At 42.6% G+C, this 144,179-nt stretch overlaps 1 protein-coding gene across 6 annotated transcripts; it reads left to right on the top strand.

Moving 5' to 3' along the window:
• Positions 1 to 25,016: 25,016 nt before the first annotated feature.
• Positions 25,017 to 142,307, top strand: LYN (LYN proto-oncogene, Src family tyrosine kinase). 6 transcript variants are annotated; one of them, XM_046004142.1, is made up of 14 exons: positions 25,191 to 25,281; positions 70,735 to 70,942; positions 79,395 to 79,531; positions 82,257 to 82,302; positions 83,046 to 83,151; positions 84,916 to 85,014; positions 85,136 to 85,239; positions 85,770 to 85,919; positions 86,749 to 86,901; positions 101,433 to 101,615; positions 103,600 to 103,676; positions 128,435 to 128,588; positions 131,374 to 131,505; positions 140,824 to 142,307. In XM_046004142.1, the coding sequence occupies exons 3-14, from the start codon at positions 79,400 to 79,402 to the stop codon at positions 141,024 to 141,026; spliced, it is 1,539 nt and encodes a 512-aa protein (XP_045860098.1). In that variant the 5' UTR covers positions 25,191 to 25,281; positions 70,735 to 70,942; positions 79,395 to 79,399; the 3' UTR covers positions 141,027 to 142,307. The 6 variants fall into 6 exon arrangements, with proteins under 6 accessions (XP_045860080.1, XP_045860072.1, XP_045860098.1 ...); XM_046004124.1 differs by lacking the exon at positions 70,735 to 70,942 and having other exon boundaries at positions 25,017 to 25,281; positions 79,395 to 79,468; XM_046004116.1 differs by lacking the exon at positions 70,735 to 70,942 and having other exon boundaries at positions 25,017 to 25,281.
• The last annotated feature ends 1,872 nt before the right edge of the window (positions 142,308 to 144,179 follow it).

The following is a 144,179-nucleotide window of genomic DNA, read 5'->3' as shown; positions in this document are numbered from 1 at the left end:
ATTTTACTTGTAATGTCCTGAAAAAAAAAAGTCCTTTAGAGTTTGCTAATTTGTTAAAAAGTCGTTTTTTTAAGGTTGGCTCTCAAGCTAAGCAAAAACAACATTGAGATCTTTCTATTTCTCAAAAATCCCATTCTTTGTTTTATAGTAGCATTTGTTCTACATTTAGAGAAAAGATCCACTTCTGGGGGGCTGCCTAGGTGGCTCAGTCAGTTGAGCGGCTGCCTTTGGCTCAGGTCATGATCCCAGCATCCTGTGATTGAGCCCCACAACAGGTACCCTGCTCAGCAGAGAGCCTGTTTCTCTCTCTCCCTCTGCTGCTCTGGCTACTTGTGGTGTCTCTCTCTCTGTGTCAAATAAATAAATAAATAAAATCTTTTAAAAATCCACTTTTTTTCTTAACATCTAAACTGGATTAGAGCAGAAACAGATTTCTTCTCTACTTATTTCCATCTTACTTTTTTCACAAATTGGTATTCATTAATCTGAAATGTGCCAGCAACCTCAAAGTCAACCAGAATGTGATTTTTAGGGAAAAAGTAATTTCATTTTACAATGAATTTAAAACTTGATTTTCTGGTTAACCACATTGTTTGTTCCTTTTCTTACCCAGTCTCGTTTTTCCTTCATGTGGCACGATGTTTGAAAAAGACCAGAGGATATTCCCTCCCACTTGGGTTTCAGTTTTCTAATCAGGCAGCATTTGGGGCCGAGGGTGGGAAATAAAGGTAGTTAGGGGGTTGCCTGGAGTGGTCCCCACACCCATAGGCATTTTATGCTGGATATCACTGGGGTGTTACCTAATCTTCCTCTGGCCAACAGTAATGTATGTTTTTCACAAGGGATTTTCACAAAGCTTCTCAGTGTCAGGCTCCGTTGAACAAGCTCAGGGAGGATTAGTGTGCAGTATTAGGGCTCAGACAGCAGAGCTGGGCTCCCCCACCTCCCAGCTGGGCCATTTGGGGCAAGACTCATGATCATGCTGAGAGTAAGTATCCTCTGCTGTAAAATGGGATCATCGCCACCATCAGTAGGGCTCCTCGCACATGGAAAATGCTCGACAACAACAATGTCAAACAAATGTGGGAATGTAAAAGAGATAATGTGTGCAAAATCCTCTGCAACAGTACTTCTTAGCCCAAGAGAAGAATCCCCCCCTCCAAAAAAGGCAGTAGAAAAAGAGAAATACAGGGCAAGTTTAATTATTTCTATAGGTAGATCTATAGGATGAAGGATTAAGTAATCAATGCGGAAGAACGTCAGTCAAAAATTAGGGGAACTGCAACTCATTTTCTTTAGATAAGCCCTCCTGTATCTTTATATTGAATTGGTAGATTACACAAACCTTCACTCTTTTCTTTTATCCTATTTCACACACTGGACAGACATCTAGTCTTCAGATCCAGCTCTTCCTCCTGGAGGTGCATTTCCAGTTCCTACTAATTCCCTTGTGAGTCACATCTACCCTGCCACAGCAGTAAGAGGTATTTTGGGGGACACACTCCCCCAGGATGGCCAGTGTGCACCTTCCCGCATGAATAAAAGTGCGCTGAACTCCTCCCTCCTCACCCCGTTCTCCTATCCTTCGTCAGTAACTCCTGTCTGAGCTATGTTGGAAGTTTTCTTCCCCATGGTCTGGAGCCATTCACCCATGGACTCTGAATTAGACACAGCAGAAAGAGTTTGAAAGGTCGAAAACAGAACTGTTCCCCTTTCGATACCAAAATAAAGCATTCCTTGCATTTCCCTGAAATTTCTTCTTCCTCTTCTACCTCTTCTCCTTCTCTTTTGAGATCATCTATTGAGAATTTCCCATGAGCCAAGATATGCCAAGTTCTCTACAGTTTGAGTCTCACTGACATTGTAGTTTTCCCAATTTAAAAATCAGAAACTGAAGTTTAGCGAGTTCAAAGGTTCCCAAGCTTGAATTCTGGCTGAGACATAACAGAGCCCCTGCCCCTGGCCCCCATGATGTGAGCACTCAGATACGATGAGCAGTGTCCATCTTCCTTCACACGAGCTTCCCAACCCTGCCATCAAATTCCAGCCCCTTAACCCACAAGAAGCATCAGGACTGCAGTAATTCCCAAGGCTTCTTTATGTCATCCCCTCCCTGTCTTCCTAGCATTGGTCAGTGACTCTCTACTGTCCACTAAATGAAGTCACAACTCCTTGCCTTACTATTCAAGACAGCATAATCAGACATCAACCATCCCTTCTTCTTTATTTTCCAAACTTCCCTTAATCCCTCCCCATGGTGGACCCACATTTCAATACTTCTTCCCCAGATATGACACTCCACACACACATGCACGCATGGATGTATATGCACGCATGCAAACATACATATGCAATATAACACACCATACACACACATCTGTGTATGTGTGTGTATGTGTGTGTGTACTCCTACATAAACATACACAGACATCCATACAATACACTCTTACATACACGTCCTTACCCACACACCCCTGAGCACAACAGACATCCTACACACACAAATGTCTTTGTACATACTCACACCATGCACACTTATCTATGTACATGCATTCCTCTGTACACACACTTTCCTCTGCATACACACACCCTTATACACATACAAATAGCATTCCCATACACATGCACCTAAATACATACTCTATAGACACACATGTACTTGCAAGCGCATACACACCCGACACACATACATGCACTCGGCCACTATCTGAATACAGATGAAAGTGGAAGAAACTAGGGCTACATGTTATCATTTTACATTTCCAATGATGGGACTAAGGGAAATTTTCTCTCTTTGTTAAATTATTTTCATAGTGTTATTTGGCAATTAATATATACTAAGAGGAGAAAGATCACTTCAGGTAATGTAGTCAAGAAGTTTTTGTGCAATGGAGACATTTGAGGCCACCTAAATAAGATGGTGTAAGTAACTGCATTTAAAAAAAAGAGGAAGAAGAAGACAACTTTGTGTGTCTTCATTTTGTTTGTCTTTTTAAAAAGATTATGGGTCTGTTTTTGTGCCAGTACCATGCTGTCTTGATGATGACAGCTTTGTAATAGAGCTTGAAGTCCGGAATTGTGATGCCACCAACTTTGGCTTTGTTCTTCAATATTCCTTTGGCTATTCGAGGTCTTTTCTGGTTCCATATAAATTTGAGGATTATTTGTTCCATTTCTTTGAAAAAAATGGATGGTATTTTGATAGGGATTGCATTAAATGTGTAGATTGCTTTAGGTAGCATAGACATTTTCACAATATTTATTCTTCCAATCCAGGAGCATGGAACATTTTTCCATTTTTTTGTGTCTTCCTCAATTTCTTTCATGAGTACTTTATAATTTTCTGTGTATAGATTCTTAGTCTCTTTGGTTAGGTTTATTCCTAGGTATCTTATAGTTTTGGGTACAATTGTGAATGGGATTGACTCCTTAATTTCTCTTTCTTCAGTCTTGTTGTTGGTGTACAGAAATGCAACTGATTTCTGTGCATTGATTTTATATCCTGACACTTTACTGAATTCCTGGACAAGTTCTAGCAGTTTTGGAGTGGAGTCTTTTGGGTTTTCCACATATAGTATCATATCATCTGCGAAGAGTGATAGTTTGACTTCTTCTTTACCAATTTGGATGCCTTTAATTTCTTTTTGTTGTCTGATTGCTGAGGCTAGGACTTCTAATACTATGTTGAATAGCAGTGGTGATAATGGACATCCCTGCCGTGTTCCTGACCTTAATGGAAAAGCTTTCAGTTTTTCTCCATTGAGAATGATATTTGCAGTGGGTTTTTCATAGATGGCTTTGATAATATTGAGGTATGTGCCGTCTATCCCTACACTTTGAAGAGTTTTGATCAGGAAGGGATGCTGTACTTTGTCAAATGCTTTTTCAGCATCTATTGAGAGTATCATATGGTTCTTGTTCTTTCTTTTATTAATGTGTTCTATCACATTGATTGATTTGCGGATGTTGAACCAACCCTGCAGCCCTGGAATAAATCCCACTTGATCGTGGTGAATAATCCTTTTAATGTACTGTTGAATCCTATTGGCTAGTATTTTGGCGAGAATTTTTGCGTCTGTGTTCATCAAGGATATTGGTCTGTAGTTCTCTTTTTTGGTGGGATCCTTGTCTGGTTTTGGGATCAAGGTGATGCTGGCCTCATAGAATGAGTTTGGAAGTTTTCCTTCCATTTCTATTTTTTGGAACAGTTTCAGGAGAATAGGAATGAGTTCTTCTTTAAATGTTTGGTGTTGGTGGGAATGCAAGCTGGTCCAACCACTCTGGAAAACAGCATGGAGGTTCCTCAAAATGTTGAAAATAGAACTACCCTATGACCCAGCAATTGCACTACTGGGTATTTACCCTAAAGATACAAACATAGTGATCCGAAGGGGCACGTGTACCCGAATGTTTATAGCAGCAATGTCTACAATAGCCAGACTATGGAAAGAACCTAGATGTCCATCAACAGATGAATGGATCAAGAAGATGTGGTATATATACACAATGGAATACTATGCAGCCATCAAAAGAAATGAAATCTTGCCATTTGCGACGATGTGGATGGAACTAGAGCGTATCATGCTTAGTGAAATAAGTCAATCGGAGAAAGACAACTATCATATGATCTCCCTGATATGAGGACATGGAGAAGCAACATGGGGGGGTAGGGGGATAGGAGAAGAATAAATGAAACAAGATGGGATTGGGAGGGAGACAAACCATAAATGACTCTTAATCTCACAAAACAAACTGGGGGTTGCTGGGGGGAGGTGGGATTGGGAGAGGGGGAGCGGGCTATGGACATTGGGGAGGGGAGGCGAACCATAAGAGACTATGGACTCTGAAAAACAACCTGAGGGTTTTGAAGGGTCAGGGGTGGGAGGTTGGGGGAACAGGTGGTGGGTGATGGGGAGGGCACGTTTTGCATGGAGCACTGGGTGTTGTGCAAAAAGAATGAATACTGTTACGCTGAAAAAATTAATAAAAAGGGGAAAAAAATTATAAATCAAAAAAAAAAAAAAAAAAGATTATGGAACTGAATTTTTTTAATTTAAAATTTTATTTTGGGATGCCTGGGTGGCTCAGTTGGTTAAGCATCTCACTCTTGATTTCTGCTCAGGTCATGATCTCTCAGGATCATGAGATCGAGCCCCGCACCAGGCTCCAGGCTTAACATGGAGTCTGTTTGTCTCTCTTCCTCTGTTCTTCCCCCCCATTCTCTTTCTTTCTCTCCAATAAATTAATAAATAACATCTGTAAAATTTAATTTGATTTAATTTAATTTTTTTAATTTAAATTCTAGTTAGTTGACATATAGTTCAATTTTGGTTTCAGGAGTAGAGTTCAGTGTTTCATCATTTACATATAACATCCAGTGTTCATCATCACAAGTGCCCTTCTTAATGCCCATCACCCATCTAGCCCATCTCCCTGCCCACCTCCCCTCCAGCATACCCCGAGTTTATTCTCTATAGTTAAGAGTCTCCTATGATTTATTTCCCTCTCACTCTCTTTGTCCCCCTCCGGGAATGTTCATCCATTTTGTTTCTTAAATTTCACATGTAAGTGAAATCACGTGGTATTTTGTCTTTCTCTTACTATTTCCCTTAGCATAATTCTAAGTCTATCCATATCGTTGATATGACAAGATTTCGTTCTTTTTGATAGCTGAATAGTATATGGAATTTGTTCTTCTTCATTACAATGAGAAAGTGTTGCCATTCCTTATGATGTGAGGCTGTTTTTCTTTTTGTTCAGTTACTGATGAGTTTTTGAAATATGTCATTCGTATGGCTCCAGGATTAAGAAATTTTTTAGTAGAGCAGGTGCTATCCTAGCTTTGCAAAGCAATGATGAAACACAGAGATTCCATCGAGAGATATCTTCCTCAGACCATTTACTATCAACCATTCACAGAGGTAGAACTATGAGAGCTTTTGAGAGTTCAGACAGCAGGCTTGACTTCATGCTCTTTATACATTCTGGGTTCTCATCAACTGTATGTGTGAGGTTCAATTTCTTTCATTTGTAAAAGAATTAGAGTAGATACTTTTATATTAGGACAAATATACTTTGTTATCCTCAAATCTATGTGTTAATATTTATGAGGAGAAAAGAACTCTGCACAATAAAACCATTTCCGATGTGTCAAGTTTTATAGTGAGTCATGGGTCTGTCTAACCAGATAAATGTTAACAGGACATCCTGCAGGCACCATGCAGTTTTTCCAATGCTTCTAAGTTTTTCTTCTTTTCTTTTCTTTTCTTTTTTTTTTTCTGGCTCTGCATGAAACACAAAGGTGACCCAAATTTAACCAAATACTAAAATATGTGATAATGATAGCTGCAATTATGAACAAAAAGAAAGAATTGTAAAGATACTCTGGAAGGACTTTGTGTTTGATAACATCTCTGCAAAGTAGATTTTTATTTTAGAGCACAAATCCTCTTTCTGGTGATGTTTATTCATTTGTACTTTTTCTACCCTTACTTCTACTCTTGCCTTCCTATGTGCTTGGTATTGGCTACCCCCCCCCTTTTTTTTTTGGCTTTTACTCAAAAATAAGAGACTTCTCTAAAAGGCTAAAGGGGATATAATTTTGTTTTGGTAACATGCTGTTTTCTACAGAGTTCCCACCTCTACCTTGAAATGATTTTGCATTTCTTCCCAAAAGAATGCTGACAGACTCCTCAGCTCAAGTAGACAGTAGACCATGGGCCACCAATGAAAATGGTGTAGCATTCACCAGAATAGAACAAAAGCCAGCTAATATGTATAAACAAGATGAACAATTAAGAAGTTAATAAGTAATTATTTAGGTTTTCCTTAAAGAATAAACTTTGGGGTTTCTTTAGCAAGAATGACCCTTAGTAAACATTAACAAATTGAATTGTATTTTGTTTTTACAAATGTCCTCAAATATCTGAAGTATTTTATTTCATATCAAATAGTGATAATCATCAATCTAACCCAAAAGATAAACATGCAATTAGTTGAGCTTCATGAAACATTTAACTATAAATATTAACATATTTATACTTAAGTACTACATGACTTTGATAATTATTCTTTCTGCCATTTACTGGCTGTGGGATAGTGGGCAAGTTACTTAGCTTCTCTGAGCCTTACTTTCCCACTCAGCAACCTAGGGATTAACAATACCAACAGCAAATCATTGCTTTGAGAGATAAATAAAACGACATCCAGCATGTGTCATGCTTAGCACAGAATGAAAACAAAGCAATCACGGCAGGTCAAATGACCAGCAAGTTCTGGAGTCTGAAAACCTGTGTTCTGGCCAGGAACCACCAATTTATGAGTTTGATACTGGGCAAGGATTTTCTCTTTCCTGACTCTCAGCTTTCTTACGTTGAGATGAAACAAAAATGAGCACGTGAAGTCCCCTGCGACGGCTGGCCATTGGTAGGCAGTACCGGTTTCCCTTTCCTGATCCCTCCTGGCTCTCTGACTCTTTACTATAACATTCAAGGGGACAATAGTAAAAAAGCTTGACTGATTTCTACTGGAGAGAGAAAATAAGTAGTGTTGTCAGCATATATGGGTGATTTCAGCCTGTAAGAATGGCGGTATTCCCCGAGACAGTTCACAGTTTTACACAAACGAAGCCTGTGTGAAAAATAGGTGGCATCTCAGAGCTGCCTGAGAGGATGTGTGTGGCAAATGCAGAACAATCACAGTAGCGAGAGGGAACGGTAGTTACGGCTTGCACATCCATGCTATCACTGATCCTACAGCTAGCTCATTTAACGGACTCAACCTCACTTATGTGAATTGGGTTGCTATTCCCTCGTTAGTGCAATGCGAGGGATGCAAGATGTATACACTGATCCTAAAGCTGGAAACTGGGGCGCCTGGGTGGCTCAGTCACTTAAGCATCTGCCTTCGGCTCAGGTCATGATTCCAGGGTCCTGGGATCAAGTCCCTCATCAGGCTTCTTGCTCAGCGGGAACCTGCTTCTCCCTCTGTGCATGCATGTGTGCTCTCTCTCTCCCTCTGTCAAATAAATAAATAAAATCTTAAAGAGAAAAAAAAGTAAATAAAAATAGTCTGAAAACAGAATCCAGTTTTCAGAAATCTCATCACATCCTTGAATTTCTCACTTCCAACAGAGTTGTGCCAATCAGGGTCTTAGACTTAAGACGTGCTGAATCTTCTGGCCACTTCTAATGGAACCTCTTCCTGGGGGTCAGGGTGGGGAATGGGGGTTTGTGGGGTATTTCTTATTCCTGTTTCCAGTCTTATACCGCACATATGTTTTAATACAGGCCATACACACATATGTACACAGATATACACTTACAGTCTCTTCAACCTCATTTAATAAATTGTCCTAAAATTTGAATTCCACCTCCCCTCTGTCTGTTAGCCTAACATATTTTATGGCTCTAGTTTGATTGGTTCTCAATCATTTCCTGAGCCTGTTTCTTTGGAGTCCCCTTCTCTCAGGGCTGAAAGCCAGGCATACTGACGGAGGAATAAGTGAACATTAAGCCTGATCTCTTGGGGTCATTTTTGTTCTCTTGGGAATATGCCCTAAGCAACCGTGTACTTGAGCAGTATTCTAAACTTTCAAGTTCAGATCACAAAAACATTCACATGTAAAGGAACTTGAGAAGATGTAGCCTTAGTTTTCCAGTCATCCTGTAAGGTTTTCTTTGTTTCCATTTAACAGAAGCATCTAGGTGGACTAGTTTATAAGAATTCATAATAGTTAGAGAAGATTTATCTCCCTAATGCAAGTAATCTTCTTACCGCCTCTTTTGCATGCAGATGCCTCTCAAATGATTTTCCTTATTGAAGCAAAAAGCTGCTTCTGATTGGCCTAGGCAAAAATGGGATTTTATGCTGCTCACAAAGTTGCTGCAGGTTGGTCTCCCAGAATTATCTTCTCAGGTAAAATGCCCTGAACAGGCAAGAGAAGTCCTCTGTCCACGTCTTGCTATCAGAGGCATAGACTCTGAACTCTGAAGTCTGAAAAGGCATAGACTCTGGAAGTTCCTACAGATGCCATGCAGACCAGCCTCTTAGCTTAAGTGAGGAAACCAAGGTTTCATAGCTAATGAATGGTGAAGCCAGAGCTGAAACAGAAATCTTACCAGTCCTATGCAATACTCTTTCTTTCAAAGAAAGGTTATTTTTTTTTTAAGATTTTTAAATTTATTTATGAGAGAGTGTGCAGGAGTAGGGGGATTGGGGGCAGAGGGAGAGGGAGAAGCAGACTCCCCACTGAGCAAGTAGCCTGATGGAGGACTCTATCCCAAGACCCCAGATCATGACGTGAGCCAAAGACAGGCACTTAACTGACTGAGCCACCCAGGCACCCAAAGACAGGTTATTTTTATCACCAGCTTAAATCCCAGAGAACTTGGGCTTTGTTGATACACAAAAACATAAAATTATTTTGTTTATAAAATTAATTTTTAATACACTGGAAAACTCATATCTAAGAACTATTCATTGAGCAGTTTCACATGTCTGGCATTGCACCAAGCATGGGGACAGAAAGGTTTGGAAGACACTGTCCTCAACTGAAGCTCAGGGTCCTCCTGGATATACCTGTTGAACACGACTTGGGATGTTCCTGTCCATCTGTATTTGAGGCTGGAAACAGACAGGTAAGGTAGGTTGTCATTAAAGACTAGCGGATCATGGAAAGCAATGGAATGCACCCTGTTCTGGTTCAGAAGACATGAGTTGAGTCCCAGCCTCCCATTCATGAGTTACATGACTTGGAGCAAGACTCTAATTTTTCTGTGTCACACTTCCTTCTTTTGTAGAACAAGGGTCAGAGTAGCCAGAGTGATTATGAGGGCTAAATGATATAATACATGCAATGTACCTTGAACTCAATAATTGTTACTTACATTCCCTGTTGTTGAAAAGCAGATGTAGAAATCACATCTACCTTCTGTACTTGAAATATTTTTTTTAATTCAAGTTAGTTAACATATAGTGTATTATTAGTTTCAGAGGTAAAATTTAGTGATTCATCAGTTGCATTTAATGCCCAGTGCTCATCACATCAAATGCCCTCCTTAATGCCCATCACCCAGTTATCCCAACCCTCCACGTACCCTCCCCACCTCCAACAAACCTCAGTTTTTTCCTTATAGTTAAGAGTCTCTTATGGTTAGCCTCTCTCTGTTTTTAAGTTGAATGAAACAATGTGTTCCAAAATAATTTGTAAAATATTATTGTTATGTTTCTTTTACCCCAATATTATCATGACTGCTAGCTTACTCCTTGTTTCTCTCCAGTTCAAGCATTCCAACCACTTAACCAAAATCCATCTGTCCACCTTCCAAAATCCACAAAGACCAGAATAAGGAGAGAATAATTTAAGGAAGAGGTTGTGTTTCTGTGTGCCTGACCTCATTGCTATTGGTTCAAAGTTATTTTTGCATTCACTCAGCTCCCAGAGAATTTAGGTGGTAATTCCAGTCTTTGAATGTATCAAGATTTTGGTTTTGTTTTTTTGTTTTATCTCTGTGGAGTTTACTGAAAGACTAATCTATATTTGTAATAAATATATTAAGGATATTAAGATATTAAGGATTAATAAAGATATTAATACTTTCGTAATGTGTTGAACCATGTAAAATTGCCAATATTCAGCTATGTTTGGATATGAAAAAATGGCAGTTTCATATGGTCAAACCCAATATATTTTTTAAGCTTTTATTTATTTATTTGACAGAGAGAGAGATCATAAGTAGGCAGAGGGGCAGGTAGAGAGAGAGGGGGAAGTGGGCTCCCTGCTGAGCAGAGAGCCCGATGCGGGGCACAATCCCAGGACACTGAGATCATGACCTGAGCTGAAGGCAGAGGCTTTAACCCACTGAGCCACCCAGGTGCCCCTCAAACCCAATATTTATTCAAGAGCAGTGATCATAGGAATATTAGAAAGATTCTCTCTTGGGGTGCCTATGTGGCCCAGTCAGTTGAGTGTCTGCCTTTGGCTCAGATCATGATCTCAGGATTCTGGGATCAAGTCCCACATCAGGTTCCCTACTCAGTGGAGAGTCTGTTTCTTCCTCACCCTGTGCCCCTCTGCCGGCTTGTGCTCTCTCTCTCAAATAAATAAATAAAATCTATAAAAAGAGAGACTCTCCCTTGATATACATTTAGCTATAAGATGGTTTCATAACACATATGTGAGGACAGCTTATAGGGATCTCCCAAGCAATCCATTTGGGATGAAACTAAGCCCAGTGTCTAGAGTGGAATGCTAAGTGGAATAATGGAGGTTGTACTATTGGGAATTAGGATATGCAGGTAGCAGTGCCTGCCATGCCCTGGATGAGTTGAATCCCTGAGGCATATCATAGAAGCTCTCTGAATCACAGGTCCTCACACCCAGCAGAAGAAACCTTGAATGCATGGCTCTGCCTATTCCTTGGAGTCGGGCAAGAAGAGCCTGGCCTGATGCCCCATGTGGTAGAGGCCCTACTCCTTGCATACCTTGTCCCTCCCAAGAGGAGTCTGTGAGTTTATGCCTTCCTGGAGCTTGTGCCCCCTCCCAACCCATGTTCCAAGTATCACAAGCCACAGAGTCCCTGCTCAGATCTCCACCCCCAGGGAACAGATCATGGCAGCATGCACTGCCCTATGTGGAGAGTGGTCAAGACCATGTCTGCAGAGATGCAGATGGCATGCGGATGTGTGGGTTAGAAAGACCACCCTGCTACATGAAGACTGCCCAGAGTGAGGGCCAGAGTGGAGAGGAGCAGGGGTGGGTGGCAGCGCACAGAAAGGGCCTTCAGCCAGCCCTGGTACAGACACGCTCTGATGCACTCCTTCCAGGGGTCTGAGAATTCTAATGTCCTAAGTCCTTCTGAAGGTTCTCATGTGTCAACTTGGCTAGGCCATGTACCCAGATATCTGGTCACAAACCAGTGTAGATGTTGCTGTGAGAGCATTTTAAGATGTGATGACAATTTCAATTAGTAGATTTTGAGTAAAGTAGAGTACACTTTCTGCCATGGGTGGGCAGGTTGAAGTCCTTAACTGTGGTCCCCTGAGAAAGGAGGAATTCTGCTTCTACACTGCCTTTGAACTTGAGCTGCAACTGGAGATTTGGGACTTGCTATCTTTCATACTGCATGAGCCGATTCCCTAAAATAAATTTCTCTATATGATATTGATTCTGTTTCTCTGAAGCATCTAATACAAAGGTTTATTTTTCAAGGTAAGAGGATAGATCATATTTTATCCAGCACTGAATTTATAGAAACTATATATATATTAGACATGTATTATTTAGGCTGCTCACAAATGGTCCCACAAATATTAGGGCCGAGCCTGAATATGTCTGCAGTTCCCACATTGTGAATACAGAGGTCCTAAATATGTGGCTTTAGCTAAGTGCAGCGAGCACTGTATAGATCCCCATTGCTACCAGATGGTCAAACCTTGACATGAAATCTACAGAGGAATCAAGGAAAGAAGGTAATAGGAAGAGGTAGTAGGTGCAGTGGAAAAGCCATAGACTTGGCTAATTAAACCTGGAGCCAAATTTTGCTTCTATTATTCACAAGGTGTGAGTGAATGATCCATGCGATCTTGGAAAATGGCTTGTAACTCCTCTGTGGCATCATTTTCATCACGCGGAAGACAGAGGAAACAACATGGGTCTCAAAGATTGCTGTGAACACTATATATGTGATATCTGTAAGTGACTTGCCCAGCTCCTGATGCAGAGTAGGGACTCAAGAACGAGATACTTTGCTAGGGCTGCTGTAACAAAGGCCTACAAACTAGTGGCTTAAACAGCAGAAATCTGCTGGCTCACAGTTCTGGAGGCCAGAAGTCCAAGATCAAAGTGTTGACAGGCTTGATTCCTTCTGAGGCTGTGCGGAAGAGGCTGCACGGTGCCTCTTTTAGCTTCTGCTGGCTTCCTGGCAACATCTGGCAATCCTTGGCTTCATCTTTATGCAGCATTCTCCCTGTGTGCAGGCTTGGCTATCTATTCACATTTTCCTTTTTTTTTTTTTCTTATAAGGACAGTCATATTGAATTGGGGCCTACCGTAGGGACCTCTCTTAACTTGATTATCTGCAAAGATCCTGTTTCCAAATAACGTCACACCCATGGGCACTGGAGGTAAGGACTTCAACATCTTTTGTAGGACATAATTCAACCCAGAACAACAGCTACTAGCAGCTGGTACCTATGAGCCAAAGTAAAATACTGCTTCTCTGGGTTCCATCAGAGCAGCGGTAGCCACTCCTGCCATATGAAATCTTTATTCGGCAGGCTCGCTCTCAAGACCTGCTGCTTCTATGCACTGTGCTCAGTGCTAAGGGTAATAGCACACAAAATCAAAAAACAAGAAACAGACCTGGACCCTCCATCAGAAGCTCGCCTTCTGGTGTAGGAGCTCCATGTAGATAAATAACAATATTAGAAGAAAGGCATAAAGTGACAAGTGTCAACAGAGCTAGAGGTGACTTCTCATAGGATTCTAAGGTCTGAAGAGATGCAATGAATCTAAAGAAGCTTTAGGGAATTTTTGATAAGGTGGCATTTGAACTGATCCTTGAAAGATGGAAAGATGGAAAAATTGGCCAGGTGAAGATGGAGGGAAAGGCAACACATGAAAAGGAGGACATAAAGTTGTGTGTCAGTGTGAACATAAAAATATTCTCAGTATCTCGTGTACTTAAAGTATTAGTTGAGCTTCTGTTCCTCCTTCCCACCTCTTCCCCTCATACCATCACTTTATGCAGAGACTAGAAAAATCGAGTCATTTGCCAGCCTTCACAGACCTAGATGAGCTAGATATGACTCACTTTATAGATGTGCAAACCAAATCAAATTAAGTATAATCTACCCAGTAATCACAAAGGACCTCTTCTGATATCCTTGGGTCATGTAAAAGAGCAATTCAGGCTCAAAATCATATCTTTTAATCAAAATTCTCCCATTGGGTAGGAAGACAAATACGTATGCTCTTAAATTCTAAATTAATGTGATTTTTTTCTCTTATGACTTTGAATATTATCTACAATCAGATCTGAAGAATTCTTAAGTAAGAACCAAATATTATATTTCATAGGACAGTATATTTTTAGGATAGTGGTATTCTCAGAGCTTAACAATAGCGAATCAAAATAAACAGGACTTGAGAGGAACAGACATACATAAACTATTTAGATCAACAAAAAGCCACACCCAGTGTCAGAGAAAATCATAAACCCACCCTGGAATGAACTCTACCTTTAGAGGGTGGTTGAGATTTTCCTGAGGGACCTGTAGGAATCCTCTGCATGTTGTGGACATTTCTGGAGGTGCAGTTGAGTAATGACCACAGTGAGGCCATGGAGGTCCCCCATGACACTTCAGCTATCACTAGCTTGTTGGCCTGTGGTGTTCTGTGAAGACAAGTCAACGGGGTTTAGATTAAAGCACACCAACAGGGGTGCCTGGGTGGCTCAGTTGGTTAAGTGTCTGTCTTCAGCTTAGGTCATGATCTCAGGGTCTTGGGATCAAGCTCCACATTGAACTCCCTGTTCAGTGGGGAGCCTGCTTCTGCCTCTCCCTCTGCCCCCACCCCACTCATGCTCTTGCTCTTGCTCTCTCTCTCTGTCAAATAAATTAATAAAATTTCTTTAAAAACCCAAACAAATAAAAAATAAAGCACACCAACACCTCTTTCCACATAGTTAGGATCTTAGCATCCTCTGAAATACTTCCCTTCTCATAGCAGTGGTAATAACCAAATCATATTATCAGGCAGGCTCTCCAGAGAACTGGGAGGACTCAGCTGATGCCTCCTATCAGGGCAAAGAACAGTAGTAGCCTTTGGAACTGAGTTCATTCAAAGGCAGCACAGACAGAGAGACAACATCCAAGGCAGTCACCAAACCACATCCATAATTTCCATAAAAATGACACAACATTGGTCAATGCAGATAAAGAATGTAACCAGAATATGAAATCATGATCAACTTGACAGAAACACCTTCATCTGCCTATATCTTCACACGACAGCCCTTTGGGGGAATTGTATTCAGCATATGTCTTCTTTCTGGTCCATGACAAGTACTTGATGAAAGAAATATGGGGGGTACTGAGAGGGTAGGGGGATGAATGACAGGTGATAGCAATAGCTAGACCCCAGGGGACCAGCTCATCATCGACGTTTCTGAGGGACAATTCTGTCAACACAGAGTGACATAGAGTTCTGGGAAGAAGGCTGGGTTTGTTTTCATACTGGGAAAGGAGTGCAAACATCCACAGGCACTTCATTCATGCTCATGATTTAAACTAGTTCATTGTCATGTCTATGATTGTGGACAAGGCTGCAGCATAGTCCCAGGGTCCTGCCTCAGACACATTGCGCTGCTAGCACCAGGCGACAGTGAGGGCTCTTGATGATCAGGAGCAGCCATGTTCTCTCTGGCAGCTGGTCCCAAGTGCATTTCTCAGCACACGTATCCCCTGCGCCCATGAGTTGGGACAGATGCACACTTGGGCCCCTTCCTAAAGACCCACAGTGACATCACTGTGCTACTTGGAGCCTGTGAGGCTGAGTTCATCTCAAGATCCCCCAAATAATTTAATCATGACAACTTTCTACATGTAACACCTATTAATATTTGACGAACAGTTTGAGAAGTTCTGCTTTGTGGTAATTTACGCATAAATAATATTTTATGAAAATTTTTTGTAACCTGAAAGGGTTTTTATTATTTTTCTTTTTTCTTTATTAATTCCTTTTTTTTTTTAAAGATTTTATTTATTTATCAGAGAGAGAGAGAGAGAGAGTGAGCACAGAGTGGCAGGCAGAGACAGAGAGAGAAGCAGGCTCCCTGCCGAGCACGGAGCCCGATGTGGGACTCGATCCCAGGACGCTGGGATCATGACCTGAGCCAAAGGCAGCCGCTTAACCAACTGAGCCACCCAGGCATCCCTATTAATGCCCTTTTATTAAGAAGCATTTGTGCTAAAGTCATTCTTCTTCTTTTTTTTTTCCTGGTAACACAGGCTTGATTTTTTTAAAAGCTTACCATTTCACTCACCCATTTTTATGTATACAAGCAATTCTGTTACAGATGGAGGTGCTGGGGCGGGGGGAGGCCCTGGGTGAAGTTGTTGCTGAGGATGGCCTGTTTTCAGATGGGGAGCATGGTGGAGCCCACTACAAGAGTAGAAGTGAACCTCTGAGACATAGAGAAGAGACAAAGGGAGAAGGGATGGAATGGGCAGAGCCGTGTCTCCAGGAAGGAGGAAAATTCAGGTCCTAAGCCTGGACCAAAGCCTACACCCACAGCTCTGGGGCCGGAATCCAGCCTACTGGGCAAGCCCTCTTTCAGACACACTCACATCATTGTGGTACCCAACCCAACTCAGGTAGCCTGTGCTTTCTGGATGAGGAGAAGAACTTAAAAGAAGATGGTGTAGAAACAGTGGGAGGGCCTAAAAGCACCGCAGCTGAACACTGACTGCTATACCTTGTCTGTATCCATGGCTCAACCCACTTGAGCCGGATGCTGCCCAGTTTCTGACAGTGGGCTTGCTGTCCTCTGCTCGTCCTTTGAGACCAGCACCCCAACCTCTGCCCCCTTTGTTAATGGCTTGTTTGTTGCTCTAACATTAAAGGTGATTAGGAAGGGCGCCTGGGTGGCTCAGTTGGTTGAGTGGCTGCCTTCGGCTCTGGTCACGATCCTGGACTTCCGGGATCGAGTCCTGCATCGGGCTCCCAGCTCCTTGGGGAGTCTGCTTCTCCCTCTGACCTTCTCCTCTCTCATGCTCTCTCTCACTCATTCTCTCTCAAATAAATAATAAAAAAAAATCTTTAAAAGTAAATAAATAAAGGTTATTAGGAGAGCTGGATCTTCCAGAGGAAATTAAGTTATACAACAAATCTTTCAAGCTCGGTATCTCTATGTTGCACTCCTGGACTTCCAAAGCGACAGGCCACATTTGCCCTGGGTCAGGAGGTGGGGGAGTGGGTGTCTCTTTCTGCAGCTCTTTCCTACCCAGCCCCTCCCCCAGGCTCCAGCCCTGCTTCTAGACTCTTCTTCCCTCAAAGCCCACCTCTTCCTGCATGATGTCCCGGGCGCCATGTGACCCCTTACCATCCGTCCTCCCACCATCACCTTCATCGAAACTGTCAGGCTTACTGCCCAAAACATCCTAAGAAAGCTTTCTGATTCAACTACATCATGGGGTACCTTTGTTGGCTCAGACGGTAGAGCATGTGACTCTTGATCTTGGGGTTGTGAGTTCAAGCCCCACACCAAGTGTAGAGATTGCCAAAAATAAATGAATAAATAAATAAATAAATAAACTACCTCATGAGACTGCTCTGAAAATTAAGTGGTTTTTATGCTTTTTTGTTTGATCCTTGCTACTTATTTTTCAAAGCTCTCTACCTCCTTTGACAGACACAATCCAATTCCAGAAAGTTCTTTCTGTTCGAAAGTCATAAGTTCCATCATTTGGCAACCATCACAACAGTTACTGACTCAGGCAGGAATCATCAATGGGCCCACTAAGCTAGTGGGTAAAAGTTTGATGAAGAATAGGAAATTTATACATTTATCAACGTATTTCCCTACAAGATACTGACTCATTGTAAAGGGGAAAATAGTATGACTTTAGAGTAGAAAAACTAGGCAGATACCACTTTAACTAAGTGACCAAACTTCACCTCACTGGCAAGGTCAGAAATGAGCCCTCTGTGACTCCCGATAGCTGCACTGACAGTAATGAGCAGCCCTTCATTTGAGGGATGCTTCTGCCAGAAATGCAAAGCCTGAACCTAATTATGAGGAAATACCACATAAACCGAAAACAAAGCGCGATCCGGGATGTTCTTTCGCTATGAAGTGTATTTGTGGGACAATTGCCAAGATTTGAATGGCTGCAGATTAATTAATAGTGTCGTATCAATGTTAGTTTCCTGATAAGAGAATGTTTTTAGGAAATACCCACCAAAGGATTTAGGAGTAAAACGGCATCAGGTCTGTAACTTACTCTCAAACAACAGTTCAGAAAAACTTACTGATTGATAAAGAGCACAAATCTGGTTAAATGTTAACATTTGGAGAATCTGACTGAAGGACAGATCGTGATTCTTTGTGCTCATTTTGGAACTTTTCTTTACGTCTGAAGTTATGAAAAGCTAAATACATGAGCACCTAAATACCACAGAGCACCTAGAAAGGAAGTTTGGCCTCTCTAGAATTAGAACTGGGGACAGGGCATATCCCAGATTGGGAAACCAGCTTGGTTTGAGGGGCTAGGCACCCTTCCTAAAGATCAAAAGTCACAAGCAATTTTCCCTCTTACCTTCTGGACATTCCCCTGTAAACCCCCAGGCCCAAATCTGACCACACAAGACTTTTTTGTACACATAGTTTACTATTGTGGTCTAATTGTCATGTATCACAATCTTGTGTATCATCGAGTGACAAATAATATTATTATAAATTTGACAAGATTCCAACCTCAATTATGTTATTGGTATGCTTGCCATTATTATTTAACTCAGTTTTTTAAATAATTGCTCTTTCAGGTAGTTTGGTAATTCCTTTACAACGTCCAAGGATTGATGAGGATTCCGCTCAGGCATGTTGCATTGCTTCTGTGGTATTCCAGGCTGAGAAGCTGGGACTTTCCAGAAGGCATTGTAAGCCAAGGGTTGGAGCTTGAGCTGTGATGTCAGGTGGAGAGAATGGGGTTCAAATCCAGTTCAAATCCAAGTACCACTTCAAGGTGAAGTTGGGTGGGTCATCTTCCTTTTTTGAGGCTCTCTTCCTATCTATCAAATACAGAAAAGAAAGCCCAGTTGTTGTGAGGACTTGTAGGTAAGCGTTAACATAAAACAACCCAACCTCTCCAGTTCTTCACTGGTAGTTGTGACAGAAATGCCTGGAAATCACCCTCTTCCCAGCAAACTCTGGATGAGTCAGCATTCAAGCTTGCCTCTGTAAACACCTGCAGGATCCCTCCAGCAAAGTGAACTCTCTCCTGCCTGCAACCTTTCCAGGTATTTTTAGGTCAGTGGATGCCTGGTTTGATAAATAGACAGTTTAATTAAATAGAAACTTAGAAAAATGAGTGAAAGAGTTGTTTCTATGTAAACTAAGCTGAATATTTGAATATTTGGAAAGAAATAATACCTGAATATTTACCCAGGTAAAATGGCAAAAATAATAATTCTGCTGATTTAGGAATTATTTAGGTGGGGGTGAAGAGGCTCTGGTCAGAGACTGTGGGAGAGATGGCTTTGGGAACCTTTCCTCTGCTTCCACAAAGCTGTAACTGTAAATCAGAGAGGAGAGTTCATGGGTGTGGTTTAGGTAAGAAAGATGACACAGAAGGCCAAGCTGGGGATTCATACTCAGGAGCAATCTCCTGGCATCACCTGAGAGATGGGCAGTGAGGGAAGGAATGTGAATGCAATTTTAGGTTGAAGTTCAAGTCAAATATCTAAGGCACATTTACATCACTTTTTCTTATTTACCCCCCTTTAAACAGCTTTTTTGATTCATTAGTCCCTTAGACTAATTAGTCCCTTAGTCCACATTAGATGAAAGGCCTTCTGATGTATTAGGAAAACTGCGGGTAGGTAGAAACCATTTTTGGGGGCATATACAAGTACCCCGTATTCTCCGAGGATGTTGACTGGGCTCCTTCCCAGTGGTTCCTCATCTTTACTGCTCATCAGCAGCAGCTGGGGAGCTCTGATGATCGAGTCCCTCTCACTCCATTCCCGGACTTTGATTCAATTATCTGAGTAGGGCCTGGGTGGGTGATTCTCACGTGCCACCAGGGTGAGGAACCACTGCTCTGTATGATTTGCAACTTGGGCCTCAGTCTGTGGCCATCTTTGCAAGAGTCAGATGAAGAGTCTTAGCCTCCACTCTGTTCCTCCCTGCAAAGCCAACCAGGGAGGGGACTTGTGGAGAAAATCGGTAAGACTCCCTGAGTGGTTGGGAGGAGCCTGAGCTCCTGGAGGGCAGCTCCCAGAAAAGTAAAAGGGACACTGGGACAGTCCACACTGTGGCAATGGGATGAGCGGCATGTCAGATGGCAGGATGGGTAGGATGGCATGAAGGTATGGGCTGAGATTGTCATTCCTCATCAACCCTTTAGTGCCACGATCAGGCACATGAAGATGAAGATTGTGTTGGAAGAACATTTCCTTGAAGTCAGACATTTCATTTTCTTCTCAGTGGATTTCGGATGGTCTTATGCACAGTCGATTCTCATTATTTGTGGTCACCACAGTCTATGAAGTTGCCATACACAGTGAATTAGCTAATATTGAACCACTGTTCCTAGGAGAAAGACAGGGTTCAGTTGCTGAGAGCCTCTGGCCATCGCATTTTCATCAATTGATGGATAAATGACCTCGTTTTGTGTGCTTCTGTTTAAAGGCACTTTATTTAATGTATACTGTTGACTCACTGACATTGAACTCATGGCCAACAGCACCACAACTCACGCCCCAATAAAGCTTATCTAACACAGGCCTTTCGTCCATAAGGTACATCCCAGCCTTCTTGTGCTCAGAACACTAGACAGAATGTCGGCACTACCCTAAGGAGACATTTTAAACAGTGAAATCAACACAAAACACAAAAATGCAAAAAACCTGGCACTAAACAAATCCCCAGAGGATACGGGTTTATGGTACAAGAGCTTGAACAAGAAGGCAGAGCATCGCCTTGTTTGACCTCTGCGGGGTACGTGTGCATGAGGAGATGAAGATTCTCACTGCTGTGCTCATGTCCATGCCTGGCTGTGAGAGCACTGTGAGTATTGATTTTGGGGTTATGCTTAAGTTTTCGTGAGTGGGTGAATTTGCAGATATGGAATTTGAAAGAACGAGGATTGCCTATCCACACTTGGTGCCATTTCTACTACTTCCTCCTCTTGTCCTGCTCAGTCATATCCCTCACTTTCTTCAAAAGTCTGCTATCCCTGCCAAGAGGGATCTTTGTTGATTTACAACCTTCCTCTGATCATTTGTGTGTGCAATTCCCATCTGAGAATACCCTTGAGACAACTCAGTCCGTCAATCACTGAACCAACCGATACTAATGAAGTAGTTTAAAGCACCCAACAGCACTTTTCTGTTTCAAGATTTTATTTTTAAGTAATCTCTACACCCAATGTGAGGCTTGAACTCACAATTCCGAGAACAACAGTCGCATGCTTTACTGTCTGAGCCAGCAGGCATCCCCTAAATTCCCTAATAGAACTTTTGAGAAGTGTAGTGGGAGAAAGATAAATACAAGAAGCAACGACTTCCAAAGAGAGGTTTTCTATTTACTAGCAGTTGAGGAGAGAAAGTTACCATGTGAACTGGACCTACTGTCTAGTTTACAGTGAATGTTGCACACTACAGGTGCTCTAGATGTCTAGAAAAGAAAGATACCAATGAGATCTTTAAATAAAGCTTTTCCAAGACATGGAACTTTCATGGGACTTTTAAAAAATATATATATTTTATTTATTTGACAGAGAGAGCGAGAGAGCACAAGCAGGGAGAACACCAGAGGGAGAAGGAGCAGACTCCCACTGAGCAGGGAACCCAGTGCAGGACTCGATCCCAGGACTCTGAGATCATGACCTGAGCTGAAGGCAGATGCCTGGCCGTCTGAACCATCCAGGAGTCCCTAGAACTTTCATGGGACTTAAGAAAGACAAATATGGAGAGTAGGTGGGTAAATTTTCAGGATATATGAATGCAGCCTGAGAAGTGGGAATGGATATTGATTTCTCCCCCCACCCCAAATAAGAATAATGACAGGAACCTAGGAACAGGAACCTACATACATGCTTGATGTAAGGAGTTAGAAGTGACAGAGCTGAGTGTAAGCCCAGCTCTGCCTGATGATGCTTTGTTCCTTGTTCTGTCAGACATTTTCCCAAAACCATTGACAGAACACTCTAGATGGATGAACCACCACCAAACATTTTGTGTCCCAATCACGTGTCTTTTGTCAGAATCTCAAGGACTCATTGGTAACAGTAGCTATTTTAATTTAGGGCCAATATATTTGAGAGGTCATCCTGAAGAAAGGTCCAAGAAACGGGGTCTCAGGTAGTGCATTACTCCACAGGATCCGTAACAGATTTCATTCACACATTCAATACTTTCCAACACGTAACCCACCCCCTCCTCTTTAGCAGCAAACTAAGCAGCTACATACTAGTGAACATCACAGGTATAAACCATCCTACTTCTTCTTGTTGCCTGAGGCAATGCTTTTCAAACCTTGGCTGTCTGTTACTGGTAATCAACTACTGCTGTAGAGGATTCTGTTATCCTGGCTACGTGACCGTGGCCCTAGCCTCGGGGGGAATCAGCCTCCTAAGAATGTTGTTAATAACCCACACTTACATGGTCAATTAATCTACAGTAAAGAGGGTAAGAATATCCATTGAGGGAAAAGACAGTCTCTTCAATAAATTGTGCTGGCAAAAAGAAACAGCTACATGCAAAAGAATGAAACTGGTCTGCTTTCTTACATCATAAAAAAAATAAACTCAACATGGATTAAAGACCTAAATGTAAGACCTGAAACCATAAAACTCCTAGGAGAAAACATAGGCAGTAAACTCTTGGACATCAGCTAGAGCTGTTTTTCTAGATATGTCTCCTGAGGCAAGGGAAACAAAAGCAAAAATAAACTATTGGGACTTCATCAAAATAAAAAGCCTCTGCACAGCGAAGGAAACCATCATCATGATGAAAAGGCAACCTCTTGAATAGAAAAGGATATTTGCAGGTGATATATCTCATTCAAAATATATAGAACTTATACAACTCAACACCAAAAAAACCCAAAACAAAACAAAACAAAAAAACACCCCAAATGATCTGATTAAAAAATGGGCCGGGGTGAGCCTGGTGGTGGGTATTAAGGAGGCCACATATTGCATGGAGCACTAGGTGTTGGACAGAAACAATGAATCTTGGAACACTGAAAAAGTAAAATTTAAAAAAAATGGACAGGAAACCTGAACAGGTATTTTTCCAAAGAAGACATACAGATGGCCAGCAGACACATGAAAAGATGCTCAACATCACTAATCTTCAGGGAAATAAAATTAAAACCCCAATGAGAATACCTCACACCTGTAAGAATGGCTAAAATCAAAAAAGCAAGAAATAACAGATGTTGGTGAGCATGTGGAGAAAAAGGAGCCTTCATACACTGTTGGTGGGAATGTAAACTGATGCACCCACTGTGGAAAACAGTATGGAGTTTCCTCAAAAAGTTAAAAATAGTTTGTGTGCGCACACACACCACAGAACATTATTCAGCTATAAAAATAGGATAAGATCTTGTCATTTGTGACAACATGGATTGATCTATAGGGCATTGTGCTAAGTGAAGTAAGTCAGACTGAGAAAGACAAATATCATATGATTTCACTTATATGTGGAATCTAAAAAATAAAACAAATGAACAAACAAAGCAGAAACAGACTCCTAAATACAGAGGACAAACTGATGGTTGCCAGAGGAGATGGGGGTGGTGTTGGGCAAAAGAGGTGAAGGGGAGTGGGAACTAACAGGCTTCCTGTTATGGAATGAATAAGTCATGGGAATGAAAAGTACAGCATAGGGAATATAGTCAATGATATTGTAATAGTGTTGTATGATAGCAGATTGTAACTACACTAGTGGTGAGCACAGCATTAACGTATAGACTTATTGAATTACCATTAATGTAACATTGTGTGTCAACTACAGTTTGATTTTTAATTAAAAATTTTTTTAAGATTATTTATTCAATTATTTGAGACAGAGAGAGCAGCCCGCGGGTGCGTGGCGCACAAGCAGTGGGGAGGGGCAGAGGGGAGAAGGGGAAACAGATTCTCCGCTGAGCAGGGAGCCCAAGGAGGGGCTCAATCCCACGACCCTGGGATCAAGACCCCAGCTGAAAGCAGACACTTAACCGACTTGGCCACCCAGGGGCTCCTATACTTTGATTTAAAAGAATAATAATTTAAAGAAAGAAGAACATATTAAGAAAGGTAATCAATCTAAAGGGCTTAGCGAAATGTCTGGCATCTGATAGGCCCTATGTGTTTGCTGTTATTAATACAAAGAGGAAATCTCCTACAGGGCACTGTTTATTTCCCTGTAAATTCTACACTGCAGTGTAATGTCGGGATCCTAGTGAATCTCGCTTAGAACAATTGGTCATCCGCTGTGACTGGGACTAGTATTATAATTTTGGATTTCTATGTGGCATTTACCGAGTTGGAACATGGGCTTGACGATGCAATCATTCTTTCCACAAACATTGATTATGCGCTTGCTGTGTGCCAAGCACTGTGCTCCATGCGGGGAGGGAGAGAGCACAGGAATGAACGGATAACAGCTACCATCTCTGTGTTCTAGGCACAGTGAGAACCCTTTACAGAAGGCATTTCGTCCTCCCAGTGGCCCTCCGAGGTAGGCACCTTCATCTCCATTTTCCTAGGAGGATATCGAAGTTTTGAGGAACTGAGTAATTTGACAGGCCATTCAACTCCATAGTGACCCTCCGCCCCAACTCTACACGCGGAACATCCCCGTGCACAACCTTAAGGAGCTTACTCTGTAGTGATTATTGAGAACCCAGTGAGACCCTGAACACCCACTCGGCACAACCCATCCCTCTTGCTTGAGAACTCCAGATGTGGGGGATCAGAGCGCGCCGCCTCCGCTGCCAGGGGCACCTCACTTCCTGCCAATACGGAGTAGGATGGAAAAGAAGCAAAGGAGACGCGAGAGGTTTTCTCGCCAGGCTACCACGTCCAAGCTCCGGAGATCTCCTTGGAAGATCATTCTGTCCCCGTCACAGGAGGATGTTGGGCCCCAGCGGCTCCACATTCTCGAGCACCACGATGGGAGGCTAAGTTTCTCTGCCTTCAAAGCTCGCGCACACCAAAGACCCAAACCTTGGGCAGGGGCCAAACGGTCACTTCCCCGCCCTCCCGGCGCAGTATGCAAATCCGAGCACCAGGAAGTAGCTGGGACCTCTCGGCCGAGCCCAGCGACAGCCAGTTCCTCTCCCGCAGCTCCGGGCAGTCCGCCGCTCGATCCCCTGCCGTGGCGCCTCCGACCCCGACGCGCTGCAGCCCCCAGCCCGCGGCAGGCGGGGCGGCCGCGCCACCCAGGGCCCCGAGCCTGCAGCCTGCCCTGCGCGGGCCCCGCGGGGCCGCCCCGTCGCGCCCCCCGCTCTGAACTCGAGTCACCGTGGAGCGCCGCCGCCGCCCCGCAACTTTCACCCGGAGCTGGTGAGTCCCAAGGGCGAGCCCTGGGGTGGGCGCGGGCGCTGCGGCGGTGCCACTGGCCGGAGTCCCGTGTGCGGGGGCGGCCGTGGGCCAGGGTTGGGGGTAGCCGCCGGCGCGCGCCGCCTCCTGGCAGCACGGGCGCGGGCCCGGGCGGTGAGGGCACCCAGGTGTCTCCAGCCTGTGGGTGGCCGGGCCCTGGGGAGCGGGGAACGGGGGGGGGGGGGGGGGCGGGCAGCTCCGCAGGTGTCCTTCCCGCGGCAGCGCACACGGGGGCGGTGGGAGGTGTGGGCGCCGACCAGAGAGCTGATTGCGGTCCCAGTTCTGGCCACTATCGGTGCGCCTCAGGGAAGCCCATCTCCGCGCAGAGCGGGCGCGCGGCGGGGATCCTGGCGGGGCTCCTCGGGTTGCACAATCCGGTCTCCGCGCTGGGCCCCGGGCTCCCCGAGGTGAGGGATGGGACTCGGCTCCGGCTATTTGCCAGGCCCGCGGGCAGCTGCACTCCTCGGGAGCCCCGGGCGGGAGCGTGACGTCGAGGGGCTGCCGCAAAGGCTGGTGCGCAGCCTCCCGCTGAGCCTGGCGCCTCCCGGCCTGCAGACCAGCAGTCCCGTGCCTTAGCCCGCGGAGAGGAAGCGAGAGTTATTTTAAGAATTCAGGGGTTGCCTTTCCTTCGCCCTGGGGGAAGGGTGTAAGCGTCAGTTCCCGCTTTCCGGCGTTATCTCGGCCCAGTGTGGCATCTTCTCCAAGCTGTGCGTTTGTAACGTTCCTACTACTAGCTGACGTGGTCGTCTGGTTGTATTTCCTTGAGTTTGTGTGTGTGTTTGAATTATCCCAAACCCACCCAGTTTCTTTGCCAGAAACCCCAGTTGAATCTGGGCCTTGCAGTTTCCTAGCTGCGCGTCAACTTGGGCCTATTATTGAAGTTACCTTTGTGGGTTTTTTTAATCTCTGGGAGAACATGTTTACCTTCGGAACTATTTATTGCATGTAAAGCCCCAAGAGCATACACAGTCTTTCCATAAATGGCGCTGTTATTAACACATTGCAAATAATTCTATCCATTAAAGCAGGGTTCCCTGGTTCTTTGCAGTTTGTTGATTTTAAACCTGGAACTTCGTGTCTGATTCAGCCATCTGACCTTCCTAGTAAAGCTGCTTAATAAATATACCAGAGATTTGCTGTCTGCGAAGCTACATCTGGGAATCTCACTCACCCTGAGCACTAGCTCTTAAGGATGTTTGGCTTTCTTCTGATTTGTTGGCTGCTCCCCACGCTGCCTGTAGGGTTTGGGAGGGCAGGCTTATTTGTCTCTGCATAGGTGAAAGCTAAGGGGAACAGGCACTGAAGGAGTATAGGAATTTCCTAAGTCCCCAGAAGCCCTTCCTGAGTAAGCTGACTTGGCTGGAAAAGGGTGGGATTTAGTTAGTCCTGGGTTTTCCTTTTGAGGTAAGGAGATAAATGTCTCCAGGCTTGAAGAAATTTAATTTGATCCCAAGGGACTTTTGGTGACCAGGCCTCTTTGGATGCAGAGTAGGGTAAAACCCTCTTCCTGATAGAAGAGTAGAGGTCAGCCCATGTAAGGAAAGAGAAAACAGGAGCTGGGAAACCTAAATTTGGGTCTCTTGCATCATTGACCAGAGCTGTGATATGGAATAAGTTGGGTTAATAACTTGGGCCATTTATGTAGCCAGCACTTCCTTCACAGCAGTAACCAGAGTTATATTCTGATTTGTCCGTGAGTGTCTAGTCTGTTTTCACCACTGCAGTGAAAGCTCTCTGCAAACAGCTCTGTCTTGTCCAAAATGGTAGCTAACCCCAATGCCTATCATGCTGTCAGGATTACTTGAAGAAGGAATGAAGGTTGGCTCTGAGTTTGGCTCTGTGCAAGGCCAAGGAACAAGGCTTGTTCCGTAGGCATTTGAAGCCCTCTGGCCTCCCTGTCCTGGTTTCTAAAACAGGGATTTTTGACTGTCTAGTTAACCCAGTGTCAGTGTTCTAAATGGGAATCTCTACACAGGACAATTTACTCTACTGTTTTCCTGGGGCCAAGGGCTTGACCTGGAGTGGTGAGATATAGCTTGCAAAAGTAGTTCGTCCAATCAAAAAGACCTATTTTATTTTAGAGTCATAGATGTTGTCAAGATATATAAAGACTTTGCAATATCTCCCCACCGCCAAACACCAGGGTGTTATTGTTTTTTTTTTTTTTTTTTTTAGAAGAGTGGTCCACAGTTTTGTGAAGCTGACTCTCTAAGCCCCCTTAGTTCCATTCTATATGTATTAAAAAATACATCACCAAAACATCTGAGATGTCAGTTGGTTTAAATGAATATACAGAGATGTAATTTAACAACCTGAAAGGATATTGTCTATAAACCCATACAAATGTAAATCAATATAAATAAGAATACAATGTGTACATGTCTACAGTATGAAAAGTTGTTACATCTTGCTCACACTGTTGATCTCAATGACCTCCATGTCCTCAGGCATGGATAGTATTTACACTGAAAGGTCACTACAATCATTAGTTGGGACACTGACCAATGACTCTGATGACAGAGGTGGCCTGAGATCACTCTTGGACTCTACCCGGCAATGACTATGCTCACACCTTTTGCTTGTCAGAAGCGAGTCCTGAGAATTGCTGATTCTAGTGTCAAAAGACTTACTGAGCTTTGATTTCTGAACCTCCCATGGATCCCAGGGTAGGCAGGGACAGGTAAAAAAAAAAAAAAGAGGTTTGGTGTCATGTCCAAGGTTTCAGACCTGGTTAAGTGGCACCACTGGGCAGAGTAGATACGTTTTCTGGCTCCAACTTTCGAGTGTTCCCCACTTTTCTGCCTTTGCTTCCGTAGTAGGTACTCAATTACGTAAAAGAAATTATCACTTAATAAACATCTTTTAAACAGGGAACCACAAGGTAATTTTCTTCTATGACTTGGTAATTGTACCATCAAGCAGGGCACTAAAGTCATACTCAGGGAGGTGAGTTTCTGTGCCTTTCAGCTCTGCTTCCTGCTTGGGGAGGGGGTAGCCCTGGTAATGGCCAAGGTGACAGCTATATGGGCTGTTGCCCAAACAGCTCTATTGACTGTCTTGGGGCTATCGGGGCTTATTGGTTCAAAAAGAAACACCCAGGTAACACTTTACCAAAGGATTACCTGCAGCCGCTACTAGAAGTTCCTTTCCTGAACTATACAAGCCTTCTTGTGTGGTTGTTAGAACAGTGAGAGCATCATTTGCAGTGAAAATATAAAGTAGGGGAGACAGGATCCATAAAATGCTCATTAAAATATACACTCCTTTACTGAGCACCTGCTATGAGCCAGGCGCCCCCCCAAAGCACACACTTTTACGATGGACACACACTGCCTACCATCTCTAAAGATTGGTGACAAAGAGAAGGACAAACAAGAGGAAGTTTCTTTTTTTTTTTTTTCCAGTCAGAACTATTGAAAGTTTTCTTACAGCTGTCCAGTTTCCTGATACTTAAATTGTGAAATGTTGAGTTGACTCTATCATCATTTCTGAAATTTATTTTGAGTAAGTTCCCATTTAGGGGAGAAGCCCAAGTGTAGACAATGTATGGGAATCTGCCAGTTGAGGAATTAGAATTTTTGGAACAGCCCCATTTCAAGACTTGGACCTTCTTTTGGATATCTTTGGCTTAAGTTAGCTGGAAGGGCTGTCTCGTAATTTAGAAGAGCGAGTTCAAATAATGACTTGGGATGATGTGTTAAAAAGGTACATCCATGCTGACAAGTTGCAGGGCCAGAGAATATAGCCTTTGTTCTTTATTCTTGGACTTTTTCCTCAACCTTGTTCTGTGCTTCACTTTCCCTTAGTACTGTCAACGTTCCTCATCTGTCACAAAACTATTTCTTGAAAGTTCTGTTTGCCATCGGGATGTCATTTTCATTTATATAGAATTCTTTCAGAGTTTTATTATTTGACTGTCTTGGTTAACCTTCACATATTCCCAGTCTCCCTTCTCTGGCCCCTCTCATCAGCTCTCTGCCTGTCCCCTTTCAAGGTCCCCAAACCATGAGTTGACACGATAGGAGCTGAGCATTTATGGGAAGAGATTATTTTTGTGTTGTTTTGTGTTTGTTTGTGTTTGTGTTGTTATAACTATTCATTTCTTGTGATGCTGACTTATATAAATAATGTCCAGTAAAATTATATGAATAAGGATACCTTTACAGAATCCACCTGAGAGGGTGTTTCTTAACGTTCTAGGCTCTGCCCCCATTGGCTTGTAGAACACTGGGCAGAGGTCTGAGCTATTCCTGTAGCTCAGAGGGTCTTTTAAAACTGTCTTCTCTCCTTTTGACAGTTCACACCTTAGGCAAGTCAAATAATGCAGTGTCTGCCCACACTCCCACCCTTCCATGAACATCTGAACTCACTTTTGATCCCAAGCCATGCTGATTGAAAGCTCTTTGCCAACATGTCGCTCCAGCCCTCCTTCCTCTATCTGTTGGTACAACATCTGGTGGGGAGCTGTCATGACTTCCTTGGGCCCACTTTTCAGCACTGGTGAGGTGATCTGCATCCATTCTGCCTCCAACTAATGCAATGACGTCTTCTTGGCTTTTGGGCCTTCGGGGTGCCTCTGCTCTTCCTGTAAATGTTAACCCCCACGGGGGTGAGGGGAACAGAGAAGCTTGTCTCAGAGAGACCCTCTGGAGAGGGAGGACCACTTCTGCTTTCCACGGGGAAGCTGTGTCACGGAGAGCAGAACTGTAGCTAGCGGCCTGACAGGAGGCCCGAGGGAGGGGGCCGTCACGGAAGTGATACTTCCTCCTGCTTCAAAGGCCCCAGACCCAGTCATTTGCCTGCAGCCCCACCTTCCTTACCACAGAACATGGCTTTTTCCTCAGGGTTCTTTCTACCACCTTCTACTCTGTTCATTTTCAGTTTGCCCCTGAGAGAGGAGGAGGGAGGAAAAGAATGAATGTAGTCATCACTGGAGAGCCTTCTGAGATGAAGCCCATGGTGGCCATGCTTGATTTTTCAACATCAGAAAGATGCACCTTTTGATATTCATCATCACGGAAACCATTGTGAAAATATTAGTGGGTGTTTTGAAATCTTTTAATGTTCAGGCAATAAAATAATTTCTTAATCTAGTTATAATGGTTCAGTTCTATTTTTTTTTTTAATAAACATATAATGTATTTTTATCCCCAGGGGTACAGGTCTGTGAATCACCAGGTTTACACACTTCACAGCGCTCACGATAGCACATACCCTCCCCAATGTCCATAACCCCCTCCCCCAACCCTACCTCCCCCCAGCAACCCCCAGTTTGTTTTGTGAGATTAAGAGTCATTTATGGTTTGTCTCCCTCCCAATCCCATCTTGTTTCAGTTCTATTTTTAAAATTACTTAAGCTCTATCCTCTAATTTTGGGGGATAGAACAGTGACTTTCATGCTTCTTTGACCACACCCCACATCAAAAAATATGTTTTATCTTGTGCCTGAATGCAAAGAAGAAAAGAGAAAGAAAGAAACACAATTTGGTAAAGAATGCCTCCTTCTAGCTCATTGGGTAGGTAGTATGACCCAGAGCAGTCCCTTTGAGACCAGCAGCATGCAAGAGTCTACTAGAGTTTAAAACCCATGGGGGAAGGGTGCCTGGGTGTCTCAGTGGGTTAAGCCTCTGCCTTCCTCTCAGGTCATGATCTCAGGGTTCCAGGATGGAGCCCTGCATCCTGCCGGCTCTCTGCTCAGCAGGGATCGTGCTTCCCCTAGCTCTCTGCTTGTCTCTAATAAATAAATAAAATCTTTAAAAAATAAATAAATAAACTCATGGGGGAGCCCAGAATTCCACAAGCTCCAGTCCGATAGGAGGCTTATTAAGCAAATACAAATTAAGATACATCCATAACAATGGAACACCTTGAATATATCTTTAAACATAGTATTAAATTACATTACTAAAATGAAAGATGTTTTTAAAAAGTTGAATCATTATATTGTACACCAGAAACTAATATAACATTGTGTATTAACTCCACTGGAATTAAAATTTAAAAAATAAAAATAAATAAATTGACAAAATAAAAAAAATAAAAGGTTTAACACATATGTGTAGGTAACATATGATACTATTTCTGAAATAAAATATGCATTGGTGGGACACTAATCTGTAAGCTATCTATATCAGTAATTATACTACAGTTTTAATAGTGATTATTTCTGCGTTATGGGTGAATGCTGGGTTTTTTTGCCTTTGTACATCTTTATTTTTAAATTTTTTTAACTTTTAAAATTTTTATTTATTTAAAAAATATTTTATGTATGTGTGTATGTATGTATTTCAGACAGAGAGAGAGAGAGAGCATGAGTGGGGGCAGGAACAGAAAGAGGGAAAAGGGAGCCTGATGCAAGGCTTGACCCCAAGACCCCAGCATCCTGGGACCATGACCTGAGCTGAAGGCAGCCACTTAGCTGAGTGAGCCACCCAGATGCCCCACATCTTTATTTTTTTAAAAAGAGAATCACTTACATGATTTGAAAATAGCAGTATAATGAGTGATGACACGAAGCCAGTGTGAGTGCAAGGGAAAGGGAAGAGCAATCAGAAAACACTGGGGAAAAAGTGGCCATTATGGCCCTTGTGTGGATATAATTGTAAGCAGACCTGCCCCTGGAGGAATTTATGCACTATGAATGTTGTAAATAGATATAACATTTTCTTTTTCTTTCTCACTTTTTAAAAAGATTTTATTCATTTGAAACAAAGAAAGAGTGTGTGTGCGTAGCGGGATAGAGGGAGAGGTGGGGCTCCATCCCTAGATTACCACCTGAGCTGATGGCAGACGCCTAACCCACTGAGCCACCGGGTGCCCCAGATATAACATTTTCTTAAGGGAATGTCCACTTCTTATGTTTAGTTAAATTTAATATGGAACTTATTTCTTGAGTAACTTGTGCAGGAATCATTCCAAGGCCCAAGAACTTGTTCTAGTAAGGTGGCAGTTGGTGTGGAAAATCATTGCCCAGAATATGAAATGTTGGATTTTATTGTGTAAAAGGGAGACTCATTGGAGCCTTTTGGTGAGAAGCCAATTTTGTTTCCATCACAATCAACTTACTGCCTAGACTCTTGGCTGCATGTGGTGCTGCCAAATGATGAAGAGATAGTAAGCACCCGTTGACTGCTCTGAATTAGGTGGATGATTCGCCGAGGAGCTAACAGGCGCTTCCACAGACATTAATTTGGGGTTGAAAAGTAACATTTATTGTTGTTTTATATGACATCGGAAGGCTTAAGCTTGTAGTCACTAACACATAGGTACTTGATCCCTTTCCTAAATGGTCATCTTACCCAACATAGTTTTGGTAATGGTAGCACCATTGAAGAAGTCAGCAGTTAATTTGGAGTTGAGGTCTAAGTTTCTGTGGTATTTAAAAGGAGAATATGTTGTAAAGCAGCAGCTTGGTATTGGGATCATGTTTATGATATATAAATTAGTTTATCAAAAGAATTACCGTAACTAGGAATGGCAGTATTTGGTCAAATGTCATGATTTAGCAATGATGCCAGCAACTACGTTGCATAATCAGATACGTCAGACTGATCATCTGTTGTATTCAGTGCCTTTGAGGGATGATCAGTTTGACGGGAGATAATATAAAATGGTAAAAAGAAAATGGGCTTCCAAGTTAAACAGATCTGAGTGCGTATCTTGGTTCCCCTGCTTATGACTTTAGATAAGTTACTTATGCTCACCATTTAGGAATACCCAAGTCTGTGGTGGTGATTGGCAGAGCTCTAATCTCCTAATGCTGCTTCTGGTACACAGTAGGCACAGAATAAAAGGGACTTCATCCTTAAATAATGAGAGGCTTCATGAGAGAGTGACAGACATAGAGCATAATAGACGCAGTCCCTGGTTTCAAATGAAATTTTAATACGGAGTTCATGGTCATCAATATAATCAAATGAGCACTGTAAGTGTTGGTTTTTGTCTCTCTAAACAAAAGCCTGGTTGTTGTCTCTCTGGATAATGGGCCGCATTGGCTTTTTGAATTGTTCCAAACTTAATGGATTAAAATGTATATAAAAAAGAATTTCTAACAAGTTAAATCTCCTAACTGCCTTTTACTTTATGGTGTTCAGTTATTTTTTTTAAAGTTTTAAATGAATTATTATGAATATATTACCAAATGAATTAATATTACCACTAAATGAGAATTGTAATTTTCCTTAAATTTGTTTACATGTGGATAATCTTTCTAAAGTCTAATAGAAAAAAAAATTCCTGAACACTTTAGTGAATGACCCTCAAATGTTACTTTGTTGCTATGGTTATAAGTCTTCAGCAAAGATAGGACTATACAATTAAAAACAAATGACATGGGGCGCCTGGGTGGCTCAGTGGATTAAGCCGCTGCCTTCCGCTCAGGTCATGATCTCAGGGTCCTGGGATCGAGCCCCGCATTGGGCTCTCTGCTCAGCAGGGAGCCTGCTTCCTCCTCTCTCTCTCTCTGCCTGCCTCTCTGCCTAGTTGTGATCTCTATCTGTCAAATAAATAAATAAAATCTTTAAAAAAAATTAAAAAAAAAAAAAACAAAAAAAAACAAAACAAATGACATGGCCCATCTGGTGTCACGTGTCGACCCTTGGGCTCTTGACGCCACCTCTCTGTCTTGGTATTTGATATTTGAATCATAGAATCTTGTAGAAGGACGAGATTCTGGTGATGTGTCTTAAGATAACCCTTAGCAGATAGTCACTTTCCCTTGAACCCAAGATCTCAAATGTTAGTTTCTTCCCAGGTTATCCTAATGCAGGTGGTGGAAGCCACATCATGAGAAGCACCAGGACAAGGATAAGGTGCACAAAGTGGCCCATTTCATTTGTGGACAGCTGTGTGTATTAGAAAGCTCTCTCTATCATGCTGTAATATTTCATCTCCATAATTTCTGCCTTCTGCTTCTAGTTCTGCCTTCTAGCACTGTTTTGATACATTTGAAGCTGCGGCTGTCACTTTGGGATATGAAACGACTTACCGATTGCCTGTCCACCCAGCGCCATCACTCTACCTATCTTCCTAACAGAACCCAGATTGTTGCAGGATCCATCTTCTCTGTGGAAGGCTCAGCAGAAGTTTTCTCCATCCCCGTTGATAGGATGGCCATAACTGGTCAGAGACTCCTACTCTGGTTGGTTCATAAATGGGTGTACTTTGGGTTGGACAAAATCAGTAAAGCAAAGTAATGTTCCATAGATGGTCCCAAGATAGAAATAGAAAAGGAGTAGAAGGGGGGGAAGAGAAGAGAAGTGAGAGATAAATGAGGAATAAAGAAACAAACCTCATGCGGGAGTCAAGAAGTTGGAAGAAAAATACTGTAAGTTATCGTGATTACTAATTTGTAATGTGCACAGTATGTGGTTGTCCACTCTGTGTTTTTTTTTTTTGTCTAGTCACACAGACTGGCCTGGGATTGTTAGTAATTCCTGGGTTTCCGTAACTACAATTTATTTTTCAAATGTCTATTTATTGAGTATTGTGTGTTGAACATTTTAGTGGGTGCTCTGGGGAAAACAAACATTGGATGTGTGAGATTCCTATCCTTAAGAGTTTATTGTACTCTTTTCTCTCTGGCTGGTTCACCGATCACAAGGCTGACAAATTAATAGGCCATAAGGCAGGACAGGAACCTTGCTCAGTCCCTGGGCATCTTAATCAGTGCCCTGAAACCAATACCTTTGGGAAGAAAGAAGGCAGCATATGAGGTGAGTAGAACACAGGATGTGGAATTACCACCTTTGGGCTCAAATTCCAGTTCTGTCCCTTCCTAGCTGTGGACCTGCTGACAAGCTGCTGACCTTGTTAGCCCCAGGGCCCCCCACCCCGGTTGTGAAGACTCCAAGATGCAATGGATTCAGAACTAGCTACACGTGAAGCACGGAGTCAGGGGTTGTCGTGAAATCATTAGTATCAAAAGCAATTACCTAGCTGCTTTCAAAACAACAAAAACAGAAACCAGAAGATAGCGAGTGTTGGTGAGGATGTGGAAAAACTGGAACTCTTGTTCACTGCTAGAGAGAATGTGAGTCGGTGCAGCCACTGTGGAAAATATGGCGGCAGTTCCTAAAAAAATTAAACATAGAATTACCATATGATCCAGCAATTCTGTTTTGGTATATACACCCCAAAACTGAAAGCAGGGTCTCAAAGGATTATTTGTACCCCTGTGTTCATAGCAGCATTATTCTCAAGAGCTGAGGGGTGGAAGCAACCCAAGCGTCCATCAGCAGATGCATGGACAAACAAAATGTGGGATGTACATACACTGGAATATTATTCAGCCTTAAAAAGAACATTCTGACACGTGCTAAATGGTGGATGAACCTTGCAAGAGTAGAATAGGAGGGTAAGAGAGGGTAAGAGCCAGTCACAAAAGGACAAAGACAGATTTCCGTGATGTAAGTTGGAGTTACATCCAAAGAAATCCATGCATTTCATATGCACTAACCTGCTGAAGGTCAGAACTGAGCCTCGCCTATCTGAAATGTACTCAGAACACTTAACATTGGCCGGTGTCATCTAATGAAAGCCTCTTTCGTAGTAAGGTGTTGAATATCTCATGTAATGTATTGAATAACGTACTGCTTGTTGCTAGCCTGTGAAATGATCCCAGTTCATGATTCCAGGTGTGGTTTCTGCTGAATGCATATCATTTTTGCACCATTACAGAGTAAAAAAATCATAGGTCAGGGACCAACTGTATTGTCTGATTTCGCTCACCTGAGGTCCTCCTGGGGAAGTTAGATTCATAGAGACAGAAAGTAGAATGGTGGTTATCAGGGGCTGGGGGAGGAGGACACAGGAGTACATGTTTAACAGCTTTAAGAGTTTTAGTTTTGCAAGATGAAAAGAGTTCTGGAAGTGGATGGTGGTGATAATAACACGAGAGGAATGAACTTAATGCTGCTGAATTGTACACTTAAGAACTGTTAAGATGTCAATATGTGTATTTTATCACAATTTCAAAAATGAAAAAAAAAATTTTTTAAAGATCTTTTATTTATTTATTTGAGAAAGAGAGAGCACAAGAGGGGAGAGGGTCTGAGGGAGAAGCAGACTCTCTGCGGAGCAGGGAGCCCAACACAGGGCTTGATCCGGAGACTCTGGGATCATGGCCTGAACAGAAGGTAGATCGTTACCTGACTGAGCCACCCAGGACGCTCATTGGGTCCCCTGCAGGACCTTTTAGAACAGGTTGGACTAGATGGCTTTAAAAGGTGCTTTCTGATTTGAGCATGCTGTTTTTTTTCTGGCCACGTACTCACGGATTCCATATTGTAGGGAAGACTGTTGCTGATGGAATTTTTTCTTCTAGGTTCAAAGGGAAGCTTTTTTAAAAGCTTTCCCCGGGCAGGAGTGGTCTTTTTCTTTTAATTGGAGATTAACGTACATGTAGCAAAGCAGCTTAAAGCCAATCCTTGTGTAACCCACCCCGCACCCCAGCTCAAAAAGCAGATCGGGGCCCAGCCCAGCGTCTCCCTGTGTCACCCCCAAACAATACTCGCTTCCCTCAAAGGCATCTCTCGTCCTGCTCCTAGTTTTAATTTAGTTTCCAGTGTCGGCTTTTTAACAATAAGGTGTAAGCAACTGAAAAGCGGTACAAAGCCATTTGGTTTGGCAGATAAACAGATTTTCAAGCTGTGGGTTTGGCAGGCACTGGCCTCTCTCCCCCGTGTGCGGAATGACTGCAGTTCAATCAGAGAGCAAGTCCTTGTCCTGTTTCAGACCCCGGCTATTCAGCTGCAAAAATTCTCACAGGGGAGTTTGATTAGAGCCTCATTTAAAGACCTTTTTATTCAACCATTAGTTAGTAAAATTAGGCAGTCCTAGCCACGTACAGCTTGCTTTTCGGCCCATCTCTGCCCAGCTAAGAGAATTTATAAATGCAAAGATGTGAACGTGGGTGTGATAACCGTGGTTTCCAGTGACTCTCCTGTAATCAAACATCCTGCTGTGTGCCACAAAGCCAGCCTGTGCACACACATTGGAAAGAACTAATAGTTTGGGGAATTCCATGATGCTATTCCTCAGGAAAATAGAACTTCTTTTTCTGACATGAAGGTGCACATTTTTACTGTGCATTATAAGATACCCTTATTACTGACTGTTCTGGCTCATGTAGCTTTGACATTTATTTTTGTTGGAGGGGAGAGAGAGCCAAGATTTGACCTGTGGCGTATATTAGCCCATGAAGGAATGCTTCATTTATTCATCATTCAGAAAACAGTTCTTGGGCATTCAGCACTCATGGGTATGTAAGCATATGACCCATGGTCATATCCATTTTGCTCTAAATGGCAGAATTGTGCCATATAGACTCAGGAAGTACAAACATTTTAAAAAAGTAGAATGAGGAGTACAAGTTTCTAGCTCATGTGAAAAAGGAAGAACACATGCAGTACTGAAGTGAGGTCTTCCTGTGAGAAAGTCACAGGCTGTGGTCCGGGTCAAGGTCCCGGGGAACCACACGGCGGGAGGGCAGGAGGAGCCCAAGGTTTGACTGCCTGCAGCCTTTGGCCACAGCGTCTGAGCATGGCCTCAGTGCTCTCACTATGTACATCTCTTGGCAGCTGCGGGCACTCCAGAAGATTTGGAGACAGACTGAAGCCTGGAAACGGAGGGAGGGCAGGGCTAGGCCCAGGAGTCTGACCACAGCAGGACCATTTTTGGGTGAGACGTGTGTTCTTCATTTGAGGACAAAAAAAGTGGAGAAGCAACTTAGCAGGATTCCTTACTTACCCAACTGAAGAACTATGGGCGTGCACCAGTGGAAGTGTGGTCACTTGCGAGGAATGGGGTGGCCACGGCATGAACTTTGGAGTGTCTGAGGAACAGGGTGATGCCGTGGTTTCATAGATTCAGGAATCAGGACTTGGGTTCTCATCCACGGATGTCCTGCTCTTGGCTCAAGTCCGGAGCTGAAGCCCCTTTCCATTCCTAAGTCAGTAATGATACGCTTGTCTCCTACTCTAGCCCATTGTTGCGGAGATGAAATGGGGTAATAGACCTGGAAGGCCTGGGCTAAATCTAACTCACCACACACTTGTGGCTGTTGTTTGGGGCTCAACTTCACTACCCCTGGCCTTTTCTTTCTTTCTTTCTTTCTTCCTTTCTTCAGGCAAAAGGCAAAGGGAAAACATCTTCTTTTATTATTAGGCTGTCCTTAAGCATGAGAAGTAAAGCAGTTTAAAAAAAAAAAAAAGAGCTAGTTTTATGGGTAAAGAAACAGAGGGAATGAAAACCTTGCCAAATTTGGTTGAGGTTCGTCCTTAGGCTCCCTCATCTCTACTTAAATGCCCTGGTTGCAGGACCCCAGTGAAATCATTGGTGTGAATAGTTCCAGGGAGCCCTGTGCCCTGGCCAGAGGGGGTTCCATGCAGGCTCTCCCTCCATGCAAGCCTTCTTATTGACCTTGGAGCAACCTTGACCTATCCCCTCCCAACAAGGAGATAAAGGACAAGTGTTAGTACATTGGCCTTGATTCATGCGACTCCTATCATGCCATATAAACGAAAATCCAGATTTTAGGCTAAGGAAAATGGTCTTCTCTATTGTATCTTAAAAGATATTTTTTTCTCCTTCTAATAATAGATTACATGATGCTTGACATCTTGCTGAATTAAAAACACTTTGAGATCAGGAACAAGCTTCTGAGATGCTAAGCAGACCTCTGAGTTCACCTGTGGCATTCAGGAGGGGCTGACTGCATGGGACCTTCCAGTTCTAACAGTAGGAGGGCTGGTAATCTCCCACCCCACCTTACTACCTTGGCTTGCTCCCCATGTAATAAAAAATGTACTATTTAATAGGTGCTCCAAAATACTTCAAAATCCCTTTGGTAGAGAGATACAGCACTCTAAGCCATCAGAATACCTTTTAAGATCAATAAACATTTTTTTAAGAGTAACAAATTTAAATGAAAGTGGATTTACTTTTAAGAAACAATTGAAGTTTTGTTGTTGTTGTTTTTTAAGTTGACCATTAAAATTTTGCTGTACAGTTCTGTGATTTTAAATAAATGTATAGATTCATCCAACCACCATCATAATAAGGATGCAGAATGTTCTATCAGCCCCCGGTGTCTGGCAACTGTTGGTCTGCTCTCTGTCACTGTTTTGCCTTTTTCAGAATGTAATGGAAATAGAATCCTACTGTCTGTGACATTTTTTACAGTATGGCCTTATTGAGATATAATTCATGTACCATATAATTTACCTATTTAAGGTATGGAATTCAGGGAGTTTTAATTCATTCACAGAAGTGAGTAACCATGACCACAGTCTACTGAAGAACACTTTGATTAACACCTTAGAGAAATACTGTACCCATGAGCAATCACTGTCCATTTCCCCCAGCCCCCCTGAACCTCCCTTGCTCTGGGCAGCCCCCACTCATCCACTTCCTTTCCATATAGATTCCAGGCAACTGTTTTTAATGATATTTTGTGCATGGCTTTTGATGTTTCCCAGACTGAACTGTTTCCAGTTTTATTAATTTAACATTGCAGAATTTCTAGGTGTAATTCATAATGCAGTTTCTGTAAAGCTCGATATCGTTAGCTGGGTGAGAACCTTTATTCTGTCTTTTATCAAGAAGGATACTCAAAGTAGTTTTTTCCCTTTTAGATCTTCAACCTAAAATAAATAAAGTTCCTCTCCAAGAGAAGACTCTAAGATTATAAAGGGCAGTGTTATTAACACTGGAACATAAATCATTTGGGAGGGAATCCTGGAAAGCTGAGCTTTAAATTCTGAGGGTAAACTGGGCATTTTGCCCTGCCGCATTCTGCTGTCCAGCTCTCCTTGCTGCCCGAGGGCGATGGCGATGCTTTTAACTACCAGGTTTACTTTGTGGGGAGGTGGTCTCTGGAAGCCCCAACTCCCCCACCTGGAGAATGGCCATGACGGTTGCTTCTCACAGACTCTCAGAAGCATCAAGTGAAATGTGATCATTTGAGCCAATGCTTCTTAGTGAGAGGTAATGTCATGTAGGGACAGTGGACAGAGGACCCCCGGTCACATGACCTGGCTCTCCATTTGCAGGTATAAATTCTCACTGTGGGAGGTATAATCTTGGGCAAGGCACTTGACTTCTGGTCATCTCCATGCAGCCATCTGTTCTGTGACGATTAATTATAGATGGTCTTTGGAAGTTTAGCTGTGATCATTTCTGTGGATATACTCAAAACGTAATAGAGTCATAACAGTATTTAATATTGCTTTTCTTTTGGTAAAGTAATCATTTTTGGCCATCAGAGTCTTCAGGGAGCTTATTCCTTGCAACTCTATGTAAATTACTGAAAAGATTTTGCAAAGGCCATAGCAGTCTGAACTTAGATGCATGCTTGGACTTGAGCCAGCACTGCGTTTTGAAATGTTTGTTGAAGCTTAGAAGCACAGTGTGTTGCCAAAAGGGAAAGAATGTTTGGTTGAACGATGGACGAAGGAGAAACCCATACCAGGATGACTTAAAGTTTTCCATGCATTGCTTAGTGTCTGTAGGGAGCAAAAGGAACTTTCTGGCCTTTAGGTCTTCAAATCCAGACCGTCTTACTGAACAAGAGCTAATGATGAGACACAGGATCCAATTTGCAATCATTTTTTTTTAGACAAAAGACCGACCTATCAGAATCAGGGAGGAAAAGGAGCTGGAAATGATTAGTTTTGGTGCAGAAGGGTTCTTAATTGCAAGAGTTTTATAATGATGCCAGCACAGTTTTGACTTGTTTTACTTTTGTATCAAACAGTATTTGCCTTTCACAGAAAATATAATGGAAATAGCAATTTTATTGACAGCGTGTCCTCTTTTAGGTCACTGTTTCCTTACAAGGTGTGGTATTGATATTCTTATTATTGATAAGGAAACTAAGGCTCAGAGATAACAAATTATCTTTGTTAGCTCCTTTAGCTACTAAATAAATGGAACCCTGAGCCAGCTTGACCCCCAAGTTGGTATGTTTCGCAGGCGTACCTCCGAGATACTCCAAGTTCAGTTCCCAACCACCGCAATAAAGCGCAAATTGCAATCAAGAGAGTCAAATGAACTTTTTGGTTTCCCAGTGCATAAAAAAGTTCTGTTCACACTATACCGTGGTCTTTTGGGTGTGCAATAGCGTATGTCCTAAAAGAATGTACATACCTTAGTGAAAGAATACTTATTGTTAAAAAATGTTAACCATCATCTGAGCTTTCAGTGAGTTATAATCACTGCTCACAGATTGCCCTAACAGGTATAATCATAATGAAAAAATTTAAAATATTGTGAGAATTACCAAAGTGTGACACAGGGGCATGGAATCAGCAAATGTTGTCGGAAAAAGCAAAGTGCAATAAAATGAGATAACTGTATTTAACTTTGAAAGTTTATTTTTATTTATTTATTTTTAAAAGATTTTATTTAGTTCAGAGAGAGAGAGAGAGAGAAGCAGATTCCTTGCTGAGCAGGGAGCCGGACAGCCCTGGGATCATTACTTGAGCCAAAGGCAGATACTTAACTGAGCCACCCAGCCACGCCTGAAAGGTTTTTTTTTTTTTTTTTTGAATCGTGACTATAACATGTAGAAGGTAGTGTTCACTTTAGGTTATCAAGTGGGCTTTATACATTTACTTAAATGAAAATAGAAGAACATGATTGCTCCTGAGAGATTAATAATAAAAATGACACGGCAGACATTTTTTGAGCACACACGGTGTGTCATTAACACTTGCTAAGTTTTTCTTCATTTAATCCTCACAACCACCTTTTGAAATCGGTACGGTTATCGTCCGGTTTTTGCAGACAAATAAAGATTAATTAACCACAGCGTCACATGGCTCTGCCGGCTGGAGCTGGAACTTGAACCCAGAAAGTCTGGCTGTCAAGCTCAGCATTAGATCAGTGGCTGAATCTAACATCTAACTATTTGGTCTTGGAGAAGACAGAAGCCTGGACGCTAGAAAACCAGCCAAAGCAAGAGAGAGCCCCCCTCCCCCCCAGTTCTGCCAGTCTGGTGTGGCTTTTACTATGGCGAATGACAAAGAGCAAAAAATGTGTTGAAATTGCACTGAAACTTTATATGAACATCACATCAGGAGTTTAAAGCTCCATCAAGGGGCGCCTGGGTGGCTCAGTAGGTTAAGCCTCTGCCTTTGGCTCAGGTCATGATCTCAGGGTCCTGGGATCAAGCCCCCCATCGGGGCTCTCTGCTCAGCAGGGGGCCTGCTTCCCCTTCTCTCTGCCTACTTGTGATCTCTGTCAAATACATGAATAAAAAATTAAGAAAAAAAAAAAGCTCCATCAAGATTAAGCCTGTCGAATTTATCCACATTAACTTCAGCTGGCAACTCAGTCAGATCTATTAAAGTTGCAACCCTTTGCTGGGAAAGAATAATTTTCCTCTTCCACCAAAGCAAAGCAAATAATTTGCTGAACCATGATTGGATTAAGGCTTTTCTTCAGTACTTAGCTCACATTTTTCTTTTGCTAATTACTTCCGTAGCTTGCATTTTTCTTCCCATTAAGCAGTAACTCTTCAGTATCATACACTTATTTGCTAACTCTCTACCTTGAAATGCTGCTGCAAATCCTCACGGTTAAGAAGGTTAAGACTGTAGTTAATAGATTACTAATGGCAATGGGTGAGATAATAGAGAACTTCCAGACGAAAGAGTTGTACGGCCTTCTCCAGCTCATTCCCCTTCGCTTTTCTTTGTGGCATTTATGCCATGGGTCTAGAAGCCTGAGCCAAGCTGCTTTATTCCCTGGGAGGCTGTGTGAACTATAGGGCCAGTACATTTGCTCATCACTTGGGCACATCATAGTGGACTGTCCCCTTTTTCTATTTCTGAATGGTGGCTCTCTAAAAAGTTTAAAAAAATGGATAAGACTTCCTTTTCCTTTAAAAAAGGAAAACATATTTTCTTCTCCTATCCCCCTAACCCCCCATGTTGCATCTCCACGTCCTCATATCAGGGAGATCATATGATAGTTGTCTTTCTCCGATTGACTTATTTCACTAAGCATGATACCCTCTAGTTCCATCCACGTCATCGCAAATGGCAACATTTCATTTCTTTTGATGGCTGCATAGTATTCTTGTGTATATATACCACATCTTCTTTATCCATTCATCTATTGATGGACATCTAGGTTCTTTCCATAGTTTGGCTATTGTAGAAAAAAAAAAAAAAAGAAAGGTTGAATACCCAACTTTTGTAGCAACATGGACGGGACTGGAAGTGATTATGCTGAGTGAAATAAGTCAAGCAGAGAGAGTCAAGTATCATATGGTTTCACTTATTTGTGGAGCATAACAAATGACATGGAGGACATTGAGAGATGGAGAGGAGAAGGAAGTTGAGGGAAATTGGAAGGGGAGGCGAACCATAAGAGACTATGGACTCTGAAAGACAACCTGAGGGTTTTGAAGGGGCGGGGGTGGGAAGTTGGGGGAACCAGGTGGTGGGTAGTAGGGAGGGCACGTATTGCATGGAGCACTGGGTGTTGTGCAAAAACAATGAATACTGTTTTGCTGAAAAAAATAAATAAAATTTTAAAAAAAAGGAAAACATATTAGACTCTCTTTGCTTTCTTTCACTGCTGGGGTGTCAGCTGGTTCTTTGAGCAAACCCCAGATTTCTCTTGTCTTGAGGAAGTCAGTCGAAGTAGAAGTGCTTTGACATTGACTTTAACAGAAGCGGAGCTCTTAACTCTCAAGGCCAGCCCTTGTGCTCATTCTTGGACTCATGCAGGATCCTTTTTCGGTACACCTTGTGGCTAACTGGAAACACTTCGGTGATTTCCCTGGACTAATAGTCTCTAAATATAGCAGCTTCAGGCTTGATGTTGAGTAAAGGTGCCGTGTTATGCTTGTTTTCCGTGGGGTGAAGGTGTTGCAGGGGGAGTCTGGTGCCAACATTTTTCATGCCAATACAGAAGAAACACAGGGCATACATTTAAATAAACTCCGCCGACTGACAGTTTGGAATCCCTGCTGGACCTTTGAGAACCTTCGGGAACCTTTGGGCCATAAAATCACTGCGCCATCCTGAACCTGAGTTGGAGGCAGCGAGGAGGGAGCTCCCAGCCTAATAGCTTGTGCTGAGTCCTTATCTGGGTTCCTGACTCAACCAAGACAACAGATGACAATAGCCAAAGCCAAAACAGGCATGAGGACTGTGACTTGGGTTAATATACTACCCGGGGCAATGATGGATTCATTCCCAGACAGACACAGGGGGGAATCTGGGGTTAGAAAAGCCAGATGAGTCACTGATTACATATTGTCATTTAAAAAGTGTCTTGTATTGATATGAATGGGAAGGTGTCTTCACATTGGAGCAAAGAGAAAAGTAGAGTCCTACTTTGAGGTATTTCTTTCAAGCTGTCAGAAGAACTAAGTGACCTCGTGGCAAAGAGTGAAAATGGTGAGGCTTCTACACGCAAGGTTTTGGGACAAAGTTGAAAAAGATGAAGTAAACTTTAACAAGAGAAGAGTGATGCACTGAATTACTTCTGGTTTTGACTGCCAGTGCTTCAGGCAATGAACAGGTTGGAAATTTTCTACTGTTCTACGTTTTATTTTTAAGGTCAGGGGAGAAATTATTTCCCTGGAAGCTTCTTTTTATTTCTGTGTTGATAGTTTTAATGTAAGGACATTGGGGTTTTTTGAGACCCTCCCCTTTGAAAGTGATTTCTACCTATTTATGATTAGCCCATTGTTTGCTTATGTAGAATGTAGAGTGTTTTATCCTTTACACAGATTTTGAGGTCTCAAACATGAAGTGGCTTTGTTTTATCAGTCGTAAAAGTATTTGTTCTCTGACTGATTATAAACAACGAGGTTAAATGAATCTTGACATAAAGGAAAATGACAGCAATAGTTTTATAATAGATAAATCTGAGATAAGTATAAGAATTCTGTTTTTCCTAAAATGTACCCCAAAGCTAATCCTTTGTAAATTCTACCATTTTTTTTTTTTTTATGGCTATAGTGTAACCTTACTGTTGACTGTCAGGTTATAAGAACAGAGATAAAGTTCACAGCAGCAAAAGTATGATACGAAAGACAACTCTCCAGCATACCACCAAATACATCACAATTATAGACTCTGTAGATCAATTAGAGCTTTACTTTCTTTCCTGAGCACTGTTTTCTGTTTTGCGTTCAGGTATGGGGTCAGACTGGCAGGAGATAAATCCTAATCCCCATTCCTGAATAAGGGCAGGGAATTGTAATGCCATTTGGGATCGTTACTGTTGTACTTAACCAGCAGGGCAACTGAAATTAAATCATCCATGGCGTTCCCATTGCTGTGATTTCAGTCCTGGCACGGAGTTCAGGATTTGCTAAAGTTCCTAACAAAATTGGATGGTGCCTTTCTTTTCAAAAGCACCAAAAGGTGAGGGGGGCGCCTGGATGGCTCAGTGGGTTAAGCCTCTCCCTTAGGCTCAAGTCATGATCTCAGGGTCCTGGGATCAAGCCCCACATGGGGTACTCTGCTCAGCAGGGAGTCTGCTTCCCCCTCTCTCTCTGCCTACCTGTGATCTCTCTGTCAAATAAATAGACAAGATTAAAAAAAAAAAGCAGGTGAGGTTGTAGTGTGGGGTTTTTGTAGTTAGTTCTCAATTCTGGCTGCTCATGGGAATCAATGGGGAGGCATTTAAACCTTCCCATGCCACGCTGGACCTCCAATTAGATGGGAATAGTGGGAAACCCAGGTTCAGTCCTTTTGAGAGCTCTCCTCAAGATTCTGCTTATATATCAAGGTTGAGAACCATTTCACTAGATCTAGCCATCATGGAGTTTTGGGGCTATTGTAAGAAAACATTCAGATCAATGAATTAGGGTGGAACTGTTAATACCTCATCATTTTCCAGATGAGTGGCATATGTCCTGGAGTGTGGAGACATGCCCAGGAAAGCTGCCTAGCTAGGAGTTCCCCCTTCGTGGAAAGTAACTGCAGTGGGCACTAGTTAAGAGGGTGGACAGTTTCCGGGGTTCAGAGTAGTTGTTCCACTACTACCCCACACACTTAGAAGCATCTGGAATGGGACAGGGACATACCACCTGCTGGGACAGTCTCATTCACCAAAACAGCTTTGTCTTGGCTGTGTTTTAAGATGTATGGTGTCCACAGAGCTTCCATCACTCAGGGACCTCACATTCAGGCATGGAGTGTCTCCTATGTGCAAGGGGCTCGCTCCCCTTTCCCCAGGACATGGCTCCAGCAGTCCTGAAGGTTGTCCACTGGTCTTGACTTCTGTCACAGTGACCCATGAGTGAGAAGGGAGTATGTGTAGGAAACTACAACAGCGTAGTTCCATCAGAAGTCATCATTCAGTAGGATTTTTTTTTTCTCCTCTTTCCACATGCAACAGGTTGACTGATGGGCTCAGAAGTAGGGAACCTGATTAGTCAGAGGGCTAGGATGGGAAGGTCTGCCCTGCGAACCCGGGGCACATTACCCCATCTCAGAGCTGCTCTTTTGTTAGAATTCATTATTAAGATTCATTTTTGTTTTTGTTTTAAGATTTTATTTATTTATTTGAGAGAGAGAGAGTGAGCATGACCAGGAGGAGGGGTAGAGGGAGAAACAGACTCTGTGATGAGCAGGGAGCCCGATGTGGGACTCAGTCTCAGGACCCCAGGATCATGACCTGAGCTGAAGGCAGACACCCTACCAATTGAGCCACCCAGGTGCCCCTCAGGATTCATTCTGAAAGAGTATGTGAAAGCGCTTTGTTGAAAAAGTAAGGAATGAAATAAATCCTATTTAATCTCCAGCTGAGCTGTGGTAAGAAACCTCCTGCCTGAGAGAGAAGGAACAGCCCTCTGGGAAACCAGTAACCCTGTCCAAGAGGTACTTTCCTCTTTCTGCAGCATTCATGGTGGTTCAGTAAGCCATCAGTGTCCATTAAAAAAAAAAAAAAAAAGACCATACCAAAATGCTAACAAGGATGTGGGGACACAATAGTAAAAAATGGGACAGCTACTGCCAGACACCTTTGGCAGCTTCATATAAAATTCAGCATCCTTCTGCCTCACAATCCAGCATTTCCACGCCTAGGTATTTATGCAGGAGGAATGAAAACCTAGATCCGCAAAATGACACGTGCAAAGATGTATATAGCACCCCTTTTCATAATATATCTAAAAAAACCAAAAACCCTGGAAATGTCTTGAATACCCATCATCGGAAGAGTGGTTCAGTACATTTGGATCGCAGACTCATAACATGGAGTACAACTAGACAAAAAAAAAAAAAAGATACTGACACATGCAAGAACTGGGTGAGGCTCACAAATATGTTAAGGGAAAGAAATGTACATCCTGGATGATTTCATTTGCGTGAAGTTCAAGAGAAGTGCTCCCAGAGAGAGTGTGACTTTGGAAAGGACAGAGGGGACTGTCTGAGGTGATAGGAATGTTTTTATCTTGTTTTGGAAGCTGGATAGGTGGATGTGGACATACACCAATATTAATCTCAGATAGCATTTAAGAATTGTGCATTTCATTAGATATACGTACTTGTTTGGTTGGATCATCAGAATTTATTTTTCTTGATTTTTTACAATTGTGGTAGAATATACATAACGTAACATTTACCATCGTAACCATTTTTAAGTGTGCTGTGGCATTAAGTACATTCATACTCTTGGGCAGCCATCACCACCGTTCATCTCCAGAACATGATATGAATACATTTTCCTTCAATAAGAAAAGCAAACTAAAGATAACGTTATGTGGTTAGGTCCAGTTAAGCTCTGAGGTATTAACCTGGCGCATGGGTGAAGCCGACCCTGACTCTACTTTTGTCTGTGGCCCCGAAGTGTGTCGAACATATGTCTGCTGTGGTACCTGTCATATTTTACCAGCATTAGCATTGATTTGCCTGTTTCTCTTGCTGGTCCCTGAATTCCCGAGGGTGGAGAGTGTCTTGCTCATCCTCTTTCCCCCCGCATCCCTGTAAGTGAGGTTTTTGTGAAAGTGTGCTGAACGCCAAATGGTCCCAACGTCAGATTTCGGCTTGGTACACTTCTTCTTCTTTTTAAGATTTTATTTACTTACTTGACAGGAAGAGAGAGAGAGAGAGAGAGCACAAGTAGGTGGAGCGGCAGGCAGAGGAAGAGGGAGAAACAGGCTCCCTGCTGAGCAGGAGCCCAATGCAGGGCTTTGATCCCAGGACCTGAGATCCTGACCCAAGCCAAAGGCAGACGCTTAACTGACTGAGCCACACAGGCACCCTCTCCACGCTCTTCTTAAAGAAAATATGAGCCTGTATTTTTCACAACTCCCTCTGTAAAATGGTTAAAGAAACTGTGAGAATTTCAAATTTTGAAATGGGGAACATTTAGTAGGACTTCCTGGAACTGCTTGATTCTATTTAACATGTGTGTTTTATCTCTTTTCTTTCTTCTTGCTGGAGTCTGCTTCTGGACTCCCACACCCAACACCATGACTTAGGCACTTCCCTTTCTCCTGTGCCCTGTGGTTTCCTGTCCTGCCTCCAAATCATCTATCTAAACAACACAAAAGAGCCTGAGCGACCACTGAAAATATTTTATCCTCCTAGCAGCTCAGAAGAGTTGAAACTAAAACTTAAGGTTTTTCTTCTTTAGAAACTCCACGATTTCCCAGGAATAAGGAGGAGCATAAACTTGTGGGAGGGTAACCATACACTGCTGTTTAAGGCCATGGCCACGGTGCTTTTGGGCTGTGCCACAGATGGTCCACTGGCAGCCCCTTCTTCCTCTTCTGAGCCTGAAAGCCAAAAATAGGGTTAAATGTGATAAGGGCTTCCACCCCCAGACAGCTGAACAATTTGTACCATTTCTAATTGTGCATTCCCATTTGGATATAATTTTCAATATAGATTTAGCATTTTATCCTTGGTCTCCAATTTTATGCATTTTCTTCACAATAAAGCTATCAGCTTAGATGAAAAAAAAAGTGATTTGCTTAGGGCTCAAAGGGTCCTTGCTTTCAACCTATCTTGTGATTTTCATCTTGTTACCTTTGAATTAGGCTTATGGCATCTCTGCTTTTTATAGCATTCATATCAACACTTGGGTCCTTTGGCTTGCTCCTAAATTTTTTAAATTGTAGACTTAAATATAATGGAACACTCCAGTTCCTGCATCCACTATCACCGTGTACTGAGTAAGACACTGCTCCTGATTCTGCTCCGTATTTGCTGGCTGTTAGGAGAAAGTCTGCATTTGGTGCGGAAGAGGTCATTCAGGGATGCCACCATTTTACCATAGAGGTTGAACATGTGAAAGTGAAGACCATTTGGAATTTAAGGAAATTTTGTTTCATTTATTTATTCATCTCATTTATTTCATCTTGTTTATTCAACTCATTTATTTATTCATCAGCAAATACATAAAGAGAGATTGTTCTAGGTGATCTGGAGACAGTGAACAAAAGACATAGGGCTCTGCTCTAATGATGCATACATTGCCAATAGGATGGAAAGACAGTATGCTAATAAATACTTTCAGGCTGGATGAAGGGGCTCTGAGGAAAGTAAGACTGGGTAATGTGACAGAGGGCATGTTGAGAAGGGCATTAGTTTAGCTAGGTTGGTGGGGGGAGGATCTCTTTTGAGTTGTGATCTGCATGATGTGGAAGACAAGGAGAGGAAGAGGATTTTAGACAGCGGGGATGGCAAGTGCAAAGGTCCTGAGGTGGGGATGAACTTGAGTGTCTGCAGGGAAGAAGGACGTCTCCTATGGCTGAAGTCAGGGGGTGGGAGACTTTGGAGGGGCAAGCAGAGGGACCTCTCCAAGCACTCCCACCTTCTCTGATCACAGGCCTTTAAGACTTTGGTAAAGAACTTAGTTTTTATTCTAAATTCTGAAGAAAGCAGTGGGAGGGTTTTAATCTGTAAAGATTTGACTATGTGGGGAATACAGGGGCAGACAGGGCTGGGTAATGAGCAAATAAAAATACAGGATGCCAGATTCAATTTACATATCAGGTAAACGATGAATCGTTTTTTAGTGTAAGTGTGTCCTGTGCAAAGATGAATTACCGTATCTGTGAAATTCCGATGTCACTGGGTGTCTTGTGTTTTATCTGATGGTTGGGGCACCCATGCCCTTGGAGCTGAGGTGGGTCAGACCGGGGACAGCTTATGCTTGTTGATGAAAACACTTTGCCGCTGAGTTGGGTTTGGGGAGTGAGAAAAAGAAGAATCAGGGGGACTTTTTGGTTTTCATCCTCAAGAGCTGAGGGTGCCCTTCACTGAGATGGAGATGGCAGGAGTGGTCTTGTACGTGTGTGATGAGGACATGTCTTATTTAAGGGTATAGCAAACAGGATGTGGAGACACGGAAGCCTGATTCTGAGTGAGCTGAATGTCATTGTGATTTGTTCCCCATCCGTCCTCATCAATTCCAGCATCCTCTCTTTCCTCTCCCCATCTATTTCTTTCTTTTTTTTTTTTTTAAAGTCCCCATCTATTTCCATGCAGAGAACAGCGTGACGGGCATAAGCCACTTCTAAATGAACCCCACAATGGGAAAAGTCAGTGCATTTCATAGGAGCCTAAAGAATATTTCTGTTTCATTGTGTAACAGATTTCTGTGTGCCTCTTTGGTCGTGTACCTTTATGGATACCTTGATAGGCATAATGAAGGAAAATGATTTTTGCAACGAAGAGTTTATGTGGGCGGGGAAAGAGAAGATAAACCAGGCTTAAAGTGTCTGAGTCGCAACATTTACAAAATCCAGCATTACAACAAGACCCGACCATGGTTGCACTTAAGTACTTTCTGAAATTGTAGCTCAAATAAGAAATTCTTTCATTTGGAGTAAAAAGCGAGAGTTCATAAGCACAGCTGCAAAACTGAATTTCCTGATAAAAAACATCTTTTGAAAAAAATGGGCTATAAATATAATAATTTCCTTTAAGGTGGCCATTGCAAAAAGTTCATTCACCTTGACTTTATTATTACTATTATTATTTTTTTCTGTGCAGGGCTTGATCCCAGGAGCTGGGACCATGACCTGAGCCGAAGGCAGAGGCTTAACCCACTGAGCCACCCAGGCACCCCTTGACTTTATTCTTATATAGTATAATAGCACTTTAGCATATAAGCATTTTGATTAGAGAGGATTTGGATGTAAGATGGCTTTGTATTCAGAGAATGTTTTGTTTTTGTTTTTTTTTTAAGATTTTTTTTCTTAATTTATTTGAGCAGAGTGGGAGCCTGGGGAGACCGCTGCCCTTCCAGCTATCTGCATGCACTCCCAGGAGTAGCCTGAGCTCTGGGACCTTTCCCTGAGGTTGCCAGGACTTTTGGTGGCCATCCAAATAATGGAATCATCATGGCTGTTGTGTTCCTTGTACCTCCTTCCCATCAGCCTCAGTTTCCCATTCCAGACACAAGGATACACTGTTTCAGAACGAAATCCGGTAGACTGACCTACTTGGTAAAATAAGAAGGATCCAGGAAGTTGCTATTCTGTGAACTCCCCCATCCCTGTTCATTTTGTTTGTAACAGTGAAGCCAAGTTTCAAACAAACGCAGAAAAGGTGAACAATGCTAATGGATTTGTTTCCAGCGGGATCAGGGCCAGTTAAACTTAACATGGGCTCTTCGCCATCTGCTTGTATGACTGAGGTTTCACCTGCTTTGACTTAGGATAATCTAATAAAGTCCAATTAGACTGGGAGAGTACTAATGGGTTTGTTAATTAGATGAAAAAATTATACTTTATGATACTTACGCTAACTGCAGGTTGATGGCCATACCCTGTCTTAAAGCACTATCTATTAGCTGTCCTTCTGTCTGTGTCTTATTTAATTTCTATCACGCTGTGTTGGGGCTGTGTAGTCTCTGGCATTCTAGAATTGGGTGTTGTAACTCTTATGCTCTTTGCTGGATCTTCTGTGAACGTTCGCTCTGTGATTCCAGATGTCCTCAGGCCTTTTTTTTTTTTTTTTTTTAGGTTTTATTTATTTATTTATTTGACAGAGAGTGAGAGAGGGAGCACAAGGAAAGGGAGTGGGAGAGGGACAAGCATGCCCCCCACTGAGCAGGGAGCCTGATGTGGGGCTCGATGAGGGTCTTGATTCCTCGGCCCTGGGATCCTGAGCCGAGCCGAAGGCGGATTAATGACTGAGCCACCTGGGCATCCCAACCCAGATTGCTGCTCCACCCAAAGAGTCTGATTCCAAAGGTCCCAGTTGGGCCAGAGTATTTGCATTTTTTGCCCATTCCCAGGAGGTCCTGAGCTTGCTGGTCTCGACTGACCTTTCAGAGGTCTTCTCTAGGTCAGTTTTGATTCTGTCTTCCTCTATAAAGCATCAGGTGGGGCCTGGTAACATTTCTCAAATGGGTGATGGTGTCTTCCCATTTCTGTCCTCAACTTCACGGGTGTTTTCTCTAATTTCTCCTTCTTTCTCCTGCAGACTTCTGCCAGTCACAGGCCTGGGGCCCTGTGTTTCTGCTCCAACAGCTCCCTCCAGCCCCTAAAACACCCTTTACCTGTCAGCATCCAGAGGCCAAGGCATACCACATTCACAGTGTGCAGCCATCCTGGGGTGGATGGTGGCACTCAGTGTCCCTCACTTCTGTAGTCTGAAGTGAGGACTCTTGGAGTTTTTTTGCAGTACACCCCAGACATCTGTTCACCTAACAGCTCACGTCTCAACTCTGGCTCCTTTGCTTACTGTTTTGGTCACCTTGAAAAAGTCTCTTTACCTGTCTGAGCTGTGACTTTCTCATCTGTTAAATGGGATGAATAATAGTATCCGCAGGATTGTTCTAAGAATTGGATGAAACAATCCACGTAAAGTGCTTGACGCAGTACCGTGTACCTAGCAAGCGTTAGATAGATGTTAGCTTTTCTCAGGTATGGTCAGCAGCAATGTTTACTTGGGAAAACAAGTTCCTCATGGATTAGAGATGATGATAATACCATTACCCTGCATGAACCAGGCAGCAGGCTTTTGAAATACTACTCATTTCACCATTAAATGGGAAAAAAAGAGACCTTCTTGCTTAAGTTTATTAAAATTTACTTTAATAATAATTAAATTCTCTGTACTTAAAAAGAATGTGAAGCAGCACTACCAGAAAAATGTAAGGGTAAAGCAGAACATGGGTTATGATTTCTAAAATAAGTGGATATTCAGTAAGCATGTACTTACTATATCTCACAAGCTCTAAGGCAAGCATATTTTTACATTTTAATACCTCTGAAATCTCAGTTAAAGGCATCTTAGTAATTTGAAGGGTAGCCATTCTGTTTTGTTTTGTTTTTTAAGGTTTTATTTATTTTGAGAGAGAGAGAGACCACACAAGCAGGGCGAGGGGCAGAGGGAGAGGGAGAGAGAATCTCAAGTGGACTCCACAGGAAGTGTGGAGCCTCACACTGGGCTCGAACCCACAACCCTGAGATCATGACCTGAGCTGAAATCAAGAGTCAGATGCTTACCAAATTGAGCGACTCAGGTGCCCCCTATTTTGTTTTCTTTAACAGTACATAATATAATGATGTAAAAATCGACAGTATTTTAGGTTCAGGAAAATATAACACTTTGAGCAAATCAATTTGGTAATTCTATTTTATGGAAATTATTTCTGAGATAGTCCCATTTGTTAGCTAAGTCTTGAGAAAAGATTTTATTGAGTTGATCATTGGCTAAAGAAGTACTGGTTTTAAAGAAACATTTTATTTTGGTTTTCGAGGGCAGAAAGGGAAAATGTTGGAGAGAAATATTGGGTGTGTTGAACATTAATGTGCTTTTAATGACAGTAAATTGCAGCTGATGAGGCTGTTTCCAATGTATACTATTAAACAGTCCTATTTCATTTAAAAATAGTGCTTCTAAGGCTAAATCTATTTCTTCTAGACTTTGTCAGATTACTTTGGGTGAATTTGAGAGATCTGTTCCTGATTTCCAAACATAAGACCAGTGTGGAAGGATGTAGGCAAAATGTAGATCACAGAGCAGTGGAGACCTGTATTTACATCACAGGGCAATGATGTCGGCTTTTACCCTGGAACAATTGTTCTGGATGGGTATCCTGTCTTTGATGATGATTCCTGAGCACCAGATGTGAAGGAAGATATAAATCCCTCATCACGTGCTGAATTTCCCAATGCCCCACCCCTGAGAGAAGAGCACAGACTGACCTCTCTCTGGCTCTATCCTAGGAATGTGGGTATAGTGACCCTTCTGGAGACTGTTCAGGATGATTAAATGCGGCCTCAGGCGGTGTGTGTGCAGGCAGGTGTGTGTGTTATATCAGAGAGAAGACTTACAAATTATCAGAGAAAATTTAAAAATAAAAATTTAACTTGGGGTGATGGTTAAGGTCAGGGAGAGTTGTTATTTTGAAACTGCCCTTTTAAACTTAGTTTGATATGCCGGAGACACTAATAATAACATGTTGTCAAACATGCGAAGTTGTGGGAGTGAGAAAGGAGAAGCTGGTGTTAATGGGCTGATGATGTGAACTAAAGAAAGGAGGAAAGGAAAAGAGTTTCCTAAATATGCACACTCTGGGTAATTTACCCTCCATTAATATGAAGATGTACTCGACTCCTAGGAGATGGCCATGTCTTACAATATTTATGCCTCCAGTGTCTCTCTTCTAATGTGTTCAACAAATGAAAAAGATACCAGATTCATGGATAGGTAAAACTCGAGCTGGAAGAGATGGCTATTTTGTTTGACCCATGTGTTTTACAAATGAGGAGACGGTGTAGGTCCAGAAACAGTTAAGGAATATATTTGAGATGCTCAGTGGTCGAGACTTTAACGAATTCTTCCCAAATATCTTGATTTGAAGTTCCATGTTTGTCAGAGATGGTTACATAAATAAGACTGACTTAAACTGAATAACCTGTTGTCTTAGTAGAAGTTTGTTGGGTTTCCATGGAGCCCTCCTTTGGCTGGCTTGAGCAGAAATGGGGAATTATTGGAAGGAAGCTGAGAGACATTGCCCAAAATTGCCCAGAACCGAAGGAAACACCGAGCAAACAGAGCTGCAGTGGGAAGGAACCTGGGTGGCCTCTGGACAGCTCAGCTCATGGATCTCCCCTGCTGCTGCCTCAGCCCTGCTCTCTGGACACTCCTCTGCCTCTGATCTAGATGTGAGACTTCGCAAGGCTGGGCTCACCTTGAGCGTGGTCTGCTCACATGGGCCTTGCTGACCAACCATCCCATCTCTCCCTCTCCTGTGACCCTGTCTTTTCTTCACTGTACGTACCATCACCTACCAGTCTTCCATTTACATGTCTGCCTATGGAGATTTTCAGATACTGATGCCCAGGCCTAACCCCCAGAGATTCTGACATACCTGATCTGGGCACTTATTTTTTTAAAGCCCCCACATTGTGCTCTAAGGCACAGACAAGGTTAATAAGAATCGTGGCCTTAATGCATTTCTAGACCAAAGACAGAGTGCTCTAAGCTGTCTTTGTTGCCCTAACCACTGCTGCTGAAAATATACTTAAAAGAATTAAGGGTTATTAAGGAATAGCAAGGGAGTTACTTGTAGATAACCACACATGAATGAAATTGACAAGAGCCCTCTCCTCCTGAGTGCCTGCTAGGTGGTCTTTAACAGTGCCTTAGCTGCAGTGGCACTTTTCTCATTTTCCAAACGAGTGAACGGAGACCGAGGGGTTGAAGAACATCCCAAGGTCGACCAGTAGTTTGGGATTCAAGCTCAGCCTGTACCCATAGTTCTTGGACAAAGGTGACCACGACACTAAGAGCGCCGACATCCTGAGGGCCTCTCTCCTGCGTTCCCCTGTGGGACCACACAGGGGTGGTGGTGAGGATCCTCCACCCGTCTGGAGGTTCAAACAGCCAACCATGACACATCTCTGACAGGACGGTGGCTGAGTGTTGGGATACGTTGTCAGGGGAGAGCACATCTTTAGTAAAAATGCTAGGAGAGAAAGAGGATCTCGATTATTGCAAGAAAAGCAGAACATGCTGGGCGTTCAAGGCTAATTAATGGAAATGTGAAGAGTGTGAGTGAGGGAGAGCCTGAACTAAAAGTAGTTTAGTTCAAAGAAGAGAAGTCGTGGGCATGGGGTAGGGGGGTGAAATTTTGAATTTTGTCTTTTTTAGGAAATTGAGATGTTGTGTAGTGTTTTGTGAGGAGAATGGGAAACATAAATATGAATGGTCTGTTGTTATAGTGCTTGTCATAAAAATAACGGAATAGAAGAGACTTCACTGGAGAGGCTAGACAGCCTCGCCTCTGCCTGGGTGATTTGGAAATGGACTGCTTTTAATACTCAGGGATGGACAACAGGCCTCTGAGGGTTCTTGAAGAAAGAATCTGTAATTCTTTTGGGTTTAACCATTAGGCAAATTTAGCTTCCTGGTTTCAGAAAGAGAAAACACACCCACAAAAAGAAAAACCCAGGCCCGTGGGAACAAGTAACTTCCTCCTCCTGGGGCTGCTTGAAAACCCTAATCTGCCTGTCATGAGTCCCTTTCCTGCTCAGCATGAGGCTGGTTGGGGAGCCATCCAAGAGGCAACGGGGGAGTGAGGAGAGAGCACGCCAGCTTGGATAAGTAACTGAATACACTTTGGCTGAGAGGTAGGTTTGGAACGTGGTTCTCAAGGCAAAGAAACTGGTGAGAGGCGGCCTTCTAACTCTGTGCTGCTGGGGGAATGAAGGACGGGAGTGACTGCAGAGTGCCCCCTCTTTGCTCCCCTGCCTCCTCTGCCCTTCCAGCCAACACATCTTGAAGCCGAAAAATCGAATTCTTCGTTTCTTACTTGCTTGGTGACAAAATCCAAGAAGAGCCAAGGCCAAGTGAAAAAGAAATATCCACAAACACAGAACTCATTTTCCTGCCAAATATGTGAGTGTGTGCTGTTAAGTCCAGTAAAGCGATTTAGCAGGTTAATTGAGGGGAGCCCCGTGTGAGCTGGGGAAAGGTCTGCAGTCTGGGCCACTTAGATTTCAGGAAAGCACGCGGAGGGTAAGAATTGAGGTGGAGATGAGAGGGTTTATTAGAAGTTATCTGCGGTGCTGTGAAAATTGGAGTGGCCTTAGTTGTGAATGGAATCCACACTCAGGAAGACTCCTTAGTTCAATTTTTATTTAACAATTTTGTTTGTGCCAAAGGTTGCAGGAGTATGCTTAAGTATGATAATGTCACTATAATCTGGCCCTCCTTGTTTTAGGGGACAGGGAGGGAAAACGGGAAGTAACACATTGTTCACTTGTTTTGGGAGAAGCATTTAACAGATGCTATTTCGTCTAATCCTCACGGCAACCCTTGAAGGAGGAATATTATTTACATTTTATAGACAAGTAAAGTGAAAATGAAGTTTAAAAATTGAGTAACTTGGGGCGCCTGGGTGGCTCAGTGGGTTAAAGCCTCTGCCTTCGGCTCAGGTTATGATCTCAGGGTCCTGGGATCCAGCCCCGCATGGGTTCTCTGCTCAACAGGGAGCCTGCTTCCTCCTCTCTCTCTGCCTGCCTCTCTGCCTACTTGTGTGAACTCTCTGTCAAATAAATAAGTAAAATCTTTAAAAAAAAAAATGGAGTAACTTGCTGATGTTTATATGGCTATTAATAAATAGAGGAACGAGATTGGACCCAGGTTTCCTCATCCCAAGGCCCTTTGCTGCTTCACTTCAGAAAAATTCTTTTCTTAATGGAGAGATTTTCAGTCCAAATTCTTTGAATGGTCACAGACTCCCAGTTAATGAGAGCATTTTGATTGTTTTCATGGTCTACATACGTCTGAAACTAGAACAGTTTTGGGGACTAACATTTACTGATCACCTATTAAAAGCTAAAAAAATACAGGTAATTAGTCTTACTTAGAGAACTGCTTCTGATTGGGATTTCTAAGTTCAGCTTTAATTCAGTAAATGGTATTTTATTGCTGACTCAGTAACTGAGTAGTGGTTCTGTATGAGTTTGGTGGTGGAAGCAAGGTGTCTACAAAAAGACAGAATATACAGTTTCTGCCCTCAAGGAGTTTCTAGTATAGCAAGGAGAGCTCTACACACATTCACAGACAGGCAATTTAAGAGTTAGGTAACAATATCGAATAGTACTATAAGAGATGTCTTGGGGCTTGCGCCTAAGTTCCAAACTGATTATAGAGAGAAGCAGTCAGAGGAAGAGAAGGATGCATTCTGAGGGGATCAGGCAAGATGGGGTGTGAGTTAGGGTTTGGAGGGTACACAGGATTTGCTCGTATGGGTAAGAGCCAAAATGCCAATCAAGGCAGGCTCAGGCTGCCATGCCAATACATACCCATGTCCATCAGGGAGCCTTCCGTTGGGAGTAACACAGGTGCTGGCAAGGTAGACTATTGCCAGGCTGTGGGGGGCTGCGTAGCAAATTAAATATTTGAGATTTTATCTTATTGGCCTTGGCAGTGGGGCTGATGGCAGTATTAGAGACGATGGTGTACCACCAGTAACTATAAACCCACATCTAACATTTGTTGAGTGTTTGTTCTGTGGGGTGCTCTATTCAACAAATGAACATTTATAGAACACTTACAAGTGCCCATCCCTGTTCTCTGTTCTGGCAATATGCCAGTGTCCAGAATTAATAAAAATCCCTGCTCTCCTGAGAGGAGAGACAGACGGATGATAAAATAGATCTTGTAACCTGAATTCCTGTAATAATGCTGCAGAGAAATGGAAATGGGGAAGTGGGCAGGGTGGGGTTGAATGAGAGGACGTCACCATTGTAAAACTGAGCCCCGCAGATGTGTATGAACCCATTGAAATGTTAGAAGGTGGTCTGAAGAACGTTGAATAGAGAGGGACACAAAGATGACGTCATTTGCAAAGATGAACAGGGAGTAGGGGAAGGACTGGTGCTGTAGGGACTAGTCAGGAGGCAACTGCAAGGATCAAGACGAGTTTTCCCTAAAATGCTATGATGTTCGTAATTAACATCATGTAGGTTTTCATAGAGAAAGAAGACTCGTGTAGGAAAACCACCGGAATACACAATTTTTCTGATCCACGCCTTTTCCTAAGCTTTGAAACCAAGCACAATGTATATTGCAAAAGCGACAGGGCTTGGTGGGGAGTTGTTTGTGCTGCATAAAGTGTGACATGGAGGTCACAAAGATGACAGAGGTTCTGAGCCTGGGTGAGTAGAATGGAGAGAAAAAGGAGATTTCATTAAGGAACATGGAAATTCAGCAGAATATCTGTCATGCTGTTTCCACGATTTGAAAATTTATGAGATTAATTGGGGCATCCTCTGGTGTATTCAAACTAAGAGTCAGTGGCTTCTCCTTATAACGGGGTAGGCAAGATGAAGTTCAGGGTGGTGGGTTCCGGTGCCAGGAAGCCCCGCCTCTCCTCCCCAAGTGCGCCTGGCCAGCCGCCCCACCCTCAGCTGTCTTTCTGCCTCGCTGCCCAGCCCGACGGCAGCCACCTAGTCTGTCTGAACCTGCCATCTGCCGCTGCTCACGTTTTAAAGATTACGGACCCTGAGTGACGGTAATTTTTACATGGCCATCCTAGAGCAGAAGAAACACCCCAGAATTCCATTTGTTGGGTTGTTCTAAAGAACTTAATACATATTCGTTGTAACAACTTAGTACGATTTGAAAAAACAGTACACACACTGAAAGCAAAAAATATTATTTTTATGTTATTCTTAAAGGAACACAAGTGTGTGCTCATTTAAGATGTGTATACCTGTGTTATGCAGCCTCTCATATTTGGGCACCCTTACTTTCTGTTCCATGTTTATCTTCATATTTCTGTTCCATGTGATGCTTCCTTTTCATCACAGTAACCACAGAAAACCCTATTTCACACAGATACAAAGTTGTTGAAAGGAATACAGTACAGTCTAGTGTTGAAAGTGAACTACCTTGAGCTATTAGCTCTCCTGGTGTCCAACAGATGTCATTATGTTTCCCTTGAAAATTCGAAGTATCCCCAGGTACCCATTGAGTTTGCTAATACACCCTGGGTGCTTTGGCACACAGTTTGGGAACTGTGGTACAGGCCTGTTCTCTAGCATCTCTTTATCTTTTCCCCACCCTTATGACACTTCTTGGCCATACCCATTTTAATTAAGAAAGTAACTTTAGACCCAGCCATGGCCTCATCTCCTCTTTTTCACTTGCAGACTCCAGGCGAGAGCTTAAAGTCACTCTCTCAAGTCCATTCCTGGTATCTTACGCCACACTTGATAAGTCATGGCTTTGTCTTCAAGTTTAGTCCAAGGAATTGCTTCCAGTTCTTCTTCCTCACATCTTTTGTAAATAAAATCGTGACCTTGTGACCTCTGGTTTTCTGGCTTATGGCTTTGAACCAATTCTTTTAACCATGATTCATAAAAGCCTGCCTTTGAACCATCATACTTTATTGACCACAGGCTCACGTGGGTGCCAGGCCATAGGGAAGATGGGCTTCCCGTACCGTTAGCGCTCTTGAAAACATTGAGAGTCCACCACAACGCCATGGGGATAAGTGCCATTACCAGTCCATTCCTATCTGAGGAAACTGAGGCAGGCTGACATCAAGGCATTGCAGCAGGACAGAACATCATATGGGTTTTGCTTGTCTCCCAGATAATGAGAAAGCCCCAGAGGTCACTCTGGGTGGAGGTAACTAGTACAAATGAGTGGCTCACCATGTTTGATTTTTAATTTTACAGCTTTATTTTTATAAAAGTAGAACTCTGTAGTGGTTTTTTTTTTTAAGATTTTATTTATTTGTCAGAGAGACAGAGAGAGAGAGAGAGAGAGATCAAGCACAAACCAGGGGAGTGGCAGGCAAAGGGAGAAGCACACTCCCTGCTGAGCAAGGAGCGGGATGCAGAACTCTATACCAGGACCGTGGAATCATGACCTGGGAGCCGAGGGCAGATGCTTAACCGACTGAGCCACCCAGGTGTCCCCACTGTAGCTTTTTTTAAAAAAATTAAGATGTGAGAGCACACAGGAGTAGGGGGTGGGAGAGGGGCAAAGGGAGAGAGAAAATAACAGACTCCCCACTGAGCGCGGAGCCCTATGAGGGGCTCGATCCCACAACCCTGAGATCATGACCTCAGCAGAAATCAAAAGTTGATGCTTAACCGACTGTGCCACTCAGGCAGCCCAACACTGTAGCTTTTTGTAGACATTTTGTCAATGGAGAAAGAGAAGATTAAGAACTGACCAACCATAGAAGCGTTGAAGTGTTTTTAGTTCTATTTTCATTTGATTTTAATATTCTTTCCAAACTTTTTTCTACATATGAAATCATAATGTATATAACACCAATCTTGCTTTTTAAAAAAGTTACATTATAAACAATTTTTTTTTTTTTTAGTTTAGGTACATAATTCTTTAGCTATCCTAAAAAATTCTGAAATCACTATCAAGGTGATACTTGCACGTAATTTGAAAACCAAAATGGCTAAAAAGCTTTAACAAAAAAACAGCAGACTCCTACCCCACCTTCTTAACGTCCCTGATCCAGTTTTACTGGATAGATCCAACCACTTTCTTGTCCTCAATTTCAGTGGCTCTGTAATAGTCCCTTAAATGGACCACATCATTTATATACCTGCTACCTGGCCCATCTTTACTTTTTTGACTTACTGAATTATCAGTTGACAGTGGTTCTTCAGGATTACTAATTGCTGATAGAATCCTGTTCACTGCGCAAATGTATATGGGTAAATTCATTTCATATGTACATACATTACCAGATGTACTTTGCCCTGCCATTTTTATAAGCCTAACTCAGTTTCACCTTTCATTTATCATCAGTGGCCATAGGCATGTTGTTAGGATTCACGACTTTGTTATTAAACATTATCAGAGCTCCCATCTTTTACCAGTTATTTTCCCAAGTTAATGTAGGAGTTTAGGAATTCAGCTGAGAAGATTTAATGAAATTCTATTGCATTTTACACCATACTTATTAAGCAGGTAACAGCCTGCCCTTGGTAATTGAAAAATTTGGGGTGTTAGGAAGGAGCATAGTATATGGATATGTGCACATTTTCTCAACTAGACTTCCATATTTTAAGGCAATCATCTTTTAAAAATTGAGGATCTGTTTTCTGAAATACTGACTCAAAATGGTACTTGTTCTGTTACAATATACTTAACAAATCAATAGATTACTTTTTTTCAGCAGTTTTAGGCTTACAGAGTGGTTTATTGAATGGAAAGTACAGAGACTTTCCCATATAGCACTTACCACTCCCCAGCTTCCCCAAATTATGAACATCTTGCATTTGTGTGGTACGTTTATTATAAATAGTGAGCCAATATTGATACATTATTATTAATGAAAGTCTAGTTTTCATTGGGTTCATTCTTTGTGTTGTGCATTCTATGGGTTTTGACCAATATCTAATGACATGTATCTGTCATTACAGCATTGTATGGCATAGTTCACTGCCCTAAAAATCCCCTGTGCTCCACCTAGTTATTCCTTCCTCCATCTTAACTCTGGGTAAACACTGATCTTACTGTTTCCAGTAAACAGTGCTATTTTGCCTTTTCCAGAATGCCATATAGCCGCAATCATACAATATGTAGCCTTTTCAGATTGGCTTCTTTCATTTATCAATATGCATTTACCATTTCTCCATGTCTTTTTGTTGTTTGACAGTCCATTTCTTTTAATTTATGAGTAATATTTTCTGCATGGACGTACCATCATTTCTTTATCCATTCCCACAATGATGTACTTCCTAGTTGCATCATAACTGCTTGGCAGTTGTGAATAAAGTTGCTATAAACATCCATGTGCAATTTCTTGTGTGAACTTAAGTTTTCAATTCATTTGGGTAAATGCAAAGAAGTACAATTACTGAATAGTATGTTAAGAGAAAATTTTTAGTTTTGTAAATGGTTGTACCATTTTACATCCCCCCAGGTGTGTGTGAGAGTTCCTGTCACTCCACATCTTCAACAGCATTTGGTGTTGTCAGTGTTTTGGATTTTTGCCATTTGAATAGGTGGTACATATTATTATTGTTTTAATTTGCAATTCCTTCATGACCGTGTGGTGTTTAGCATCTTTTCAGATGCTTATTGACTGTATCTGCTTCAGTCATGTCTATTCAGATCATTTGCACGTTTTTTTATTTTTTTTATCTTTTAAAGATTTTATTTATTTGACAGACAGAGATCACAAGTAGGGAGAGAGGCAGGCAGAGAGAGAGAGAGGAGGAAGCAGGCTCCCCGCCAAGCAGAGAGCCCGATGCGGGGCTCGATCCCAGGACCCTGGGATCATGACCGGAGCGAAAGGCAGAGGCTTTAACCCACTGAGCCACCCAGGCGCCCCCATTTGCACGTTTTTAAATTGGTTCTTTTATTTCCTTATTACTGAGTTTTTAGAGTTTTTGTAACTTTGTTCTTTGTTTGCATTTAGCAAAGATTTCCTTCCAGTCTGTAGTTTGCCTTTTTATTTTCTCCGATGTCTTCTACAGAGCAGAAGTTTTAAATTTAAAGAAATCCAACTTACCATTTTTTTTTCATGGATTGTGCTTTGGATGTTGTATCTAAAAGTCATCACCAAACCCAAGGTCATCTAGATTCTCTCAAGTGTTATCGTCTAAGGAGTCTGATGCTTTTGCATTTTACATTTAGTTCTGTTATTCATGGTGAGCTAATTTTTGTAAAAGATTTAAGATCTGGGTGTAGGTTCATTTCTTTTTCATGCAGATGTCCAGTTGTTCAACACCATTTTTTGAAAAGACTCATTTCTCCATTGAATTGTATGTGCCCGTCTGTCAAAGATCAGTTGACCATATTTCTGTAGGTCTATTTCTGGGCTCTCTATTCTGTTCACAGCAAACTTTTAAAGGAAGTTTTGTGTTAACCTCAGTGAAAATAAAATACATTTTCATAAGAGGGGGGTGGGTAGAATAGGTCATTCTTATTGTTCTAGCTTTATCTCATGAGACTAGTTTACGTTGAAGTACAGAATCAGGCCAGTGATTTTCTTGTAAAAAGTCTCTGGGTCAGTTCCAACAAACTCTACATCTGTGTGTGTATGTCTGTGTGTATAGGCCGAGTGACAGACACAAACTGCACAAGATTTCTGGGGACGCCCCTGAAGTTTTATAAGGGGTTGTTAAACCTGTCTTGCACTGTTGACTAACAAAGCATTTTGTTCTACCTTAGTCTGTAACAGAAAATATACTTAAGGTCATGGCCAGTAATTAAAACATCTGATTTCCTGTCCATGCAGCTTTCATTGGGGGACATTTGGCAATGTCTGGAGACATATTTGGTTATCGCCACTCGTGAGGAGGCAGGGGAGAACGGTGTTACTAGCTCTTGGGTAGAGGCCACGGATGTGGAGAACTGCTCTACAGTGCACAGGACAGACCCCACAACAAATAATTTTCTGGGTTCAAAATGTCAGTAGTGCTGAGGTTGAGAAATTCTGTTGTAGAGTAGCTGATTTATTTATATCCGTGGCACGTTTTCTTTGCATTAACCTCTAGAAAACCTACATTTTTGTAGATTTACAATTGTACCAAAACTTAATGGTGTGCTGTAGCATTCAGCTGCCTTCAGGTGTCTTGGGCTTAGTTTCACTTTTTTTCTGATTTCATAGTAGCCAGCATTATGTTGCATGCATTTACATAAAGCTGCCTTAACTCTGAAAGTGGAATATAAATACGTAATTTTATATAATTTTGAATATATGTGGCAGAATTCTTGATCACAGAAATCTGATGCTAGATACAAAGTCGATGTTTATACTGCTTCTTAGTTGGTTATACATACATAATTCAGACTCTGCTTCTCATTTCCTCTTCTGGTCCTTTAAATGACATGTTTGATACATAAGTTTCTATGATACATAAGTTTCCATTAGCTCATCTTGTTTTCAGTGTGTTCCCTTTTATTGTTAAGAGAAACAAAACCAAAAAACCCCATTGTTTCAGCAATCCCCTGTTGCCTTCCTTTGTGTGAAATTGCTCAACTAAGAGTTATGCAAATCGGGATGAGCCGTGTAAGTGAGGCTTCTTACTGCACATTGATCCAGGGGAATGTCACCAGTCTCTGGTGTATTTGCCATCAGCCACACACTGGTCATAAGAGGATCAGGACCCAGGCATTCCCTCTGACCACTCAGCCCCTTGCTTGCTTCCCTACAGCCATACCAGCTGCCTTTTCTGCCCTTCACCTCATTCCAGCCACAGGACCTTTGCATGGCCTCCAGCTCCCTTCTCCTTCCCAACTTTGCTAGAAGTCAAAGAGAAGGGGCATTGCTTCTTCTGTTCACATGGGGGCCTGAGTTGGCTGTCACCTCTTGAGATGCCTGAGAGAGCCCTTGTTGTCTCTTCAGGGACCACTTAGGTGCATCTCCTGGACGTTGAGCAGTTTTCTTTATGTCTAGTAAAAATCTTCATGATTGACAGTTTATTTCTGTTTGAATTCTTAGCAAAGACTGTGACTCCAGCTGCAACCTCTCCAAATTCTTTATTCCCACAGATTTTCAGAGTTTGAAAGATCTTAGGCCATGGGTTCAGATTCTCTTGTTGTTCATTTGTTTATTTCCTACGCTGTACTTTTCATCCCTGTGGCTTATGCAAATTATAATTGGAATTTTGTACCTTTTAACCTTCTTCACTTATTTTGCCTATCCCCCAACCCCCCTCCTCTGTTAACCACCAGTTTTCTGAATTTATGAGTCTGTACCTGTTTGTTCATTTGTTTTATATTTTAGAATCCAGATGTAAGTGAAGTCATATGGTATTCGTCTTTCTGTCTGACTACTTCACTTAACATAATGCCTTCTAGGTCCATCTATGCTGTTGCGAATGGCAAGGTCTCATTCTTTTTTATGACTGAGTAATATTCGTGTGTGTGTGTGTGTGTGTGTGTGTGTGTGTGTGTGTGTGTACACACACCACTTCTTTATCCATTTATCCACTGATGGACATTTCAGTTGCTTTCATATCTTGGCTATTGTAAATAATGAAGCAGTAAACAGAGGGGTGCATGTATCTTTTTGAATTAGTGTTTTCATTTTCTTTGGGTAAATATCCAGAAGAAGAATTGTTGGATCATATGGTATTTCTATTTTAAATTATTTGAGGAATTTCCATACTGTTTTCTACAGTGGCTCCACAAATTTACATTCTACCAATAGTACACAAGCATTCCTTTTTCTCAGCATCCTCACCAACACTTGTTATTTCTTGCATTTTTTTATTTTTGCCATTCTGACTGGTATAAGGTGATATCTCGTTGGGGTTCTGATTTCCATTCCCCTGATATTATGAGTGATGTTGAGCATCTTTTCATGTGTCTGTCATTAGCCATCTGGATGTCTTCTTTGGAAAAATGTCTAGTCCCCTGCCCATTTTTTAATCAGATTGTTTATTTTTTTAGTGTTGAGTTGTAGGAGTTCTTTATATATTTTGGATATTAAACCCTCACTGGATATATCACTTACAAATACTTCTCCCATTCAGTAGGTTGCCTTTTCATTTTGTTGATGATTTCTTTCACTGTACCAAAACTTTTTAGCTTTGTATGGTCCCAATTGTTTATTTTTGCTTTTGTTTCACTTCCTTGGAAAGACAGAAAAATAATGCTCATGCTGATGTCCAAGAGTTTATTGTCTATGTTTTCTCTTAGAAGTTTTGTAAGGTTTCAAGTCTTACATTTAGGTCTTTAATTCATTTTGAGTTTATTTTTGTGCATGGTGTAAGAAAGGGGTCCAATATCATTCTTCTGCACATAGCTGTCCAATTTTCCCAACAGCATTTATTTAAGAGACTGTATTTTCTTCATTGTATCTTCTTGCCTTCTTTTTCATAGATAAACTGACCATATAAGCATGGGTTTATTTCTGGGCTCTCTGCTCTGTTCCATTGACCTATGTGTATTTTGTTTTAAATTTCTAAAAAATGTTTTCCGTTTTTGTAAAAGTTTATATATGTACATATATTACATATTATATATGTATAATAAAAATACAAAAATACACATATATGTATAATAAAAATGCATTGTGTGTATATATATAATTATATAAAACAGAAACAGCTTTAAAATTTTTTGAATAAGGGTAACTGAATCATGACCTAAGGTCCTTCAAACTCATATTTGTATATATATTAGGAAAATAATATTTGTGTGTGTGTGTAAAATTTAAAACTTGGAAAGGCAAAACCAAAAATACTTGCAGTCCTATCATAGGGAACATTGTGATATTTTAGGGTATTTCTTCCTAGACTTTTTTCTGCTCTATTTCCCCCAACAAAAATGCTGTCATGCTGTATGAATGTGAATATCTTTTTTTTAAAAAAGATTCATTTATTTGAGAGAGAGAGAGAGCACACAGAGAAGAGGGAGAGGCAGAAAGAGTCTTTTTTTTTTTTTTTTCAAGATTTTTATTTATTTGACAGACAGAGATCACAAGTAGGCAGAGAGGCAGGGGGCAGCAGGTTCCCTGGCAAGCAGAGAGCCCGATTCAGGACTCGATCCCAGGAGCTTGGGATCATGACCTGAGCTCATGTCAGAGGCTTTAACCCACTGGGCCACCCAGAGGCCCCAGGGAGAGAGAGAGAGTCTTAAGCAGACTCCAAGCTGAGCTCAGAATCTGAGGCAAGGCTTGAATGACCTGAGCCAGAGTTGGGCTCTTAACCAACTGCACCACCCACCACCCAAGTGCAATATCTTTTTGTCTTTCTCTCTCTCTCTCTGACTGTACACACACACACACACACCATATTTTAATAACTACATAGTATTCTTTTGTATTAATGTATCATCTTCTAGGTCAGTTTTCCAAAAGTCAGTTGCCTAAAGACCAGTCTGATATATTTATCAGATTTTCCAATTTACCAGAAGACTTGTTTTTCTTAACTTCTCGAATATTATGTATATTTTTTAAAAGTATATTTATTTTTTAATGTTTCTCTTGCTAGTTTTCAAATGGCAAATCAACCTTGTTGTTTCTGTACTTTAAAGAATAAAATTTTAATTTAAGCTTAAATTTAAATTTAGAAGCATTCGAAAGAAATTACAAGTGACCAAAACATTCCCACCACATATGACATGCTAACGCTGTAGTTTCTAAAAAGAAATTAGGATGTGTTGACCCAGAAACTGCAAAACCATTTGACACAGAAGGATAACACTGTCCTGAGATGTGGAAGGAAAGGTGAGGATGTGTAGAGGAATTTCTAGACGGAAGCAGGAGATATGCACCTCAGATGTAACAAAAACATGTCACTAGGGTTGATGAATTTTTAGAAATTAGTTTAAAATCCTAAAAATGTAAGGATGAGTAAAGTAAGAAATGAACTAGGAAACTAAAGAAACAACCATATCTCAGAGGACACTTAAGCTACTTGTTAATATTTGAAAAATTATGTCTATAAATATTTTCATTTTAATCTCTAAAAGAAAAATCTCATTTTAAATATAAATTTAATACCAATATTATTAAACATAAAAATTATAATAATTCCTTATCATCAAGTAGCCAGTTATCTTAGAGTTATTTTTAATAATTAAGCTACTTATTACTATCAACTCACGTTAATATAGTCCTAAGAAGATTCAACAGTCTTGTTTTTAAAAACAGAACATTTTGAGGTGCCTGGGTGGCTCAGTTGGCTCAGGTCATGATCTCAGGGTTGTGAGATTGAGCCCCGCGTCAGGGTCTGCGCTGGGCGTGAAGCCTGCTGAACATTCTCTTTCCTTCTTCCTCTGCCCCTCTTCTACTTAAAAAAAAAGAAAGAAAGAAAGAAAGAAAAGAACATTTCTTAAAAGGCATCAGAGAGGGGCTCCTGGGTGGCTCAGTGGGTTAAGCCTCTGCCTTCAGCTCAGGTCATGATCTCAGGGTCCTGGGATCCAGCATCGGACTCTCTGCTCAGCGGGGAGCCTGCTTCCCTTCCTCTCTCTCTGCCTGCTTCTCTGCCTACTTGTGATCTGTCAAATAAATAAATAAAATCTTTAAAAAAAAAAAAGGCAGCAGAGATGGAACACCTGGGTGGTTCAGTGGGTTAAGCCTCTGCCTTGGGCTCAGGTCATGGTCTCAAGGTCCTGGGATCCAGTCCGCATCTGGCTCTCTGCTCAGCAGGGAGCCTGATTCCCCCTCTTCCTCTGCCTGTCTCTCTGCTACTTGTGATCTCTCTCTCTCTCTCTGTCAAATAAATAATTTTTTTTAAAGGCATCATAGAAACTTTCAAAAGCTTTTAAAACAATTACATTTGATAAGAACTGTTATATCCTTAAGCTATTAAACCACTTCAACTAATATACAGTTGTAAACTTAAGCCATCCCACAATAAATACCCTTTTCTACAGAGCTTTGTGTAACTGACCAGTTATTTTTGTAGAAACAATGTATTGCTAGAAGTGGAATGTTAAGAAGTGCACACATGTTAAAGGACTTTAATATGTATTGTCGAGTTAAAGATAGTGTCATTTACTCTCTCATGCCAAGCACAACCATTTCATTTTATGGTGAGGAAATTAGAGCCGAGAGAAGAAAGTGGTTTTGTCCATAATTACAGGACTGTCGTGCTGAACCTATAAGCCCTGCTTCCCAATTCCTGATTTACTGCATCTGTCATTATCCACTGCCTTCTTCCAAGCAGGAGTCAAATTACCCTTCAACTTCTGTGCTCTAGATTCCAAACGGTCAGGTATTTGAACCTTCACCTACCTCTTTAATTGTCTTTTTCGGACTCACTGTAATAAAATCTGTGACTAAAACTGTACTGGCTTATTAGGGTGCTGATAAATGCAGTCAGTTTGCTCTTTTTATGCATCATTATTTCAGAATATCTCAGTATCGGCTCAGCATTAGTTATGCTACACATTCCTGTTACAGCTAAGTGCATAGTACCTAGGTCTTCCTACTGCTATGCATGTGTCCTACAGCATATAATAGAGAAAAAAAATGCTTTCAAACTAGGTAAAGACATTGGCAAACACAAGGTAAATTAAAATGTATCAGATTCATCTGATCAGTTCAGATCACAAAAACAAAGAAAATGTAATGAGGAGGAAGCCAGTCTTACTGCACTACATCTCTCCGGGGGGCGGGGAGGGAGCATATCTTTGAATTAATTTTTTATTCATATACATGCCATAAATTCACACTTTCAAAGTGTACAGTGCAGTGGGTTTTGGTATACTCGCACGGTTGTAGCACCATCACCACTCCAACTCTACAATCCTCTGCATCTTGTGTGGAGCGTGCTTGCAGAATGTACACACTGCAATTCAGCTGTGCAAAAAAAAAGGTGAAAAAAGCTTTCACATTCTTTAACTATCTCTCTTCATCCCTCTGAATAGCGGCAGGTGGGAAAACGGCCTTCAGTTTGCCAACAGGGTTTGAATTTTTTCCCGTTTAATCTTTTTTCCATCATGCCACCGCTTCGTCCTTCACGTGTTTTCTGCTCCCCTATGAGATGGCACCTAAGTAGATAAAGGGTTTCTGTTGTGCTGTTTGCAGAGAAGAAGCCACAGATTCTCTCCATGTTCTTTGTATGTCTGCTGACATATGACTGGGCACCGCTGATTGTGGGGAGTGTTACCCTAGCAGCGCCCCCAAAGCCAAAGGATCATGTCGGGACACTCGGAAAGTTCCAGAGGCCCCATATACCTTGAACAGGCTGAGTGAGGGGAGCCTGGAGACAGCCACCCTGTGTGCTTCATTCCAGGTGAGGTGGGAAGCAAAGAGGGAGACGGCGACTCTATGAGATTTATCTATAGCCTCCTGCAGGCTGGGTCTAGGTGTGTGGACCTAAAACTAGTAAATAAACGTTCTTCAAGCCACTTCCCACCCCACCCTCACTTTCCCAGTTGGCACTTCCTATTCAAAGTTGTTGGGGGTGGCACCCTTGGACACACATTCTATCCCATTCATACTCTTTCTAATGCTCCTTCGGGCTCCTCTTGGTCACATTTTATAACTCAAGAAGTACTTGTAAAGCACACCTCCCTCCCTTCTAGGGGACGCTCAACCTTCCTCTCAGACTAGAGATGATATCCGCACCATAGAGGAGCCCCGGGATCTGAGTTGTCAAGGATTTGCTCTTAATATGGAGTCCAGAGGAACACCTGGAGCTAGGATTACCAGATACCAAAATGACATTGACTTAATTGCCCCAAGACACTGTTCCTGTTACATATGGTATTTAAACCTTAGGGACATCACGTTAGAGGCTGGTCAAAGCCGGTGTCTGGACCGAGTTGGACCTGGGTTATCAGCTTACTAACTGTGCCAACAATGGTTCTTTGGGAGATTTCACAGAAGAAGACAACCGAGAACATTTGAAAACGATTACCATGGCATACATGGGAGAGAAATCTTAGTTGTCTAAGTAAAGAGAGCCTGGCTATACCCTTTTCAGTTTTATCTTTTTCAAAAAAAAAAAAATTAGGAAATTGAGCAAAAGAAAAGAAAGTCACTTAAGGCAGGAACTGATGGAATTGATTGTGGAGTTTAGTTCTGGAGTTTTCTCCTCCTCTGCTGTCCTGAGGCTGCTTCTGAGGCTTCTCAGACCCCTTTCTTCTCTGATAGGTTATTTGAAGAAACATTGCAACTCTTCCGTACTAGACTTTGCTTTTCTGAAAACATCTTTTGAGGTCTCATTCTTGAAAGTAAAGAAAGAAGGAAAACAATCAAGGGTGTCGAAAAGGCTTCTATTTGGGCAGGCAAAGTAAGTTAACTAACTGGTCTTGGAATGCAAGCATGAGGAGTGGACATTGTTTTAGGGATACATTCCCCTCAAGGACCCTTGAACCAAACTTAGCCTACTTTGGAAGCTCAAGATCACTTTTGTTTGGGATTGTTACCACCCATCTCTAAGTCCTTGGGACTTCCTTTCCCTTGCTCCTGTTTTTCTAAGCTCCCTAATTCCGAGATAAAACTCACTCCGTGGAGAGGTTACAAAGCTTTGGGTGGGTAAAGAAATGCAGCTTTGGGGATGCTTGGGTGGCTCAGTTGGTTAAGTGTCAGGCTCAGGTCATGATCCCAGGGTCCTGGGATAGAGCATGCATAGAGTTCCTTGCTCAACAGGGAGTCTGCTTCTCCCTCTGCCTGCTGCTCCCCCTGCTTGTGCTCTCTCTGACAAATTAATAAATAAAATCTTAAAAAAAAAAAAAGAAGAAGAAGAAGAAGCCCATGGATCAAGTTTCACTTTTACCTAAGACCTTTGATAACCTGGCACAGGTTCACATCAGGGCTTGCTTTCCTCATCTGGGCAATGCCAGGGACAAAGTAAGTAATTACATGTTCTCCTCTTTTTTCCCCTACCCGCATAGATATTTCCAGTAACTCCAGAATGACCACTTGATATTGCAAGGTCAGGCAAAAAGTCGCTAACAGGAGAAAGATTTCAGAGCTCCCAATGAGTCTTTGGATGAGTAATTGGCTTGTTGCCGGGAAAACTCAATGCAAATTGAAGCTGTCAGTTTGGGAAGTGGTGGTGAAATTCAATGCCAAAAAAAGTTTCTAGTTTCTTTTTGGTGGCTGCTGGAATAAAGAGAGAAAATTTACAAGTCATAAGAAGAACCAAATATGATACCAACACAGTTTCGTTGTAGCATTTTGTAAAGGCTAGAAATTGAGGTTCTGAGAGGTTAAATTCTAGTAATTTTGTTTTTAAATTTTAAGATCTATGATTGTGTGGGATTGTCAACACACGGATTCAGGTTTCATAGGGGGAGGTGGCATACGGTGGGATGTAATACTTTTCAAGCTTAGGAAATCTATGACAAACAAAGTATTACCCAAAACGTATGTAATATGCGAACTCAGGAACCTCTCTCACTGCACAGCTTCCCACCCGCCACTTCAGTTACAGAGTAATGCATACATTCACATTCAGGTCATCTGCAATACCAAAGTATACAACAGAGTAGCAAGTGCCTGCCCAGAAGTGAGGAGGGAGGGTGGGGGGGGGGGGGAAGTGGAAGAAAACCTCCCTTTGAATGGTCCAAGTGGCCTGTGTGCCACCCTGAGGGTGGGATGGGGTTATATGTGTGCTTCTCAACAATGGAAGTGTTTCTCTTGCAATGTTGGAGGGAAAACTAGTATTTAGACCTCATTTATTTATGTGTTTAACAAACATGTATATAGCTCTTACTGTGTGCTGTTTAAAGTGTACTTTTAAGCACTTTACAAATATTAGCTAATTTAATTCATTTAATCGTCATAACAATGCAACAAGTCAGATAAAGTCATCTCCATTGTTCAGAAAGATATTGAGAGAAGGAGAGGTTTGGCAATTTGTTAAAGATCATACAGTTAATGATTGATGGACCCAGGATTTGAGGTCTATAGCCCTTACTCCAAAATACATTGTAAATTGTAGTGCCTTCCTTAGCAGTTTTTTTTTCCAATTTAAAAATCTTTTTTTTAATTTATTTATTTTTTTCAGCGTAACAGTATTCATTGTTTTTGCTTCCTTAGCAGTTTTTAAGAGAAAATTTCTGTATAGGATCTTGTGGCTTATAAGTGGACTTTAGAACCTAACCACCAGGGTGGTGGGAATCCTTTCTTTTTCTGTGGATATATGTGGATTGCTTTCATGTAGATATATGTGTGTAACTATGTATATGTGCGTTTTTCCAATCAATAATGATTAATGGTCAAGAATGCCCGAATTATACAAATCTCTTTTTAATTCACCCTGGCCTCAGAATAGAATATGTCAGTTTGACCCAATCTAATGAACTCTCCCCTATTTATGGATGTCTAGATTGTCTTTCTGTGTAATGCAAATAACATTCATGTGAACGTCCTTGTGCCCTATTCAAGTGTATCTCAAGAACAAAACCTTTAAAGCCCCTGACCGTAAAAGAAATAAACTAAACCTGACAATTGTGTGAAGTGATGAATGTGTTGGCTAACTTTACTGTGGCCAGCACTTCACAATACACAGTTTATGAAATCATTATGTCGTGTACCTTAAACTTAGACAAAGTCATGTGTCAGTTTTGTCTCCATAAAGCTGGAGGGGAAAAAAAGAACAAATTGATCCCCAGAAGTAGAATTCTGAGTGGACCGTTCCTTCTTTTTTGAGCACATGGGTAATTGTAAGGCATTATGGATGTGACCACAGGCAGCGGGGGTGATGAATGAAGGCTCATACTTAGTCTTTTCTCCAAAATCTTTTTTTTTTTTTATTAAGGATTTTGGTATTCTAAGGTCCTTCTGTGAGGATAAGCCATCCAGTGGATATTTGTTCCAGTGACCAACAGACATTTTTGGAAAGAAAAGTTACCCACCTCCCATTTCCTGGACGTGTGGGTGGAAGTCCCTCTGTGAGCGAATGGTGGCCCAGCTGTTTGTGTCTCTTCAGACAGTTTAGTGGAGCTTATGAAATGAATATCCTAGGGCTGTATTTGCATGTCAAACCCCCGTTATTATCGTTATTAAATGAAGATCTCCACATAGGAAATGTGCCTTCATTTACTGCTAAAAAAAATTGAAGATATTGTCATAGGACTTGAAGATATTTACATCTGAAGGACTTGATGTAAAGCCTATCATAAGAAACCTGAAGCATTTGTGCCGGGGCCTTGCCCTCCTCTGACAAGCTCGAGTCCACTTCCTCTTCCCTTTGTGAAAGCACCATCACCCACCCTGCACTCTAGCTGTTCCTGACAGGAAACCTATTCCGGTAAATCTGGTGCCCACCATGTTACCACATCTCCATTCCCTTCTTTCCTGGGCTCAGTTTTTTCTGTTTTCATTTTTTTAAAAACTCATTATTGTCCTTTTTTGGTGAAAGCATTTCAAGTCCTTTTGAGAAAGAAGCAAGCCACAAAAATAATCCCTTCATTGAACATCGTTAGTACACAGATAAAGCACAAGTTTCAAAATAGCCGTCATATGGCAAAATGGAGGATGGAGCATGGACTTTGAGCTAAAGCTGTTGTGTGAGTCCCAGAGCCGGCATTCCCCAGTGCTACGGCTTGGGAACTGGTCATATGACCTCTGTAGGCCTCAGTGTACTCCTCTACAGAGTGGCGTTAGTAATACCTGAGTCAGAGGGTTTCTTCAAGCCATAAATGAAGTGCTTAGAAAATGATTAATGTCTAATTAAAAAATACTAAGTGGTGAGTCATTGTACATTGTAGCTCATATCATTTGCAAAGGTGTAACCACTTTCTTGTTTTTTTGGGGGGTGCATTTTCTTTCTGGTACCTTCCCAGAGTAGAAGGCATTGGCAAACCTGGTCTGAGTTCTTCGCTGTGTCACAGCAAGGAGCTCTGTCAGCTTTCTTGCTGTATTGTGAGCAACTGTAGGGCCCCAACCCAGAGCTCCCTGCTGGGTGGGCAGTCAGCAGAGGGTGGCTCAGCCTGAGCGACCAAGAAGGTTTCTCCATGTGGAGTTCTCCACATGGAGCAGCGTTGTAATTATTTCCATCTATGGGTCATGCATTTGTTCTCAGAGATCCATGGTGGTGGGGAAGGGGAAATATGAAATAAGCATAAAGAAATGATAATCCATGGACTATCTCCACCCCTCACACATCTACCTGCTTTCTGTTTCTATCCTTTGTCTTCTTCCCAGGGCCCCTGCCCTTGGACAGTCACCACTGTCTCTTTATCTAGTTCTCTCAGAGGTCTGGGTCACAGATGTCCCCATCCAGCTCTCTTCTCCCCTCTTGCTCTTATGGAATTCTCTCTGGGAAGGAGTGATCTCATTATATCATTTCCCTGGGTAACAAACTCTCCGTGGCTTCCTACTGAAATAAAGTCTGCACTCCTTGGCATGATCTAGAAATAACACCTCTCAGAGTACTTTTCTTACCTCATCCCCTGTGTCCCTGTGTACCCGTGTGCGTGCACACACACACACACACACACACACACACACACACACACACTGCAGGGGTTTCTAACATTTTGAACAATTTTATGAAAAAAAGTAGTATAATATTTCTTTATTTTCTCCCCACTCCAACATTTTATTTTGAAAATAATAAAGCCATGGTGGGGGGAGGGGGGTGAAAGAACATCCTCACCTAGATTCACTGATTTTTTTTTTTTTTTTTTTGATTCGCTGATTTTTTAAATGTTATGCCGCTTTTGTCTCCCCACTCCCTTCTCTTTTTCATCTTTGGCCAAAGTGTTGTAACTTGCCCACACCATGAGACTCCATTCCTGCACAGGACTGTAGGCATCTCCTAAAATACGGACATTCTTCTGCATAACCACAGTGCTATCATCACATCACCTACGACACCCAGCAATTCCCTAACACCGTGTTCAAATATATTCAGATGTCCCCAATTATCCCAACCTGTGTCCTCCTCTACCCCCACCCCACCCCCATCCAGGATTCATTCAAAGTTCACCCATTGTGTTTCTTTAATCTCTTAATTTTGAATAGTTCTGTCCTAACCCCCAACCCCCTTTTCCAAGTATCCAGACTAGTTACACATTATGGATTTGTCTGATGATTTTGTTCCTCTGACCTCTGTGTTTCCTATAAACTAGAAGTTAGTTCTAGAGGTTTCTGTGTCTTTTAAAACAACTGAGGTGTGTTTCACCACCTTTCCTTTTTCTTGTCTGCGTTTTGCAAGGGGAGGCTCAGGATGAGCATGTGGGAAGGCGGAGGGCAGCAGCCAGAGCGGGCCCTTCCCTTCATTCTCGCCCCGCTTGTCCCCTGAGCACTCTGTAGGTGCTATGCAGATGCTGGGAATACTGCCCAGAAGAAACAGGCAGGGGGTCTCCCCGACTGCCTCAATTCTGGTAGGGACTGACCAGGAATTAGACAAAATGTTATGGGATGTCGGTCACAATTAGAAAAAGAAGAGTGAAAAGCCTGCGGCATGGCAGAGGGGTGATCTTTTCAGCAGGATCGTTAGTGAAGACCGGTCTGGGCAAATAACATTGTATCTAGATGAGGGTGGGAGAGAGGGACAGAGATGCAGAGACAGGCACTGAGAGGGAAAGAGGGAGAGAGAGACAGGAAGAGACAGAGACACAGAGAGAGACAGACAGAGAGATGGAGACAAAGAAAGAGAGATATGGAGTGTGCTCTGCAGTGGGTCAGCTGGCCAGGCGGCAGGAGAGTGAGCTCCCAGAGTGGGGGTGCATCAGTGTGAGGAGGAAGCAGGATACTGTGAAGAGCAAAGGGCAGTGGCGATCAGGTGGACCCTCCAGAGCCTCCTCTTGAAGCCGGCTGTGTGCTCAGCAGCGAGTTCCATTTTCCCTTCTTGAACAGCACCATCTTATTGAATGATCAGTGAAACACAGCTTTTTGGGGAGTGGGTGGGGGTTGAGACTAGTGAAAAAGAGCTTGTCTGTTTAGTTACAGATCAGCTCTAAAACCCTAAAATCGCTTATTTACAGATCAACTTAAAACCCTTCTCCATTGCAGAAACTTTAGCCTATAAAAAAAAAAAAAAAGGCTGTTTTGAATCAAAGAAGTACTTGCTTCCCCTTTATTTTGGGAACTGCCCCTTGCTAGTTTCGGAAAGAGGTGTGACTGTCCTTCAGAGGCATCGGATCTCCGTGATGAGATGATAAACAAGTTGAAGGCTGCAGGCCCCCTAGAAGCCTACAGGACAAGGTGCTGTGGCCTGTGGTTGACAGTTTGACAGTTTGGAGATCTTGAGGTTTCCTAGAACAATTCCTCCTCTGGGAGTTATTTCCTGATTCCCACCACTGCCTCCCCAAACCCAGATCATCTCTCCCTCCTCTAAAGTTCTAAGCAGGGGCCCCAGTGGCAGTATTTCGGAATTCCACAGATTATGCCCCTCCCAGGGGCGGGGGTGGGGGGATGATTGGGCCCCAAAGAAGTAACTGTAATGCATCCAGGAAATCTGTTCTGTTGAGTTTGGTGATCCTGGTGTTCCTTCGGCTTTTAAAACCACTGCCTTGCGAGGTCTTCTAATGGAGCTCAAACAGATTTTTTGTTTTTAATGTATAGATTTAACCATGAGACTATGCTGTAAGGCAAGATTCATAACCTGATTTTGGTTTTTAAATTCATCTTTTTAGTCCCCAGAGTGCTTGGTGCAGTGCTCTATACGTCCTAGTACTAACCAGAGAAACAAAGGAGTTTAACATTCGGAAGCACGGTTATGTTGTTTTGCCCTGGTCAGGCACCAGCCCCTGCTGTCCACGGTTCTTCCTCTGGAGTATTAGGCACAGTCACAGTGTGCTGATGCCTTCATTTGTGCCTCTAGCTCCACCATCTCTCCTGGTTTCCACAGTCACATACCTTACTGGAAAGCCCACGGGAGCAGATCAGCTGAATGTGCCTCCAGGCATCGTCTCTCTCACATGGGCCTCTCCTTGTTTATTTCCAGTCTTGGTGGAGGGCCACGACCATTTTCCTAGGCCCCGAGCCACATTCATTTGGAGGCAGGTTCTGCACCATTCAGCTCTTAATCATGCTTGCCTTTCACGCCTCAGCCCCCTCACTTGATCTTGCAGATTGTGTCCTCCTGAAATGACAAAGTAAGAAAAACAGCTCCCCAGCATGGCACCCAAGGTGTGCTTCTGTTTCCATCCCAGCTCCTGACCTTCCCTACCTGCTACTGGCCTAAAGGGTTTCTCATCATAGACCTAGTTCCCTGAAGGGATCCGCTTGAACCTGTTCCCCAAAGGGGTGAGATGAACCAGTTCCCCATAGGCCTGTGATGAACTAATTCCCTGAATGGGCCTTGTTGTCTCTGGATCAGTATTTTGCATATGAAGTTCCTTCTTCCTGGAATCCCTTTACTGCCTCTGCCAAGTGACTAACATCCCTCCCATTGTGACTTACAGAGATTTTCTTGGGGATGGTTCCCCTCACTACCTCTTTTTCCACTTGCTGAGTTAGTTACTCTTTCCTAGGTCCTGTGCATCCTCTGTCATTGACTCTACTATAATTTTAATTCTCGAATCTCTGTCCCAAGAATAGGAGCATCTTTAGAGCGTGAATGATGTCTTCTGACATAAGATTGGTGCTCAATTAATAGTTGTTGAATGAATGAATGAACAGCAAATGGGTATGTGAACCATATTCACATTTGAGTTTGTTAAGCTATCTATAATAAAAAATAAAAATGTATTATTTTTATTCTTCGTGAATGGAGATATTTTGGTCGCTTGAAGCCATTTCTAAAATGGTAAATCAATGTCATTGCCTTTATATTCCCACAGGAAATATGGGATGTATAAAATCAAAAAGGAAAGACAATCTGAATGACGATGGAATAGATTTGAAGACTCAACCAGTACGTAATACTGACCGAACTATTTATGTGAGAGATCCAACGTCCAATAAACAGCAAAGGCCAGTAAGTAGATAGTCTCAGGGGAGAATTCCCACAGCAGGATCAACGCATGGCTGCTTAATTTAAACACCAAATCTGTAACATGTGCATGCAAGAAAATCACATCCATTACTTGGGCCTCAAATAATTTTTGATTTGCTTTATAATCTCTTAAAGAGGTTTTAAACATTTTAGAGATTTTACCAGACCACTTATTGTACAATTAATGGCCTTTGATCATCTTTTCATGTGTAAAGAAAATAATCTTTCATATCACTGGTGCAAAGACCCAGTTTATATATATATATATATATATAAAGATAAATTGATCTGTCTATTTGAACTTCTGTGACTTAGGATAGGTAGTGAGATAAATATAAAGATATTTTATATATAAAGATAAATTGATCTATCTGAACTTCTGTGACTTAGGATAGGTAGTGAGATTAGCGCAGTGGTCTGGAGGCAAAGAAAATTTTGGATTTGAGTCAGAAGCTAAAGTAAATGCTGATATGCCCCTTGTAGTGTATCATATTTTATTCCATATATTGTCATTCTTCAGTTAACTCCAAACAGTAGATTCTGAAGTTGTCATGACTTATTATAGAGAATTAAACAATTAAAAAAGTATACAGCTAATTCTGCCCCCTGACCTTGGACAAATATCTGTACCACAAATTTCATATGAGTGATGTGCTATTCGATGCAGTTGGGAACTGCTTGGCAAAGGAAGACCTAATACTCTGTCTAATTTCATGGAGAAGAGGACCAGAGCTTTGGATAGTTGCTACATTAAATGCACTTTACTTCCGATCTTTTATCCTTCCCATCATCATATAGACGTACATATATATATTCCCAATGCCTTTATTAAGAATTTTCATAGTATCCTGTAGGTTCGATGTATGTCAAAGTCTCATGCCATTGCTGAAATTGAGAAGTTACTGTTGCATTCTCAAACAGTGGAGATGAAGAGTGAATATATTATTGCTGTTAATTATTGTACATGATATTTCTAGATGGATAAATTAATGTCATATAGAAAGAAACTCAAAAGGTATAAGACTGTTGCTTTAATAATTTAGTGATATACATATAAATATAGTATTTAATAACATTATATAAACCAGTATAAGTATAGGACTATATTACATAAAAATGCTTAATGGACAAGAAAGCGATTGAAAGAATTGGAGTCACAGATAGTTTCCTCATTATAGACTTGAAGAGCTCTCATGAAAAGAATGGGGCTGTTCCTGATATCACGTGCTAGGTATTTTACTTGCTTAGAACCCAAGTTCTCTTTTTGAAATGATCAATGAAGATGCCTTGATTCAGAAAAACAAAGGCAAATCATATAAACGTACATTTTTCCTCCTCCTAAGAGTAAAGGAGGTTAAACATGGGGTTGGAAGGTGAAGTAGTAAACAGGTTTGTAATGTGGCAACTCCCTCCTGGATTCTCTCTGTTAGTCTGTGCCTTCTCTGGCTGCCCTTGTTTCCTGAGCCCGGGAGCCTTGCCTTATCCCATGGCCATAGATAACAGTCCCAGGTGTGGCCAAGTGTGCCAAAATTGGATGCCCTGGCTCAGTGACAGAGGAACTCTGATGAGCTGGTGAGGTGGAATTGATGAAATTCAGCAACGCCCCGAGGAAAAGACATTTTAAGGAAAGAGTTAAATGGCAGATGAGTTGGCCTATATGTGTTTTGGTGTTCTAGAAAGTCTATTAAAACATTTGTAAGTTAAGGACTCTTTGATATTTGACAATCAGCTGGCTGCTTTCAAAGTGATTTAATTAGTTTCTCAGCTTCTGATTATTTCCTCTAAATCATTTATAATTGATCATGCAATCCTAATTATGCAAATCCCCATGATTAAAAAATCAGTCTAGGACTTCTTAAAGTAAGTATTCAAGGATAACAGGGACTCCCGATTTTCGGATAGCAGGACACAGAGTAATGTTCCCTCCCCCACTGGCCCAGCCTCATAATTGGAGATTTTATGGGCTTTCACCCGAAATTTAAATTAAAAAAAATTTAAATTTCAATGCAAACTGTTTTGGTTCCATTCCTTTGAGACATTGAATCAAAGGGAAAAGTTGCATGATTTGTGGATATAGGCCTTGGACAGTACTTTCCTGAAAAGGGGCCCATGAGGTCTTATCATCCTCCCCATGGTCACTGAGAGAAAAAGGAATTTTATTTGAAAGGTCATCGAGGTGGCCTTTTGTCCCACAGACCCTTCCTGCTAATCCACCTCAAAGCTGAAGTAATGGGCTGCCATCTGTCCCGTGACAGGAGCAGGGTCAGCCTTAGGAAGCCTGCATCCGTTAGGACCTGTTCTCAGTGTCTAGTGACAGAGCCTTGACTCGTTTTCTGAACAAGTCTGGGAAACACGGAGATCAGCAGTTCTGGCCAAAGTCCTACCAAGCCAGCAGGGGCTCAAGCCATTTCCATCTTTTGCTCTGGGTTTCCATGCTGAGACTCCAGCCTTCACCTGTTCACTTCCTGCTACCACCGACAAATGACTGCTTTTTAGAAGGGAGAGCTGTTCCGCTGAGCTGTGTAGGACGGGACAAATGTTTTCTCCGCAAAATGTTTTCTCTGTTCTTCTCTTCTTTCCAGCTTCCTAAATTAGCCATTCTAAACCTCATTTGCTACTGTGAGAAAAATGATATAACACACAACATGAATGTGAGTAAGAAAAGCTAAACGTTAAAATCCTTTTCCTAACCAATATTCTCTCCTAGGTTCCAGAATCTCAGCTTTTACCAGGACAGAGGTTTCAGACTAAAGGTATGTTTCCATAGCAACATGGTAGTTTTCCTTGCTTTACTGTTACAGATGCTATAAGGGAGTCAGCTTGGGTGTTTTTATTTATACTTTCTTTGCCAAAAAATACATGGAATATAATTTATCATTGTAACTTTTTTTACGTGTCCAGTTGAGTAGTTAAGTACATTCCCGTTACTGGACAGCCAGCACCCCCATCCATTTCCAGAACTTCTTCATCTCCCCGAGCTGAAACTCTGTCCAAGTTTAACACGAACTCCCCATTCCCCTACTCCCCTCAGCCCCTGCCAGCCACCATTCCACTTTCCGTCTCAATGCGTTTGGCCACTTTAGGTATCATGAAGTGTTTGTCCTTTCATGTCTGGTATATTTCACTCCTCATAATGCATTCAGGGTTCATCCATGTTGAATAATACCCTGTTGTGTGGACACATCATATTTTGCTTATCCTCATTTGTCACTGAACATTTGGACTTTTCCTTTCAGCTCTTGAAAATAATGCTGCTCTGATCATGGCTATATCATTTCTGAAATACAGGGTGTGAATTAATTATCATTGTAGGTTTGTATGCCTGGGGATAACATAAACTGTATCCAGTGTGTTGCTTACTGTAGACCATGTGGGCTGTGAGCCCCACCAGGCAGGAAACACACGTCATCATCCATCTTTTGTGCCAGGTAAAGACTTGTTAAAACGTTTCCATTGATGGATTCTTGAAGGTCTTCCCTTTCGTCCTTCCTTATAGATCCGGAGGAGCAAGGAGACATCGTGATAGCCTTGTACCCCTATGATGGCATCCACCCAGATGACTTGTCTTTCAAGAAAGGAGAAAAGATGAAGGTCCTAGAAGAGTAAGTACGCCCACACACCCTGTGCCTGCTGGCCCTTTACTCGGGCTCCTGAGTCCTGGCCCCTTCCTTCTGCTCCCAGCAGCAACAAGCAGCCTCCCAGCCTCCTTGCTGCTAGCAGCGCTTTGGGAGTGTAAGGAGTGGGGTCACAGGAATCTTCTCTTACGTTCTCCAGTTTTCCCTTTGAATAGAGTCACTGGTTTCTTTCTTTATCCATCTGTGCCAGCTTAAGAAGTTTGTGTCTGTGGGAATTTGCGTGTTATTTTAATGCCATGTTTATTTAGTTATATTGCTCAAATCCAGACTGGGTTTATGGGTCTGACTTAGTTTGATTTTTAAGGGCACTGTGCTGAAGCAGCCGTCATTTTGGAAAAGCCCCTACTCAGCAGTTGTAGTCCTTCTGCAAGACAGTTAGACATCGTCATGTCCTTGGTCCACCCTTCCCCCTGCCTTACTGACTCACAAACCTGTGGCTCAGACCACAGGGACTTGGTACTGAGAACAAGGATTTCCCAAGTATTTCCCCCTAATCTTGCATACATTGTCACCCTGGGCCCACCCACCAGGGTTGGAGGAGGGAGACCGCTTAGTAAGTACAAGGTACTAAGTGGTTAAGAGCAGTTGATGCTTACTGGTAAGTGTGAACTCTGGCCTAATCCTGGCCCTGCCTCTTGATAGCTGTGTGACCTTGACAAGCTGCTTCAGCTCTGTGCCTTCATTTTTTCACTTAGGAAATGGGAGCAGCAGCAGCCGTGTCACGGGGTTGATGTGAGAATGTGGTGTGTGTGCATGTGTGTGAACACAGCATAGACGTACAATAGGTAGCAGCTCTGTGTCCGTGTGGCTGTCCTTCACGTCTTGCAAACGAGAAGCCCGACTGTGTGTGGGAATTTGAACATCATAGTTGAGGCTCATGGGGACCCTTCCATTCCTGCCTCCGGCCTCAGCCCCAGCCTCCTTGGCTCCATGCTGAGGGCAAGAACATGGGGATGAGCCTACCTGCTTGGGATTATTTTTGGTTTTCCAGTTCTTTTCTTCACAGCATCTCTCTATTGAAATTAGATGCTTTAACAAAGGAGTTTATGAGAGCTATGCTTCATTGTTCCCTTGAATCCCGTTTCTGTAAGGATCCCACCACATTTCTTAGAGATCCTGGAGGAAATTACAAACCTGTTGCTTCTGCAAGATAGGAACCATTTTTTTTAAAGATTTTATTTATTTATTTGACAGAGAGAGATCACAAGTAGGCACAGAAGCAGGCAGAGAGAGAGGAGGAAGCAGGTTCCCCGCTGAGCAGAGAGCCCAATGTGGGGCTCGATCCCAGGACCCTGGGACCATGACCTGAGCTGAAGGCAGAGGCTTTAACCCACTGAGCCACCCAGGCACCCTGATAGGAACCATTTTTACCAACTCTTGTGTGTGCAGTGCTGAACACAGGGACTCAGTTGTGAGGCTGTTTCCCTTTGCCTTAGTCTCTAAACATAGTTTTATTTCAGCAAAAAGAGTGAATTGTTCTGGATTCTGGGGTTCCAGGGATCTTCCCATCTTGCCTCACCCCCCAAAACAGATACCTTCAGACAATTGCTATTGCAGTTCTTGACTCATCGAATACACACACTTATTTCTTTAAAAACTTAAAAAAAAAAAAAAAACCACAAAACACGTAATCTACCCACAAGCCCAAGGACAAGAGTCCCATGCTTTACCAACAGAGCCAGCCGGGTGCCCCTGGACACAAGCGCTTTTTGATGTCTGTTTCTCTTCCAGGCACGGAGAATGGTGGAAAGCTAAATCCCTTTCCACAAAGAGAGAAGGGTTCATCCCCAGCAACTACGTCGCCAAAGTCAACACCCTGGAAACAGAAGAGTGAGTCCTTACCCGTTGCCATCTTGGATGGTTTTGCTTGCTGCCTGGGCTTTCTTATGCATTCCTACCTTTTTCCTTCCCTGGAGCATAACATCCATGAAATGTAACAATGTCTTCTCAGGTGGTTTTTCAAGGACATAACCAGGAAGGATGCAGAAAGGCAGCTGTTGGCACCAGGGAACGGTCCTGGAGCTTTTCTTATCAGAGAAAGTGAAACCTTAAAAGGTAGGAAGTGGTTTAAGTCCCCCTCTAAATCACTATTTAGAAATTCATTCTTAGAAACTAGCATAATATATCTTTTTTTAAGAAAATATATATTATATTCTGGTAGGGAAAGCTTTAATGGCTTGGTAACAGATAAATTCAATAGTTTTGCTATGAAAAGTACCATAGCAGACATAATTACGGCCATTTCTCACCATGCTTTAAGTTTGTTTGCTGAGCCTCTTACATTATGATTGAGAGTAAATCTTGAAATTTTAAGAGAAAGAAAATCAAAATGACTTTCAATTCAGTGAAACAATAATAAAAAAAACTAGCACAAAGAAGGAAAGCGGCGTGTTGGTTAGCTTCATAGCAACAAAATGGTAGCTTCATTTGTCAAGTAGACTTCTTACAGGACTTAAATTACGCACTACATACATACTTAATTTACATTTTGCATATTTTATTGCAAATTGTGTACCATGGTGTTTATAAGGCAGATCTTACTTGTAAAATATAAGCATAATCTTTCCTTGTGCTTTCCCCCACAGGAAGCTACTCTCTTTCTGTCAGAGATTATGACCCTGTGCATGGTGATGTTATTAAGCACTACAAAATTAGAAGTCTGGACAATGGAGGGTATTACATTTCTCCACGAATCACTTTCCCTTGTATCAGTGACATGATTAAACATTACCAAAGTAAGTAAAAACTAAAGGTCAGACAAGACAAAACAGATTTATTATGAAATGCAGGGTTCAAACACTTTTTTATATTAAAATTCTTCTACCTTACATTTCTTTTGGATGAAGTTGGAGGATTGTATTCTGTCATTGATTCTAAATTAATCTATAACTACATATGCATGTGAAGTCAGAATGGATCTTAGTGAATAATTATCCCAGTTATTCCCACCCAATCCGTGCTGTTTGACAGTTAATGTTCCAAAACTGAGAAGAGAAAAATGAATATTCTTTTCACGTAGTGCATATTTTTACAACACATCTTTAAATATTTGGAATCAGAATGCAGATTTGCAGATCTGTGTCTTTATATATATATATGTGTACGTGTGTGTATGTGTGTAAAAGTAATCCACAGTCTGGGTAAAAGAAAACAGAAATAACAACGACAGGAAAATATTTAGAAGTGGCAAGTCAATGGTCCTCTGTCTCCAGTGCCTCTCGGTAGCCCTGTGAAGCCAAACCCATGGGTGGCCTTTAGGTTCATTCCCGATTGAAGTCGGTTGTGGTGGGTAGCTGCTGGTACTGTTTACTTCTGCCACCCACTCTGAAGGGATACACATTGTAGGTTTGCAGACAGTACTAATGGATAAAATCAAGTATGTTCGGAATTGTCTTTCAGGTAAGAATTTCCAAGGTCACGATTATACAAAAGATACCCCCATAGAATTTTAGGTTCACAGACTACATTGATCCCACTAGTAGCCGAAATTTCTTCATAGATACTGGTAAATTACAAAGTAGGACATTTTGTAACCTTTTTTTTTTTCCCCCTCTTTCACATTAGAGCAGTCGGATGGCTTATGCAGAAGATTGGAAAAGGCATGCATTAGCCCCAAACCACAAAAGCCATGGGACAAAGATGCCTGGGAGATCCCACGGGATTCCATCAAGTTGGTGAAAAGGCTTGGTGCCGGGCAATTCGGGGAAGTCTGGATGGGTAAGTGTGGGGCTCTGGAGGAGGTGACCAGAGAAATAAGGGCTCAAGCCAATGTCCATCCATGTTCTCAGCCAAACATTAAACCATGTCACAAGCATCACTTCTTTTGTTTTGCTCTGCCCACGTGGCACCAAGGGCTGCAAAATGGTTTGATTGGACTCTTTTCCTTGTAACTCTCCTCTTTTAAAAAATTTTTTAAAACAACTGTTTAAAAATTTTAGTGAATTACAGTTGACACACAATGTTATCTTCGTTTCAGATGTATAACAGTGATTTGACAATTCTGTATGTTGTGCTTTGCTCACCCCGAGAAGTATAGTAGTCATCTGTCACCATATGACATTATTACGTAATTATTGACTCTGTCTTCTGTGCTGTACTTTTCATCCCCGGGACTTAATTGTTTTATAACTGGATGTTCATACCTCTTTCTCCCTGTCTCCTGCTTCACTTCTCCCCGCCTACCCCCCGCCATAGTAGCTCTTTTAGAATGAACATTCATAAGGAAGAGGACAGTGGGTTTTTATCTGATGTTCTGTCTACTTGTTCATGATTCTCTCATCACCAGATTCTCGGTACACATATTTTAAGGGCAGGAAATTGGTTTCCATCTCAGGGAAAATTATAGTGGGGGTGAAGATTGTCCTTACTAGTGGGCATAATAGGAAGCATCAATTTATTGCACTTTCTCACCAAGAAAGCTTCTAAAGATGCTCCAGGTGCTGCCATTAATGAATCTTTCCTTATATTAAGTCCTGCCTTCTCAGGCTGACGAGAGGTAACGACGAAATTAGAGCAGTGACTTCTCCAGGGGATTTTTTCCCCCTGTGCCTTTTCTAAAGTTTTTATAGTGAATGTGAATTTTCTTTTTCTTTTGTGATAGAATTTTTAAAACCCTTTTCTAAAAAGTCATGCTCTCCTCAAGGTTCTAACTGAAAACGCCGTTGCTCTTGTGAAGGATAACCTGTGAGGTCGTACACATCTTATTGGGTCACCTTTTCCGTGCCAGCTTTGAGTGAAAAGCAGCTATGATTTCCAGAGAGATGAAGGGGTAGCAGCTTTTAACCCTGTGCAGTCCCAGCCGAGCAGAAGCTAGAGACTCAGCCTGCTGCAACCATGTAGGCACCTCCATCCAGGGGTCTGTCGAGGAAGAGGTTTCTCCTCTAACACGTTTGCCTCTGGGATTGCCGTAGTGCCTCCTTTGTCCTGTTGCTGTTGCTTTAGCTGAAGCATCTTTCAAATACGGTAGATGCTGACCCAGAGGAGAATGATCTCTCGCCGCACTGTTGGTCTGTGAACTTGTTATGGAATTCAGGTAAATGATTATTACACAATTGGACAGTCTTCATTTTGCTTGGCGTATTCCAGAACCAGTCAGCAGCCCCCGTCAGGCACACCATTTCCATCCCAGTCAGCAGATTTGTCGGTGTGAGTGTGCGCTTCGGACGCGGCCGCTTCTCATTCACACTCTGTGGCCCAGGGCATAGACTCAAACTCCCCCTGTACCTGCCTGCCCTTTTGCTTTTTATTGAGGTAACATTTGTGTCACATAAAATCAGTAATTTTAAAGTAAACGATTCAGTGGCATTTACTACATTCACATTGCTGTGTAACCACCACCTCCATCTAGTTCCAGAATACGTTCATCTCCCCAAAAGGAAGCACTGTACCCGTGAAGCAGTTATTCCCCATTTTCCCTCCCCCGCTCCCCCCAGACCCTGGCAACCACCGTTCTACTTTCAGTCTCAATGAACTTGACTAGTCTAGGTCCCTCATGTAAGTGGAATCATACTTCATTTGCCCTTCTTGTGACTGGCTTATGTCACTTAACAGAATATCCTCGAGGCTCATCCATGTTGTAGCATATGTCAGAATTTCATCCTTTTTTATGGCTGAATAATGTCCTACCATAGGGCTACACCACACTTTATTTATTTATCTGCCATTGGGTATTTGGGTTGTTTCTACCTTTTGGCTATTGTGAATAGTGCTGCTGCAAATATTCATGTACAAGTTGTGTAGACAAATAGTTTTATTTCTCTTGGGTATGTATGTTCTTATAGCAGTGAAGTTGTTGAGTCATACAGTAATTCTATCATTAAATTTTTGAGGGATCATCAAGCTGTTATCAGCTCATTAAAAAAAAGCCACCTTTATTCCTCTGAGGTATTTGTATTTATTTCTTAATATGTTTTTTTTGTTGTTTTTTTTTTTTGCAAATCCACAGAAGAGGGGTTGGAATTGTATAATAAACATTGCAGACCCTTCACCAGTTAGTAGTTTGCTCTATTTGCTTTTTCTCTTTTCTACATACACACACATACACACGCGTATTTTATTTTTCTTGTTGTTGTTGAACCACTTGAGAGCGAGTTGCAGATGTGATGACTTTTCACCCCTAAATACTGAAATATGTATCTCCTAAGAGCAGGACCATTATCTTAGACGATGCATTGGCCACGTTTAGCAATCTAACATGGATTCATACTATTACCAATACAGAGTCTAGAATTCCTTTAGTTGTACCAGTAATGCCCTTGAGCTCCTAGGATCATGTATTAGCATTGAGTTGACATGTCTTCACTATCCTCTAATCTGGAACAGTCCCTTGGTCCTTCTTCATCCTTTATGACACTGACATTTTGCAGAACATGGGTCAGTTGTTCTGTAGAATGTTCCTCGTTTGGATTTCTCACTTGGCTCAGGCGATGCCTTTGTTTGTGAATAGTATCTAAGTAATAAGCGATGCTCTGTCCTCAGGGCATCTACCAGGAGGCACGAAATACTAGTTGGTCCCATTATTGATTATGGTCTGTTTGGTTTTAAGGAGGTCTGCCAGATTTCTCCAATGTATATATTACTTTTTAGTTCCTTTTCATGATTAATTAATAGTCTGTGGGGAGATCGTTTAAGATCATATAAATGTCCTCTGCTCCAAAAGAACTTTCATCAAGTGGTTGCAGCATTATCTGCTCATGTTGAGTTCTCTTTCTTCCTGGAAGCTATCACTTCTCTAAGGAGAAGCTGGCTCTGTGTTTCTTTGTTCTCCCCACAAACATGTCTTCTCTAGCCCACTGGCTCACCGAGGGAACCAGATACCTGCCTTCTCCCTCTGGCCATCTGAGTGCTCTTTCCTCCCTGTATTTACCATGACTTTGAGTGAGAGGAGGTAATGAAGTGGGGGACGAGGAAGAAGGACAGGAGGAGAAGAGGAAGGAATATCCAAGCTGTACAGTGTTCACTGGCCCCCTTCTAGGTACATGCTCATCAGTTATCTCTCATAGTCACCACAGTAATACTGTGAGATAGGAATTATTGTCATCATTTGATAAGCAAGGACTCTAGATTCAGACAAGTTTCTTGCCCAAAGTCATTCAAGGCAGTGAAGAAGCCAGCTGCCTTGGCATTCCAAGGACCTGGACTCTCTGGCTTGCTAATAAGCTATTTACACAAGTTAATTTGACCTCATCAGTTTCCTCATCAGTAAAATGGGTAAGCAGCCATCTTCTCAGTTGCTGAAAAGAGAAAAAGATTATATAGCTGTTGTGTTTCTTATACAATATGGTTCTGTGCACTCTAGTTTTATTTTCTTTATTTTACTGTATTTGACCATAGTCACTGGAAGCTATATTTCAGTGGATATTCCCCAATTTCAGTCATGAGTTCAAACTATAAATAATCCAGTTAGACCTTCCTGTGAATATTTGCCAGCAAAGGAATTGCATACCTGTCATGAAGAGAAAAGTAGAGGGAGCTTAAGGAGGTGTATTCATCTGCTGTAAAGCAGTAACCCTGCATATGAAATGATGGTTTGGAGTTTTGTTCCAACCTCCTCGTGTTCAGCTATGAAGCTAGGATAAAGGCATCAAACTACATGCTATTTGCACTGGAGCAATAAGGATAAGAACTGCTAGTCTGGGAAGTTATTGCTTTGAGGGGAAGAGATTATGCTAGTCCTTTTGTGTTTTCTTAAAATTTTCTTCTTTTTTAAATATTAAAGATCTTGTTATTTATTTATTTCTCAGAGAGAGAGCACAAGCAGGAGGAGTGGCAGGCAGAGAGAGAAGCAGACTCCCTGCTGAACAAGGACACCCCCTTTCCCCCACCGTGACTTGGGACTCAGTCCCAGGACCCTGGGATCATGACCTGAGCTGAAGGCAGATGATTAACCTACTGAGCCACCCAGGCGCCCTTTCTTAAAATTTTCTTGAGCTCTACTAGCAAGTACAATGGTAATCTCTTTGCTACCTTAGCCATGGTGATGGTCACAGGTGCCATTTGCCAGCCCAACTCAGCCAGAGAAACTGATGAGGGGGTGAGCTAGCATAGCATGGGGGTGGGGGAGGGCACAAGCCTGAGTCACTGGTTCACAGTACATTTCTGTCCTGAGTAGCCCAAGCATCATCACCTGCAGATCAAGCTCATTGGTCCTTCTGAGATAAGGAAAACCTCGATGTCCAATCCAGATATACTAGATCCTCCTGCCTGTTTCTCACCTTTTCCTGTTCCTGCGCTTCCACTGGCCACCTGCTAAATCTTCACACTGATTTTAGAGAACATTTTTTGGCATGTGCCCAGGGGGTGGGAGAAACTGAACTTTAGAGGAGAGGAGAAATGTGGCATTGGAAAATACGTAATTGTTCTCTCCAGAGTGTTACTTGGATTTAAACTGTTTGAAAGAGGTAAATATCTGGTGAAACTTCATCATTTGAATAGATTACTAATAAGTGTGTGTGTGTATGTGTGTGTGTGTATGGTAAAATGCATACAATATAAAAATTTCCATCTCAGTCATTTTTTTTTAAAGATTTATTTATTGGACAGATAGAGATTACAAGTAGGCAGAGAGGCAGACAGAGAGAGAGAAGGAAGCAGGCTCCCAGCTAAGCAGAGAGCCCGATGTGGGGCTCGATCCCAGGACCCTGGGATCATGACCTGAGCTGAAGGCAGAGGCTTTAACCCACTGAGCCACCCAGGCGCCCCTCCATCTCAGTCATTTTTAAGTGTACAATTTCAGTACTGTTACAGACATACCCATTAGACAGCCAATTTCCAAAGCTCTTTTTATCTTGCAAAATTGAGCTTCTTTACTCTTTAAACAACAATCCCCCTTAATGCTCTTCACAGACCCTGTCAACCACCATTCTACATTCTGTCTTTATAAATATGACCAGTCTCAGTACCTCAAATAAGCAGAATCATAAAGCATGTATTTCATGTGACTGGCTTCGTTCACTTAGCACGTTCTCCACGTTCATCCATGTTGTAGCCTGTGACAGAATTTCTTTCCATTCTAAAGCTGACTTACATTCCATTGTATGTATATACATATTTTGTTGATCCGTTCATCCACTGGTAGACACTGGGTCGATTCCACCTTTTTGGCTATTGTGAATAATGCTGCTATGTACATGCATGCACAGATGTCTCTTTGAGACCCTGCTCCCAATTCTTTGGGGTATATACCCAGGAGTGGGATCGCTGGATCACAGGGAAATTCTGTATTTAATTTTTTTGAGGAACTGCCATACTGTTTTCCATGGTGGCTACACTTTACATTCCTACCAACAGTGCACAAGGATTCTGATTTCTTCACATCTTCACCAGCACTTACCCTTTACTTCTCTCTCTCTCTCTCTTTCCCTTCCTTCCTTCCCTCCTTCCTTCCTTCTTCTCTAAGGTAGCCAGCCTAATGGGTGTTAGATTGTATCTTATTGTGGTTTTGATTTGTATTTCCCTAGTGATTAGTTATGCTGAGCATATGTGTTTATCTTTTCATGTGTTTACTAATGGCCATTTATATATCTTCTTTGGTGAAATATCTTTTCAAGTTCTTTGCTCAGGTTTCAGTCGGGTTGTTTGATTTTCTAATAATGTTTTACAAGACAGAGGCAGCAGAAGCTCATCTAAAAGGTTATAATACAACCTAGCTTTTGTAGGTATTGTGTGAGGATCAAATGAGGTGATTCAGGTAAGCGCTTAGTCGACAACATTCACAGAACCATTGTTATTATTAAATACTGAATTTTTTTTATAAAGAAAGTATGGTAACATTAGTGCAAAGACTGAAATAGGAAAGATTACCAAGGATTTCCTCACTCAACAAAGTTTCTTGTTTTTTTTTTTTTTTTTTTTAAGATTTATTTATTTATTTGAGAGAGAGAGCGAGCTCACACATGCATGTATGTGTGCACAAGTGTGGGGAGGGGTAGTGGGAGAGAGAATCTTCAAGCAGACTCCCTGCTGAGCGTGGAGCCCTATGTAGGGCTCAATCACACAATGAAAGAGATCTTAACCTGAGCTAAAATCAAGAGTCGGACATTTAACTGACTGAGCGACCCAGGCACCCCTGTTTCTTGGGGTTTTTTAATTAAACTTTTTATTTTGAGATAATTATAGACTTATATGCAATTGTAAAAAATGATACAGAAATTAAAACAGGTCCATTCAAACAGTTTTACATGAATACTTGTGAGAACATTTCATAATAGTTAAAGAGTGTAAAAAGGGGCACCTGGGTGGCTCAGTGGGTTAAGTCTCTGCCTTCAGCTCAGGTCCTGATCCCTGGGATCGAGCCCTGCATTGGGGGAGGGGGGGTCCCTGCTCAGCAGGGTTCCTTTTCCCCACCCCACCCCCCTGCCTGCCTCTCTGCCTACTTGTGATCTCTGTCTGTCAAGTAAATAAAATCTTAAAAAAAAAAAGAATGTAAACAACCCACATGTCCATCAGTTGAATGGATAGACAAAATGTGATGTATCTATACCATGGAGTATTATTCAGCAATAAAAAGAAATAAAGTACTGACATGCTACAATGTGGATAACCCTTGAAAACACTATGTTGAATGACAGAGGCCAAACAGACATAGAGGACCACATATTATGTGTGATTCCATGTATGTGAAATGTTGTGAATAGGCAAATCTATAAAGACAAAGGAAATGAGTGGTTGCCTCAAGTGAGAGGCTGGAAGGATGGGGGTGTGACTGTCAGTGGATATGGGGTTTCTTTTGTGGGTGATGCAAATGTTTCAATAATTATGCTCTTGGGCTCACAACTCTGAATATATGGAAACCAATGAATTATATCATTTAAACGGGCCAATGGTATGGTATATGGATTATATTTCAAAAAGCTTTCATATATATATATGAATGATACATGTATCATATATATGATACATATCATATATATATATCATATCATATATCAAGGGATCAGAGAGATCCCTTGTAACCTTTATCCAGTTTCCCCAGTACTAACATCTTGCAAAACTGCAGTATGATATCATAGCCAGGATACTGGCATTGATGATTATTTTTTAATTGTGCTTTTCTCTTTCTAGTCTTGTATTAAGGAAAGGAAGGAAGAGGAGGTAGTAACAGGGTGGGGCAGGAAGGAAGGAAAGAAGGAAGAAAGGAAAAGAAAAGAACAAAATAGAAATTTTGATCTGGGCTCTTTTGTAGATACAGTTCTGGGAATTTGGCTGTCAGGGAGCTCTTCCTTAGTTCTTGAAATAACATCAATATGTGGAATGCATTTAGCAGAAGAATACTGGGAATAAAATGATTGGTGACATTATATTATGCATCAGAGATCAAAGATGCCCCCTCTTCTAGGCGTGCCTGTGTGTCTCAGTCCAGCTGTGTGAGGGCTGGTATAATAGCAAAGCCTGCCATTTAGAGCTGCCTGAATTTTGTTTTTATTTCTCTTTCTATTTCTCTGTTTTATTTCTCAAGAGATGGGCAGGCTAGTTTTTCTCAATGATAGAAAAAGAAGAAATTAAAAGTGATATTCCTGTTAACCAAGTTAATTAATGTTTTTGTGAAGCTTGAGGAATGGTTCATAGACCACCAGTCAGATTTATGGTCCAGATTTTTTGGTCTGAAATGCAGTGAAAAATACTAGGAAGTGACCTGTTCTGGGGGAGGAGGGGTGGGGATAAAAGAAAGGAGTTTCTCCCTCAAGCTGTTTCCTCTCGTTCGTGTGATCCTCTTGACATCTGGCTTGGTGACACGTTTTCCCCCCCGTGGATTATTGGATTCCAGGGGAACTGACTGGTCAGTGAAGCCAAGGATGATGTTTCCTCTTACCACTTGGTCTATGAAGAGACTTTATAGAAGAAAGGGAAGTTGTTTTCAATTGAATTTTGCTTGATATATTGTCATTTAAACCAACTACGTTGAAATTAATCACCAACTAACTTGCAAAATCAACCCTATGCATCTTTTTTAAAAGCCAACTTCCATTTTGTGGTACTTAGGTGCTCTTTAGCAAATTAGTCACCCCCCAAAATTTGAGAGCTTTCTCAAATTGTCACCCCAACTTTCTTCAACTATGCCAAAGTGTTCCTCTTCAAGATATTCTTTACTTTCAAATGATAAAAAAAAAATTGCAATCTGTAATGCCAACCCAAATCTCCATGACTAGTTTAATTGAACCTACACCCTACTGGAGAATATCTTGGTAAAGTACAACTCGATCCGTAGCGCCAAATAAAAATCATACCTTTAGTGCAAATTGGAAACCTGCCCTGTTGTTTAAATCCCACAGCCCCAAGACACCAGTAAAGGGGAGCTGTTGCCATTCTTGAGCTCTGCTCGACACAGCTGTTTTAGTCACTGTTCATCTCAAACTCCTTATCAGCACTTTTAATATCTTTAGCAGCAGTGCTGTTTCCTGATAACTTTTCCCTTACCCTTGGAACTCATTTTTTCCTTCATCCTTTACCCATAGTTTTATATGATGCAAAAGTCTCCATGAATTCCATTGTTTGATGACAGAGAGAGAGAGAGAACAGTTTTGTTTCTTTCGCTTTTATTGCTGTGTAATATAACAAGTAGACTGGAAAGTATATACAACAGAAATATTCAATATCACAAATAATCACAAAAGGAAAACTGGTGCGGTAGATACTGACTGAGATCACATGCTGGAAACTTGCCAGCACCCAAAAGACCCCACTTAAACCTTTCCAACCCCAACCTCACTGCCCCCCCAAAGGCAGCTGCCGTTCTGACTTTTGTGATAATTTCCTTTTCTTTCCACTTCTGCTACTTTTGTATGTGGGGGTGTGCATCCCCAAGCAATGTAGTTTAGTTTTGCCTGTTTTTAAACTTTATGTGAATGAATCCTACCAAATGGACTCTTGTATTAGTCGTGCCTCTTATGTTCAGCATTATCCTTATGAGATTCATCCATGTTTTTGGGGTATTGCTACAGTTCATTTACCTTCATTGCTCTATAGGGCTGTGTTATATCTGTATGTACATGGTACGACGGCTTATCCATTGATTTCACTGTTTATTGATGGAACTGGACATGTTCCCAGTTTTAAGCCTCTATGAACAATTCTTCCAGGAACATTTTTGTACTGGTGCGAGGATACATGGTTTTCTCTAGGGTGGCCAGGAGTCCGTTTGCTGGATCATGGGAGTATGAATCTTCAACTCTCCTAAATACTGCCAAATCTGTTTCCAAAGTGCTTGTCCCAGCAAAATGTTCAAGAGATCTCAGTGTGCCATTTCCTGATCAACAGAATTGTATCTAGAAGGAGGTGGGCCGCAGGTCAGCACAGCCCTTGGGGTGTGTGTGTGTGTGTGCGTGTGTGTGTGGTAACTCAAGGTAATTGCACTTGAAAGAAGGCTGCTCTGTCAACATCCATCATGGGCCCCTGGGAATGTTGGTAAAGATAGAAGCTTAACAGCTAAATTTCACTGATGTTCAGAAAAGAGCACAAAAGAACGCGGCCTTGGGGAGCTGTCCCAGTTTCCCCGCTAGGGTCGTGTGCTCACCAGCACTCACATTGTCAGTGGTTGATCTGGGTGGTGATGTGTCTTCCTATGGCTTTGTTTGCATGTCTCTGATTACTAATAAGATTGAGTTCTTTTTACATGTTTCTTAGCCATTGGGACTTCTTTTTTTAAATTTAAATTCAATTAATTAACATGTAGTGTATTGTTAGTTGCAGAGGTAGAGTTCATGATTCATCAGACTTATATAACACCCAGTGTCCTTTACATCACTTGCCCTACTTAATGTCCATCGCCCAGTGGACTTATTTTTAAAATGTCTATGCAAGTCTTTGCCTATTTTCCAATTTTTCTTATTGATTTATAGGAATTCTTTATATATTCTGGACACTAGTCCTTTGTCATTTACATGTGTCAAAGAATGTATTTTGCTGTTTTGCCACTGGTACAATCATGTAACTGAGGATCTATGTATAAACCTTTTTGTTGTTGTTGTTGCATTTTATGTATTTTATTTCTTGTATTTGTTATTGGAGGATAGTTGGCACACAATGTTATATTGCTTTCAGATGCACAAAATAGTGATTTGACCATTCTGTGTATTACTCACTGCTCACCCTGGTAAGTGCAGTCACCATCTGTTACCATGTAACGTAATTACAGTATTATTGACGATATTCCCTATGCTCTCCTTTTCATCTCCGTGACTTATTTATTTTATAACTGGACGTTGTACCTCTTTATTCTCTACACTTATTTTGCCCTTCCTCACACTCCCTTCCCCTCTGGCAACCATCAGTTTGTTCTCTGTTAAGTCTGTTTTTTGTTGTTGTTGTTTGTTTGTTCATTTATTTTGTTTTTTTTAGATTCCACAACTAAGTGAAATCATATAGTATTTGTCTTTCTTTGTCTGAAGTATTTCACTTAGCATAATGCTCTCTAGGTCCATCCATACTGTCGCTGATAGCAAGATCTCATCTATTTTATGGCTGAGTAAATTCCTGTGTGTGTGTACGTGTGTGTGTACGTGTGTCTACCACTTCCTTATCTATTCTTCTACTGATGGACACTTAGGTTGCTTCCATATCTTGACTATTGTAAATAATCCTGAAGAAACATAGGCGTGCATTTATTTTTTAGAATTAGTGTTTCATTTTCTCTGGGTAAATACCCAAAAGTGGAATTGCTGGATCATATGGTATTTCTGTTTTTAATTTTTTGAGGAACCTCCATACTGTTTTCCACAATGGCTGCACAAATTTACATCCCTACCAACAGTGCATGAGGGTTCCTTTTTCTCCACATCCTCACCAACACTTATTGTTTCTTGTCTTTCTGATACTAGCCATTCTGACAGATGTGAAGTGAGATCTCACTGTAGTTTTGATTTGCGTTTTCCTGATAATTAGTGATGTTGAGCATCTTTTCATATGTCTGTAAGTCTTCTTTGGAAAAGTGTCTGTTCAGGTCCCCTACCCATTTTTAATAAGACTATTTGGTTTTTCTGGTGTTGAGCTATAGAAATTCCTTATACATTTGAATATTAACCCCTTATTGGATATATCACTTGCAAATATCTTCTCCACTGAGTAGGTTGTCTTTTCATTTTGTTGATGGTTTCCTTTGCTATGCAAAAGCTGTTTATTTTGATGTAGTCCCAGTAGTCCCAGTAGATTAGTTTTGCTTTTGTTTTCCTTTCCTGAGGAGACATATTTATAAATATGTTGTGAAGGCTGATGTCCGGGTGTTTACTGGCTATGTTTTCTTTTAAGAGTTTAATAGTTTTAGGTCTTATATCTAAGTCTTCAATCCATTTTGAGTTTATTTTTGTGTGTGGCATAAGAAAGTAGTCCAGTTTCATTGTTTTGCAATTCTCTTAACTCCATTTATTATAAAAACTGTCTTTTCCCCATTGTATATATTCTTGCCTTCTTTGTCATAGATTAATTGACCATACAAGTATGGGTTTATTTCTGGGCTATCTATCCTGTTCTGTTGATGTGTATGTCTGTTTTGTGCCGATACCATACTGTTTTGATTACTATAACTTCATACTATACCTTGAAACCTGGGATTGTGATGCCTCCAGCTTTGTTCTTGCTCAGGATTGCTTTGGCTATTCGTGGTCTTTTGTGGTTCCATAGAGATTTTCAGATTATTTGTTCTAGTTCTGTAAAAAATGCTGTTGGCATTTTGATTGAGATTGCATTGAATCTGTAGATTGCTTTGCATAGGAAGTTCATTTTAACAATATTAATTCTTCTAATCCATGAGCACGGTGTATCTTTCTGTTGGTTTATATCATTTTTAATTTCTTTCATCAGTGTTTTATAGTATTCAGAGTATAGGTCCCACCATCCCTCCCCGCTCTGGTAACCCTCAGTTTGTTCTCAACGGTTAAGAGTCTATTTCTTGGTTTGTCCCTCTCTCTCTTTTTTTTCTTTGCTTGTTTGTTTTGTTTCCTAAATTCTACATATGAATGAAATCATATGCTATTTGTCTCTCTCTGACTTATTTCAGTTAGCATTATACCCTCTAGCTCCATCCATGTTGTTGCAGATGGCAAGATTGCATTCTTTTTTTATGACTGAATAGTATTCCAGTGTGTGTGTGTGTGTGTGTGTGTGTGTGTGTATAAAGAAAATATCTGATATCTTCTTTATCCATTAATCTATCAATGGACACCTGGGCTGCTTCCATTGTTTGGCTGTTTAAATAATGCTACTATAGACATAGGGATGCATGTTTCCCTTTGAATTAGTGTTTTTATATTTTAGGGGTAGATACCCAATAGTGCGATTCCTGGATCATGGGGTAGTTTCATTTTTAATTTTTTTTTTTTTTTGAGGAACCCCATACCGTTTTCCACAGTGGCTACACCAGTTTGCATTCCCACCAACTATGCAATAGGGTTCCCTTTTCTCCACATCCTGGCCAACGCTTGATCTTTTTTCTTTTTTATTTTATCCATTCTGACAAGTGTGAGGTGAATCTTATTGTAGTTTTGAGATAATGACTTTTCTTGGTTCAAATGCAATGTTAAAGGACTTTTATTGGTGGCATTTACTCTGAATTTACACTTAAGATCTGTAAGAAAGATCATATTGTGTGTAATTATGCATTTAAATGGAAAATGAATTTAATAGATTTATGATTCCATTATTTTTTATAGGTTGTGGCTTTTGAAAATAACCTAGTACAGTTTTCTATTTTGTCCGCTCTCTATTACTGGCTTATCCATAGTTCTAACACTTATTTTACTTCGCATATTACATTTTTTCATTTTCCTGTACAACACTGTAAGCTACTATTAAGTACGAATCAAAGTAAAGTATCAAGGGAAAAGTTTTAACTCAGTATTAAGTATCAATGATCAGAAGAAAAGTTAGTAAGTATGGTCAACTGTTAGCTGTAAACTAATACTTTTTCTGACACATTTGGAAGTGTGGAAATAGAGACATAATTTCCTTAAAAAAAATTCCCTTTGTAAAGAAAGATACATACTCATTCACAAAATGAATCAAAATGGAACAGAACAAAAGAAAGTAAAAGTCACTCCAAATTCTGCCACCTAGAGATCCTCATCATTGTTGATTTTTATTGAGCATGCTTCCAGTCATCTGTGTGTTCTGTGCAGACACAGATAGCTACATGATCTAACGAAGAGACCAGACACTAGACCCTAGACATCACCATTTCATAGGGCAAAATTAAACAAAACAAAACAAAAACTGTAATAGGGGTAGAGCAACCCGCAGGGAACCTGCTGCCGCTCCCCGCTCACCTTTTTTTTGCACTTCCAAGAGAAGTACAGAAAGAGAGGAAAGGAAATGGGAACGTGATTATCTCTATTTTTGCTTTGTCAAGCCACTGAGAAGAAGGGGCCCCAGGGGAAAATGAGGCTCAGAATTAAGCACACCATTGGGGCAGGTTCCAGAAAAAGGGACCTTGGGGAAACTATATGAAGGAGTTAGTATTTCCCAAAGTGCATTTCACAGGGTGTGAAAAGGTACATGACAGTGTGTCCTGTAGTCAAGAAGGTGTGGGAAGCGCTGAGGTTAGTCAGGGTTTCTTTACTGCAGGACTCTCTGCTTCTGGGCATAGGAGGGGGTGGCAGGCGGTGGGTCCCAGACATTTTGATACAGAAGCCTTTGCTCATGGAGAGTCGCCCAAATCCAGTTCTCTTGGGAAGCTTAAGGAAACGCTTATTTGACTCTAGTATATTATACTTCAAAGTTAGTATATACAATTTCTTAAAATGCAAATCCTTTTTTCCCTGATTACAAAAATAATACATATTCAATGTAGAAAATTTGATAGTTAAACGTATCGTGAACACAAATGAAGTCACTCTAATTGTGCCATTGGAGAGGGCTGGCAGTTGGCATATTTTAGTGTTTTCTTCCAGACCTGTGAGTGTGTGTGTGTGTGTGTGTGTGTGTGTGTGTAAGAGAGCCGTGCTACACATTTTTTTTTGTTCTTGGATAAAGAACATTTTATTCATTAGAGGAAAATCTTTGTCCCCATGATGGATTGCATACAGAAGCTTGTGGGGTTTTATTTTTCCAAAATAATGCTTTATGAAACCTTATTGATTTTGCAATAATTTTAGTTTTTGTAAAGATGGTACAGAGATTTCTCATATACCCTTGATTTGGCCTCCCCTCATGTTAACACTGTCTAGAGTTTTGTGTCAATTTTTTCTCTATCTTTTAACCCTGCATGAACTTTTTGGTTTTCAGTTGGATCAAACATGCCCTCTCTTCCGCTGTCTTGCTAGGTTACTATAATAATAGTACCAAAGTGGCTGTGAAAACCCTGAAACCAGGCACTATGTCTGTGCAAGCATTCCTGGAGGAAGCTAACCTCATGAAAACCCTTCAGCACGACAAGCTGGTGAGGCTCTATGCCGTGGTTACCAGAGAAGAGCCTATCTACATCATCACCGAGTACATGGCCAAGGGTGAGTGCATCCCCCAAACCCAGGGCTTTTGAAAGCCTTCAGGCTCCAAAAGTAAAATGTTAATTTTTTAAATTTTTTAAAAGATCTTTATTTATTTGAGAGAGAGAGAAAGTTCATGAACAGGGGGTGGGGGGAGGAGCAGAGGGAGAAGCAGACTCCCCACTAAGCCGAGAGCCCCATGTGGATCCTGCCCAGAGCCGAAAGCAGATGCTTAATGGACCTAGCCACTCCTGTGTCCCAAAGTAAAAAGTTTAAATGTTCACAGAATATTCCAATAATTTTAATTCTAGAACAGCATGCTCACTAGTGAAAAATCAGAACATGGGGAAACAAAGCATTTTCATAAACCACCTCACCAGAATTATTATAAGTGTTAATCTGTATTATAGAAATAATACATGATCTTTCTATATTCTCTGCATTTATCTTCTTAGTCATATTAGCCATAAGAATTGCACACAAAATGTAAAAGCTCCCTAATAAATATTTGTCCAAAAAATACATATCTCAAATAAGAATTTTTTTTTATATCTTTAAAACGGGTGTTCTCAGGATCCTAAAATGCATGCATCTTCCTCTCTAATATTATCTACGTGTTCAGGGTGTCAATTTAAAAAGGGAACATTTTTTAAACTGTTGGAGGTTATATTCCTCTATAATCAGAATCACTGACCAAGAGGTGTCCAGCAACCATGTTTTCTCTGGCTGATATTACCTTCAGATAAGAGGGTGTGAATTACTACCCTTCTTCCTCCAGATCAGTTAGACATACTACCAAACCACCAAATGGTTCTTTAAAATTCTTTAGAAGGAATGAAGGAAGAAAAGAAAAAAAACATGAACAATAGTACCGAATGAAGAATCCTGCATCATGGACATCATAGTGTGATGTCTCCGCTGAGTAGATTAGAAAGATGAATATAGTATTTTCTTATTTAATATATGTAAATATTTCAGAGTATCAGTCACTGAGAGTCCTTCCCAAAAAAGAATGTTGTTTAAAAACAAACAAAAAAACTACCCCTGTGGCTTAGGTTGCCATAACCCAGAAACTGAACTTTGTGGTTCAGTAAGTACTTGTTGAATTAAGTGGCTGGAAGTATTTGAATCATAAATGTAAGTACTAATTTCTCCTCATAACATCACTTAGCCTTTACTGAGTACTTACTGTATACCAGAGTGTTCTTGATGTGTTCCTTAGGTGATCTCCCTTAATCTTCTTAGCAGTCTCAGAACTAAGTGCCATTGCTCTGTGTTGAGGATGAAGTAGCAGAACATTTACTGAGTACCTAACTGCTCGCCAGGCATCGTGGCGCGTGCTTTTTAAATCTGTCCTCACAAGGCCTCTGACAATAGCTAGTAGGACATGCCCTCTTCACAGGGACTAAGGCGTTATGGGTAAGCAAGTTGTCCAAGGTTGACACTTGAGAGTCTAAGAGAAAAAGCAGGGCTTGTTTTAGCGATGAAGCCGTAGGAAGTAGGAGGGCTTATCGACACACTTTCTTTTAGGTACAAAGCACAGTATGTTCACCAGCTACTCATTGAGCCCCTGTTGCAGGCGCTGGCTTCTGTGCTTCGGCTGGACGCAGATAGGAGCAAGCCCCTCGCCCAGTGCTGCTCCAGGCAGGCCTCTTGGGAGGACCTGCTGGTGTCTGTCCCTGTGCAGCTCTGAAGATCAGACAGCTGCTCTAGCTGGATTGTGGTGGCAGGTGCAAAGTGCCCTGAAATGCAGAGCTAGAGAAACACTGTCCCCCCACATCCTGTCACCCTTTCTTACCTGGCCACATTTCACATCAGGTTGAAGGTAACAGATTAGAGGGGCCTGGATTTGACCAACTTTGGGAAAAGGCACTATGGCTATACAGAATCGCAAAGGCAATAATTGTGTGCACTCCCTCACGAATAGTCATGATCCTTTGACTTTTGTTTGGATTTTGGTCTTGTGTGTTTGAACTACACTCACTGGTCCCTCCTCTACCAACAGGCAGTTTGCTGGATTTCCTGAAGAGCGACGAAGGGGGCAAGGTGCTGCTTCCCAAGCTAATTGACTTTTCTGCCCAGGTGAAGTATTAAAAATCCAGGGTGCATGTAAGTTCGCGGAGACTCCCCACTTCTGAGTCACGATGTTCCAGGGAGAAGGCATTTGTGCTGGCTGTTTCCCAGTATTGGTTCCCAGAAAAAGGCCTTGCTTTTTTCTGCCAAAGAGCACTTCCTTGAAGAGAATGATGGATGTTTCACACTGAAGGCACGTGTGTGTGCGTGTGTCCGGCTCTGGCTTGGGTGTCACCTTCCCTAAAACAAGCCAGCCTCTTATGTTCACACCTGCACCAGCTAGAGAAACAGTGCAAGGGAAGAGGTCACTTGTTGCTGCTTTTTTGGAGACGCAGTCCCCATCAGTCTTAACACAGTACATTCTAAGTGATGCACACGCAGTAGTAAGTTACTAACCTAAGGTACAGATGCTTTTAAGTCCTTAGTATTCTTGAAAACAGAGGAACTATATTCTTTTCCTTATTCTTCTTGCTGGATACGTCTTTTGGGTTCTAAGAAATATTCATTTGTAATATTTCTAGTACTAGCTAGAAGTTGCAAGTTTGTTTTGTTTGGAATTACACATTTCCTGAAGTGCATTTAAGGGCAGAGGGAAGTTACCCAGAAACCCAGCATTTTACCTGGTGTGTCAAGGAAATGTGCATTTGAATGATGCCAGCTACTGAATATTAAGAGTCTAATTGTATCTGTTAGTCATTTTCAGTAATTTGCTTGTTTTGTTTCTCGATACTGGCCATGGGTAGTTCATGTTGGGAAGGCCATGTGTCATAAAGCCTGAAGTGGCCCAAGAGATTTCCCAAAGTTCCAGGAAAGGGTTGCCTTTATGATCTTCATTTCTTACTCCCCTTTCTTCCCTCAGACCCTCTTTAAGTTGGGAAATTGAGAAGGCCTTCTTGGGAAGAGATCAAAGGAAAGAATTAGTATGCGGGTAAAGTACTTCAAGAAAGAGAGGATCAGAACACATATTCTACAGTAGAGTTGCGTGGGCTGAGTTGGAGTTCAATGTCCGAAAACTGGCATGTGTTGTGGCTTGTGGCTCTGACTCGATAGCCATAACCACTCAGGAAGTCCGTTTATTCACACATCAAATATTGGAATGGTAATTCCTATTTTTAGGAGATGTTGTTGGGGATCTAATCTGATCACAGACTGGCATGGATACAAGCACTTCAGAGCCTCTTGGTGGAAGCTGAGGGAATCTTGGGGATGACAGTCCCCACCTTTATCATTCTGGTAAAGGTGTGTGATGAAGTCACCCAGCTCAGCTCCCATCTCATCTACCCAAACCTGGCAAGCCTTCAGAGGTTCCTTATCTGAATAAGAAATTCAAAGGTGGTCTGGAACCCCAACATCTAATGTGGAATGAAGCAAGATTGCTATGGTAGAACTGGGGGAAGGGAAAGAGTCCAACAGCCCTGACTTTACTCAAACTCTCTACACTGGCCCCTGAGAAGATCTGTAGACTCCAAGGGTTCCAAGACCATAGTTTGAAAACCACTGCTCTGTAGTAAAAGGATGATTACTTGGATGGATGCAACTCTAGATCCTGTGTAGATAGGGGGTCAGAAATGGAAAGCAGAAATTGTCACACTTGACATTGATCAAGAAGGCCCTTGATTGGGGCGGCAAGTTAGGCATTCCCCATGGATGAGACACTTGAGGAATGTAGTGAAGGTTGGTTGTATCCACTTTTCAGAAAGGGAAGGGGGCTGATAGAAATATGGAAAAGTGGGCCATGTGGCCTGGAAGCCTGAGTGGTCCTAGTTCAAGTGCGGCAGAGGGTCGGATCTGTGTGTGCCTGCAGTTCTATAGGGTTGTATAGGATGTACAGTTATATGGTGTACCATACCTGGAGAAGGACTTTAATTTGTCACATGGGTATTTTTTATTTGATTTTGTGTGGCTTACCTCATAAAGCCTTATCTTGACATAATCCAAGTTTTTAAGGTCCAACTTGGGGTCTCTGTATCTATTCTTTAACTTTCTACTTTACTACTGTTGCTGAAAAAGGTAACTTTGTCTAACTTACTAATGAGTTAGGGGAAAAAGTTGCTTTCTAAAACTTTGTAGTTTGCCAGGAAGACCATCCCAGAGCCCCGCACTGACCAGGACTTTCAAATTGTGGTTCCAGGTGGCTTCCGTTGACTCCCTTGTCAATTGTGGTGGGGCTGAGCACACACCTTTGCCAGTGACAGGAGGGGCCTGGGATAATCAAGGCCACCACCAAACCAGTGTTCCAAATCCAGCTCCTGCTGGATAAGCTCTTGTTTCCCTGCCAGGGTCTCTTTCCCAGCAGTGGCCACTGGGTAGAACTGGGGGGACATCCAAAGTGCATGGGGGGTGAAGTGACAGTGGGAGGGTCAGCAGGTCAGCATCACCCAGGATGTCACTAAGCACGTAGTTCTTCACAAAATTCAAAAAAAAATTTTGCAACCAAATAGAATTCCTTTTGAGTCCATCTTTGTTCATGGTGCAAATCTCACCCAGACTCTTCCCCAATCCTTCCCTCAAGGTGGGCCTCCTGAGACCCCATGTTGCCCCACCTTTGATTACCATCTGCTTCATTTGCTTGTGGCTTTTCTTGTTATGATGTTGATACCACGAGAAGAGGGCCTGAACCTTGGCAAGAAGGAGTAGGGCCTACAGGCCTTAAATCATGTACCTTACACATCGTCTTCCTTTTGCCCACACCTGGTATGCATTCCCACTGTGATACTGTCCGTTCCCTTTGTGACAGTACTACCAACATTCCTCTGAAATTCTCTCTCCGTTAACTCTATCACTTCTCCCTAATGGATGAGATGAGAATAATAAATATTAATAATGTTGGCCCAGGGAGATAGAGGAAACCTGGAGCCCACCTACTGGAATCATCTGTCCTTTCTATACCTTCTTCCGCTTGACTCTTCAGAGTGGACATAGGGTAAAGCAGAAGATTTGTAAACGTCCACACTTGAACTCTAAACTAAACAACAAGCAGGCTGTAGTTTGTACTTTCTTCTGTTAGCATTTTCAGTAGTACAAGAGGATATAATTGAACTCAGCTGCTTTTCACAATAAGGGGTGGAGAGTAGAAAGAAACCAGCTTACTTATCTCAGCCCCAGAAGGATGAGGGAACAGGGGTAAGGGACAGCGCTGGGACTTTTCCCACAGCCTCTCATCAGCCTCCTCTTCCCTTCCCCACAACCTACTTCCTAAGCTCTGCTTTCCCCTCACCATCCTCCTCTTACACTAGTCGAGACAGGAAGTGGGTGAGTGCACATGACAGCCTCTCAGTTCATGTGAGAGCTGATTTCATCACTTCCTGTCTCAGCATGAGTCCTAAAAAGCTCTTCTGAGCCCAAATGTAATTCACTCTGTGCACTCTGTCTCTTAGCTCACTCACTTTCCTGGGCATTTAGTGGAGATGAAGAAATCCCAACTAAAGTAGTTTCACCAGTCCTTTCCCTCTGGTGTGAGATGAAGCGATATTGTGCTCTTTGTGCTAAAATTAGAAAATTACCCCTTTGTGGAGGAAGTCTGATACTTTGAGAGCAGAGAGACCGCCTAATTCCCTCCTAGCCTTTGCCTCCTGCAGGAGAAGAAAAATGAACTTGTAAAGGCCAGGGGTTGACATCTGTGGGAATTCCCTTCAAGGGAAGTGGAAGTGGAATCATAGATTTGTACAAGTGAGGGGACAGAAGGGGGAAATTCACAGTTGCAAGATGGATGGTCGGAGAAATCATCTTGTAATTCCTGCCAAGCGAACCAAAATGTTTTCTTGCTCTTTGGTGGCAACATCACTGAAGGGCAAGAGTTACCAGAAATGCAATGGACAATTGTGTGTGAGTAAAAATGCAGTAGAAACAGAAAAGTCAGTTTTTATTACAGCCGTGATAACAAGTACCCTTTCTTTAATCCCTTCCAGTTGATAAAGCACTTCTCTGTCCATTATCTAATTTGAGCCCCACTACTTTGAAAGCATTTACGTCTTTATTTACTACATTTTACAAATGAAGAGGTGACCTTGGGTTTGTCTGAGCTTACAGAGCTAGTGGCTGGAATTGCTGCACTCAGTCCTGAGTTTTCTGACTTCAGATAACTTGTTCTTTCCTCTGCACTGTTTCACACTTGCATTCCAAGGTTGGCATTGCTCCTAGGATCATTTTGTACCTGACACCGTGCTGATAATGCATTTTTACCCCTTGATGGGTTTTGCTTGTCAGAATTAAAGATATCTAGCTCCTCCCCCACCCCCAAAAAAATTTTATTGCCAAACATAGATCTTTCTTTCACATAGTAATTATGCTCAACTATATTTGCCTCCTGCATTACATTTAACACACATTTTACGTTGGAATTTGGTAAACTGAGGAAGGTTGGAAATCTCTGTCCCTGCAAATCTCAACCTTTTTGAGAAGGAAGGCCGCTCACCATCAGAGCTTTTTAAGTACCTGCTCATTATAGTGTCTGCTGAGTGAGAAAACAAGACATAGACTGGAATCCCTTGCAGTAACTCTGGATTGGGACCCACCCATCTGTTGCTGGTAAATGAGTGTCTGGAGGGAATTTGCTGCAGAAGTTTGTAGAGTATTTGCCAGTATCATCAGGTAATATGTCTGCTCATTTTCCCTCTTCACAAAGAACCTAAAAGATAGGTTCTCATTCTGTAGCTCATGGCTACCCTTTATCCCCTCTCCCCCCACGAAATATAAGGAAGCAACTACTTTATTTCCCAAACCTTTATTAATCAACCTCTGATTGATAGTGTCATCCCATTTAATTTACTTAAACTGGAGGAAAAATTGTGTGGAGATAATGAATCAGATCCAGGGGCAAGGCAAAGCCTCAGGTCACAGACTTGGTTCGCCCAGCATCTGGGAGTCCAGATGTCCTTTCCTCTCCATATTTGGTCTCCCTTTGTCATCCTGGGATTCTCCTGCGTGACTCCGCATTGAGGCCCCACGTTGCCGGTTCTTTAGCGCAGAAGCCTCCTTGGGGGGAAAAGGCCGGCGTGGAAGAGATATTAATTCTACAGAATAATCTGAGCATCACGCTGCGCTGGCTGACGGGGCATGGTTGTCACCTGGGAGGGCTTCCCAAGGAGCCATGGCTTAGAATATAAACCCCAAGACAAAATATGGATATGGTGGCTTACTCTTTGTACAGAATAGGAGAAATATCACTCTCATTTTGTAAATGGAGCTGACGATGATGGGAATAGAGAGGAAAGCATTAAGCTGAGGGTTGGAGAACTTGCTCCTGCCTAGGGGCAGGCATTTCATAAGCCCGGCCCTCATCTCTAAAATGAGAGGCACAGATTAGGTCTCCCACAGCCTGATGCTCCAACTCTCAAATTCCACGACTGAGAAAATCTACGGAGACTGTCTGTGTGAATCATCACCCAGAGTGAAATGAAGGGTTTTGGGTGTGTTCAGATGACACTGACGTGAGATTTTGACATGGCTACACGTAAAGGACGATGAATGTATCACAGGGATATAGTACTCTGGGGCCTGCAAATGCTCTGTATCTGTTTTTCATTGTGAGTTTTATGTCTGAGACTTAAACTTTGTCTATGAAAACTTGCAAAGGGACACCGGGGTGGGTTAGTCACGTAAGTGCCTGCCTTCGTCTCAGGTCATGATCCCAGTCCTGGGATGAGCCTTGAATCAGACTCTCTGCTCAGCGGGAAGCCTGTTCTCCCTCTGCCTGCTGCTCCCGTTTGTGCGCTCTCTCTCTCTCTGTGTATCAAATAAATAAATAAGAATCTTTGGGGGAAAAAAAAAGAAAACTTGCAAAGTGGGCAAATGAAACTAGAGGTCCTATGAGAATTGCAAAACTGGACCGTATGCAGTTTCCTTTGGAAAAAGTTGAAAGAATGGGAAACTGTCATTTATAAATAGTATAAAACGAGAACTCTTTGTTTCCCCACTTTGCTAGGTGGGGGTGGGGATGTTTGGTGGCTTTACATGGAGGAACTATGTGACTAGTTGTTCAAAATAGCAAGGAAGGCAGACAATGTTACTCTAACTTCAATTTTTTTTTAAGATTTTATTTATTTATTTGACAGACAGAGATCACAAGTAGGCAGAAAGGTAGGCGGTGGGGGGGTGGGGTGCAGGAAGCAGGCTCCGTGCTGAGCAGAAAGCCCAATGTGGGGCTCGATCCCAGGATCCTGGGATCACGACCTGAGCAGAAGGCAGAGGCTTTAACCCACTGAGCCACCCAGGTGCCCCTCTTGTTTCAATTTTGATTGGAAGACTTCCTAGCAGCAGTGACAAGCGTTAAGCTAATGTAAATGGTACTTGTGGTCTGCATGCCAGATCTTCCTCTTAGCTCAAATATTTTGTCCAGGAGTGGCAGTTTCTGGTAAGTGCTACTGTAAGCCACAGAATAATTTCCTCTTTAGGGACTCATTGCAGAAGCCTGCAAGGCCAGAATTAAATGGAAGTAGTTTAGGAGAGGGCAGAGTTTATTACCAGCTGCTCACAATTTAAAAATGGAGACGGGGGCACTTTGAGAGGATCTGCAGAGTGTAAATTCCAGTTGATCTTTGCCGGAAGCCCTTGGCTTGCTTTCCCCATGATCCCCTCACCCTCTTGGGACACCTCCCCCTTTTTCACCCATGAGCATATAGAGAGAGCAGCCTGGCAGATCACTGCACAAGGAATAGGACAGGGCTTTCTGGGATGGGCGCTGCAGGCTGCTTTCAGAACACGTGCAGCAGAATGGAACCCAGGGGGCAAGGTCGCAGGAAGAGGTAGGCTTCCTGGAGGAGGTGACCCTAAGAGCCAGGGTTGGCCCTGCTAACCTGGGAGGGGTTGGATGCAGGGAGGTGTCTTTGAGGGAATTTGATGCACAAGGACACAGAAAAGGGGCATAAGGGGGGTGCACATGGGGTGTGTGGTAAGAATGGGAGAGGGGGCACAGAGCTGAGAGAGACCGGAAGTACTGTCCTCTCTTGAGTTACATAGGAAGCACAGTTAACTGTTTTCTGGGTGACTCTAGAAAGATATATTTGTGTCTCCACACCCACTACTCACATGTCCTCAAGGCACTTGCTGTAGCGGGGAGCTGGAGGATGGACCAGAGCTGCAGACCATCCTTTCAATGGGGATTTGATGACTTCCGGGGAGAATGGGTGAAGGGAGCAGAGCCCCAGGGAGATGGCAGTGTCCAGCCTGGGGACAGCAGGAGCGTCGTCCTGGGAGACAGCCATGTAAGGGGGGGGGGGGTTACTTCCTTTGGATTTTGCAAAGAGGAAGTCCTTGGAGAACTTGGAACTTGGTTGCACCCTGTGAGTATAGCAGTTTAGGTGGAAGCCAGACGCCTGGCCTCATCACTCCTCTCTATTCCTGCCTCTCCTCCACAGCTCCCAGTTCTTTGCATCCTTTCCTTTGTCTCTCCAGCTTCCTCTCGCAACTTGGTTGGATCTTCGTCACCCTACTGCCCTTCTTTCTCAATCCTCCCCAACCATTCCCCAGCCACACTCTCGAAACAGCCAATTTCTGTCATTACTTCAATGCAGTTGGGTAGTCCTTATTTTCAAAAGAAAGTTCCTACTTATTTTTTCTATGAAGGAAAAAAATGATAAAAATTGTGGCTCAGTGGTTTGGGCCGCTGCCTTCGGCTCGGGTCATGATCTCGAGGTCCTGGGATCCAGTCCCGCGTTGGGCTCTCGGCTCGGCGGGGAGCCTGCTTCCCTCTCACTCTCTCTGCCTGCCTCTCTGCCTACTTGTGATCTCTCTCTGTCAAATAAATAAATAAAATCTTAAAAAAATATATTTTAAATTGTGTCATCAAAAGTCATCGCCCCTCTCCAGTTTAAGAACGGTTTGATGTCTTCAGAGTTTATTCTGCGGTTAGTTTGGCAGCTGGAATGCATTTCCCCGGTTTCATTGTGGTGGCTTCACAGCCTCTGGCCAGCATAACCAGAGACCTGATTCCGGTCTCCCACCCAGGAAGCTGCATTTCTGATCCCCCTGGCGCAGCTCAGAAGCAGGATTGAGTTCCTGCCCCCGGAACAGAGGGGCCGGCCGGGATGCCGCAGCAAGCAAGGGGCCACCAGAGGGCAGCTGAGCTGCAGGTGCCGCTGTGTGGTCTCACCCTCACCTCAGGAGGACACCCCTTTCTCGGAAACCCCTTGCTGTCCCCTTCCTGCAGCCCCCAGAACTCCTGCCCTCAGGCAGCTGCGAGGTTGCAGTCCCCAGGATGTGGACCTGCAGTGGCCTCCCAGCGAGGCTTCTTCCCACCATACCTCCCTCACTCTGGGGGCAACTCCTGTAGCCTCTCTTCTTTCCACCCCCTGCCCTGACAGACAGCTGGTAAACAAACCCTCTCATTCCTTCTTCTGAAATGTATCTCCCTCCCCCACACTCACCATCAAGTCTCTTCTGAACAATGGTGGTTGCCTGTTAACTGTGTTGCTGGACTGAGCGAGTAGAAAAGCAGGACTCCTGGGGACATGTGACTTTCCGGTAAAGAAGGAACAATATTGGGGCGCCTGGGTGGCTCAGTGGGTTGGGCCGCTGCCTTCGGCTTGGGTCATGGTCTCAGGGTCCTGGGGTCGGGCCCCGCATCGGGCTCTCTGCTCGGCGGGAAGCCTGCTTCCTCCTCTCTCTCTCTCTGCCTGCCTCTCTGCCTACTTGTGATCTCTCTCTGTGTGTCAAAAAAAAAAAAAAAAAAAGAAGGAACAATATTTTAGGATCAGTGTTCCCTTTGTATTTTACCTGGCAACCTCTTCTTAAGGTCTTTCTGGCTTCCTCCTCCCAAGCTGCACAGAGGAGGCAAGGCCAGTTAGGTAAACCTAAGTGTGCATTTTGTTTTGCAGTCAGATACACATAACATAAAATTTTACCATTTTAACCATTTTTAAGTACAGTTCAGTGGCATCAAGTGCTTCCACACTGTTAGGCACCTGCTCCCAATATCCATCCCCAGAACTTTTCCATCTTCACAAACTGGAAGTCCCCACCCGTTGAACACTGACTCCCCATTGCCTTCTCTCCCCGCTCTTTTCTTCTGTCTCTGTGTAGCAGACCATTCGAGGGGTCTCACCAGTACGATGATTTTGCATCCCTGCTTTGCACCTTGCATGGATCCCCATCCCATTTGTAAAATGTCCTGATGGCCTATAAGATCAGCTCCCTAGCATCTTGCCTTACTCCCACCAGGCACCCACCATGCTCTGTCCTATCTTCCTGCCTCTCCTAGGCCCTCTCCCAGAAGCTACCCCTTCTGCTCCATGCCTCCCCCCACCTCCTGTTCAAGGACACCTTCCCCAACCATCCCTCCTAAAACAATTCCATCCCAAGTCCCTGCTCATTCCATTCTTCTCCATCTTGGCCTCTTGTTCCTTTCTTTCAGAACACTTACAGCCGTTTGAATGTTTTGATAAGTTCATGTTTCCCTTTTGAATCCGCAGCACTTGGTGCCGTGTAAGTAGTAGGTGCTCAGTAATACGTGTTGAATGACTCTATCGACCCAAGTGGGGACTGCCTCTAATCAGTTGAAGACAATAAACTCTTTATTCTCTGCTTTATAAGCTCTGGGTCATGATGCAGGTGTATTTAACCGTAAAGCATTTTCCTGATACATTTATTCTTCCTCTTCCTCCAACTATGTTTACTTTCCTGCCCAAAGCTTACCTTGTTGGCCTACATAGAAGTGAGAGAAGAAGAAGAAGTAGAATACAAGTATCTGGGCCTTGGTGCAAAGACAAAGAGCTGCTTTGTTTCTCCTTGTCGGCGGAATGGAGAAGAATGCCAGGAGGAATGAGAAAGTATCAGGGAGACATTTAACACTGAAGCCAGTAGCTCAGAGGCAGATGCATTTAACTTGGGGAGAGGGAACACCGAGTAAGGCTTTCTTCCCACAGTGCCTTTGGGTCCTTTGGTGGGCTGTCCCTGGTGGCGGGGAGAGCCCGTGTCTGTGCCTGCAGCCGCGGGCGGAGGTGAGAATGCTGGAACCCGGGTGGCAGTGAAGCTGGCTGACTCTTCTTCCAGCACCAGGATTTCCAGCTCCTGTTAAGCGTTCTATCCGCACCTCCTCCCGTGTCCAGAACGTAATTGTCTAGGCGAGGCTTTATGTTACAGAACCGACTGCTTGCACATTTGCTAATGAAATCATTTTCATACCTTCTCCCTATGGAAGATCTAGATCTTCTATCTCCCTGCCCTCGCCACCCCCACCCACTGCCAGGACCCCAGCTTTGAGGTCCACCCTCCCTCCGCATTGTAGCTGTCCTCGGACCCCTGGACGCTTGTCACTGCCATGCTTCAGCACTTTCTCGCTCCAGCCCCTGGAGACCCTGCCATTGTTTGTAGGAATCTAGGCCTTCAGAGTCAGGCCTCTCTGTCTCTTGACTTCTCTCCTCCAGGACTCTGTCCTCTCTCCCCCACTGTCCCATGCAGCCCACTCCATGCTGACGACCAATAGCTGCACCCCTCGAGTCCCAGCCGGTCCACCAGCCCCCGTCTGTCTGGCTCCCCGCCCTGCCCCCCTGGGACTCCACCTCCAGCAATCACTTCCCAGCACTCCTGGCCCGTCAGAGCCTCCAGCTCTTGCCACATCTCTAGTACCCTCGTGTTTCTCTTCTGTCCTGAGCTGACTTCTGTAGACCCACTTAGGCCTCTCCCTTTGTCATTTATGCTGTAAGTCCAACTCTTCACCTGTTTTGGCCCCATATGTCACAGCTGTCACCAGCGCTGATATGACATGCTGGCTTTTCACATGTGTAATTCAAGGCCAATGATGGAGGTGCCTCCTCAGGCTTCTAGACAACTGTTTCTCACCTTCTCCTTCTCCTCCACCCCCAAGCCTTAACTCCAACCCCTTCCCTCCCTCAGTGGATTTCCTTGCTGTCTTTTTCACCAGCAGCAGAAAGCCACCCCCAACTCCTCCTTCCTGGTGTGACAGCACCCTGCATCAGGCACCAGGTCCCATCCCCTCTTGCCATTTCAAGACATTGTTCTAGAAATTCCGCGTTAGCATTTCCCCCTCATTTCTGTGCCATTCTCAGGGAATTGAGAGAAGTTCTCCCTTTCCTCCATCTCTCTTTCCAGCTAGCTCCACGTCCATTTTTCTCCTCGCTTTTTGTAGGATCAAAAGCCCTGGGAGGTCTGTCCTCATTTCCCCCAATTCTTTTCCTTCGCCCTACTCTTGAGCTCAGCACCATTCAACCAAACAGGTCCTGGCAAGTCATAGGTGATCCCACCAGACTGAGTTCAAGGGCATTCCTCTGCCTCTTCTCTGGTGGCCCATTGGCAGTGGTTGGTGCCACTGGTCCTTCCCTCCTCCTCTTCGTTCGGCTTCTGGGATGCCATTCCCACTAGCTGTTTCTTCCTCATCTCCCAACATTTAAACATGAAAGGGTCCCAGAGATCAGCCCTAGGACCTTCTTTTTCTCCACATTGACCTTCCAAGTGATCTCACTGAAAGTGTTGTGTTACTTTCCTGGAGCCTCCATAACAAAGTCCCCCCATCGGGTGACCTAAAACATCAGAAATTTATTCCCTCAGTTCTGAGCACCAGAAGTCGTAAATAAAGATGTTGGTTCGACTCCACTCACCCTGAAGGTTCTAGGGGAGAACCCTTCCTTGCCTGTCCACCTCCTGCTTCCTTGTGCTCCCTGGCTTGTGGCAACAGTGCTTCAGTCTGTCTCTTTCCTCACAGGCCCGGTCCTCTGATCTGTGTCTCAGATCCCCCTCTGCCATTACCTTGTAAGACACTGGTCTTGGACACCAGTCATTGGATTTAGGACCTGCTCTAAATCCAGGGTGGGACTCCATGGTGAGATCCTTAACTAATTGAATCCACAAAGACGCTGTTGCCAAGTAAATCATGTTCCAAGGGTCCAGGTGGTCATGAATTGGAGGGGGGACTCTACCTGACCCAACACAGTTGGCTATACTCTGAGCACTCTGAAGTGCTCCTCTCTAGCTTGATCTGCTCCCCAAGCTGAGTGCTTACTCAGCATCTCCACATGGATGTGCATCAGGCATGTCCAACTCAGCACAGCCTGAACTGAGCACCTGTCTTTCCCCCTCCAGAACCTGCCCATCCAGAGCTTTCTTCCCTTCTGGTGGAGGCAGCTTCATCCTTCTAGGGCCCAGACTTGAAGTCATTGTTGACCCTCTTCTATGTTCACATCCAGTCCTTCTGCAAACTGGGTGATTCTACCTTTACCACAGATTCATATTTCTAACTCCTCCACCACTGTCACTCCGACCCAAGTCCCATGCTCTCTCCAAAAACAAATTATTGAGGAGCTGCCTGATTGGTCTTGTGCTTCAGCTCTGGCTTCCTCCAGAGTCCATGTGTGCTGTGGCAGCCAGAGCACTGCCCTCAAAACCTAAATCAGATCAACATCCTCCTCCTCTCAGCCTCCAGTTGCCCTTTGCCTCACTGGAAAACGGGCCGAAGACCCTATAGTGGCTATCTGCCTGCAGTGGTAGTCTTGCCATAGACTGTTCCATCATTTAATAAATGTTTTATTCTTTTATTTGTGTGGAAGTCTGTGTGACAGGTCTTCCTGGACTTGCCTTATTGTAAGACTCCCTTGGGCCCTTGTTTAAAATCTGCAGGTTTCTGGGTCCTTCTCTTTGAGATCAGTAATTAAGAAACAGGGCCCAGGACAAGCTGTAGATATCTTGGGGCCTGGATATGTCTAGAAAGCATTGCCCTTGAGAATTTGCTGAACTAAGCGAGTGATTGTTTTTCGAGGTCATACATCTTGAAAAGTTAACCCTTGGACAACAGAGGCATTATGGCCTCTGATGACCCCCCAGGCCCCTGAAAATCTGTGTATAACTTGTGACTCCCCACAGATGTAACTACTGGATCAAAGCCTTACTGATAACATAAAGTTTCACATATGTGAAACACGTATTTTGTTATGTTATATATACTACACACTGTATTACGATAAAGTAAGCTAAAGAGAAAAAAAAATGTTATTAAGAAAATCATAAGGAGGGGGCAGCTGGGTGACTCAGTCGGTTAAGCATCTCCCTTCAGCTCAAGTCATGATCCCAGGGTCCTGGGATAGAGTCCCACATCTGGCTCCCTGCTCAAGGCGGAAGCCTGTTTCCCCCACTCGCTCTCCCTCTGTGTGCTCACTCTCTTAAATAAATAAATAAATAAATAAATAAATCTTTTTTAAAAAGAAGAAAAAAAGAAAATCATACTGAGGATACATTTGTAGTACTGTCCTGTATTTAACCACAGAAATTCACATATGATCCCATGTAATTAGAACCTGTGCTGTTCAAGGGTAAAATGTACTGCTGCTTTTCCTGTAGCCAGTAGGGAGGATTGAATTTCTCTCCCTTCTTTGAGATCATGAAGACCAGTGACTCTTTCCTCCGGTCATTAGGCACAGAGGAATTCTACCTGCTAAACAAAATACTTGACAGTGCTTTTCCCCCAGATTCAGCCATTCCAGCTTCCCTTCCTGCTCCCATACTCTCACGAAAGGGAAGACGACATGAGAGGCAAACTTCATGGGCTCCGTTCATAAATGCATGTTATTTTGGAAACTTATTTCAAGAGGGTTGAAATATAAAGATTATGACAAATCTGTCTCAGGTATATTGGAATTTATCAGATCTCATGGTGGACTTCTTTAAATGGGTCACAGGAAAAATAAGTCAGGGATTAATTTCAGAGCTAGAACTCAGGCTTTGCCTGGGAGTTCTTTCCACCCAGTGAAACACAAGTTCTCTTAAGTATTTTGTTGGCGTTGAAATAAGACACCTGTGACTATATATTTTCTTCAGTTCTTGGCTGTCGGACACAGGGTATGTCTGTCGGCCCCACTGGGAAGTCAACTCCACGAGGTTAGGGACTATGTTCAGTTGCCCACGGCACCCAGAACAGGATGAGGCTCCCAGCGGGCAGCCTGGACAGGGTGCAAATAAATGGAAGATGGTCCTCAAGATTGTCTAATGGAAGACCCTGCCTCAGAACAACAGTGATCTTCAGTCTTTTAACATACTAAGAGTGTCCTGCAAGTGACTAGACACTCAGTTACACCCCTAGCTGCTCTCTGTCAACTTGTGGCATCTGTATGTATGACATGATCATATAAATGAATACGCACTTAGTGAATAACCCTGGAGGTCTTTCAAGGTTCCTGTAGCACAAAACAAGTATTTATGCTCTGGGATATTCTGAGAAAGTGTGATCTATATCAGATCTCATTTTATTTTCTTTTTACTTCTTTTTACATAGAGGTTTTTTTCCTTTTAGAAGTCAATGCAGGGGCACTTGGGTGGCTCAGCGGGTTAAGCATCTGTCTGCCTTCTGCTCAGGTCATGATCTTAGGGTTCTGGGATCAAGTTCTACATCGAGCTCTCTGCTCAGCGGTGAGTCACTTCTCCCCTCTCTCCCTGTGATCTCTCTCACTTTTCCCCTCTCTCAAATAAATAAATAAAAATCTTTTTTTAAAAAGTCAATACATACTTATGATAGAATTATTGAAAAAAAATGAAAAAATCGTGTTCAGATCTTATTATTCTCTTGTAAGCATTTTTGTGTGTTCTTATGCTATATTTCAGTTTTGTTTTATTTGTTCAATGACTTCTTAAATATCCTATCGATAGTGGGTTAAAAAAGAAAAGTCGAATTAGACTATAGCTTAGAAACTAAAAACCTTATACCCCGATTCTTTGGTCCTCATTTTAACAACTCAAATGCATCTTCCCAGGTACCAGCATAGATTATGGCCATCCTTCCCCGGCCCCCGTGGAAATCCACCAGATGTACCATGCTGCAGTTCTGTAACTTATCTGAGCTATTTGCTGTTTATATCAGTGTAGAACGATCCCTCTCATTCTTTTAAAGCCACTTATCTCTGTTCCTCTCTAGATGTCCTGTGATTTATTGAACTGTTGCCTTATTGATGGACCTTTGTGTTATTTTTCTGGGGCTTTCTTGTTTTTGTTTTTACTATAGGAGAATGTATATGGGGAAGAGCCTTCTCTGCACGTTTGTATACTTGTGCAAGTGTGCTTGGATGATAAGTTGTAGGTTGTAGATCTGCCAAAAGTGTGTATACATTTTCAGCTTTAATAGTTATCTCTGAACGTCTTTCCAAAAACGTGAGGGTATCTTTAGCTTCATCCCCTTGCCCAAACTGGGTTTTGTTAGCATTCTCTGATCCAATCCAATAAGTCAGATTTAGCAGTCTTTATTACAACTTGTGTTTATTTAACATAGATGAGGTCAGACAGCTTTTTCTGTATTTATTCTTTGGAGTTCATTTTTCTGGAAACTCTTTCTTTAAACATTTGCTCATTTTTTCAGTTAGCCCATCACCATCCATTTTAAGTATTTCTAATTACACATTCGATTTGTTCTGTATGTGCTGTTTTATATGTATTGGACTGAATATTATAATTTTTCATGTTATGAAAAATCCTTCATTAATACGTCTGTATCTTTATAGTACACTATTCTACTCCTGTGATTGTATTGTGATTTCCTTAACAGTCCCTTACAGATAACATAAGAGTCTCCAGTGCTCACTAATACAAATAACAATACAAACCGTTTCTACGGACAAACCTTTACTTATTTTATTTCCCCCGTCCTTCCCCTGCCCCCAGTAGCCAGATAACCAGATCAGAACATGTTTGTAAGTCTCTTCATATTCCCAGCTTGTTTTCACTGAGCAAAATTTGGCATATGAGTGGAGTGAATTATTTTTCAGTTTGAGATTTTTGGGGGAAATATCTGGGTTGGTTCACATTCCACCTCAGAGGCAATCCACATTCAAGCTCAGAAATGAGAGCAGAGCAATTTTTTTTCTCTCTTTCTTTTCCTCCCTCAGTGGGAGAAGTCATGAACCATTTGGTTCCTTCTCTTTTCAAGGTGATGAGCAGGAGCGTGGCTCATTAGCCACAGATCAAGGAATAGTTCACTTAGATTGTCATAGTAATAGCAAAATTAATGCCGCAGAGGGGACAATAAGCAAAGGCTCTTTCTAATCCCCAAGTGCCATTTATCCATTGTACAGAAGTGGTGAGTCTCTTTCGCAGCGGCCAGGGCAGGGGACTTTTTGGCAGATCATCCCTTTACCTTCTCAGGCATTTGGTAGAAGGGAGATAGCTGGTCACGCAGAGTCCGGAAGTCAGCTTCTGCCAAGGTTGGTGGCAGCCTCTCAGCCAGAGGGACCTGCCGGTGGAGGACTGCCAGCTGGCATGCTCAGGGCTGCCCTGGCATACCGTGCTGGCAGCTTCCCGCCACTGGCCCCGTGGCTCTCCAAGATCAAGATCAGCTCTACTGTTTGTCAGTTCACCCTTATGAGCCAAATCTGGATTTGGGTCTTTCTGTGATTAAGATTAGCAGCAGAAGTAGTCATGACAGTAATAATCTCTCATCAAGCATTTTTCCATACTCCTTGTCATTCTCATGTGGGCTTTACCAAGTTGCTACTATTATTAGCACCATTTTACAGGGTGGAAAGCTTGAGGCTTCAAGAAGAAACTCACCCCAATTGTATATAAACCCAAGCTGAGTCATTCTAAAGTTTCAGAACCCTCATCACAACTGTCCCACTCTCAGGGAGCCTGGGTGGCTCAGTGGGTTAAAGCCTCTGCCTTCGGCTCAGGTCATGATCTCAGGGTCCTGGGATCGAGCCCCACATCGGGCTCTCTGCTCAGCAGGGAGCCTGCTTCCTCCTCTCTCTCTGCCTGCCTCTCTGCCTGCTTGCGATCTCTGTCTGTGAAATAAATAAATAAAATTTAAAAAATAAAATAAAATAAAAACAACTGTCCCACTCTCCTGAGGCATCATCGGTAATCCCTCTGCTTCCTGCCATTCCCTAGTTACGCATTCCCGTCGTAGCCAGGTTTAGCTGAGGCTGGACTGAGGAACTGCCAAGGGGGAAGAAGTGGCATGGGAGCAGCTGCGGCTGCTTCGCACTTCGGTCTAGTCCCACCCTGGTGCACATGCGCCCATCTGGTGTGCCGCTATGAGCTGCCAATGGCAAAGAGCCTTTGCTGGGTGCTCATCCTGCTTTCCTACAGTGGGAGACTTCCAGGGCAGTGTGTGTTTGAGAGGGGAGAGGGGCTAAAATATACAGAACATAAAATTCACGATTTTCATCATTTTCAGGGGCCCAGTTCAAGGGCAATAAATACATTCACGTTGTTGTGCAATCATTATCATCATCCATCTCCAGAATTCTCTTCATCTTGCAAAAACAAAACTCTATACCCACTAAACACCTTCCCATTCTCTCTCCCACTGCCCTTTGACAACCATTCTCTTCTGTCTCTATGAATTTGACTGCTCAAAGTATGTAATATGAGTGGATCGTACAGTCTTTGCCGTTTTGTGACTGGCTTATTTCATTAATATAATGTCCTTAATTTTCATCCATGAACGTGCCAAGTTCCATTTCTTTTTAGGGCTAAATAATAATAGATCACATTTGGGTTATCCATTCTTTCATCAGTGGACACTTAGGTTGTTTCCACGTTTTGGCTTTTGTGGAAAATGCTACTATGAACAGAGATGTACAAATATCTGTTACATATTGTACAAACACCTGCTTTTAATTTTGGTGGTGGTGGGGGATATACCCAGAAGTGGAGTTGATGGATCACAGGGTAATTCCATGTTTGTATGGCATTTTTTTTAAAGAATACCCGTTCTGTCTTCCATATGGCTGCACCATTTTACATTCCCATCAGCACTACACAAGGGTTCTAGTTTCTCCACATACTCACCAACACTTATTTTCTGCTTTTTGGTTTGTTTTTTTGCTTGTTTGTTTGTCTTTGTAATAGCCAACCTCATGGGTGTGAAGTACTCCAACAAGTTTCCGTAAGAGAACATCTATGGGTATTCGTTGAAAAATGTGTTTTCCTTTTTTGCTAAAGAAGCAAAAGAAGTTTCCTTCATGGAAACTTACTGATTTGAATATGATATTCATTGACACTGTGGGTGTCTCCCTGAGACATCCTTGCATACTGTTGGATGAATTAAATGTTGACCAGTCACAGGAACCTCACCAGCCCTGTTTCCATATAGGAAGCTGCCCTCATCTTTGAGCTTTGAAGGTAGTCTGACAGACTGCAAAATTTAACTTGGCGACTTTATAAATTATCCTGTTTCTTAATTTCTCTTTCCCCTACTTGTACCTTCCTATGAGCATTCCACTGTTTGTACCTCTTTGTAAAGAAAGAAGCCAATTTGGATGAATGGTTAAGAACACAGATGGTGAGACCAGCCAAACTTGGACTCAAATCCAAGTTTATCCAGGAAAAAAAAAATTACCTTCTCCAAGACTCAGCTTCCTTATCTATGAATATTGCCTGCCTCATAGGCTTGTTTTAGGGATTATAAATGCCTGGCCAGGTGCCTGGGCAGAGTAAGGGTGCTAGTTATAATCATCACTGTCACCACCCCCATCAAAGTGATATACTTCACTACTTCTTAGCAGTTTCACTTGAAAGAGAAGAGTAAAGAAAAACATAATAACCAAATAAAGCTAAAACATTTCTAAGGAATTTTCACCCCAAACACAGCAAGGAATGAGATCTCTGTCCCATCCCTTCCTCTACCAAATTACAGATTGAGGAGCATAGGACTCCAGTATGGAAAGATCAATGAATATAAATAGAAAAGTGTTTCTACAAAAACTATCAAGGGCTATAAAACAAATACTGTCATATTTGTAGTACAGAGGAGATGTGTTTTTACTTAGGCTTTCTTTTTGAAATTTCCCTATTGTCTTTACATTCCATTTTACTGTGGTCATTAAATGGTCTTTAGGTCAGACTGACCCTGGGGGGCTCCCTGATACAAAGGGTCCTTCACATAGACTGTAGATTTTACCCAATTTCTTTTCATTGGTTCCATTCCAGCTAACTAATATTATCATCATTATTTCACACGCTTCCTAGGACTTTTGAAAGGGATTAAGTATTTGAATTCTGTCTTTCCAAAGTGTAGGAAGGTAGTACATATCTAAAGAATAAAGTTATTGATGCCTGCTAGAACAGGTAAAGCAATAAAACCAGATTTTTATTCTTTCCTGCCTTTTGGCGCTTTTCTTGTTTAATTTCTCTTATTGCTTGTCGAGATGACAAATGTTTTCCAACCAGCCAATTCTAAGACAGGTTGTATTTTCAGTTCCAGATTCTCATTTAGGCTGGAATTTCCTGGGGCAGATTTTAGCTTTGCTTGAGAGATCACATTGAGTCCCTCAATTAGGTTCCTTTTATTCCTTTATTCCCTCCATCGTCTTCAAATGTGGGCTTCTTCTCATTAAAATAAAAAATAACTCACTAGGCAAGATAGCTTGTTATTTGCCAATTTCTCAGAAAAGTGATAGTAATTAGGATGAATCATAAGAACATGAGAGCAAGACTTCCAGAGCAAGGCAGTCCCCACAAACATTTTGTTATTTGTCCAAATCATCACTCAGATTCTCAGGGGAAAGCAACCCCGTGTGGGTCCCAAGCAACCCATCCACAGAGCACAGGCTTGGGACGGGCTACTGAAGGCTTGGAGTCCGAGCATCTGAATGGGAGAGAGCCTGATGGAAACTGGATCGTGTGTACTGTGTGTACTGTGTGAGGTGCTGGGTTAACATGTTTCTGATTGGTCCTCTGAGAAAAACAGGAAGAGATGAGTGACCTCTGTGGTCATTGCTAGCAAGGAAGGTCACTTGCAAGGAGAATTATTTGAGCTCTGCTTTGGTATGTAAAAACATAACTGAGATTTTTTTTTCTCTCTAGAGTTGTATTCCCCATAAAATAAGCCCCTTGGACATTTATCCAGAAGCTGGAGTCCTTAGGTATTTCCTGCCCCAAGCAAAACTGTACTGAGGTCCCCAGTTGGCCACTGGCAACTCACTTCTCAGTCAATGTATTTGATGAGGGAAGCTGTGCGTCACTCAGAGAGTGGGAGCCCTGTTGCCTTCCTTAGAGCAGCCCAGGCAGGGGTGTGGGAAGTGGGTCTGCTGAACTGCCTGCCATGTTTACTCCTCATTTTAGGAAGAGGAAGACAGACTTTCCTTCAGAATGTTCATGCGGGAGAAGGAATTCAAATTTGTTAGTTCAGCTCACATGCGTCTGAAAACTTTGGTCTGATTTTTTACCTTGTACTCTGGGGAAAGAAATGTATTTGCAAAGTAAATAGAACTCTGGATTTTGTGTTCCGTCCCCACTTTGGGCATCGTCAGTGTGCACACAGGTGTGATGGGTGTATGCATGTTTGTGTCGTTGAACGTGGTAAGCAGAGGACGCAGAGGCCTCAGTGCTTTACAGAATGTTGGCGTTCTGAAAGCTGGCCGTATGCGTCTACGTATTTGTGTGTGTGTGAAATCGCATCTGTAGATATGAATATATCAGGAAATAGACACATGCTGGCAACACTACCGTGTGGAGTGTGCCAGTAGGAGCCCTCTGAGACCCTCGGAGGAGGGTCTGAAATCCACCCCTGATCCAGCTACCCCACCAGCCAAGACAGCTGGGTCACTCCGCACCCCCAGAGGACATGGCACCCTCGACCTTGTTGTGGGCCATGGAGGGTCCATCTGCTGGGACCAGATGAGCAATTCCTTTTCTTCTGACACAGCATCCAAACGGCCTCTCTGAAAAACTTGCAGAGGCCTGGAAGTCTGCTCCTGGAGCCCCTGACAAGAAGACTGTCCTTTATCTTGGGGAGTAGCATTTTTAATATGGCCCCTGGGTCTAGAACTTGCACCAGGTACTGGATGCCTGGAACTTCACCAGAGCCCATGTGGGGTTACTGGCTCAGGGTCACTATCTTAATAATTCCTCTCGGCCCTCCCAGGATGGCAGAACACAACACACACACACACACACACACACACACACACACACCCCAAGGGAGAAATGTCCTCATCATATATTCCACTGAAGGGGCAAAAAGAGGAACTAGGAAATGTACATTCGCCATGTCTGTGAGCTGAAGGACCTGAGAAATGCAAAGCACACCTAAACATAAATCAGCTTTAAACCCGGAGTAGGAAAACATCACTAACGTTGTCTTCTTACACGAGTGCTCTCATCTTGGGTAATGGGGTCGGGGTGGGGGGGCACTTTTTATTTCAACTCTCCAGTAGCATCACACGCAGACTCTCTCCTACAGAGTTAGGAATGATCACACGATCATGAGAGACTCGTTTCATTCCTTTGGTACCTCAGCAGGGAGTTTACAAGAGTTGAGGTCTTCTCGAGTTTGTACCCCACCGGACCTGGCTATGTGAGGTCGCTGTGATCCAGGATGAAGAGAATCTCTTCATAGGATTCAAAACATAAAGATCAAATCATTCCCAAGTCCTTAAGGTAATGGCCCAGCCCCAGAAGCATGATACAGAGAGAGGGAGGCCACGGTCCCCTGTCCCCAAGCCGTGAGACTGGAGGAGTCTCTCCCTGAGTGTTAGGAAACACAGAGGCTCAAGACACACATGTTGAGCTGTTGATGGACTAAGTCTTCAGCCAGGGCATTCCCAGCACCTCTGTCACCAGGCCCCGAACCTTAGCCTGCTCTCTCCTGGCCCTGGCTCCTTACTGCCATCTGTGCCCACCCTGCTCGTTCTATGGCTTAAGCTGAGTTGTGTAAGCTTCCTTTCCCAGGCATTATGAGGAGGTAAGTAATGTGCTGAGACCAAGAGCTCCTTCCAGTGTAAGTAGAATTTTTTTTTCTTTTAAATCTTAAAAGAGAGAGCAAAAAAGAACACAAGCAGGGGAGAGGGAGAAGCAGGCTCCCCACTGAGCAGAGAGTCTGATGCCGGGCTCGATCCCAGAACCCGGGGATCATGACCTGAGCCAAAGGCAGATACGTAACCGACTGAACCACCCAGGTGCCCCCCCCATGTAGAACTTTGAATCATAAAATAGCTTAAGTTTAAAAGCATATGATCTCGTGTGGTGCTTCTGAAACTTTAACGTGCATGCATGTCACCTAGGAATCTTGTTAAAATTTGGATTCTGAATCAACACATCTGGGTCCAAGTCCAAAATGTCACACTTCTGTCAAGCTCCCACTTGATGTGCCAGGCTGCTCCTGGCTTGAAGGCCACACTTCATATCACAAGGGTCTAGAATGGTTCTGCACCTGGGTTGCCTGTTGAAATTATCTGGGGAGGCCCCACTCCCATAGTTCAGGTTTAACCGGGTGAGAGTGAGGCCTAGGTGAGCCAAAATTAAGAAATTAAGAGATTAATTTCTTAATTAAGAAAATTAAGCATAGGATTAAGACTTAACTGCTAAATGCACAGAAGGGAAATTCAGCTGACTTCAAACCACTGCACTAACCTGTGGTGTGACTCTGGGGAAGAAATTTCCTTTCAGCCTCTTCAGACTTCTAAGGGGAATGACAGATACAATAGGTAGGTCATTAAAATCCACCAGCAAGAATAAGTGAGACGTGGATAGTTGGTGCCGTGTCCTAGAGGCTCCGTCCGTGCCACCAGCACACATCTGTGTGGGTCAGTCTGTATCCCTAGAGGGGGGCCCAGCACAGGTCCCTCATGGCTACAGCCAAATGCAGGTGCAGGCCCAGCCTGAGATGGTGGCCAGCTTTGGCTCTTTGGGGTTCCTGCCTCCGTCTGTATATAGCTATTGGAATGTGACCTAAGGGCCCAAGGACAGGAATGTGCATGCATTACACCTGCCCTGACGGATTTACATTCCTGCAGGTAAACAAGAGGAGCAGGGGGCCCTGGGACCAGGCGGGTTAGGGGAGGGGTGTCCAGGAAGGCTCCCTGGAGGAAGTGACATCTCCCCTGAGGCCTACGGAATGAGTTGGCCCAGCCCAAGGGCCAAGACTGAATGTTCCAAGCAGAGGCAGCTGTGGAACCAGGTTACAGGATACAGGACAGGAGGTGGTGGGAGGGCTGAGCAGGGGCCGGGTCCCACAGGGCTGCAGAGCAGTGGTAAGGGGTTCAGACACAGGGCGCCTGGTGGCTCAATCAATTAAACATCTGCCTTTGGCTCAGGTTGTGATCCCAAGGTCCTGGGACCAAGCCCCAGGTGGGGCTCCCTGCTCTGCTTCTGCTCCTCCAGCTTCCCCTGCTTGTGCTCACTCTTTCTCTACAAATAACTAAGTAAAACCATTTAAAAAAAAGTTCAGACTTGTCTTGAAGCTAGTTTTAAGCAGGGAGTGACCTGGTCGGACTCACACAGACGATTAAAGTATTCCTGCTAAGGGATGCCGTGATTCCAGGGTGAGGGGAGGGACCCGACTCCAGCGTCACTGGTCAGGGCCTCACAGCCTGGGTCTTCTGCACTTGACCAGCACTGTTCAAGGGCCACGCGTGCTACTCTTGCTTGGAAACACTGTACGTTATTAAATTGTCATTCTGCAGAAACAAAAGATCTGACCTCGGTTGTTCTTCCTGATGTACGATTTCCTCGGTCCAAAGCGGTGTTCCTCGGGGTCGGTCAGATGCAAACTGCCAGGCTGAAGGGACACTGAGAGACTGCCCTGGTGTGTGCCGATTATTACACGCCAGACTTTTGTGGCCGTGAAAATCCCATCTGCCCAACTCCTGCAGCCAGTGTGCTGGCAGCGTAGTACTCAGGTAGCACGAAAAACCCAGCGCATTTCCCGAAGAACTTTCTGAGAAGCAGTCTGGTGACAAGGTTGAGGGTTCCGATAGGTACACAAGGTACAAGGAGTAGCCTCTGCCCTGGAGGCAGGCGTGACAGCAGTAAGGCCGCCAAACAGCATGAAAATACAGACAGAGCTCTGATCACGGGCGGATGGTTTTCGTACAAATCCACCACTGAGGGTGGGCAGAGAGCGCAGAGAAATCAGCCAAGAGGAGTTCAGGGAAGGCCTGAAAGTCAATGTAGGGATTGGCCAAGGGAAGGTAAGAAAGGCAGTCTGGGGGAGGGTCCAGGAGAAGCACAGCCAGGAAGCCGAGCTCCCTACGAAGCAAAGCAGCAGGGCCTCACTGAAAGGGGGAGTGAACTGAGGGCACCAGTGGGGAAAGTCAGGTCCTCCGAGCTGAGACTGGGGGAATTCGAGGCAGAATCCAGATGAATACACTCATTCCTCTGTGACAGAATCCTAATTAGAGCTGCCTTCTCACTGCTCACCAGAGCGGGGGACATCGTTTTTCCTTCCTTCCTTCCAGATCTTTATCTTTATAATTGGGTAATGTGTTCCCTAAACATCGCATTTTGATTTCCTTAAAAACCCAGTTTTCTAGCAGGCAATGAAGGAGGGGTTTCACCTCCTCTACTTTACGGTTCTGTTTAAACATGCTTTCCTGCTGTCCTGCTTTGTGGTCAGGGTGAATCTGTTCCTTGTGGAACACGGAGCGGGGAGAACTCAGAGAACCGGTTCTGCGGGCTGCTGTTGATTAACCGGCCCGCATGGATGCTGCTGACCAAGGACATCCTGTTCTTGATACCCCAATCACTTAATCGTATTAGCATGTCACCTTCTCCAGCTCTGTTTTCTCATTTGAAACACTGGGATCGTGATACCTGTGTATCTCCGTGCAAGAATTTAGTAGGATCTTAAAAAGATCCCCCTCAGTTAGAAAATGTCAAGGCATGCAACTGTGTTAAAAATCACATTGAGATGTGATCCCTATATTAGAGATTTGGGGTGGGGGCAGCTATTTTAAAAAGGACTCAAAATATTAATTGTAATGTACCTACTGTGCTTAAAACTTGGGATGAATAATCCATGAAAGGGTTCAGGAACTTGTACATATTTTGATTTTCCTTGATGGTCCTCTGTGATAGCCTACCCTAAACTGAAAATGAGAGCCTCTTTCTGGTTTCAGATTGCAGAGGGAATGGCATACATCGAGAGGAAGAACTACATTCACCGAGACCTGCGAGCAGCAAACGTTCTGGTCTCTGAGTCACTCATGTGCAAAATTGCAGATTTTGGCCTTGCTCGAGTAATCGAAGATAATGAGTACACAGCAAGGGAAGGTATGGTGTCCTCACCATCTTTACTATCTTTACATGTTTTGTTACTTAGTTTGGTTTTTGTCTGTTGTTTTTTGTTTTTTACAAAGCAATTACAGTAGTCATCCTTAAAAAGAACTCATTTGGTAAAATGTTCACAATGGACCATAGTTGCTGTTTGTGGGTTTGTTCTCATATCTGTTCTTAGAAATTACTCTCCTGATTAACTCCACATACTGTTTGTAAAGTTTACAGATGTTGTCATTTGTATTTCAGTTAAGCAAAGGAAAACAAAAAGAGGCTTGGCAAGTTCAAAGTTCTTTGTTTATATTGTATGTTCAAGCTTTTTACCCAAAAAATGAAGTACACTGTTCCTAACTGTTGAGAAGACATTTGCAACAATAATTCTGTATCCTGTATTCTGGCCTTTTCATTGCAAATTAAAACGTAGAAATTATCACATACAGAGAAGTAAATGTAACACACTCCTTTATTTAACTGTGTTCCATATTCCACACATTAAAACGCCTGGGTGGCTCAGTAGGTTGGGTGTGTGCCTTTGTCTCAGGTCATGATCCCAGGGTCCTGGGATTGAGCCCCACATCAGGCTCCCTGCTTAGCAGGGCGTCGGCTTCTCCCACTGCTTGTGATCTCTCTCTTGCTCTCTGACAAATAAGTGTCTAAAATATAAATAAATAAGATGGCAGCTTGAGGACATCATTTTGATTTGCTTAGCATCTCTTGTGACCGACATGTTTCAGGCGGTTCTCCTCCTGTCTCAAGATTGCATTCTCTTAGGTGGGTAACAGCTTGTTCTCAGCAAAAAGGCAGGTGAAGGAAAACAGTTTGAGGAGGGGGAGTGAAAAATAATAGCTAAAATGTAGTGAGTAGTTGCAGTATGGTGGTCACTATTCTAAGTGCTTTTCTTTCTCTTTAATTTTAAAGATGTATTTATTTATTTTAGACAGAGGGAGAGAGTACAAAGCAGGGAGGGGCAGAGGGAGAGGAAGAGAGAGAATCTCAAGCAGGCTGCCCACTAATTGTGGAACCCAAAATGGGGCTCGATCCCAGGACCCTGAAATCATGCCTTGAGCTGAAATCAGGAGTCAGATGCTTAACTGACTGAGCTACCCAGGCACCCCTCTAAGTGGTTTTCATATGTTATCTCATTTATGTTTACAATAACCCTATGTAATAAGCCCTATTGTTGTTGCTATTATTATTATCATTGCCACCTTATAGGTGAGGCCACAGAGAGGTTCAGCGGCTTCTAAGGTCCGATAGTAAGAGGGAGAGTCAAGAACCAAACCCAGGAGAGTTCGCCTCAGAGTTTGCCAGCTGGAACATAGTCCACTGGCTGTGTTGCATTCGACAAACCTGGTACCTCACAAAAATAACTATTCTTTTTTTTCTGAGGATTTTATTTATTTACTTGACAGAGAGAGAGAGAGTGAGCACAAGTAGGCAGAGTGAGCACAGACAGAGGAAGAGGGAGAAGCAGGCTCTCTGATGAGCAGGAAGCCTGATGTGGGGCTCCATCCCAGGACCCTGGGATCATGACCTGAGCCGAAGGCAGACACCCAACTGACTGAGCCGCCCAGGTGCCCCATAACTAACTCTTCTTGGATGAGACAGGTGGCTTAGTGCAGAGATCCTGGGTTCTAGAATTAAATAGTAGCCATTTCGGGCCCACCATAATAATTACCTTATGTTGGTATTTACCCCCTGCCACGCAGGCAGATAAACCCACTTAACTCTGGCACCAAACCAACCTTAGGGAAGTTCTGTCTCCACGTTTTATAGATGAAGATGCTGAGAACCCCCAGAGACAGTAGTAAGTGGCCTGCCAGGGTCACACCAAGTTGTGTGACCCCCCCCAACTAGGGCCACCATGGAGCCACCCTGCCCCACCCCCCACCCTGCCCCCTGCTGCTGCCAGCCATGCAGTGTCAGTCCCCAGATAGTGCAACAGTGAGTGCCCTACATGCCATACCTAGCAGGTCCATGAGGCTGTCTGCTGTCCTTACTGATCTTGTTCAGCTTTCCAGTTTGGGTCTAACACCACAAGAAATTCTAAAGCAAAGACCTAGTAAAGGCAAACATGTTTAAAATCTTTAAAAATGGTTGGTGGGAGCCTAAGGGATGGCATTCTGTGCCTGAGTCCCTACCTTCCTTTAAGTGTCCCTGCAAGTTCCCCTGAGCCAGGTTTGTCCCTTAGCCCCACATCCCCGTGTGAATCTTAGTGTCATTACTATCATGATGCTACCCAATTCCTAAAAGTAGTAATGTTTGGGCTCAACAAGTGAAAGCAGGAGATACCTTAACCTGTGAAGTCGTATCTAAATTTCCTGTTGGTATAGGCTTACAGAGATGTCCAAAAGAATGTACGCATCAAGAGATCATTTATATTCCATATAAACATAGTATGGGCTCATTGGAGAACATTTGAACACTGAAGATACATGCTTTAGGGGCTGCTGTTGAGGAACAAATACACAACTAAGAACACAACTTACATTCTGTGCCATATTCTTTTGTTTAAAGTGGGCTCGTTAAGATGTCTCTGGGAGGATACACTAGAAACTTTGCTTCTCGTAGGGGGAATGCCCAAAAGGGAAACAGGGGAGGGAGGCAACTATTTTCAGTATGGCATTTTTGTACCATCTCTGTTCTGTGTTATGTGTGTGCGCTACCTATTCAAAAGAAATAGTTAAAATTTTCCCCAAAAGAAAGAAAGTATGAAACCCACATGCCCATGACTTTTTTGGTTTGGCTCAGAGGCCCAAGTAAGACATGTCTTCTCCCTTAGGTGCCAAATTCCCCATTAAGTGGACAGCTCCAGAAGCGATCAACTTTGGATGTTTCACGATTAAGTCGGATGTGTGGTCCTTCGGAATTCTCCTGTATGAAATCGTCACCTATGGGAAAATTCCCTATCCAGGTACTATTTTCTTACCTATTTCCATTCAAGAGGTCTGTAGGAGAAAAAAAGGAAAGTGGCAGGAGGTTTAAAGACATAAACTCATATCCAAAACCTAAGAGTAATAAGCCCTTTGTTCCAAAAGACTGTCTTGAGTGGAAAGTGTTCTAAAAATGCTTAGACATTTCTCTGCCTTCTTATTTGATTGAGTGCATCTTCTTTTTCCTCCCCTAATGAATTCCATCTCTTAGTGCCCAGAAGGTGCCTGGCACCATCATAGGTGTTGCATATAAGAGGCAGGATTTCAAGGTTAGACACGGGTGCTCCTCCAAAGCAGGGCACCTGATGAGGGAGGAAACAGACACAGAAATGAGGACTCCCCGTGCTTTTGGATTAGTTTTGAAACTGAGTTTTATACAAAGTACTTTGGAGCCTCTGCTTCTTTGGGAAATAACCACCTCTGTTTATCAGTGAAAGGTCTTTCCCATCTGTTACTTAAGGAATGTGAGGACATCCATTCAATGTCTCTAGATTGCGAACATCGAAAGCCCCTGGAGCCAGATTGCACCCGCCCTCCCTTTCACCGGGATCTGTGCCTGAATATGCAAGAAGGAGGATTTCTCCCAAAGTCTTCTCATTAATGTTAAGCTTTTTACTAAATTGATGGATATGATGAATTTAAAATTAAATCTTTAATGGCCAACTCATTCTCTCTTTCGAAAAATATCTGAGTTTCCTGGGCACCTCCAAGGGGTCCAGATGCAGCAGTCCCAGCTGCTGCCTTTGAGAGCTGATACTCTAAAGAGTAGGAGGAGACTGATAACAGTCAGGCGACAGGCTGTGAGATGGCACAGCGCCCTATCCAGTGGGTTAAAGATTAGCTAGGAGGAAGAGGAGGTTTTCTTCTGGTTTTCTGCTAGTTTTCTGCTGTGATCCTCGCAGCAGCAGGTTTGAGGAGAGAGCCACAGGGCTGTCTGGGGGACTGAGCATCCCATAGAGGAAACAGCGACTGTATGGGATCCCCCGGCCCCGTGGTTTGGGTCTCAATGAGAATTTGCTGGATGAATGAATGACGTAGTTAAGCCATTTAACATCTAGATAGATACCATGCTGTGGATGACAAAAACTTGTGGACAGAGCCTCAGTGTGGCCTTCATGCCCCTGATCACCCATAGTGCTGTTTGGGGAGGAGTCATAGGGAAGTCGGGGACCAGTGAGGAGGGAAGAGCCTTTGGGTGGCACCTACACAGTGGGTTAACTGTGCCTTGAAATCCCCCTTGTGCCAACACTTCATAATCTGACTGCCACTTTGCTCTGGATGCTGAAATGAATGGAAACATTACTGGAAAATTGGGAAAAAATATTTTCTTGATCAGTCCTGATGAATCTGACATTATATATCTATATCTATAATCTCTATCTGTAAAATAGGGAAAATATTTCTTGATCAGTCCTGATGCCTGATATTATGCATCTTTGTCTATGACCTATATCTATCTACAATGATTGTCTGTTCAGATTACATATATAATCCGATATTGGATCAGATAAGCATTTAACTTTATCAGATGATCTGTGTTTTGCTGACATGCTCCAGAACGACACATAAATGATACCCATGAGGCCCAGAGAAGGAGACTCTTCCCCAGAACTGAAAACCACTAGCTCCTGGCAGAGCTGCTTCTGAACCCCAGGCCCTCATGCCTCCCAAAAGCCTTGTTCTCATCCACTGTGCTCAATGTCCAGGATTTTAAAATGTTTAGGGTAAATAAAAAAAGAAAAAGCAGTAGAAAAATGGTAAAAAAATAAAATAAAATGGGTAAAGAAAATGTGGTCCATATATACAATGGAATATTATTCAGCCATCAGAAAGGGTGAATACCCAACTTTTGCATCAACATGGTTGGGACTGGAGGAGATTATGCTGAGTGATATAGTCAAGCAGAGAAAGTCAGTTACATATGGTTTCACTTCCTTGTGGAACATAAAGAATAACATGGAGGACAATTAGGAGAAGGAAGGGAAAAGTGAAGGGAGGGAAATCGGAGGGGGAGATGAAGCATGAGAGACTATGGACTCTGAGAAACAAACTGAGGGTTTTGGGGAGTTGGGGGGTTAGTGAGCCTAGTGATGGGTATTAAGGCGGGCACGTATTGCATGGAGCACTGGGCGTTATAAGTAAACAATCATGGTATACTACATCAAAAACTAATGATGGGGGGCACCTGGGTGGCTCAGTGGGTTAAGCCTCTGTCTTTGGCAGAGTCCCAGGGCCCTGGGATTGAGCCCCGCATTGGGCTTTTCTGCTCAGGGGGAAGCCTGCTTCCCCCTCTCTCTGTCTGCCTGCCTCTCTGCCTACTTGTGATCTCTCTCTCTCTCTCTCTCTCTCTCTGTCAAATAAATAAATAAATAAAATCTTTAAAAAAAAAACTAATGATGTACTGTATGGTGACTAACATAACATAATAAGTAATAATAAAATAAATAAAATAAGTAAAATAAAATAAAAATACTAGGGCAACCAGAAAGCACTGACCAATCTACTGACCAACCCTGGTAGCTTGTCCTTTCAGACACCATCAGGAGCTCTAGATTGCTGATGTATTCTGGTCATGAGAAAAGCCTCTAGCATTAGGAGATGCAAACAGAACTGAACAATCCTAGGTACATAAATATCAGACGATTTGATTCACAGGTAGCACAGAAATTGGTGAATGATACCAACACAGGCCATTTCCATCAGTTAGAAAGCTGCAAGTGGGAGAGACCCCACTGATAACTGAGTTATCCGGGCATATTTTCTTCACCCAGAAGAGTGCTGGATATGTTAAGTTTTTTTTTTTTAAAGTGGTTTAGAAACCATATGCCTAGCTTTGCAAAATAATGGGAATAAGAGAGAAGAGGGGACAAAACAAAGAGGAAATAAGGAAAGCAAATATAAAGTGAACATGTATTTTTTAAAGGAAATAAAAGACTAAAAGATGAAATATACCAAGATGTTACTATCCTTGGGCAATAAAATGATAGGTTTTATTAATTTTCTTTCTGATAAGCTTCTGAAGTTTCCAGTTTTGATTTTTTCTATTTTTTTTAAATTATGCCTTTATTAAATATTTCAGTTCATCCTTAAGTAATATACATGCTTCAAAAAAATCAGTACGAAATGACTTTTAATGAAAAATTACCTCCCTGGCTTCATGCTCCTCAAAGGCATTTACTTTCAGGAATTTTAGTTATTTGTTTTAATATTTGTTGCTCAGAATTCAAAGCATTATACTATTATCTCTTGAGTAAAAACTTTTCCCATTTTACGTATCATTAAGAGTATGATCCCATGGTTCTAATTCAAGAGATACAAAGAAGTATATGATGGAAGTGGTGTGCCTTTTATTCCTCATCTCCAGTCACCCCTCCTCCCCTTGCCCCCATTGGAACCATTATTATCAGTTTATGGCGAATTGAACGAAAACATTCTAGAAATATCCATGGAGGCACAATTAGAGGTGTACCAAATACACATGTTGGCTGGTTGCCAAAACTGATATCTCCAATAGAGAGCAAACTTCTGGGAATAAGAGAGTAAAATACACAATTTTGTCAGTGAAAGTTACCTGTCAAAATTCTAGTAGTCAAATACTAAATATGGGACAGTAGAGGGTGGGAGTGTCATTTCGCATTTGCAGTCCTCTGTGTTGAAATAGATTAGTCAAACAGGTACCTCTAATATCCTGAGCTTCTGTGCACACCAGATGTAATTCAGGAGAAGTCTTTTTCTTAACACATTTTTTAGAAAGAGGCCTGTACCTATCAATCATAATTTGGGCAAATGCCCCAAACCCTTTGTTTTCAACTACTGGTAGTCCACTTCAATAATTTTCTGTTGAGTTTTAAAATCTTTAGTACCCCCTCCCCGACCCAGGCTCAAAGCTATGAGGAATCCTATTCTTTTTTTTTTTTTAAGATTTTTTTTAAATTTATTTGACAGAGAGAGATCACAAGTAGGCAGAGAGGCAGGCAGAGAGAGAGAGAGAGGGAAGCAGGCTCCCTACTGAGCAGAGAGCCCGATGTGGGACTCGATCCCAGGACCCTGAGATCACGACCCGAGCCGAAGGCAGCGGCTTAAACCACTGAGCCACCCAGGCTCCCCGAGGAATCCTATTCTTAAGGCTTCTCTCGTTCTCATTGATAAGTGAGCACGGAATGAGTAAAGACAGTTCATCATGGTTGCTGCTGTACATGACTTCGGAGTTGGTCCTCATGAAAATTTGAGGCATCAGAGATAGTATTCTGCTTCTAATTCATACTTGGGACTTTGCCCAAATAGGACTTTTTCTTGAGAGACTCATGACCTAGATAAAATTAAATTGCTAAGTAGGTACCATTATCAATTTTGCTTATGTTGTGAATACTAGTACACCAACCTTTCGCCTAGAATTTTAAACAAATTCCTGCACTGGATCTGGCTTCTTGTGCAGCTGGGCCAGAGCAGATGGCTTCTGAATCCTGTCCTGTGTCTTGAATCCTGTTTCTTCTATGGAAGAACTCAGCATCTCTCTTCATGCCTGAAATTTCACTGGTCATTGTTATGTTAGTCTGGGTACTTGTTTTGTCCCGTGTATTTGGAAACCTGTAGCCATGAATTCTGGGAAGTTTGAAAATATCCTCTTCTCCATTTTCTGTTCTTTGAGTCCCATGCTAGAAGGTGGAAGTCGCTCTGAGTCTCCTGTCTGCTCTTCTGTTTCTCTCACCCTGCCCTTAGTACTGCTCGAAGGCTTATCTCCTCACCCTTCCTTTGATGAGATGTTTTATGGGAATGAGGGTCTGTGGTGGTCCCCAGCATCCTTGTTAGCACCCTCCTGGGTCAGTGTCTTCCAGGTCCTGCCTGTGGGGGACAAGCCTGGCTGTCAGCATTCTGGAGGTGCACTAGGGAGGGGACATCGGTGTCTTTCATTGTTGTCGTTGTATTTTTTTATTGTAAAATAGACACAAAATAAAATTGGTCATCGTTCAAGTGTATGATTCAGTAGCAGTAAACATACTCACATTGGCACACAACCATCTTCACCCTTAGTTTCCCCAACTTTCTCATCATCACAACCTTCGACTATAACCATAAATCAATTACTTTCTATTCCTCTATCCTCCAGTCCCTGGTAACTTCTGTTTATTTTTTGTGTCTGTGAATTCCACTCCTCTAAGTGGAATCATACAGTATTTGTCCTTTTGTGTCTGACTTCTGTCCCTGAAGGTGGTGTCCTCAAGGCTCATTCAGGTTGTGGCGTGTGGTAGAAGGGTCTCATTTTTTCCATGTTCAGCCTTTCTCCATCCCACACTTGACTCCACCTCCACTGGCATTCCTGAGGTGGGGTTCGTCTCCTGCAGGTTTCCCAGTGTTAAGCTGGGGCACCTGCCAGGTGGGTTCTGGGTACAGTCTGTCTGCAGCCACCAACCTCTCCCTTCACTCCATGGTGTGGCTCCATGGGGACCCTTCCCAGGGCGGGGTGAGGCATCGCCTGTTGCTGCCTGTTGCTGGGGTTCCTCTCTTGATGGCACTTAAGTTTCACGTTCCTCTTCTTGGCTTAACCCACTTCTAACTCTGCATGACACCGAAGATGAAGTTTAAGTTTTGTTTTTTGTTCTTATTGTTTTAAGATGAATTAAAGGGGGGAAAAGAGGGGAGGCCAAAGATCCTTACCTCACTAGCTTAAAAGCAAACTATAATAATGCTCATATATGAATTTTCTGAGGAAAATAGAGGGGATCTTTGTGGTTGGGGGTTTGTTTTGCTTTGATCTTACAGAGAAAAAGGAGGCTTGAAAGTGACAAAATTTTCTGAAGCTTCATGTCTTCTCTGGCTGTTTCTTCCCAGACATGTCCAGCATCTTAGTAACACGTGTAAATTGGAATCAGGGCACTCATCTTCCGTAAATGCTTACTTTGATCATAGGCAGTGCTCAAAATAACATTGAAAAAATCGCCTTTTTGGAAGTACTATTGGGTGGGAGACTATGTCTCATGGCAGCCCCTACTTCTTGCTCTCACACACAAAAAGGCCCCTTGTGTCTAAAGACTTTCTTTCTGAAGCTGCTGGATTCCCATCCTGAGGAGAGTTGCTCACTCTCTATTTCTTTTCTCTTCTCTGCCATACTGCACTTTTCTCCTCCCTGTGCTCCGTCACCAGCTTCTAGTCTCTGCTAATTCCTACCCACTCCAGATTTCACTTCCTGCTCCCCACCCACCTCCCTCTTCTGGGGTATCTCCCCCACTGGGCTGTGAGCCATCTGTGGACAACGCTCAGTCTTAATCGTCTTTGTATCTGTCAGAGCTTAGTGTTAGCCCGTGTCCCATAGTAAGCGCTCAGGAAATGCTTGTGGAGAGAATGGAGGCTGGAATACGAAACTGCTTGCTTTTCCGATCACCGGCCAGTGGGTGTTTGCTTTCTTTAATCTAGCAACAGAGCAATGACCAAGTATCAGGTTTAATCTTAGGGTTTGGTTGAGGTCTCCCTCCCCTTCTCTTTCTTTCTTCCATAAGACTTGTCACTTAATAGCCTTATTTTGCTCATTGATTTACTCAGGCATTCAGATTTCTTTCTTTCTAGTCCTCTTACCAAGTCAGATTCCCCCAGACAGGATGGAGCACACCTGGCCTTTATCTGCACCATGGTGAGTCCTGCAGAGTTAGGAAAACATATGAGAATGAGGAAGGAGAAATCTGCAGTGGGACAAGGCCCGGGTGGGGCTAAAAAAATCATCTCAGCTGGGGGTTCTCCAGGCAGAAAGTGAAAGAGATTTTCCAGAAGTTGGCCATCAGGCTGCCATTTTCTGTCATCCTGAATGTTAGTCCTCCTCCCAGGATCCCAGAGCTTCACCCAGTGCCCATGTAGAAGTGAATAGAGGGATTTCATCTGACATTTATCCAAGTGAGTGGAGTTAGTGACAAGAGCCAGAGCTATGCTGAAACCACATACTTTCTGAAGACTGGAACCCCAAATGAAGAAAGGGCTGCAAATCAGTCTCTTGGCTTCAAGCAAGGAGAATAAATTGAAGTCTTTCCGTTAGAACATTCCAGTTACACAAATATCTGAAGATTGTGGTTCAGAAGACTTCAGCAAAATTAATTCACCATGTAAACAACTTTCAAGAGATCTCTGCATTTATAAAGTTTGCTTGGAACTTTCCATTTCAAAAAAGAAGGACTCTTCCAAGACAGAAATAATCAGGTCTTCTTTCAAGGGTTTAAATCTAGGCAGGGCCTTCAGTCACCTTTCTTAGAAAAAGAAAGCTTAGTTAAGGGCAGAGGAGTTCAAAGGTCACTGATCATGACCCATGGTAAGAAATAAACAGAAACCCCACTCCACAAATAGAACAAAAGTTTCACAAAATCTCACTAACTCTCACTATGTAAGGTGCATTCTGGTCTTTGCTATTTCATTTTGTTTTGATTTATTTTTAAGAATACTGGTAGCTGCCTAAAAAATCAATTTGTTGATCTGAAATGGGTAGTGACCCACAATTTGAGAAACACAGATGAGAGGATAAATTCAAAAGAAGGCTCTGTTTCAAATCTAGTAAAATAGCTATCTTTTAGAATCTTCCCAGTGACCACCAGTGGTAAAAATCTATGGCTGTGGAAAGGAAATTGGTTGTGATAAATGGAATTCTCCATATGCCAGGCATCAGACATATTCTGCCTGAAAATATGCTGCATGTAATAATACCTTTTTCCCTACAGAATGAGGTATCCACAAAACATGCAGATGTGGATAGGTCCTGCTAAACCACTAAATGAGCATATTCCTCTGTCCCATTTTAATCATGGAGGAAAATGATGTTTTTTTCCCTTAAACCTGCTCTTGATATCAAAGGTGGACATTTCAGCTTCTAAACTACCCTGAGTCATTTGACCATATTAAAAGCTGCCCTTCATTACCAGTCCTCTTATCGAGCTCAGTAAGAATAATGAACACTCCACCTCCCTCACTGGGTGTTGAGAACACGCATATCCAGAATCAGTGTGAACTCTGACTCTGGCCTGCATTGAAGACTTTGTAGAGGACAATTTAGTGATTGCGACATAATCCATTGGACTAGCTGATTTAAGGATTTTGACTTCTTCTAGTAAACTTACAGGGAGAAGCTGATTTAAAATATATGTATATGTATATATATATATATATATAGGTATGAGATAACGTGATAATGTGAAGATAATTTTTTGGTATATGTATTGCAGGTAGAAGCTGGAAACAATACTACAAAAGAAATGGAGATTGAGGGTTAGGATTGGGTTTGAGTGGTTCATTTAAGAGTCAGTCAAGTCTATTATGCTTCTGCCATTGCAAACTTGCTCTGTGTTCTACTTCCCATTTGGCCTGTTCTCACTCAGACCAACAATACTGTCTTGATCCCCTTCATACTAAAATTTACATTATTTAGTTGCTCGCAGATGTCACCTTAGCCTCCCTACCCATTTGTGAGGGCTGTCATAACAAAATACCACAGGCTGAAAAGTTCAAATTAATTTTCTCACAGTTTTGGAGGCCAGACATCTGCAACAAGGTGTTGGCAAGTTTGGCTTTTCCTGAGGCTCCTTGTTGGCCTGTAGATGGCCACCTTCTGCCTGTGTCTTTACACGGGCATTTCCTTGGTGCCCACACAATGCCCACACATCCCAGGTCTCTGTGTCCTAATCTCTTCTTCTATGGACATCAGTCAGATTGGGTTAGGGTCCATCCTTAAGGCCTCATTTTAACTTGATTACCTCTTTAAAAACCCTATCTCCTCTGGAAAACAACCTGAGGGTTTTGAAGTGTCAGGGGTGGGAGGTTGGGGGAACAGGTGGTGGGTAATGGGGAGGGCACGTTTTGCATGGAGCACTGGGTGTTGTGCAAAAACAATGAATACTGTTACGCTGAAAAAATAAATAAAATGGGGAAAAAAAAAAAAAAAACCTATCTCTACAGGCAGTCATGCTCCAAGACTGAGGACTGAGGAGTTCAGCAGTTCTGAGGACTCCAACATACGAATTTATGGGGGGCGGGGCACAATTCAGCCCATAACCACCTCTAGAGCTTGCTTCAAGAATGGATGCTGGATGGGGTGCCTGGGTGGCTCAGTTGGTTAAGCGTCTGCTGTCAGCTTTGGCCGTGATCTCAGGGTCCTGGGATCAAGTCCCTCATCAGGGAGTCTGCTTCTCCTTCTGTGCTCGCTCTTGCTCTCTCTCAAATAAGTAAAATTAAAAAAAAAAAAAATGAATTCGGGACGTGGGGATCAGAAAGGCCACTGCAAAGCTCGACCCTGGGTCAGATTTCTCAATGGTACATTTCTTTTGCTTTAGGGAGAACTAATGCCGATGTGATGACTGCCCTGTCCCAGGGCTACAGGATGCCCCGCATGGAGAACTGCCCAGACGAGCTCTATGACATCATGAAAATGTGCTGGAAGGAAAAGGCAGAAGAGAGGCCAACATTCGATTACTTGCAGAGCGTCCTGGATGATTTCTACACCGCCACGGAAGGGCAGTATCAGCAGCAGCCCTAAAGCACAGGAAGACTCATGGCCATTTGCCGGGACGGCTGCCTCCTGCAAAAAGAAAACAGGACAATCCCTGGTTGCACCAGGATCTCACGCACTAGGACCATCCACCATCCCCACTTCCTGAAAGTGAGGCTGGGTTACTCAGGAAGGACAGTCTCGACATGGAAGAAAAGTATTCTCGTTCTCATTGGCTGATGCCCACTGGTTGCCACTTGGACCCGTCCCGGCTGGCAATCTTGCTTTGCTCTACCAACATCTGCAGACAGCCTTCTGAGAAGAAATCACTTGTTCTGTCCAAAATGCACCCACTCTGGCCTCTTGTTTACAGCTGAGTGTGTGACCCCGAGGTTCAGAGGCCATTGCAGTGACTCTCAGATAGTAACAGACTTAAACTCATTTATAAAAGTAAAATAACCAGATGCCAATCATGACCCTTCTCTGCATTTTTCTCTATGCTTTGGCTTATCTGTTAAAAAAATTACTAATCCAATCTGTTACATTTTGCAGGTGAAGTCCCAACCTTAAAATGGTCTCTCCCAGATTTCGGTGAGGTCCCCTCCCCCTGAAATCTGAGACTGTTAAACATTTTCCTTCCGTGAAGACTGCTCTGGATCCCCCCCACATGAAGCAGAACAGCCACAATGCTCTTTCTGGTCTGTCGCTGTAGAAATGTCCCTTGTGAGCATGCAGAGCTGCTGTGTGTCCCAGCGTGGAGCCCGCCGACGGCCAGGGCTGGCCCAGATCTCTCAGGACAGGGGACCAGGGCCTCGGGAACGGCTCTACCCTATGAAGGAATATCTTTAACAGTCCACCTTTTCAATTCCATAATTTCTTATATAGACACTTTCTTGACAGTTTACTTTGGGAGAGTAATAAGATTCTAATCTCTGCAGGACCTCTTAGGTCCTTAAAAATGTAAGAATTTTCTTTATTGCTTCCAATGATTTGAACGTTATTTTAATGATGAAATGTTAATTTTAGTTGTACTTGAGAAAAGTAAAAATGCGATCTTTGGGTCTATTTTTGTGATTCAGCAATCTTTTCTAAATTGTGTAAGGCATGTGTGAGATTATTTATACAAAGATATGAACGCAGAGTAAGTGACTAATGAGGCTGGAAAGAGCCCCCGTAACACAGGATACGAGAGGTTCTGTTTACTAAAGTTTTCTACTGTAAGTTTTGAATAGAAAATGCTATGTCACCTCATGTTTCACTTGTGCTCTTGTCTATATGCCTAATATTTCTATTTTTTGATTTTATTTTAATACACCTGGCCCAATAACATCTCGAGCTTGTTCCTTGTGTTTAACATTTTCAGTTATCATCATGGTAAAAATGAATATCATTTGGGGGGGAATGAGAGGGGATTCCATATAGTCACCCCGTTTAAAGAACTTGTACAAGTTCTACGTCCATCCTTTGAGCAAAAAGAAAAAAAAAAAAAAACAAACCATGAAAACCAGGAGTTGACAGCCTGAATATCCCTTCATAGGGCCAAATAGGATTTGTTTTCAAATAGGCTTAGCAGGCATCATGAGGATTTCATTTTATGTGTGTTGCCTAGGTGTGGGCACCTAGAGGAAGGGATAAAATATTCTACTGTTCCCTAAATTTTCACCTGTTTTCCTGTGCATTTTTTTAAATGCCCTTCCTTAAAATAATCTGAAGTTCTTGATTCACAAGTGCCACGCTCACGAAGATGGAATATTATCACCATATGATGTCTGCACAGCTGCTGACTTGATTCACAACGGTCCGTCTTCTGCACACACCCACCTGCTCACATTTCATTTCAGAATCACGCATAGGACCCAGCGTGTCATGTGGAGAGAGAATGTAAAGAATCCCTAAAGCAAAAAGAAGTCTCTAGAAAATTAGTAAGTTTATCTTCACCTTGTTTTTCTTCTCTCAATTGTTTTCTTTTGCCATTTTAATTCAGCTTTTCCTCTCAAGCCTGTGAGCCTTTCCTTCGTCACCTTGGGCCTCGACACTCCCAGGATGTGCTCCAGCCACGTCATACCCAAAGGAGAGCAAGCTCAGTCTCTTTCCTTGTCAGGAGGATTCCAGCTTCCTCATAACTAGTGGGCAGAGTGAGAGGCTGGGTAGGTGTTTGTGTCACGGTAGGGTCTCCGGTGGAGTGCAGAATGCTTGATACCGTCACATCCTGATCGTTATGGAGGAATTGAAAGGTAGAATGGCTGCTTCTCTACCCTCTCGGACCCTGCCTTTGTGGTTCTGCTGTGAGGTGTTTGTGTCACTACTCGAAAAGCTTTCCCGTGGATATACTGTGCGCCCAGGCTTGAGAGTCACTCCCTCGCTTTGACCCAACATTGCAATGTTAACTGCTCAAGGGAAGGCCAGTCTTCTCTTTTCTCAGATGGTTTGGTTGCCACCGGAAGATGGAAGAGTCCAGGAGGAAGGAAAAGGAGAAAAGTTGCCTTTTTCTTTTCTTACAACCATGAAGCTCACTAAATCTGAGGTAAAACTCATAGGCTTCACAAGGGTGTCCGCAGTAGGAGGGACACTCCACAGCCCCCCTACGCAGACCTCCCTGGGTTCTGTCAGAATCACACCGGGAAAGTCCAGGCCTTCTCCTATGGAAGATATTATACTGCTGAAACCTCAATTCCTGTCCCCAAGGCATAAAAGAGGTCAATAGAAGAAGGGATCGTATTTATTTACTTACACACTGGGACAGATTAAGGGCTCTGAAATCTAAGTATAAATTCCTTTCCAATGTTGCCTGTGATGATGGCTCTCCTTTTATCTTTCCCTTTGCTGAAACTGCCTCACTGGGGAATTAGCCGCTGGAAAAGCAGTCAGCCCTGAAACACCAGCATGTGGTACTCTGGATGGAAGTAAAGCAGATGCTCCTCCCCTCGCCGAGCTCAGGCAACCTTCACCATCGTAAGGGCAACCCTCCATGGCCAGTTAGCTTCCTACATTCTCAGAGGTGATCACCCACCCACCTCTCCTCTCCGTATCTTTGTTTTCTACTTCTGCCTGGTTGAATGGAGGTTCCAGTTTTCTATTAACTACATTTTGACTACCTGAAATTACTAGGTTAAGGGAAGAGCCTTGCCATTTTTCCTGATGGTGGTTATAAATACATAAATACATAAAGCCAACTGTACACCTACCATTTGCTCTGCTCTC

The sequence above is a fragment of the Meles meles genome, chromosome 1, assembly GCF_922984935.1.
Source record: "Meles meles chromosome 1, mMelMel3.1 paternal haplotype, whole genome shotgun sequence".
In the NCBI taxonomy this organism is placed as follows: domain Eukaryota; kingdom Metazoa; phylum Chordata; class Mammalia; order Carnivora; family Mustelidae; genus Meles; species Meles meles.
This window is presented reverse-complemented; position numbering and strand designations above follow the sequence as displayed.

Bases quoted from the DNA above. Each gene is read 5' to 3' on its own strand.
- LYN (XM_046004116.1), top strand. From the start codon at position 79,400: ATGGGATGTATAAAATCAAAAAGGAAAGACAATCTGAATGACGATGGA. The intron at 85,920-86,748 runs GTAAGTAAAAAC...CTTTCACATTAG, and splicing joins CATGATTAAACATTACCAAA to AGCAGTCGGATGGCTTATGC. The intron at 86,902-101,432 runs GTAAGTGTGGGG...CTGTCTTGCTAG, and splicing joins ATTCGGGGAAGTCTGGATGG to GTTACTATAATAATAGTACC.